Below are 142138 nucleotides of genomic sequence, written 5' to 3'. Positions count from 1 at the left end.
AAAAAGGCATCAACTGGTTAACCAAGCTTTTTAATGAGATTTTAGGGTCAAAGAAGATGCCTGATGAGTGGAGAAAGAGCACCTTGGTACCTATCTACAAGAATAAGGGGGATATACAAAGTTGCGGAAACTATAGAGGGATTAAGCTTATGAGTCACACTATGAAGTTATGGGAAAGGATGATAGAACGGAGGTTGAGAAAAGAGACACAAGTAACAGAGAACCAATTTGGATTTATGCCAGGCAGATCTACCACTGAAGCGATATACCTATTAAGAAGGATGATGGAGAGGTATCGTAGTAATAAAAGGGATCTACATATGGTGTTTATTGATTTGGAAAAAGCGTATGATAGGGTACCAAAGGAGGTCTTATGGAAGGTTTTAGAAAAGAGGAGAGTAAGGATCGCATATATTCGGGCAATTAAAGACATGTATGACGGGGCCACAACTAATGTGAAGACTCAAGGTGGTGCGACAGAGGAATTTCCTATTGGTATAGGATTACACTAGGGATCATCCTTAAGTCCATACCTTTTCACATTAGTCTTGGAAGTACTCACAGAGCACATCCAAGAGCCTGTGCCATGATGCATGCTTTTTGCCGATGATATCGTCCTTATGGGAGAGTCAAGAGAAGACCTAAATAAGAAGTTGGAGTTATGGAGAGAAGCTTTAGAAGTGTATGGTCTGGCATAAGCCGTAGCAAGACGGAATATATGGAATGTAAGTTCAGTCTGAGAAAGGAAAACCCCAATATAGAGGTGAAGATTAGAGAAAACATCCTACGAAAAGTTAAAAGTTTTAAGTATCTTGGGTGCATCATACAGGATAATGGAGAAATTGAACAGGATGTAAATCATAGGATCCAAGCAGGTTGGTCAAAATGGCGGAGTGCATCTGGTTTTATATGCGACAAAAAAGTGCCTTTAAAACTTAAAGGTAAATTCTATCGCACCGCTATAAGACCGGCTATGCTGTATGGTACGGAGTGTTGAGCGGCTAAAGGGGAGCACGAACATAAGCTGAGTGTGGCAGAGATGAAGATGTTGAGATGGATGAGTGGTCATACGCGATTGGATAAAATAAGGAATGAAGATATAAGGGAGAGAGTTGGAGTAGCACCCATTGTGGAAAAGATGGTTGAATCGCGTCTCAGGTGGTTTGGACATGTGAGAAGAAGACCGATAGAACATCCAGTCAGGAGGGTGGATGAGGTGGAAGATGGACAAAGGGCGAAAGGCAGAGGAAGACCTAAGAAGACCATCCATGAGGTGGTCAAACGAGATCTACATGTAAACGGTCTCTCTGTAGACATGATACATGATAGAGCACAATGGCGTCGTTTGATTCATGTAGCCGACCCCACTTAGTGGGATAAGGCTTTGTTGTTGTTGTTGTTGTTGTAGCATGTGAAATCAGTTTCAGCAAATTGGTTTATAAAAATACACATTGAAAAATAGTGGTTTTACAGAATCTTGTGTCTTTCAAGTGGGATTGATTAAAAATTTCTGGTACCCTTTTTATTTTGATTCTGTAATCTCAAAAACTAGCAATGACAGATCAGAGTTCAAATGCACAGTGTTTTTGGTTAAAAACTGATTTTAAAATTGAATTTTTGGTTAAAATATCTGGTTTTGAGGTTAAAAAATCTGGTTTGAAAATTGGATTTCTAAAAATTGGTTTTAAAATTAAAATTTTGGTTTAAAAAATCTGGTTTTGAGGTTAAAAAATCTGGTTTGTAAATTGGATTTCTAAAAACTGGTTTTTAAACTGAATTTTTGCTTAACAATTCTGGTTTTGAGGTTAAAAATCTGGTTTTAAACCTGGATTTACAAAAAAATGAATTCAAAACCGGTTTGTATATAAAACCGGATTTAAATATTAAAATCGGTTTTTATTTTTTCAAATCGATTTAAAACCGATTTTCCTCTTTAATCTGGTTCCAATTTGGTTTTATAAACCACAAAACTGGTTCTAAAGTGGATGCAATTTGGATTTTTGAAAATCCAAACCATGCCCAACCCTAGCTCCTACGATGGTTCGGCAGCGTGCGGGTGCTTCGTGGACCCGATCCGGTCTAGTGCGGCCTGAAGCGCGAACCGCCAGACCACCGGTTTTTAGGTCGAACTGGCCGGCCCGGTCCCGTTTTGATATTAAATTGATGTTGGAGGACGTTGTTGTTGTAGTTTTTCTTTCTCTTCTCTAGTTCTTCTTTCATTTGCAATTGTTTACTTCTTCATCTGCAATTGTAAAATGTGGAATCAAGCTCTTCTCCCTCTCAGGTTGTCAACTCTGACTATATTTTACCATTCCAGTTCTTCCTTGACATTTACTGTGAGACGCGAACTTTCTTCTGACGACAGGAGCACGAAAGCTCAGGAGCACAAATCCAACGACGAGTTGGAATTTTCAGAGGGTAAACCAAGTGGGATATATTCATTATTTCGTAAGGTCGGTAAAAGTTTGTTGGTGACTATGATAGTAAATTTTGTGACTTCCTTCTAAATGTATATACTTTCTCTTTTGAGAAAAGACAAATAGGTCCCTGACCTTTTGCCGGACATTTTCGTCCCTGACCATTGAAAAATACTTTTAAGTCTTGACCTTCACAAAACTTGGACGGATCAGTCCCTTCGTCTAAATGCTTCTGTCAGACCCAACGGAAAAGTCTGACATGGCTCCCATAATGCTTGTCACACGTACGCGTCACCTGGCAGACTTCCCTGTCACGCGTACGCATCACCATGAATTCAGCAAATCCTCATTTTTTCATGAATTCTCCACTTTGAATGCTTTTTTCCCATTTCTTTCAAGTAATTTTTGCCTTCAAAACTTTAAATCACTCAAACAAACATATCAAGGTATCGAATGAGAGAAAAGTAAATTAAATTATACTTCATTGAGGGTTTGATGCTCAATCCCTTGTTTCTTGCTTTTACGAGCTTTCTTCTTGCAAGTATATTTATACCTCATTTTGAGATTTGAATTAGTGGAATTCATAAATCATCATACTATCTTAGCCCTACTTGTTCATATATGTTCTTGAAGATTGATTCATTTTTAACCAAGTAGGTAGACACATTTTGCATATTAGTTGATGAACCACAAGAGTTTAGCATTAGGATATGCTAATGTTAGTGTGGGAAAGTTGATGAACCACAATTTTATGATTTATATTGTATTGAGTTTGGTAGATTTTATCAACTTTTTCTACATTTATTTACTAAAATAGCATGATTTTGTAAATTGCTCCTAAGTGTGCTTAATGATTGAAAACATACTTTCTAGACTATTAAATTGCTAAATTTAATTTACTTTTTTCTCATTCGATGTCTTTGTATGTTTGTTTGAGTGATTTAAAGTTTTGAAGACAAGAATGGCCGGAAAGAAATAGAAAAAAAGCATGCAAAGTGGAGAATTCATGAGAAATGAGAATTTGCTGAATTCATGGCGACGCGTACGCGTGACAAGCATTACAGGAGCCATGCAGAAGAATTAAGAAGTTAGGATCGTATAATTTTTGCACAAAAGATGATGAAAGAAGAAACAAAATTTTATTAATTTTCAAGGTCATTCAATCTGATATCTTCAGTGCTGCAATTACTGGAATGGAACTCAGTTAATCTGCATCTTATCTGATATCGAGGCCAACATGATTGACACCAGTCTATTGATGTCAACAAATTAAAGAAGTTTAAGAAGTCAATAATCAAGAAAGAAATAGAGTCTAATGAAGAATGGACTTGAATGGTATTCAGGTACGCATAATAGTTCAACAAAATACAAGCATCATTTAATCTTAAACTAATTTTGTTACATAAGCTTTTTTAAATAACCAAGGATACTGCAGCTTTTTTGTCTCTATTTTCCATTTTTCATAATATTACAACTCAAATGTCTTAGTATCTATCTGTAAAACTACAGCATAAAAGTTGAAAATATTATTGATGATCTCCATTCAACTATCTCTGTCCACATCCAAATATGCTTATACATGTTGTCAAGACACCATTAATGAAACTACGATAATGTCTTACAGAGAGACAAACACAGATTTTACAAAAAAAGAAACAAACACAAATCAGCGTCATCACGGCTCGCCTCGCAATCTTGTTTCATTTGGTGCACAATCTTCTCTGAATTGTAGTAGTCCCCCTTCTTATCATACTCCTCTATAATAGCAACATTAGGTAGACTTAAATGGCTTTGTAGGTTAATTCCTTTTGCAACATAGTCTTTGCTTTTTTCACTTTCCCTACTTGAACTAATAAATTGACGGGTCATCTGCCACCCACTTACTCTCATTAGTTCAATGAAATTTTTGTCCTCTCCCACAATATTATTTGTGTTGTAAATGCTTAATAAACTCCAGCAATCTTTGGAAGTAATATTTGGCTAGAGGGCAAACCAAGTGGGATATATTCACTGTTTGGCAAGGCTGGCAAAAGTTTTTATGCTAACTGTGATAGTAAATTTTGTGACCCAAATGTACACACTTTCTTTTTTGATCGAAGGAATGTGTTTGTTTACAGAGTGCAAAACTCAGTGAAGAGAAATATGTTGAGATTGTGAATTGCTTTGCTCAATTTTGGCGGCTACGTTAGGTAGAGCTCTATATGGAAACGATTTTAGAAAAAGGAAAACTAGTATACCAAGTCTTTCTAAAAAATGGCTGCACAAAAATAATTTAAACAAAACTGAGGAAATGTTTGAGAAGATGAGGAATTTAAAGTTTCTTTCATCCCTCAGATTGGAATCTCTTTACACTCATGTACAAAAGACATGGAAATGATATATCTGAATTGCGGATGAAAATGGAGGAAGATAAGGTGACACATTGAGTCAAAGAATATAGCTCAAATGGAGCTAACCGTTCACATGAACCCAAGGCATATTCTTAGATATAAAACAAAATCCATCGCGGCCAATCATTACATCTCATCTGGTCAACTAGAGAAAGCCAAAGTGATCCTGAAAGATTTTGTTTTTATATCTAAGAATATGCATTGGGTTCTCATCTTGTGAACGGTTAGTTCCATTTGAGCTATATTCTTGGACTCACCCGATGAATCGATCATCGTCTGGTAATGGTAAGGTGAAGGTGTCATCTCTTCCTCCATTTTTATCCGCAATTCAGATATATCTTTTCCATGTCTTTTGTATGTGAGTGTAAGGAGGTTCCAATATGAGGGATGAAAGAAACTTTAAATCTCTCGTCTTCTCAAACATTTCCTCAGCTTTGTTTAAATTATTTTTGTGCAGGCATTGTTTTAGAAAGACTTGGTATACTAGTTTTCCTTTTTCTAGAATCCTTTCCAGCGTAACGTAGCCCCGAAGTTGAGCAAAGCCGCTCACAATCTTAGCATATTTTTCTTCACTGAGTTTTGCACCTGTAAGCAAACACATTACTTCGATAAAAAAAGAAAGTACATATATTTGGGTCACAGAATTTACTATCACAGCAAACTTTTACCAGCCTTGCCAAATAGTGAATATATCCCACTTGGTTTGTCCTCTGGCCAAATATTACTTCCAAAGACTGCTGGAGCTTACTAAGCATTTACATCACAAACAATATGGTGGGAGAGGGCAAAAATTTCATTGAACTAATGAGAGTAAGTGGATGGCAGATGACCCGTCAATTTTAGATAATACTGTTAAATTATTAGTTCAAGTAGGGGAAGTGGAAGAAGCAAAGACTCTGCTGCAAATGGAATTAACCTACAAAAACTTCAAGCCATTTAAGTTTACCTATATTGCTACTATAGAGGAGTATAATAAGAGGGGGGACTACTACAATTCAGAGAAGATTGTGCACCAAATCAAACAAGATTGCGAGCTGTGATGGCACTGATTTGTGTTTGTTTGTTTTTTTGGTAAAATCTGTGTTTGTCTCTCTGTGTAACATAGTTTCATTAATTAGTAGTTTCATTAATTGTGTCTTAACAACATGTACAAGCATATATGGATATGGATATGGATAGAGATAGTTGAATGGAGATCATCAATGATATTTTCAACTTTATGCTGTAGTTTTACGGATAGATACTAAGACATTTGAGTTGTAATATTATGAAAAATGGAAAGCAAAGACAGAAAAACTGCAATACCCTTAGTTATTTAAGAAAGCTTGTGTAACACAATTAGTTTGAGACTAAATGATGTTTGTATTTTGTTGGACTATTATGCGCACCTGAATACCATTCAAGTCTATTCTTCGTTAGACTCTATTTCTTCCTTGATTATTGACTTCTTAATCCTCTTTAATTTGTCGACATCAATAGACTGGTGTCAATCATGTTGGGCTTGATATCAGATAAGATGTAGATTAACTGAGTTCCATTCCAGTAATTGCAGCACTGAAGGTATCGGATTGAATGACCTTGAAAAATAATAGAATTTTGTTTCTTCTTTTCATCATCTTTTGTGCAAAAATTATATGATCTTAACTTCTTAATTCTTCTGCATGGCAGGAAAAAAGGAAGGCTGCGAAGGCTGGTGTGATAATGTAACAGATACATAAGAAGAGGCTATTCAGCGGTGAGATATTTACGACAGGACACCAACAATGACCTGGGGAAAGGGCCGTGTGACTTTGCTTGGTGACTCTCCATGCTCATGCTGTGCAACCATAATATGGGCCAAGGAGGATGCATTGCTATTGAGGTTTATTTTTCTATCTCTCTAAATGAAATCTGAATTTATCTTCATTTCCCAATTAACTTGAGCAATTTTGCATATTTGCAGATCTTGTAGTTAATGAACTTTTAAAACTTCAAGGTGAAAACTTCTCTGTCTGGCTTATCATATTGTTACCGGATGGCTATCAACTTGCTTGGGAGTTGGACAATGCTTGGGAACAAAGTATAAAATCAGGATCTAAGATTGACATTAACCTTGAGGTATCGGACACACTCATATCTAATAAGATGGAAACACATAATTTTGTTGATTTGAATATAAGGCTTTTGAAAATAATGGTTAATCATAAAAACTTTATAGAGATACAAACTACTCCTTTGTGTGAGTTAACTTTACAGAGATACAAACTACTCCTATTTATACATAAAGCTAACACTCTTATCTTAACTAACTAACCCTTATCATTGGTAATTACATTCATAAAGAACTCTTATAACAGGTACAGCTGTGTGGCCAAGTCTTCTATGCCATAGTTCTATTGGGTTATAATTTTGTTTATTAGTTAATAAAGCATATTTAGATGAATCATTGATATTAGGTAAACCGGAATCAGACTTGCAAAGAGTAAGAATAGGAGTAACACATTTAGACACAGGGCAGAATGAGTTATTATTATTATGATTATTGAAATTCACATGCTGATCACACTTGTATATAGCTTTGGAATTACAAGAATTAGATTTAGATCTGGAATGATTTAAAGAATTAGTACTAGAGCCAACATATAACCATGATGGAGTAATATGATTGTGTTTAGAAATAATAGAATCAGAATCAAGACATAATGGGTGCTTATCAGTTAAATTAAGGGAATTTAATTTAGATTTGCAAGAAATTAAAGAAGTGTTCTTTTCAGAATTGCTATTATTGCATTTCACAATTTGGTCTAAATTACAAGAGGCTGCTAAAACAGCTTTGTCGTCATTTTGTTGTGCACAAGCATTATAATTCACAAAAGAAAATGAAGAATTACAATTATTAGAATTCACAGAAAACAACAAACACTTATCAGCATTTTTAGTAGGAACAGATTTTGGTATAACAAGTTAATCAATGACATAAATTCCATTGTTAGATTTGCCTTGTAGGAGAATGTCCCTGGAATCCTGATCACGAACAATACAATGTTTAGGCCAAAACTCAAAAAAGACATGGTTATCTTCAGCAAATCTTGAAACACTTGGAAGATTGAGTTATTTCAGGCACATGTAAAAGATTCAACAATTTAAAAGAAACAAGATTATTTTTATCAGCTAAAATAGAGGAGCCTTGATTTTGAATAGAGATACCTTTGAAATTACCTACAAATAGTTGATCTGAATCTGAGTTGCTGTGTGAGGAGGATAGCAAATTTGAGGCATTATTAGTAACATGGTGACTAGCACCTTAATCTGGCAGCCACAATGAATCAGAAAGGGATGATGGTGGTGCCGTGAGGAGAGCTCTAGGTTGATGGAATGAGGAAGATGGAGGTGGAGGGATGCTGCTTGAATAAGGTATCTGTCGAGAATAGCCTGAAGAGGTTGAACCCGGTTGGAATTGTTGATCAAAATGGTAAAAACAGTTCCAAGCTACATGGCCTGGTATACCACAAATCAGACATTGTGGTCTTGGTGCATTCCAAAATGATGATCTTCCACCTCCCTGAAATCGACCTCCTCTTGGTCTTCTAGCTCCACCACCTCTACCATTTCCAGTCAAGAAGGATTGAGAGAGATTCGCAATGGCAATACCATTAGAGGGACTTTTGAATATCTCAAGCATATCTTCATATGCAAAAAGGAAGGATTCGGTCATTCGGCTTCACTAACCGAAAAAGTACCCATTTGAGACATAACAGATGTGATATAACCACTGTAATCTTCAGGCAATCCATCCATGATTGCTTGAATATGATCATCTTCTTGTAACTCATAACCAATTGCAAACAGTGAATCAACCAGATTTCTAATTTTTGCCAAATAATCAGTAATGGTACCTGTCTTCTTTACTGATTTTAGCTGTGATTTGAGGCTTTGAACCTTTGTTTTTGATGTTGTATTGAAATGATTGATGATTATATTCCAGGCTTCATAAAATCTTTGACAATTAAGAATCTTGTTCTTGAATGTAGTTCCAATGGAGGCAAGGAGCCAAGTGGTTAAAGCCAAATCATTTTGGCGCCATTCCTTGTATTCGGTAGTTTCTTGAGGTTGATCTTGCAAAGAGGATGAATCTGTAGGTGCCTCAGTTGATTTTGCAGCAGCATCGGGCTTTGATTTGGGAGATCCATACCGCGCAGGAATTTTTGAAGGGTCAAGGTGATGCTCCATTCCCAGAGTCTGGATTGTTAGCCACACCATGTGACCCAATGTGCTGAAGTTGTTATGTTCAAGTTTCTCAGAAATAGGAACAAGAGCTGGTTTGGTAGATTGATTCCCAGCAACAATCAGTGCCATGATTGAGAGAAAGGAAGAACGAAGAAGACCGAACAAAAGAAGCAAGAATGGATAAATGGGAGAAGGGGGGGGGGGGATATCAAGAGGATTCAAGATCTGGCTCTTGATACCATGTGATGAGCAAAGCAAGAGAGGAAGAAGACTAAACTGAAGTTTATTCCTTTGTGTGAGTTAACTTTACAGAGATACAAACTACTCCTATTTATACATAAAGCTAACACTCTTATCTTAACTAATTAACCCTTATCATTGGTTCATACCCTTAATACCCACACTGCAGTTTTTGAGCAAATATCGGATACCACACCCAGGAAGAGTTGGAGGAAGGTTTTTCATTCAGAAGATGATGCCTATGATGTTGAGTTGGGTGTTAGGTGGCAATAGGTAATAAGGAAAGCATACATTTCTTTGCGTAATTTGTCATTAGTTTCTTTTCCATCGTTGTTATACCTGGAGTTGTTCTTTCTCCAATCCAGTCCACTCATTCAAGATAAAATATGAGACAAAGGATTACTTTGAAAAGGGTGCAAGTTGAAGAAATTGATAATACTGAAAAGTAATTTTCAGGTTTTGTTTGGAGACAATAAGAATTGAAACATGTCTTGCAATTTTTCTTTTATCATTTATTTGCAACATGAAGATGATGCTACTTTTGCAGCTCCAAGCTTGAAGGTAGACCCGTATGTTGCAGGCTCTCAGACAAAGTATGCCACTCAAATACAGTTTCCTTTATACTTTGTTACTAAGAAGAAATTAATGACACACCTAGACTATTCTATTGATTATGTCTATCAGATTGTGGTATGGATTCTAATAGGCATTTGATTTGGTTATGTATGAAGGCAAATGACCAGTTACACACATGGTTCGTAGAGGATGATGCTCTTGAGCGTACTATTAATGGAGAGTAAGTCTATGACCCCATATGAATTTATTTACTAATATCATGCTTAGCACATTGGTCTCATAACTAAGAACCTGATTCCAGTTATGGTAAATAGATAAAGTAGAAGTCTGTGAAGAATGGAGGATAGGAACAGAGGAAGTTAGCTCCCTTTTCATCATTTAGGCAGTTAACAACAACTGTTACTGATTTATAGGTGGTTTTTATTACCATGCGGAGATGAAGGAGGTTATTTGAATCCCATAAGTTTAATTCAAGATGAGATGGAACCCTGCATAATCGGTTATGCTTTCATTTCCATCTTCTCTATAATTTAGAGGCTAATAATTATGAAATGTACTTACTATGCATTGGATTCTGGACAACAGAGGAAACAATTAATTAGGATGTGACGGTGTATGTACCTAACACATTTTGCATGTGGTTTCAAAGATATAATATGTTTTCGCAGAAAGAAGATTACCCGGGCATTTCAATTGCAAAACCCTTACCTGAGGTAACAGAATTTTTCATGAACTGAATTAATACAATGATCTTGAAAATGACCAACCAAGCTTCTGTCTATAAGGTCTCTGAGATGCATGCTCAATTTCACCATAAGGACGGTGCATTTTTCTTGACCGATCTGCGTAGTGTTCATGGCACCTGGATCACTAAGTTAAGTAAAACAAACTTGAGGTTATTAAGTTTGAAGTTCTTGAAAATCTAAATCCAATTCAATTTGTATAAATGCCATAATAATTTCAGCAATGAAGGAAGGTGATACCGGATACCTCCAAATGATCAAGCTCGTGTGCGCCCATCGGATGTGATTGATTTTGGTTCACAAAAGGTGATCAATAATGATACCTACGTTCTGTTGTAGATTATACTATAAATAAATGCCTTAAGAAGTAATTGCATTATTTACACTGAACTATTGAGCTAATAATACATTAATACTCATACACACTTGATTTTGACTACATTGTTCATGCTTCAAATTTGCAGGCTTCATTTCGGGTTAAAGTGATAAGCTCTACTCCAAGAGCGTCCCAAAACGAAGGGGCGCCAATATACCAACAAGTATGATTCTGTTTATATACAAATACATATCTATGTTTATAACATGTTCATGTTAATTAATTAGGATATGAACATGAAAATGCTACAAACAACTCTTTTGATTGTCATTTACAGAAATAAATTATACAAAATTACTTGATACGAGGAAAGAAAAATTAAATTGTGATAGATATCTTTTTACTCTTGTGGATTGATTTCTTCTTGTGTTTCAAGTATGCATGGTTCCTCAACTTACTTTTGTCGGCAATATAATTGTTTCTTATATCATGAGCAAATCTTGCGAGTAAGTTTCACATACCATAATTGAATAGAGACACATGTAGTACCATGCATGAGATGAGATGTCGTTGTTTATTATTATTATTTTTTATCGTACTTATTGTATAAAATTAAAGCAGGATTATATTTCACTTGAATAAACGGGTTGGGTACTAATAATTACAATGCTTAATTTTATGTTTGAAAATACAGAATCATGATTGTATACATATTACTTATTACTAATAAACGAATAAATATAACATTATTGTATACTTATTACTTAAATTTATGTTTGAAAATACAGAATCATAAGGTTTTTTAAGTTTTCTAACAACAATCATTCTCTGAAGCTCACAGTCAGAGTGTGGGTGTATGTCAGGTCTCAGGTGAATGTTGAGCCTCACAAACTCTTCTCTTTTCGGTAAATTTAAAGATCTGCAAACCAATAGTGACATGTCCATACCACTTATAATTTCTACTTAGACCAGTCCCAACATATGAAGTAAATGTAAACAAAAATAAATAAACAAATAGTAGTATTGGTGCTTATTTAATGGAATCTTAAATTATTGCATTGGGGGTGCCTATGTGGCTATGAAGTGATACCTTGTGTTGCTATAGGAATGGACGAAGCCGAATGTTTTGGGAAAGCTATCTAGCGTAGACGCTGTTAATTAATTAATCAATGGCAATGGAATTGGCCCCTCGATGGTTACACATCAAAAGTACTTAAAATTCAATAATGTTGCTCTTAAATTGATCTATTATGCGTTGACATTGACCAGCATATACCCAAGGCTGCTCCTTCAAATTAAAATGAACAAAGAAACAAAACTATAGTATGAAAAATGTAATTAGTAACTACAATTACATACTATTACACTAATTAAAATAGTCTAAGTAGGTGACAAATTAAACAAAATAACAGCATTGATATATCATAAGAAAAGAAGAATGGTGGAAGATTTCACAAAGAATTTATGAAAAATGTATAGTCACAATCCAATGTGCACACACACGCTTGACATTCTTGGCGTTTACAAAGAGTTTGCCGCCCTTAGCTTTCTCAAACACCATGTACAACATAATAATTTGAGATTTTGGTTAACATAAATTTAGAATTTACGCATAAAAATTGGGTGAATTCTCCAACACTCATAGTTATTTTGAGGGTAAGGTATCCAATCTTAAGTGGCATTAATTTATTGGTACAAATAGTAAAAATGGGCCCATTTATATTAACAGTCTCTTATACATACAAGTCTTTTTGACATATAAATTCATACAAGTTGGCCCAAATCTAATAAAAACAACCTCAATTTAGATTGCATGTAAACACGCACTTTTTCAACTCGAGTAGCGCGAAAACCTTTATGACAAATCACAACGCTGAAAATTCAAACAAGAATCAAAATCTCTCAAAATCGCCGTAAAAAATAAAGGAAGTTTCAAAGTTGAATTCGAAAAAAAATTATGAGAAAATGAAATAATATGAAGAAGAAGAAGTAGCAAAAGATGAGGAAGAAAAAGAGTTTTAAATTATACAAAATTTATCAGTACAAATACACCAAAAATTCTTAACAATATATATAAATGTGGTAGTTTTACACCGAAATTTGATACAAATACACAAATATTTTTTTCAATGCTACATTTCTTCTTTTTTTTATTTCTTTCTTTTTTTTAGTTGAATGAATGTGAATTTATTCTCTTCCAAGTAATTTTGTAGCATTATATGTTTTTTTTCTTTTTGATTTTTTTGTTTTTATTCTTGTTAAGAGAATAAAACAAGAAAAAACTTGAAAAGGTAAAACAAGAAAAAAAGATAAATAAAAAAAGATGGTGATGATGATGAAAAAAAAAGAAATAACAGAAAATGAGGGAGAAAAAGAAGAATTTTAAATTATGCAAAATTTTATCAGTATAAATACACTAAAAATTCTTAACAATATACATAAATTTCTTAGTTTTATACTAAAATTGGCTGCAAATATACAAAAATATTTCTTATACATAACTCCTACATTATATTCAATTCAATTAAAATGTTATTAGTATAAAATAATTTTATATGTACATTTAAATACGTAATTCCACATTAATAAAAACAACTATTTTTTACAATAATCGCATAAATAATCATCTAAAAAAATAGATGTGATTATGCGACTTTACACTTTAAATGCATCAGAATTAAACCCTTATTTTATTCGAAAACAATCTGTATCAATGGACAAATATGGGTGAGTGGGCGCAACCTATGGAATAATCTCATTTGTCTGTCTGACTAGATCGCATGCCGAAAGCAAAGCACCATGGTCTAAGGGCCCCATACTGAACCACATAACAGGAACTTGAGAGAAAAAGACAATTCGGCAGAACGAGAACGGATTAATAGTTTAATGCATCGGACAAATAAACAAAAATAAATGTCCACGAAAAAGAAAATGATTATTTTTAACGTCTTTTGAAAATTGGTATCAACAAAACACTAAGTTCTCTGTTGAGAAAATTACAATATAATAAAATAGTCCGTAAATAAATTTTAAATTAAATATTAACTTTAATTAATATCCGAATCTAATTCGTAAGACAATGACGTAAACTTTTCTGGATATTGAAAACGTTGCGTATGTTATTAGGTAATGATTACAGTTTTCCAATGACGTAGCTTAATTATATTCGTAAGTTCATTTTATTTATTTATTTAGTATATGAATCATATTATAGTATGCGTTTCTTTCAACGCGATCAATGTATGGTGTAGCTAGTTTTGTTTCTCGTTATACATGTTTAAATAATCAGTCTATAAACTCTATACAGATATGCAGTGAAAGGAATATCACTCACTAAAAGGTGGGTGGCCTTCAACGTTCAAGTTTAGTGATTTTCCATATGCAATACTAGTTCGTTATATCAGATACCAATCTACATAATTAATTATAGTTTCACTTCGCAAAAGCAAAATTCTCAATGCGAGCGAGCATTACCTCTTTTTCCATCTGCTATATATATACTTCACTTGTTGCATTGTTCAACGAACAAGTCATTGAAAAAGGGATCAAGAATAGCTTCCTTGGCTGAGTTATACCTTTCTAGACGTTTCTTCAAGGAGCGTAGCTCTCTTTCATCCCTTGGAGTACGTTCCTACAATAAACATAACGCATCATACTGCTTTTCCAAACGTTTAGTCTTTCTCATTTGACAATTTTTAACAAATTTAGGACCAAAATGTTTGTGAATTGTGACCACCTAAAAGAGCCAAATTAGTATGTGAAAAACAGTGAATCGTGTGTTTATAAAAAAGAGGACTTTCTCATTATTAGATGGAGCTATTGAACTACACTCTGAACGAATAGAACACAATGGAAGACAACAAGTAGAGTAAGAATTAAAATGTTTAATATAAAACTGAAAAAGACAATTCCACGAGAATCATAACCACAGACAATATTCAAAGGAGGCACTATCTTAAAAAAGCAGAGAGAAGGCTTACAAATGATTTCTTCAGGAGGAGTATGTCCACTAAGTAGAGCACCCACAACACATTCGTTCTAGGGAAACTGCGAAATTGCAAAAACAAATATTTAAGGGTATGCAAAATAAAAAGCAATGCAAGAAATTGGAACTTCCATGTCAATATTAACGTCAAGAGTACGCCAAATTAACATCAGATCCAATAATTAAAACAGAAAAGCAGACTTAAATGGGTTGAATTGCACGTAATAATTTTTACATGCATACTATACAGTCAAATCTCCTCACTGGTGGAGTGCAAAGAAGGGTTAATAATAAACTTTTGGTTTAAAAGGAATGATCGTAGAACTAAAAATGCATCACATTTGTACAATGATCACTTTTGGCCAAAGTTCTACAAACATGTATTTTACACACAAGCACCTTTTTAAAACCTACTTTTGCATGAAGCATCATAACAAGCTTTAACTCTCATCCATCAGTGATTATTCACATCACACATGTAATGTAACCAAACTAAACACTCCTACTTTCGTCTCGGTCTCTTTTGGTACTACTGGAACAGTTGACATGCTTCATTGGTCACTCATTCTACAATCACATGGACACCATAAACCATACCCCCCCCCCCCCCCCCAACCAACAAAAAAAACGAAATAATAATAAATACTATCACAGATTTTGAACCTGTAATAAACTTATCTCAGCATTCCTTCAAAAGCAAGTTCAAATAGAGTTGAAAATCTTTTAGCTAAATATAAAGAAAAAATAAGTATGTGAATATTACCTTCCTTCCCAACAATCTTCTGTTACCTCCCTCATCCTCCGATACGTTTCTGACTGCATATGATACTTAGCATCATTGTGCAATCACATGGGACTAATGGAAGCATGACTTCAATAAAAAATTACTTATTACCTGCTTGTCTCCTTTTGGACCTTTAAACAGGTCAGGATCTGAGGAAAGGTCTAAATACAGTATTCGATCACCTGTGTGTAAAGGATATAGTAAATAAAAGTGAGCAACGAATTTAAGGTCCACAGAACATGTTAAAGGCAAGATTTCCGATATTCACCTGTGTTTATTCTTGACAGAGTAAAGTCAATAATTGATATCAACAACCCAAAAGTTTTAACAAACATATCCTTGCCATCAAGAGTGAACTGCAACGTTACAGAATCACTTCGGCTAACAAGTATATTTCCCCTGAGCAGAAATGATATTCATAAATTAGTACATAATACTACATATACTAACGAGATTATTGCAGAAAAATGTCAGTATATGAAGATCCCACCAGTGAAGATCTCGATGTTCAAACTCATATGCAGACTCGGCCACAGCAAGCCCAGCTATAGCCTGTATTGGATTATGAGAATTAGCAATCTAAGAATTAATAATCCTTCAACAAGCTGGAAGCACTGAATATATATTACCAGCAACAATTGAAGTGTACCTGAACCAGTAAAGTCCTTGCCTCCTCATAATTAAGAAGTACAAAACTTTCAAGATCCTTGCCACCATGTTCTTGAACAAAGACCACGTAACACTATATGAAAGAATATGTTAGTGTATTGACTATTGAGCATATACATAGTCATTCAATAAAATGTAACTACTCTTGTTTGTGACATAATACTGATAGACGCACTTAATCTGTCAATTGAATGCATGGAGAAAAACTAGTTAATTATCAATCAAAGATCATGGTATCTGCTATTAGCTACTCTTTGTTTCGCCGAAGAGACTGATAGCTTCTAAAACTCGTCATTCTACGTATGCAGAAATATATCAATATAAATAAATTAGAAATTAACATAAGTCCATCATCAACAAAGTCAAAAAATGTACCTGTTTCTCTGGGAAATCTTTTGGATGATCATTCTCTGAACCACGTTTCTCATCCCAAGCTTCCCATGCTTGAATTAGTGTCGCGTCATAAGGACCTTGGCATACTTTAAATCTACACAGAAGAGAGAGCATAGATTGCTGAGATACAAGTACTTATCGCACGAGTAGAAATTTGTCTGATGTGGATGTCGGACATTATTTAAGCTAGGCCTAACAGCCTGATCCCACCAACCATTGGTGATTCTACTTTTTAAGATGACAAGATGACCAAAAAAGTTCTAATCCAAAATTAGAAAACTCAAAACAATAGGGTTCAGTGGGTAAGATTGATAGATAAGAAGACAAATGAAACTATGTTATTAATCATAACTAAGTTTTCCTATGTTTTTAAGCAGTACGTAAAAGTTATTAAAGTCAGACACTCACTCTAGTGATTGAATGAATGTCCTGCATAAATTATCAGAGTCACCTTCATTTCCTCTCAATTGATTGAGAGTTTTGCAGAGAAGCACTTCCTCAAGCAGTTCTTCGGATCTCTGTAGCACGAAAAAGCCAGTACATTATCATATTATTATTAATCTATCTATGAACAAAGTATCCACATCAGTTCAATTTAAATAAGGTAACACGCAAACATGATCACATAAGACAAATAGCACCCGGAAAGGAAAAAGAGAAGAAAAATGCTTTGGTTACCTTTTGGATTTCCCCATTTACCCTGAAGTCCCCATCAAAAGGAACTATTTTGCAGACATAACCGCCAACCTTAAAAGCCTCTCCATATGTTCCTTCGCCAATTTTTACGATAGTTTCTGAGTAACTGGGGAAAAAGAGAAAAAAAAGCTATGGCCTCATTAATGTGAGGACATAGAAGCATAAAATTATACTAAACAACTCCAACGGGATTGAAGTCACGGACTTATGATCATGAAAATGTAAAACAAGCTCAGATTCATTCCATGTGACCATGAAACAAAAAATAAACCAGTTTAACAGGCAATGTGCAACTAAAAAATCTAGTCTAATGCTACAAAGTAACAGAAATAGTTCAAACCAATCACATACACTTCACAGTATAAGTAAAGAAGAAACAAAATTATTACCAAGATAACACATCGCCCAACAAGGAAGGTGCAGACTGTCCGCAAATTGACAATAAAGCAGAAAATGGACTGATATGGCCGTCATCTAATGAAGATGAAGTTGAAGTCAGAGAGAGTTTCTTAACAGCAAGATCAATGTCTTCGCATCCTCCATCACTCTCATCTATCATCATATTATGATCAATTTGCAAATCGAGGGTCCCCTCAAGAGGAATCCCATCAAGCAAACCTCTTTTGCCACCAGCTTGAATGGTATCCAGATGTGAATTCTTCGCCACCGTTCTTTCCAATGTTTCCAAGATCGCAGAATTGATGCCAACATCATGGGTGATTTGAGAACCAGTGGCCGGAGTATCCATTATCTTAGAGAGTGTGCTGGAGGGGCCGCAGCTTGGCTTTAACCTTCTGGAGTGCAACCATCTCTCTAACCTGGCGCACACAGCAGGTAATGGAGCCTCTTCAGGTATGGTCCATGTGCCAACCTTCTTTGGAGAGGGACTCTCTTCTAATAACTCAAAAGCATCAACCTCTTGAAAGTACTGTTTCTCCTTTTCAAAATTCAGAGGTTTCACATGTTTTCCCTATCCACACATCACTTTGCATGTCATCATCTAATCCTACTAACTTATTGTTCCAAATTACAGGAAATTTATAAAGTAATTGGGGAACAAAGTTTAAGAGTGAGAGACCTTTGGAAGAGCGGGTCTGCCTTTGTTTTTGTCTTGCTTCAACTGAGGCTGATAAACCATGCAAGCACCAACTGCAATACTCGTCCTTCCCCTGTTAACGAACGAATTAGATAATGAAACCGAAACAGAAAAAGAAATCTGAAAGAAATGAAGGTGAAATTTGAGAATGAACCTGGTGGAGAGGGAACGGTTCCAACTAACTCGTTTGTTGGGATCAGCCAGACTCACCCGGCTTGGCGGCGGCCATGCGGGATCAGAATGCTTTCTGTGGAAATGGAAAGTCATAACAGTTTCCCGCAAAAAAAAAGAAGTAAAAAAAAAGAGAGAGAGAGAAATGGTAGATAGAGAGAGAGAGAGAGAGGGGGGAGAGTCGCATACGAGTTGTTGCGGGGAGGGTTTCTTTTGCGATAAACGACATTGATTTGTTGGTGTTGGTGAGGGCTTAGGGTTTCAGTGGCAAGGATTTCAGACCATATATCAATGGAAGCTGAAGAGCAGTGAGAGTGAGAACCTGCTGCTTTGGAATTGGAACCCATCATGCTCATTCTTAGCGTTCCACAAACACTTCAATTTTGCAGACAACATACCCAGTTTAAAATCTCTACCTTGGCGGGAACCTCTTTTATGTTTTTCTTCACCTGTTATTGGGCCTGTGATAATTTAGATTGGGCTACTGGATACTACGAATGCGTGCCATAAGGCCCAATTAAAGAGCTAATAAAATTCTTATAATATAAAATAGAGTTGTCAAAATAGGTTATTGCCTTATTCCATGGATTTGTCTGTTTTAAGTTTTAACCACCTTAAATAGACGGCGAAAGCTAGTGCACTCCAAGTAAAGTAGGGAGTGCAGCACTCTTTAAAAGTTAACTTATTATCAAAAGTGATCAGGTAAATTAAATTTATTTATTATTGTTATTATTTTTTTTGTTATGGGTGAACAAACAAACTGACACTAACAAAAAATACTCAGAAAAATTTAATCGAATTCTTCTGTTACGTTATTGTTGATGTGATGTCTTCAAATATTTTCACTGTTTTGTTTACTAGCAGGTGTTTTTACTATTGTTCTGTCTAGCCACAGATTTTGACGCTCTTGAACCCACTCCATTCCACCTCTACCATAAATAGACCTTCAAAGCCGAAAAAATTGTTGCCATAGAAAAGGAAGACGCTGTCTGTGGCTGCTGCTAGTTGGCTAACTCCAAACTGATTCTGTAGAAGAACTGATCTCCATGAAGGCGCCATGATTCTCAGATGATGACGCAGTCAAAGCACAAAATACATGACAGTTATAACAAGTCCATTATCTTTTATTTCAAATTATCCTCAACTTGTACGTAATAGAATGAAAAATTAAAATATAATTTTATTTAAACAATTATTTGTATTATTTTTTATTAATTTATTCAAAAAATAATTAAATTTTAAACTAATTGGTATAAAATATTACAGATATAAAACTAAGAAAATTTTTTATTTGTATAAGAATGAGCCTAATAAATAATTATTCTATTTAAATATAATTAAGAGTATTTCTTTCTTTGTTAACGAGTTATAATTCAAATGACATAATCTCTATATTCACCTAAAGGTTGGTAAAAAAAAAGAATACTTCTTTTTCTTATTAACTTTTTTAAACATTAATTATTTATCTTACATACTATATAGAAATAAATGAATATAATATTTATTGAGTAAACACAGTTACGTAAAAAAATTTTATTGTCATAGTATTTGAACCAAAGAAAAAAAGTATTATTTTAAGAAAAACTAACAATATATTTTTAATAATATTCTTAATACAAAATAATAAATTTTAAATATTTTTTTAAATAATATATTAACTAAAATAATATAATTATCCCAAATAATATATTATAAATATAGTAAAATGATATATTTCAATAAAATTGTTAATAAAAAATTATATAAATTTTTGTTTCGCACAAAATAAAATTATTATATGTTTGTTTGCTTTTTATGTTATATATATGGTTTTTTTAATTAAATTAATATAATACAAAATCTTTTATTATTCTATTCATATTTAATGTTTTAATTTTGTTTCTCACAAAATAAAATTATATATATATATATAACACAAAAAATTTTATCATTGTGTTTATATTTAATATTATAATTTTATTTCACATCAAACAAAATTTATTTAAATTTTAATATTATATACATAAAATATATATATAACACAATTTTTTATCATTGTGTTTATATTCAATATTATAATTTTATTTCACACAAAATAAAATTTATTTAAATTTTAATATTATTTAAATTTTTTTTAGATTTAGTACATGAATTTTTAACTTATTTTTAATGTATTATTTATTTTAATTTTAAAGTCTAATAATTTTTTTTACAGACATATTGTTTTTAATATTTATATACTATTTTTTTATTTTAAACTTCAGTCCAATATCTAAGACTTATAAAAAAATTCTAAAACTTGTAAAAATGATTAACCTGATTAATAGGTTATCTTTTAAAATCCAACCCATTCAAATAAAATATAACAAATGAAGAGTTTAGATTTAACGAATTCACAAGGTGTGCAGCACTCCATACTTAGGCTTAGTTTGGTAAAGCTTTTACTTTTTAAAAGTAGCTTATAAAAGTTAACTTTTAAAAGATAGCTTTTTAAAAGTTGTAACATTTATGTTTGGTAAATCAAATCAAAAACAACTTTTAATAAACATAAGTAACATCAATTGTGTTTGGTAAAATAGCTTTTAAAATTTAAAAATACTATAATAGACATAATGCAAACATTAAATTTGAAAATTAGTTAACATATGAGGTTATATTAGACTTTTAAATTTTGAAAAGCACAAGCCAACTTTGAAAAGCTCTATCCTAGGTGCTTTCAAAAGTACCCCGATCTTTTAAAAGCTGCAAGCACAAGCACATGATCTTTTTGATTTACCAAACACAAAATGAGGAGCTTGAGTTTTTAAAAAGCACAAGCACATCTTCAAAAAGTTTTACCAAACCAAGCCTTAGCAAGGAGCGTTTAAGAATGAGCCTAAATAGACAATATTTTAGCTTAAAAGATAAGTTAGTAAAAAATGAGACGTTTAACAGTTTGACCAAATTAATATGTGGTTTAAACGGATTGGTTCTTTTTAGTTTCTTTAATTTTTTTATCATTCTTTTTATTTTCAATAACTTTTTTAATAAATCAACTCAAATATCTCAAGTTTTAATTAAAATATCTCAAATTCTAACTTAATAATTTATTAAAAAAACGAAAAATAGTCCAAAATTAATATTTTAGTCCAAAAATCAACTTTTATTTTTAATTAAAAATTTACTTAGACCAAAAATAATAAAATAAAATAAATAAACGTGTTTCCCTAAAACATTTAGCCAGAAGAACTTCCCTATAATAGGTTTGACTTCCATTTTTGATATTTCTATATACTTTATATATAATTGAAACACTCATAATCTAGAACAACTTCCTCAGGGAGGGTAAACAAAAAGAAAAAATTCTTATTATAACAATGATGATTGTATTGAAAACAAACATTAAAATTATATATTCTCAAATCATTTTATACATATAAATAAGCATAAGATATTGTAAAACAATTTTATACTATAAAATGATAAATCAGGTAGTTATACTTATATATTATGATTTCAACGCTCTCTCGGACTTACATTGACTAAAATATAAAAGTTTAATTATTCTGTTATTTTTGTAATTTTATTAAATTTTTAATTAAGTTTTTATATTTTTTAATTAGATTCTTATACCATAACAAATATTATAACTAAGTGCTTGTTTGAGCGTCATTATCTTGATAAAAAAATTTTAATAAAAACAAAATTTTTTTAGCGTATTTGGCAAATTTTTAGTAATAAAAGTAAAAATACTAGAAAAATAAATAAAATTTTTTTTTAAAGATGTAATTTACATTTTTTTTTTTAAAATCTTTTTTTCTTAAAGAAAAGATACTTTTCATGTAATAAATAAACAAAAAAATATTTTTATATTGTTATACTCAAACATAATTGATAAATAAAAAAATCTTTTTACATAAAATACTAAAACATAAAATTACTTTCACTAATTACAAACAAAATACATCATCAGAATCTTTTAGCACAATCAATGTTTTTAACATAATCATTGAGCAAAAGTAAAACCAATTCAAAGGCAGAAGTAGAAGCAGAATGAAGCAAAAGTAAAATAAAATAGAAGAAAAGGCAAAAGCAAAAACAAAACAGAACGAAGATCGATTCTGCGACCCACCCACAAGCCCACACTTCACATACACATTCATCAAAGCATTGCAGACTCTAACACACCTAGAAACCCCAAACCTCACCACAAGTGCATGAAACTACGAGCTATAAACTCGTCATTCTACGTATGCAGAAATATATCAATATAAATAAATTAGAAGTTAACATAAGTCCATCACCAACAAAGTCAAAACATGTACCTGTTTCTCTGGGAAATCTTTTGGATGATCATTCTCTGAACCACGTTTATCATCCCAAGCTTCCCATGCTTGAATTAGTGTCGCGTCATAAGGACCTTGGCATACTTTAAATCTACACAGAAGAGAGAGCATAGATTGCTGAGATACAAGTACTTATCGCACGAGTAGAAATTTGTCTGATGTGGATGTCGGACATTATTTAAACTAGGCCTAACAGCCTGATCCCACCAACCATTGGTGATTCTACTTTTTAAGATGACCTAAAAAGTTCTAATCCAAAATTAGCAAACTCAAAACAATAGGCTTCAGTGGGTAAGAATGGTAGATAAGAAGACAAATAAAACTATGTTATTAATGTGAGGACATAGAAACATAAAATCATACTAAACAATTCCAATGGGATTGAAGTCACGGACTTATGATCATGAAAATGTAAAACAAACTCAGATTCATACCACAGGTTCCATGTGACCATGAAACAAATAATAAACCAGTTTTAACAGGCAATGTGCAACTAAAAACTCTAGTCTAATGCATACAAAGTAACAGAAATAGTTCAAACCAATGACATACACTTCAGTGGCAAGGATTTCAGACCAGATATCAACGGAAGCTGAAGAGCAGTGAGAGTGAGAACCTGCAGCTTTGGAATTGGAACTCATCATGCTCATGCTTAGCTTCCACACACTTCAATTTTGCAGACAACATACCCATTTTTTATCATGGGCTAAGCCCATCAACCCTACCCCTGTTTATCGTTTTTCTTCACTTGTAATTGGGCCTTTAATAATTTAGATTGGGCTACTGGCCACTGGGAATGGATGCCAATAACGCCATTTTTAACTTCTTTTTTTAGTAATTCAACTCAAATATCTCAAGTTCTAATTTAAATATCTCAAATTCTAACATAATAATTTATTTAAAAAAATAAAAAAATTGGTTCAAAATTAATATTTTAATCCAAAAATCAGTTTTATTTTTAATTAAAAAATCTACTAAAACCAACATAATATAATAAAATAAAATAAAATAAAATAAAATAAAATAAACTTGCTTCCCTAAAACATTTAGCCAGAAGCCCAGAAGAACTTCCCTATAACAGGTTTGACTTCCATTTTTGATATTTCTATATATTTGATATATAATTGAAGGTGGATTCTATGGTGTAGAAAGGAAATTATTTCTACATGTATAGAAGGATAGGTGTCAATGCATTAGTAGTTTATGTTGATGGCTTTTGGATGGGGAAGAATTAATTAGAGTACACAAGTATTGATTCATTGGACCCACAAAAAAAAAAAGAGTGTGTGACATTATATAATGTCACACACTCTCTTTTTTTTGTGGGTCCAATAAATCAACAATTGTGTACTCTAATTAATTCTTCCCCATCTAAGAACCATCAACATAAACTACTAATGCATTGACACCTATCCTTCTACACATGTAGAAATAATTTTCTTTCTACACCATAGAATCCACCATAATTGAAACACTCCTAATAAGGGGTGGCAACGGGGCGGGTAGGGACGGGTTTTTGCTCTATTCGATCCCGTCCCGTTCAACAAAAACCCACATCGAACTCGTCCCGCTTCTATCCACGGGTAGTAAAATGTTAAACCCTAACCCACTCCTGTGGGTATCCGTCCCGCCCCTACCTGCCTCAATAATTATTAAATTCAAAAAATAAAATAAAATTTTAAAAATTATATAACCATTATTTACATTCATAATATAAATTAAAGTAAAAATTTAAATATGATACAATATTATTAATCATTTTACTAATTATTTTATATATATTACATATATTATATATTAAAAATATATATATTTATATATCTATTATATATACCGGGGCGGGTAGGGACGGGTTTAACCTAAACCCGACCCCGCTCCGCCCCACCCAAGAACCCGCCCCGCTAAAATCTGCCCAGGTGCGGGTGCGAGTAATTACCCGCCTCGAACGGATAGGGGCGGAGTGGGTACCGGCGGGTTTGGGTAATGTTGCCACCCCTACTCCTAATCTAGAACAACTTCTTGAGGAAGGGAGAAAAAAAAAAAGAGAAAATTCTTATTATAACAATGATGATTGTATTGAAAACAAACATTAAAATTATATATTTCCAAATTATTTTATACATATAAATAAGCATAAGATAGTGTAAAATAATTGTATACTATAAAATGATAAATCAGGCAGTTACATATTATGATTTCAACGCTTTCTGTGACTTACATTGCCTAAAATATATAAATTGAATGAACTTTTTCTATCTAATAATTGTATGTTTGATCAAAATTTAAGAAGAAATAATTATTTGGAAAATAAACGTTAACAGAACACTAGCATTAATTACTCTATATTTCTACTACTCTCACCTACCGTCGGCGTCAATAAATTGCATGTCACTAATTTGTACTCTCAAGTCCGAATTAGTGGATTGTTAGTTACATGAATCATGACAAATATGCATCATTTCATAGGGAAAATTAGACACGATATAAGTCAAATACCTACCATATATATGGCTGGTACCTTGGACAATGCTGCATTAACCCCATAATGGCATAATATGCCTTGGATTAATACACATGCCAACATAAAGTATACATCATCTTCACATCAATCCAAGCCTAGAAGCTTCCTAAGCCAAGCAATTTCGACCATTCAAGTTCAATCCATTTCGAACGCCATGAAGCACGCACAATTTTTGGAACCTCATATATATAATCCGTTAATCATCGGTCAGTTGCTAGTCACTATTATACTAATTAAATTTTTTGGCATATGACTAATTGCAAGAAATGTATTGTCTTAATTTTTTCTCAAATAATATTGTTAAATGTAATTTTTTTATCGTATAATAATATCTTTTTGCAAATGTTTTAATTTTTCTATGTAAAAAAATGTACGATAAGAATTCATAGCTTATAATATAATCATTTGAAAGAAAAATTTAGAATATTTATATTTTGATTGCATTCATAACCTGCTTTTATATTTGAACATTATATTTCAAATCAAACTTGTTAGGGTTTCCTTTTCAATTGAAAGGAATACTAGACCACCCACTCTACATTATTTCCGTCTTTAGTTGATCACATAGTGCTTGTTATTATGACCAGCCATTAACTTTCTGGTTGATGCTCTCAAAGCGTTCTTGGTCCATGATTGTCATATATAACTTTCTTCACCAATTTAATTCGTTTATCATGAAGGAACTAAAATTTGGTTCGGTAAAATTTGATGAAGAGGTATGTATATTTTTGAAAAATATTAATTTTTTATTTTGTGTTTGATAAATTAAAAAAATTATGTATTTATGTTTGTAATTTTAAAAGATAAAGATATTTTTAAAAATATCTAATGTAATGAAATTTTTTAAAATTAACTTGTACTTATTAAAATTAAAAATTAAAATCTAATATAACTTTGTTTATTAATTAATTTTTAAATTTAATTTCTATATGTAATATTTTTAAATTTTAAAAATTATTTGATCAAATATAATTGTTATTACTTGTAGTTTTTAAAAGTTATTTTTAATTTTATTTATCAAATATAAATATTATAATTTTTAAAAAATTATATTTTAAAAGTTAATTTTTATAAATTACTTTTATTAAAATCAATATTTTACTAGACCAAGCTTAATTACATTAGCTAGGTTTACCTTCTTCCCACCCTAATTGAGATTGAGAAAAACCATTGGCCAATTTGTAACATTGTGCTGCTTGATATTTTTGGCTTATTGATTAACCAATTAGGGTCATGCTACTCGTGTGTGTGTGTGTGTATATATATATATATATATATATATATATATATATATATATATATATATATATATATATATATATTAAAATCAGTTTTAGTGTGTTTATATATATTTTTATATATTAATTAAATTATTGCGTTTTATATAATTTTATATATTTTTTAATTAAATAATCATGCACCAAAAATAATAAAATTTGTCATAACTGAATAATCAATTTTACAATAGATTAATAATTGAATTTATTCACAGTAATATAATTAATTTTTTTTATAAAATGTCAAAAACGCATTTTTATACACGATGACTAATTGGTGGTTAAAATTTTGCGTGCACATTTTTTTGGTGACTGAAATAAATTAAACAAAGAAAAATAAAATAAACAAAACAAGGAACTGCTTAAATAGAGGGACAGTCCTGTTTAAGACTACTTTTAAATTCCTCCCAAGGTGAAAGAAGTTCCACATGCGAAAGTTGTAATTTCATCGCCATCTTTGCCATAGTATCTGCCACCGTGTTTGCATCTCTCATAATCAAACGAAAGTCAACACGCCAATTCCAACGCATGATATCTCTTATTTTGAGCACCAATGGATCAATAAACCCAAAACCATCTTGAGTAACAAGATTAAATGCTACCACACAGTCCGTCTCACAAATAACATCTCGTTGACCCACATCCAAAGCTAAGAGATATCATTTCCAAATAGCAAACAATTCTCCTTGAAAAATACTATTACTCTCAATCATTCCCAAACACCCTCTTTGCCAACTCCCATTACAATCTCTAATAACACAAGCAAAACCAACACTATCACCCGAACCAAAATAACTAGCATCACAATTAATCTTAAAAGTACCAATGGATGGGAGATTCCAAAAACCATTTAGAGTAGAGGGAATGGACATACGTTGTAATTCAAAAATATTTCTAAGCTCCTTTTCTGAAGTTAATGCCAGACAAATCACTTTTTCCGGAGGCCAAGTTTCATGGGGATTAAAGATGTCATTATTCCTTACTCGCCATATCCACCAAAGTCCCGAAAAGAACTTGAACGGATGCTCTCTGCTATGATACAAGAACCAGCTCTTCAAATCCAAAGGATGACAAGAAATATTCAACCTATGTCAGACAAGCTGAGCTTTTGGACAATCCCGAATACAATGTAAGACCAATTCCTGGCTAGAAAGACATCTTGGACACCTATCCGATGACGAGATCTCTCTTCTAAAGCGAAAACTTGCAGTAGGAAGAGCCTCCTTAAGACACAACCAAGCCAAAAACTTATGCTTTTCCGGAACAAGCTGACGTCAAAGCCAAAGCCAATTATCCCGCTCCTCCCAACCAAACATCTGCTTACACAACCACAAGTAACCATTGCGTGAGTCATAGACTTTGGCAGCAGACCCACTCCAATACCAACTCACTTCCGGACCTGCTTGCTCATATGGATTGTAAGAGAGAATATTACCTTTCAGATTTTGAGATAAAGGAGAATAAAGAGTATCCAAATGCCACCTACCAACCGACCAAATATCCTGTATCCGGAGATTCGAATCAGAAATGTGAACATAATTCATCTCATTAGATAACCGTCCTTCTCTCCTCCAGCTAGAAAACCAAAAATTCTAGTTCAAATCTCCAATACACCAAGCAAACCCATCCTTCAACACTTTCCAAGCCTTGTCTCCAAATGGGAGAGTCCTTATTTTTAGGATAACTAAAACAGTCATATAGAGATGATCGGTATTTGGCATCCAACAATTAGATCCATAGCTTGTTTGGCTGCTGAAAAAAAGTCCAAACTAGCTTCCCAAGAAGAGCAATATTTACACAATAAGGATCTCTAATCTTCAAACCTCCATATTTTTTTGGAGTAACCAGTACCTTCCAACTAACAAGATTCAATCATCTTCCATCAACTTGTCCTTTCTAAAGAAAATTTCTCATCATAAACTCCAATTTACTAATGATTCCTTTGGGAAAAATAGAGACCTGCATCTGGTACGTGGAAATAGCGGCGGCAACAGAATTAACCAAGCAGAGTCTACCAGCCCGATTGAGTAAACTTCCTTTCCAGCTTGCTAGCCTACTCTGAATCTTATCCAGGACACCATTGAAAGCTGAACGAGTCACCCTAGAATGGCTAAGGATAACTCCAAGATACTTGCCTAAGTCCTGGACAAATCTGATAGAAGATACCCCAGTGAAAACCTCTTTCATTGTTACAGAGACATTCTTGGAGCAAAGTGCTTTAGTATTTGCGTGCACATAATAGATTAATAGTAAGATCCTACCCATTTATAAAGGACAGAAAGAAATTGTGATTTTTGGCAATAAAAAAATGAGTTATGCTAAGTGGACAACGAAAAAATGTGAACAAGGGGAATAATAAATCGTATTTTAAGTTTACTAAAATAAAAAATATTTCATCTTATTTATTCATTACAATTTTAGTCTCTTACCTTCCATCTTTTCTCTTATTTTACTGCAGCCGTTTTACTCTCCTTTTTTGTCGCGCCGTCACTAACACATCTGACTGTTGTCACCGTCGTCTGAAGAAGCAACATGCCGCACGGTTGCTACACCTTCTTCTCCCATGCGTCGTTTCATCCTTGTGCTCCCTGTAACTGCCGTCGTCACTGCACCTTCTTCTTTCCTGTGTCATGCCCCCTGCTCTCGATATCGCTGCTGCACCTTCTTCTCCCATGTGTTATGCCGCCTCTGTTCTCTCTGCAAGCTGCGCGCCTTCTTTTTCCCTTCGTGACGTTGCATCATTACCGAGCCAGAGACCTTGTTTCGTTGCTACTTCAACGCTGCACCTTAACCCTTGCACTATGCATGCTGTTGCGTCGTGTGTTCGCCACTTCTGTCGCGTGTCGCTTTGTTTTGTTCACCCAAGTGGTATGGTCAAAATAAACATCCATATCTTAGTGAAAAGAACTATCCACATACATAGTAAAATGAAGGGTAAAATATAATTTTAGTCCCTAAGGTATAGGCCGAAAATTTTTTTCGTCTCCAACCTTTTTTTGCATACAAAATCGTCCCTAAGGTTTAGCTAAGTTTTAAAACCATCCTTTGGACTAAAATACCCTTCTCCTTCTCCTTCTCCTTCTTCACCATCATACTCATTTTTATTCTTCTTTCTCTTCTCCATCACAGCAGATCTCTTCTTGTTTTTTTTCTTCGTCATCAAAGAATCAGGGACAACAACAATGAAGCAGAAACAAAAAAAAAAGAAAAGAACAACAACAATTCATTTCAACTAGCAACAACAGCAGAAGAGAATAAGAAAAGAGAAACCATCACCATCTCTCTCAACTTCAAAGAACAATAACAAAGAAGCAGAACAAACAGAAGAAACAGAATCAAAAGAAACATAAAATTAATCATTTCCTTTTCCTATTTTCCTTCTCTATTCAGAATCAGAGGAAACAGAAGCAGAATAACAATGAAATCAAAATAAAATCACAATCAACAACAACAATAGAATCATAATTAGAATGAATGTAATTAATAAAATCAACAAATCAATAATATAATTAACCAAAGAAACAAATGTAGAATCAATAATGTAATTAATAACATCAACAAATTAAAAGTAGAATTGGAACTCTAGAGAGGAGCAATGGTGACTGGCGAGGAGTAGCGACGGGCGAGGAGCAGCGACGACATTTGAGGAAGAGGAGGAGCATGGAAAAGTGGCGAACTAGCAAAGAGGAGGAGCACGGTGATGCGGCGAACTAGCGAGGAGGAGCAATGATGGCGGCGAAACTCCTCCTCTCTCTCTCTCTCTCTCTCTCTCTCTCTCTCTCTCTCTCTCTCTCTCTCTCTCTCTCTCTCTCTCCGCGGTTAGCGACGGTAGCGAATCTAGTGATGACGGAGCAGTTCAGAAAACGTCACGGCTCAACGGTAGCGACGAGCCTAGTACCACGACAGCGGCCTCCCTTCCCCCTTTCTTCTACCTTAGCTTGCGTGATTCTTCCCCCTTTAACCCCTTTTTTTATATTTTATAATTTTTTTAATTAGGAATTTTTTAGTAATAAAAATTAAATTTTGATAAAAAGGACAATTTTAAAACTAAACTAAATTTTAGGGATGATTTTGTATGCATAAAAAGGTTGGAAACGAAAATTTTTTTTGACATATATCTTAGGGACTAAAATCGTACTTAACCCTAAAATGAACATCTTGTGGAACATGTGCATACAAAATTAAGCAAATCAAGTAAAATACCAACAGTATACCCAAATAAACATCTTCTTTAGAATGAAAATAACCATCCGCATAGATAATAAAATAAACATCCGACTTAGTTGATAAAAAACAAGTAACAAGACTGCAACTGCGGGGGCACTCGGGTCGCGATACAGCAGCGACGGTGGTACAAAATTGCAAGAAAGCAGTAATGATAAAAAAAATTGATTCAAAATTATGAATAAACCTAATTAATTCAAAACATAATTTTTTAAATTAAAATTAATTTTTTTCAACCTATTACTTACATTGTTTAGAAAAAAATATTGTTCCCTATACTTTTTTATAAAAAATAGAGCAAAGGCTACATAGTCAGTAAATAATTAAATATTATTATTTTTTGTCAGTAATGATTTGCATTCATATTTATAGAAATTTTATACACAAAAAATATATAATTTACATTTATATTTAGTAAAATTTGCACACATAAATTAATACAATTTGACTCGTATTGTTTAGAATTTGCATACGAAAATTAATAAAATTTATTTATTAAAGAGATACTAATCAAATGATGGCTAAAAATTCAAAAAAATTGTTAGTCTCTAAATTTTTTTTTAAAAATATAGTATTATATTAAAAATTAGTTATCAAATTAGTTATTATATATTTATGTATAAATATATATTATTTTACATATTTTTAATTTATATTTTATATTTCTATATATGTTCTAAATTAATAACTTATTAGTAATTTTTTTACGTATATATAACATAGTTATTTAACATTATTGAAATTAAACTAGCTAGTAGAGTAACGTTAAAGTTTAAGTTGTATATAATAGTATCTTTCGTCAAACCGAGATTTATTTAGGAGTGTTTATGATTCGAATCTAATTTGTATATCTGTAATATTTATTCGAATTTGATTTACAAGGTTATTGGATCTAATATGCACACTAATCGGATTGGATTGCGAATTTTAGGTTAGTATTTACATATTTATGGATCCGCAAAAATAAATAAACAAATAGATAAATATTTTTTTATATTTTATTTCAACTAATAATTATTATATATGTTATTTTATTTTATTTTTATTATTTAAAAAAATATGTTTAATAATATTTTAAAAATAAACATATTTAAAAGACTTAAAAAAATAGATTTTATTAATATTTTTTAATAAAAATAAGCAATTTAGAATATTGTTATGTTTTGTGAATATATCTGATATCGAATCCCTTTTGTAAATTGAATAAGATCTAAGGTTAAAAGTTACAGATATTAAATCCAATTCGATAATTTTAGTACTGATTGAAACGAAATTTTGGTCATATTCAATATGTGTTCACTCATAGATTTATCAAGAGAATAATTATTTGATAAGATATTAATAATTTAATTTAGATTATTAGCTGCTTATGTGCCTGATTTTAGGTAGTTTACTCGGCAGAATAAGTTAATGCATTCATGTCCTTAAGGCTTTGTTTGGTTGGAAGGAAAGAAATAGAAAGGAAAGAAATAGAAAGGAAAGAAGAGAAAGGAAAGAAATTGAGTGGAATTTTATTTTCCTTAGATATGTTTGGATGAAAGGAAAATGAGGAGGAAGGAAATAGTATATAATGTTATGAAAAGACAATTTTATCCTTAGATATTTTAAAATATATTAAAAAGTAGAGGGTAATATTGGAATATTGATACAAAACACATTTTCCTTCCATTTTCCATCCATTATTGGAAGGAAAAAATTTTTAATGGGTCCCACCTATTTTTTTACACTATTCATTTTTTCCCTTTGACTTTTCCATTCAACCAAACAAAGGAAAATAGTTATTTTCCTTCCAATTTCTTTCCTTCCTATTTTCTTCCTCCCATTTTCCCCTCAAACAAACACACCCTAAATGTTGTCCATATTTCGTGCTAAAATTAGTAAACTATCGATACCTATTTTTTTTTTAATAGTATTTTTTAATTTATAATTTAAAAATTAATTTATTACAAAATTTAAATTTTATTTAAGAATTTTACTGTAGTGGCTGATAAATTATTATATACATAAGATAAAATTCAAATTTTTAACATTTATTCATATAAATTAAACTTAACCAATTTAAATTGATTACCTAACTAGTATTCTATTAAGTATTACCTTAATAAGCAGAGAATATATACATACAAAAACAATAAAAAATGTTTCAAAACCAAAATTTAGAAATCAAAGAGAACGATAATGCTTTTTTGCTTTTGTTTATATTCATTAATTATCGTTGAAAATAAATATATAATATTAAATATAATAATTTAAGAATATAATTATGGATATTATATATATATAATTATAAATATTACATTAAACAAAATAATTTTATATTATTATCTTTCTAGTATTACTGAATATTTATTATTTTATGTATAATATATATAATTACATACTTATTATTGCATCTAATATTATTTATGCATTTATTCCTACAGTAATTAATTAATACAATTGAAAGATAAAAAAAAAAAGCAAATTATAACTACCTATAAGTAGGAGTGGAAAAAGGCCAGGCTAGGCCAGGCCAAACTTTGCTCTTAACAGGTCTGGTCTGTCATACAGTTGATTGGCTTGAGCCTGGCCTGCAGCCTGTTATAGGCTCTTTATAAAGTATTAGGCCTGACCTGTTATTCAATCTGGCCTGGCTTGAAACCTGTTAAAAGGCCTGATAATTTTTTTTTACAAAATAAAAATATTATTTAAAAAAATTATTTTTTAATAAAAATTGTTATATATAATATGTTATATATTTAATATTTATAAAAAATTTTAAACTTCTAACATATTTAAAATATACAAAAATATTTATAATAAAATATAATAAATTTAAAATATCTCATAATTTTATTAATAATAAATAATTATTTATATATTTAATTATATTTTAACAGGCCTAAGCAGGCCTGACAGATCTATAAGGTTAATTAGTAAGCCTGGGCCTGACCTATTAATGTATTAAAGCTTTTAAAAGAGCCTACGTGTATCTATTTTATAATAGGTCAGGCCAGACCAAACACAGACCAGGCTGCAGCCCCTGACAGGCCGCTTAGCCTTTTTCCACTCCTACCTATGACTCTTAAACTTTGCCTCCCAAACACATTTTTTTAAAGGATTTTTCCGTTTTTCAATAGGCAAAATTTGCATTTGACGCTAACGAATAATTGAAAGATATATATATATATATATATATATATATATATATATATATATATATATATATATATATATATATATATATATGTGCGCGCGCGCGCGCGTCTGTTTTTCCCTCCAATTCTGGCCAAGTTACATTTTTATGCTACAATCACATCGTAGTATTGATTTTTCCATTCCGATTGAGGTGGGGATGGGATGGAAGTTTAATTTGCAAAGTTGCAAAAACAATAATAATGGGTGACCTAAAAGTTGTCGCAGTGCGGTCATGATGCAATGTTGAAATATCTCGTTAGTGCCAAACTTTAGAGGGTATAGGTATAGGACCTTCCATTTATTTCTTTACTTTTCCTGCATGGTTGGTGCCTCAACTAGATCATTCAAGATTTTCTAACCATACGGTTTATTTACATTTTATTGCCTTAGTCACACTTCTACTTTTCCTTTTTTCTAACACCCCCGCGGGTCTTCTCTGTTCTCCAACCTATGTATGTGCTACCACAATTTCGGAGAAACATTTCTCTAAACATGTAAATGGGAGTATTGTATTGTATGCTATTCTTGCATGTAATAAAGCAAAGTTCTTCTTTTCCTTTAAAGAAATAGCTAATTATGGCATATTGAAAAGGATAATTAGTAGAAAGACTTATTTTTTAAATAAAACAGCGAAGACTCAGGTAAAAACGTCTTTAAATAAGAACGTTTAATCTCGTACATTGACTAGATTGTTATGTATTAAATTTTTGATCGATGACATAGATTAAACGTGGTTATTATTGAAAAATATTGTTATATTTTTGAAATCATTACTTTAGATTTGACATTGATCTTTTAATTTGTTTAAAATTTCATTTTTTTAACAAAAAAATTGTTAGAGAATTGTTCTATTTTTTATTATTAACTCACATTTTTTAAAGCATATTTTTTAATTGTGGTTAAATAAATAACTTTAAAAAAAGTTATTTTTACTGTCTTTATATAAGTAGTGTCTAAATAAAAAATTATAGAAAGAACTAATTTAGTTAGTTAGTATTAGTTATTTTTTTAAAAATTAAATTTTTTTAGAGAATTTCAAATTTAAAATTTAAGATTAAAAATTTATAATTTAAAATTTATAATTTAACATAAATAAAATAATTTTTACATTAGATAATTATAATATATTGGATTATGTTATGCATGTATATACTAAAATTAGCCACTAAAATTAATCGTCAGATTGAATAAAACATAATACATATTAAAATATAAATATATATTAAAAATAAATTAAATTATATATATATTTATACACAAACATATTAATAATAACTGATTTTAGTGTATAAATAATATTTCTGTAATATATTAGTTTGCGAGCGAGGAGTTGCTTCGCGAGTATTGACCACATACTTAGTATGGACTGTAGACACTTCGCATGAAATAATTTATGATCTTATTACTCCACCTTTCAACCAAATTATATATCTATATCCATACATATATACTACTGTTTAATTAAGATTTATTAGTTCACATGAAGCTCATACAGTCATGCCCAATTGAACCATTTGGTTTCTACCTTTTCATTTGTGCCATCTATGCGCAAGTATTTTTCCATCTATATCTACCAGGCATATATATAAAGTTATCGTAAGAACCAATAAATGATTACATGAAAATATATGATTTTACGTAAATAATTAATAATTTTAAGTTTAATTTATATTAATCAATATTTGCAATTAACCGTCTAATATTTTTAGTCCAGTTGTCTAGCATTATTTTTTTAGTTAATATTTTTAAATATTATTAACTAATTATTAGTAAAAATAATAAATTTTATTTATTTTTATAGCACTGGTCTTTTTTTTTTTTTCCAGGTATGGGAAAATTGTTGTCTGTAACCACTTTCCATGCGTTGGATTAGGCGAGGAAATTAGATCAGACGGTCAGGGCATCTATATTAAGTCATGATTTATAAATTATAATGCAAAGAAATAATGTGTATTTGTCTTGATAGATATCATCATGTAAAAGAACCGCATCTTCGGTGAAGGGCTACCCTTTAGCCTAACAATTGGAAACAGATAAGTTTGTAAGCACATCATTATTAGAATTGAAAAGTTTGGCCTTCTCTCAGTGTATGCCCTAAAAAGAGAAGGCATCACGAGCATAATAAGTTAATAACAGTGTCTATTATTTCCTTCTTCTGTACATCTTTAGAGAAAATTTAAAAAAATGGATGCATTCATGATTAATTTTAATTATAAAATATATACATAATTAAAATTAATAATTAAAAGCTTAAAACAACTAAAAAAACAAATATTTCTGATGGTAGAAATTCAAGTAAAATTAATTTTATGTAAGATTAATTATTAAAAATTATTAAATAATTTAATATATTTAATTAAATTATCATCTAATAACTTTCGATTATTAACTTCATATAAAATTAACTGTATTTGATTTTTTTATCATTTATGATACATGTATGTGAATCACTTCCTATAGTATTATAGCTGGCATGAATTTGTAAAGGTCAATCACTTCCTATATAAGGGAATGAGCACTCGACTTGAAAGCTAATAATTGGTCAAACGCATTACGCATCCCAAAATTAATGGTGGTCCCTCAAACATCTATGTTTTAGAACAACTGAGATTAGATGCTAAGGATGATCAAGAAAGATGAATATTTATGAGACATGACAATTGAAAAACTTAGAAGACACGAGGTATTTTAAAATCTAAAAACGATAAGTGGAACATGAAAATTTGAGTTTTCAAAAAGTATTATTCTCTTGCTTCTTGATGTTGAAAAATGATCGAAGAATGAGTTGCTACGATAGATGAAAAAAGTTTTTCCAGTAAAAAATGAAAAATATTATTTTTTATAATAAAAATAAAAGGAGATGTTTTGATAAATACGCGTAAAAGGTGTTTTTAAAAAGGCGCTTACATACCGCATTATTATTGGAGGTATTAATAAATCGGTTATTTTTTAATTTCTTAACAAATTAGAATAAAATCGTTTTTTTTATAACAATAACAATAAATCCAATTTTTTTTTCAGGAATCTAATTGTATTTTTAAATTTTTAAGAATTTAAATATCTGCAAAATAAAAAATCAGATATATATTTATCTTTTTATCAAAAAATTTAAAAATATTAGATTTAAATCGTGTAATTCGATCAAATCATACCAGGTCTAATAATTATAATGCAGATAATTATGTTTATATTGTTCCTATAATAAATCAATTTTGTTCTGATTTGTTAAAAATAAATTATTAACCGATTTAATAAAAATATCTAATAATAACATGACACATATAAATATTTTTAAAAAAAGATATTTTTAATATCTTTATTAAAGTACTCTCCAAAATAAAAATATTATTTACAATGTATATTTTTTTAAAAAAATTTACGTTATATTATTAACTTTTTATCTAATTTTACATCTTATCAAAGAAATTCCTTTGAGGAAAGAATGGTCAGATATACCATCTATACTGTCTTGTCAGGGAATGTTATTAGGATAAATATCTTCACACGCTTCATATAGTGGAATATGAACGATAAGGTTAAAGATTTGCTAATGTAAAAGATCAAATTGAATTATTGATAAGTGGTTTGCATGAAATTAATTATGGCAAACTATACGCGTATGACCCTCCAGTTAATTATGTGTCTCATGTGATGTTGTTTTAGATTCAGTCATTTGGCACCTGATAGTTTGATGATTGGTTTCACGTTCTCAAAGGGAAAACTTTGTTTAATGAACGAAATAATAAAGAATTTTAAATCATCAAGGGTTATTGCCAAGTTTTTTTTTTAAAATCTTTTTGTCTTTAATTTTATTCTTTGAAAAAGAAACTACTTACCTTTCTAAAATTAAGATATATGCAATTTATATATTGGTGGCCCGTGAACTATCTTTCGTACTTATAGCCGTGACAAATATCTAAATCAAATTAAATTGATTATATAGTTATATTAAAAAATAACAAAATCAACTACTAAAATTAATTATTGAGATAGAATACATATTAAAATATAAAATATATATTAAAAATAAAATAAATTATATATATTTATAAATAAATATATAATAACTAATTTTAATAATTAATTTTAATATGTAAATAACGTTTTTAATAATCATATATAACCTCTTCTTAATAACTTTTGTCCATAGTACGTCATGGCAAGCATTCAAAAATTAAAGAAATCTAAATACATGCTAGAGCATATTTAAACATAAAATAATAACACTATTTTTCTTTCAATAACATCTTTTAATTTGATAAATCAATAATTAATTTCACTATAAATTTAAGTTTTGATTAAAAAAATTATTATTGATTAATAAATTACTGTATACATGAGATAAATTTTAAAATTTTAATATTTATTTAATTAAATAAGAGAATTAATCACTAAATTAATATTCAAAGTGGTCACTAAATTTATAGTAGAGTCTCAATGTCGTCTCTAAACTTAAAATTATTTTAAATTTGTCCCTCAACTTAATAATGGTTGTTTTGAGATATTTTTTGGGTGAAGACAAAATAATAGAGACTACATTGAAAGTCATGTTGGATAATATTTAATTTTTGATATCAAAATAGAATATAAACTATATCATTTAGGATATTTTGAGGAATTTTAATATGTTGGAGTTAAAATTCGTCGAAATACTCTAAAAAATATTGTTTATATTTTATTTAAATGTCAAAAATAAAAACAATCATATTTTATCTATTTTCAATATAGTCTCCATTTAACCATGTCATTATTTTGTTATCAAAAAATATTTTAGAACGACCATTATAAAATTAAGAGACAAATTTAAGGCAATTCAGAAAGCACTTTGAATATTAACTTTGGAATTAATTAAGGAGAATGAGCCACGTTGATGGATGATGATTAGGAAAATCCCAAGAATGATTATGTTATTTGCCAAACAGAAGCAAAGACATATAAATATGCAATGTGAGTTCTGATTCTGAATTGAATTGTAAGAGTCCATCACCTACCACTGATAACTCCATCCCTTCCTCTCTCACCCTTCACGCGCATTTCCATCTTACTACTCTCACCACCTTTCTCTCTTTCTTCCTTTCAGATAGCTCCATCTCATCTTAGATTTGCGAATTGCAATCACACACACATTTCCCTTAATTCCCACTTGGATTTTTCACCCTTCACCTACTACTTCTATATAGCTTGCTTTTCCTCACACCTCACTAGATTCGGGCTAAAGATCTTTGCTTTTCACTTTTTCACCCAGCTAACTTGTCATGGGGTTTGTTCTGAGATCTGGGTTCCGAGTGTTCTCCTTCTGAATGAGTTCTGTCTGGCCTTTCTAGATAAGGTATCATGAGTAACACTCTTATGTTTGTGCTGACCATGTGTTTGATGAAATGTCCGGTTATGTAATTCTTTGGTTATTACTTTGTTTTAGGTATCGACAAGGCCTGACAGGAGATGGGTGGTAATCTTAATGCTGAATTATCCAAGAAAACTCCATTTCTTGGCCTCAAGGTTTGGGAAATAGTTGGAGTTGTGGTTGGATTGTCTATTATTATGATCCTCTCCTTGCTCTCACTGTGTCTTACCTCAAGGAAGAAATCTAGAAAATCCAATGATAAGAACATTCCTGTTAGTCAGATACCAACTGTCTCAAAGGAAATCAAGGAAGTGCGGGTTGAGCAAGTATCACCGAATGGGTTTGCTTCCCATGATGGAATACTTCTTACCATTCATGACAAAACCGATGACAAAGAATCAGACAAGGTCATGGTTCATTTAGGTGTGGGGAAGATGAAGAATAATGGGGGTAGTAGCAGCCAATTAGGCTCATTTCATCCAATAGAGAAAGATGGAGGTGGGTCACTTTCTGGAGAAGATGGTAGCTTCGGCACGGTTGCGGTGCACAACCACTCTTCTTCTTACCCTATAACAGCTCCTTCGCCTCTGTCTGGCCTCCCAGAGTTCTCTCACTTGGGCTGGGGTCACTGGTTTACCTTGAGGGATCTTGAACTTGCTACGAACCGTTTTTCCAAAGACAATGTCATCGGTGAAGGTGGTTATGGAGTTGTTTACCGAGGACAGTTGATCAACGGGACACCGGTGGCAGTTAAAAAGATACTCAACAACATGTGAGTTCCAATACAATGTCCATGGTAGATACTTTACTTGCTTTGTTATTGTTCCTCTCAGTTATGTTGGAGTTTAACTCCTAAGTGTCTTTTTTACAGTGGTCAAGCTGAGAAAGAATTTAGAGTGGAAGTTGAAGCCATTGGACATGTCCGGCACAAAAACTTGGTTCGCCTTTTGGGGTACTGCATTGAAGGGACTCACAGGTACCTCAATTCTCATTTACAAAACAGTTCTGTAACAACATATATGATCTCAAATTTCCATCTAGATGAATAAAAAATTATATATTAGAACCTGCTACATGATGTCGAGTTCAGTCCCGGATTCGCTGAGTATATAATATGGTATATTTTCAGGATGTTAGTCTATGAGTATGTGAATAATGGAAACTTGGAGCAATGGCTTCATGGAGGTATGCGTCACCATGGATATCTTACCTGGGAAGCGCGTATCAAGATTCTCCTTGGAACGGCCAAAGCGTGAGTCTCTGCATCTATGCATCTAGCATTCTTAGTTGTTTGTGTGTTTGGATTGATTTTGATGAAAAGTAAATTAGTGTTAATGTGATTTATGTGTAATAATTTTTATATTCAAATGAATTATAGTAAAATAAATATTGTTTGGATTACACTATTGAAAATCACTTTTAAATAAAAAATTATTGAAAGAGACATCAATTTAAATAACTTTTTTATATTATTCTATCATTTTATTTTAGATATATACATAAGAATGTTAGTTTTGCATTTTTTTTCAATATTCTTTTTACATCAAACTCTTTTTCTGGTACTCTTGATACTCTTATTTGGGCTATAATTTTTTACTAATTACGATTCTATTATTACTTATAATTAATTTTTTAGTTAATTCATCCTTCCAATAAGAGCAATAATTCATATTATAAAAAAAATTGTAATAATAAATAGTACACAAAAATTATAATGACAAATTTTACAAAATCAAACAAAAAAATAAAATTCATACTTATCACTCTTATTACTTTATGATTAATTTTTTTATTTAATTTACCCTTTATAGTGGGATTAATAATTTGTAAGGTGAATTGTTCTTTGTGCCTCCCTGTAAAGAAGAGAATAAAGGATAGGGTTGGTAAATAAAAAAAAGTTCTCAGCTAATAGTCCAACGGTAAGAAGTGTAAAATCACTTCTGCTCTCAGAGCAAAAAAAAAAAAAAAGCAAAACAAAAAATTGAAGCTTTCAAAAAGTTTAAACATTCTCTTCATAGTCCAAACACTAAATCAAACACATCTATACTTGTTTCAGGCTTGCATATTTGCATGAAGCAATTGAGCCAAAGGTGGTACACCGAGATATAAAGTCAAGTAATATATTAATTGATGATGATTTCAATGCCAAGGTTTCTGATTTTGGCCTGGCAAAGTTATTGGGTGCTGGAAAGAGCCATGTCACAACACGAGTTATGGGAACCTTTGGGTTAGTACTTTTGCTGTCCCATTTAATGGAAACTTTCAAGTGCTCATTATTGATAAACCTTTTAAGAGGAAAAATATGTTCTTATATTTGCTTTTGCTCTAAATATTTCACAGGTATGTGGCTCCTGAATATGCAAATACTGGCCTTCTTAATGAAAAGAGTGATGTTTATAGCTTTGGTGTTTTGCTACTGGAAGCAATTACCGGAAGAGATCCAGTAGACTATGGACGCCCAACACATGAAGTGAGTAACTTTCTATTTTGGGCACTAAACACAGCTTGATATGTGTGTTTGTTTTCACCAATGTACTAAATAATCCTGAACGGTTTAGCTGTAAGTTTGATCCATGGAGAATGTCGATAATTTAGAACATAAACAATTGTGTTGTATATATGCTGTTAATTCTGTATATATAACACTTATGCACTCTGTCTGCCAACTTGACGGGTAAAACTTGACGGATATGGAAAACATAGCTTGTAGCGTTCTGTTTTTGGTTGTCTGATCCATGCTGACCCGCCGAATGACTAATCTACTGTCTCTAATTATTTTCTATTGTGAAAACAAAAGCCAATCATTGGGACATTAGGATTGAAGATTAGTTGATTGCTTGTTAGAACAGAAATAGGAGTGAGTGAATCTTTACTTCTTAGTGGATCCCTGCAGAAAGAGTAAACACCAATAGCATGAACATTCTGGAAAGGCGATACTAATTATATTGTTTGCATGTTCTTCATAATTGTTGCTGGTGTTCTACTACTACTGCTATTATTATTTAGAACTCTGCTACAAAAATGACAGCAAGATTTGTTACCCTTCCCCTTAAACCTTATCACAAGCTTGAAAATTTACACTCCCAACATGATGCACTGTTGGTGTCCCTATGAATTTGGATAAAATTTGATGAGTTCATGATCCATGCCGTTTAACTATTATTTTTCTTGATTATTAACAAGAATATCTCATGTGCTTCTGTTTACTTATTTCTACATTTACCCATGGTTGAGACTAATCCCATGAAACTGCAACGGTTTTCAGGTGAATCTGGTTGATTGGCTGAAGATGATGGTTGGAAACAGGAGATCAGAAGAAGTGATGGATCCAAACATTGAGACAAAACCATCAATCAGAGCTTTAAAACGGGCACTCTTAACTGCTTTAAGATGCTTGGATCCAGATTCTGAGAAAAGGCCCAAGATGAGCCAAGTTGTGCGTATGCTGGAGTCAGAAGAATACCCTTTAGCAAGAGAGGTTCGTTTTCCCACTCCCAGTTGTCATTAGTCATTATTAAATTCCCAAGTCTTTTGTTTTTTTGTTTTTTTTTTTTAAATCTTTTTCCTCAGTAGTTTGTCGTCAACTTACTGGTTCCCTCTATTTCCATGAATTTTCTCATTCCTGCTTATTTTCCCCTTATTAAGTTAAAACTAGTCAAAAGCTTGCTAGTTTTTTGTGCCTACTGCCAAGCCAGCCTAGAGTGTGGCCTGTTAAGGAGTCATGAAACTGGTCAAGTATTATTCATTGTAACATGTGCTAGGAAAGTGTATTGGATCAATAAAGTAGTTAAAGGTTGTACTTTTGATGGTTTTATTAAGAGATGCTATTGGTGACACATTGTTTGATGCCATGCGTCGTTTGGATAATGTCCAGGACCGGAGGAACAGAAGAAACCGAGGGGAAAGTGGTGATATTGATTCCCAAAAGGATTATTCTGACACAGACAAGAGTGAGATTCAAGGTTCTAGATAAAAGGGAGCAGAGAAAGTGTAACAGCAGACATGACTGAAAAAACACAAGGTTCTTTCAGAGGATGTGTGGGTGGTTATTGGGATGGGATGCGTAAAGTGGTAGGGTTTTTTTTTTTTGCTTGGAGAGTTTTAACCCTTTAGATCCTTGGATTTGCTTCCTATGATGGGCAATGCAGAGGGGTCGGTATATATTTATTTTGATTATTTTCCCTTATTTTTTAAAATTTAATTTATCTTTTTGTTGGTCTCCTTTTGTTTGTAGAATAGATAGATGTTGTTTCTGTATGAAGGGAAAGTGGGTTGTAATGGAAAAGAAGATTATGAACCCAAGATATTGGGGGTGTGTACATAAATGGTTATCTTTCCAATATTTCTTCCATGCTGTTGAGAAAAGATCAATTTATCCTAAGCCAAACAAAGATAAAAAGAAAGATCAGTTTATGGTTTTGGGCAAGTCCCTTGGTAGAGAATTTTTTAGGTCAAATCATTGGAGACCCTTCTTCAGTTGCGCAAGTCTATCGGCACATTGATTTACTTTAAAAAAGTAAAAAGTCTAAACAAGTAACTTACACATAAAACACATTAATATTTCACTCTCAAACATAAAATATTTAACAGCTCTTAGTTTCTACTTACTAAAAATTACTCGGTTCAATTCTCATATATGTAGAAAAGAAGTAAGAACCAGTGGATATGCTTTGACTATCGCAAAGGGAAAACAAACCAAGCAGTTAATGATATCACTGTATTGGTAACACAAGCTTATTTATTCTTGGGGCTTCTCCCAGTGGAGAGGCTTCACAATCTCCCATGTGAAATCAGGGTCATCTCTTCCAAAATGTCCATAAGCAGCAGTCTTCAAGAACCTGCCATTCCCACCCCTCTTGAGGTCCAAATCATTGGAAATCATTCCAGGCCTAAAGTCAAAGTTCTCCTTCACAATCTTCAGAATCTCCCTGTCTGGAACCTTCCCTGTCCCATAAGTGTCAATAAACACAGATAATGGGTCAGGAACACCAATTGCATATGAAATTTGCACAATGCACCTTCTTGCAATTCCACTGGCCACAATACTCTTTGCAGCCTGTCTAGCAATATAGGCTCCACTCCTATCCACCTTGGTGGGGTCCTTCCCAGAGAAGGCACCGCCACCATGTGCTCCCCAACCACCATATGTGTCGACAATGATTTTGCGCCCAGTGAGGCCGGCATCACCATGAGGGCCGCCAATCACGAACCGGCCAGACGGGTTGAGATGGAAAATGGTCTTCTCATCCAAGTACTTCTCAGGTATCACATACTTAATTACATGCTCTTTGAGGTCAGCAGCAATTTCATCATTGGTAACAGTTTCATCATGCTGCGTGGAAATCAGAACAGTGTGGACACGGACCGGGACCATTGCGCCATTGTCATTGTAGTATTCCACAGTAACTTGTGTTTTCCCATCAGGTCTCAACCAAGTGCAGGTCCCATTCTTGCGCACCTCGGTGAGGCGAGCACCGAGCTGGGTAGCGAGGACATGACTGAGAGGCATAAATTCTGGTGTCTCGTCCGTGGCATAGCCAAACATGTGACCCTGATCACCTGCACCAATCTCCTCCGGCCGCTTTGTGAGGTTGCCATGGACACCCTGTGCAATATCAGGGCTTTGCTGCTCCAGGTAAACCAATACATTGCAATTGTCTGCATCAAGGCCAACATCATCGGACACAAAGCCTATCCCGCGGCACGTGTCGCGAACAATCTTCTCATAGTCCACATTGGCTTTGGTGGTAATCTCTCCAAAGACCATGACCAAGTTGGTCTTTGTGCAGGTCTCACAGGCAACCTTGCTTTCTGGATCTTGCTCTAGGCAGGCATCAAGGACTGCATCAGAAATCTGGTCACAAAGCTTATCAGGGTGACCCTCATTCACTGACTCAGAAGTGAAGAGGAAGGTATCCATGATCCAAAAGCCCCAAGCTACAAAAAAGAAAAAGAACACAAACATATAGCATATGCTTCATGCTAAACATTTTTGTTGAGTCTCAGAATAAAAAGATTAAAAAGCATTAAAGCAGGGATGTCATGTTCAAAATCTGAATAAAGGGCACAGAACACAACATGATACAAGCTTGTTTAGGATATAACTGGGTAAACATGCCGAGGGAACAAGCTCTATATGCTATATTTCATTCCGGAATAAATATAAAAATAAAGTCGTCACTGTAGCAGAAGAATATAGTCATATAGAGATGTTGGTTCAAAGAATAACAGCATGAAGATAAGTTCTTCACATCCAAGAAATCAAAAGGTTTTTCTAATCATCTTTTTATTAAAAGGAAAAAAAAAAAGAAAGACAAAAACGGCATACAAATTATAATAGGAAAAGTCTAGGGGCCAGCAGTTTTATTGAATTTTGGCCAGCATGTAACCAGTAGAAAAAGGTGAGCCATTGGATGAAATCTCACACCAATCTCACACCATCAAATCATCATTGATGGCTAATTGATAGCTAACAATCACAAAAATTGCTGACCCCTAGCATTACTCGTTATAATATATTGGTACAACTGGAACACCGACTAAATCACTTGATCAAATCCAAAATAAGCATACAACCAGAGAAAAAATCACGAGATATCTGAAAATTGTTTACACTTTATTTAATTTCTTTACGGGACAAAAAATCCAACAAAAAATGGTTGATGGAGAAAATCGGCTGCAATAAGAGTCGTACCAAATAACTAAGATGTACAAACAACTCAAGCAAGAGCAAGATTCACTTCAATCAGTGAATCAGCACAACTTTTATCAAATAAATGGGAAAAAAAAGGGAAGTAAAAATCATAACTAAAGAGTTTAAAGTGCAAGCTAGATGGTTGCATAAGTTGTGAGAAACATGAAAGAAGTTGAAAGACACCAACCTTAACTAGATAGAACCTTTAAACGTGTTGACCAGAGAGTATGGAGACCACACCACCTTCTGAGCCTAACTCAGCTCTAAGAGGAGGATTCAGGTTTGGCAGTAGCCGTTTATAGGCAGATTGTGATCCCATGTGACCCTTCTTCCCATACCTTCTATAGTTCACAATGGCACATGTCGTAGCTTAGTTTTGACACGTATACTGGGAAAGGTGAAACGATGTGAAATGTTTAAATAAAATAATAATGCGGTGAGCGTGGATCGAACACGCGACCTTCAGATCTTCAGTCTGACGCTCTCCCAACTGAGCTATCCCCGCAATTGATATTTATATATTCATATAATTTAATTGATGTTATAAATCATAAAACTTTAAAATTTTAAACTCAATAATATTCTAAAAAGTTAGTCGTGTATGGTTTAGTTTGCACTGACTTTTTAAAAATATATTTATTTAAAAATTAATTTTGTATTTGAATAAAAAAATATATGTAATGTTTTTTTAATAGACAATTTATCTTTTAAAAATAATATATTACTTGCAAAATTTTGTATTTTACTTAAAAAAAAAGACATCACTTTAAAATACTTTACTAAATCAAACCTTACCCATTTTCACTAAAAATAAAAAAAATATAGTAATTGATTACTTTTCTTCCTTACATCATAGCTATCACATTTAAGCTAAAATGCACACAGCTATTCTTCTTTTTTTTATTATGTTAATTACCAGCAGATATTTGATAGATTAAAATCAGTAGATATTTGACAAGATTAACAAATTGAATTTTAAGATTGAAAAACTAAAGGAGAAATTATTTTCCAATTCGTTTATTAAAGAAGTTTTTGACTGTTAAAATAACATTTTATGAGATAAATTTGATAAAGGTAAAACAAATTTAGATGCCTAGCTCACCTGTTTTTTTATTTCTAATTTGTTAATGTGAACATAAGGTCAATCAAACTCATAAATGCTTATTCTTTTTAGAATATGTTACGGACCGCCACGAGTTCAACTTGACTGGTCGATAAGCCCAAACCTTCCCTCACGACAGGGAGTACCCGATGAGTCGGTTCTCAACACCCGACCCAAAGCGCACCTGACTTGCCAACTGGGCGGCCCAAGTCACTACGCCCAGCGACCGGTTGGGTTGGTACCCTCGGGGCAGTACCCTCGGAGTAGCACCTGAAGCTGAACCCGAAAAACCGGACGACCTGCTATTCTCACGCGGATCAAGACAGCTCACAGAAAACTTCTTGGTTAGTGAGTTAGGTCATCAATGGATCCACCCAGCACAGTATATAAGGGGAGAGTTGACCTCTCTCCCCAAGGTAAGTAACTTCTTACCTAATTTGGCTATCACTTTGTACGGACATTGACTTGATCGTCGGAGTGTCTTTGCAGGTGGCCACCCCCCCTCATCCACACCACCTCCGACGTCGCTAGTTTTTAACCCACATCTCTACACCCGCTCCAAGTCAGCCCAAGGCCTCACCCTCTCATCCTCTCATCTCTACCCGATTTGCCGAGCACCTGAAATCTCCTAGGTAACGAACAGAATAATACTAGGCATTCAAATTTTTTTGTTAACCAAGTTTAACCAAGTTGATCGTTTACAAAAATCAGTTATAACAAATATTATTCAAAATCTTATTATTTAACTTGATTGTACTTCGTTCATAAGAAGACTTAGATGTGTAGCATTACTAACTGTAATTTTAAATTTGTGTCCTAAAATGAAGGTAAAGTAAGGTTTGAAATTTATAAAGAATTGATAAATAATTAAAATTTTAATTTATTGCTAACTTGGTCCCGTAGCTCAGTTGGTTAGAGCGTTGGTCTTATGAGCCGAAGGTCGCGGGTTCGAGCCCCGCCGGGACCATTATTTTTTAATTAGTTGTATTGCTGGTCATAAGGAGAAACTAAAATCAACTTAGCATATCTCTGCACGACTCTCCATCATAACAACACAAAATTTTACAATTTTCTTTTCACAGATTACTTTTAAGGAGAGTACAATTTCAAGCTTGCACCATCTATTGATTCTCTTCTCTTTTCTTCAATCTTATTTATTCTTCGAAACAAGCTTAAATTCATCAAAATACCACCAAATTTGTTTCAATAATGAAACACATTGATATTGGCTTTTGGTGACAAAACGTATCTGCTTTATGCTTCAGAGATTATGCAATCAATAGCCTGTTTACATATGCCAGTCATTGTAGCCTCTGGTCCATAAACCTGAAACCAAAACACTACTTCAATCACACACACACACACAACAAAGGACAGGAAGAAGCTTTGTACTTTGTTGGCAATCCATTCTATCCTATAATATACGTTTTCATAAGCTTGTTTGGAATGTTAAGAATTAGAATTCACTCAAGAGTTGAATTATTTTTCTAGCTTTGGAACAACTAAAAATGAATTATTTGAATTCCTTTGAGAATTCCAATTCTCATTTTTTCTTCATTTGTAACTCAGACCAAAATGGGTATGATTTCCAAATCAACTCTCATACTCTTGAAACTTGAATTCTATTCTATAAATATATTATAGTCATTCCAAATCATGGAATTGAGTTTCAAATAGAAATGAATTCTTTTTCAAAAAAAAAATAGAATTCTTTTCTCATCTTAAATAGTTTCCAAACAAGCTTTTTAGTTCAAAACTTATAAGAAAATGAGGGACTGTCTGTGCTAGACTGTATCCTGTAATTTACGTTTTCATCAAATCATAATGCAAGATTTATGGAAAGATTGTTGCATTCCTACCTGAATCGGTAGTCCCAGTTCCTCCCCCAGTGCACGCATCTTCGCTAAACCAGCCTGATAATTTGGACCTCCTCTTCTGACATAAATGTGCATTCTTGCAGCTTTAAGCTTTGTTTCCTGAAGAGTCATGGGAACACCAATTTATAACTCTAAAATAACAGCTTGAAGCGGAGTAAGGATACACATACCAACAACATACCTTCTCTTTCAGGGCTCGAATAATCCCACTAAACGTGGCGGCAACATCAGTGAAGTTTGCAATGCCACCTCCAATAAGAAGGGCTCTCTTACGGCCATCGGGCTCAGCAGTGGCACACTGCAACAGTAAAAAGAACCCAACACAGTCAAGAACACAACTTTAGAGGTTAAGTCATTGTCGATCCCAACATATAAATTCACCAAACTTAAGCCACAGTCAAAAGAAATCTATTGAATTATGATATTTACATCAATTACAACTCTTGCATACTGTAACACCTCCTCCTCATTTGGAGCTCCACTATACTCAGCATAGTTTCCAAGCTCTGATGCGTAACCTAAATCTCCAACCTAGTAAATAAAGAGTATATTAGTCCCCAAAATAACTACTAAGAGTCAACCTGTTAAAATAACTGTTTTAGGTTGCCTTTGTTCAAATTTTGCAGCCAAATTGAGATAAATCCACAAAAATTGCAAATTACAGTATCGGCATATATAACACTTGCACCGCCTCCAGCTACCATTGTCCAAATGCGTCCTTTTGGGTTCAATATAGTAAACTTCAAAGATGCACTTGTCTGCCAAAAAGAATTGAAACAGAGAAGTAACTTCTGAAAAAAGGCTACGATAAAAATAAGGGAAGTGTAAGGTGTAAGACACCAAGGTTCTAGATCTAAATGAAATGCTGCAACTAACATGTACACTAAACTGACAAGAGAGGTCGGTAAGTAAAATTTAAGTATTTATGGTCAAATGTCTTGTTGATCAAACAATTGGTTGAGCTTTTTGAGTCAAAAAGGAAAAAAAAAAACACCTGAACATGTTAAAAACTTCAGATTCTGAAACAAGCATGAAAGGCTAGTTTTCAGCAAATTATATACTCTAGCAACCATATTTCAGAATAGTGATCTGCAGAGACAGTCAAGTCGTCAAGTCATCTCCTTTAACATCCAGATGAGGTTTGTGAAAGGATTCCTAGGTGCTGCGAGAGTTTCTTGTTGTGGTGCAGAGGCTTACAAAATTAGAAACCTTCATTCCCTCTTACATATGATTTGCCTATGTTGATATTATATTAACTATGCAGATAAAATCGAAGTACCTTCTCATCCAAGGAATGAATGAAGCTTTCTGTGGGGCTCAGAACTCTTCCAAAAGGCAATGGAAACTCTATATTACCCCACCTGAATGAACAAGAATATATATTGGAATCAGCCAGTTGTTTTAATGAATTGCCTTATTTGCTTTGAATTCAAAATTAAAATATTTCAAACATCAATATCAAATTCAAAGGACTATACTTGTTGAAGTTCTTGAATGCAGCAGTGTCATCCAATTCCCCTCTCATATCCAGTGGATATGGCTTGTCATTCACCAGTGTAAATGGATTCATCTCTAGGAAACTGAAGTCCAAGTCTAAGAAAAGGAGAATTGGGAGGAAAAAACGTTAGAGCTAGACCTGAAAATTATATTTAAATGAACAACCATGATATGCATTATTGATGAGTAAAGTAACATGCAAATTGACTAGTTTTTCTAGCTTGTAAATTGCATACCTTGAAAGACAGCAAACACACCGATTATGAATTTGCCAATTGTGCCCCGAATCTGAGAATTAGAAGCAGAATAAGCATTTGCAAACATGCGTTGCATAATATAAATATAATTTTTATTTCTATGAATAGTTAACGTGCTACAAAGTTCCCATAAGTGCTAATTGAAACACTGACCTCCAAAGGAAGTGTAGCAATCAGCGGCGCACACGCCTCCGGAGTCATAGGTTTCTCTGTTGGAAGGAATATAGTCTTAACCTATATACATATACATACAATAAGTATCAGAAATATATGAGGATAATGAAAGAGCAATTCAGAATTCAAGTGTAGAAGAGGGTACTGAGCAGTACCTTATCCCAGTTCTCCTCAATTTCGATGCCGCCAGAATCAGAGAAGCTGATGGCAGAGCCGAGGCGTTCGGAAACAATGGAGAGATAGAATTCTTGATCATGTGGAACAAAGGGTTCAACAATGAAAGTGGTGATAGGTGCCTTGCAACCAGCGATGTCAACCTCAACGCCGAGGCGTGCTTTGACAAAATCGGCGACTTGAGCAATGTCCAAATTGAGAGCGACGAGGCCACTCTTACCGCGCTTGCCGAAGAGCATGTCAGGCTTGACCACCAATTTTGTAGAGGAAAGCCATGGGTGTTGGTTAGTCAACTCAGTGAAGTCCGTTGACTCCGTCACCTATATGGATGCGATGAGAGTGAGAAAGAGATGAAAGGAAAGGAAAGAAAAGGAAATTGAGGTTACCTGAGCAGATTGAATTTCGAGGTTAATGGAAGCGAGTCGGCTTAGGTGATCCTTGAGGAGCCTCTTGGATTGGTACTCTCTGATCTTCTTCCTAGCCATGTAGCAGTGACGATGATGATTATGATGATGAAGAAGTTGATACAATCAATTTATTCTGAAATCTGAATAGATGGTCGTTGGAAGCAAGATGGAGGGGTTTGGTGAACGTTGAATGCCGATGACTGCTGTCTTGTCTTGGTAGGAATCTGCTGTGACCAATTTTAGTTTGTAATTTCTATTTCTGTAGTTCCCAGTAAAATAAAGGGCGGGTAAGACTAGTGTACCTTAGAAGAGCGAAAAATTTATGCACGTTTAACTAATTTAATAATTTTATGATAAAACAATATTTATTTTTTGGTCAGCGTGATTTTACTAATATTATTTGTTTTTTTTGTTGGGTCTCTGTTGTAAGGCCCAAGATAAAAGGGCTAACGGAAAAATAGAAGGACCCAGGTCTGGTTGTCACTGACAGAAAAAAAATAAATAATAAAAAAATAAAAAATAAAAAAGGGCGAGGAGAAGGATGGAAGGGGTGTGAGATGGTGGTGTGATGGTCGCACTCGCATCACGCTCAGAAAAGGGAAGAGTTAGAAAAGAAGGGCAGTGCTGGAGAATTGAATATTACTATTATTGAATTCCAAACACGCCTCTGCCTCTGTCTCTGCCTCTCCGATCCGAATCGTGAACTCGGTGAGTATGTGTATCCCTTCTTTCTTTTCTCTTGCGATCTCGATTGGTTTCCCGATCTCTCTCTCTCGAACACACACACTTTACAATAAATACAGGGAAACAAACTCTGACTACTGATCAATCACTCTTCTCAAATCCAATTTACCTGCACCAATTATCGATTTAATTTTGTCCTACAGCTTCTGCTGCTTTTGGCTATTATTTGAAGTTAGTTTTGAGCTCTCAATTGGAATGCATTCGGTTGCTTCTCTTTATCTGCTATTACATATGTCGAATTGCATTCCTTCTGTGGCAGGGTTGGTGATGGAACAAAGCTTTTGATCGAGTTTAAAGCCAAAGGGATTGGATTGGTTTGGATTGGGTTGGATTGGATTAGATTTTATTAGATTGGTTTTGATTGAATTGGATTGGATTGTGCTGTTTATCTATGGGGACTGAAAATCCCGGTCGTCCGGGCTTCCCTGCAAGACCTGCTTCTTTGCCTTTTGCCGCCGCTCCGCAGACTGCCACACCTTTTTCATCAACCGGGCCTGTGGCTGGATCAGAGCCTCCTTCTTTCAGACCTACTGCTATGCCTCCTCCTCCTCAGGCATCCTCGCTGTTTTCATCTTCAGGACCTCCAGTTAGACCAGGCGTGCCTGGTTTTAGACCTGCACCACCAGGCACGTTCAATGACCCATCAGTGCCTCCTCCTCAGCCTCCATCGGCCAATGCCCCGCCTGCTGCTGGGACTTTCCTGCGCTTTCCACCCCCACCGTTTTCCTCATCAGGTCAAGTGCCTCCGCAGCAGCGTGCTCCATTTGTGGGGCCACCGCCCATCCAGCAATCTGGAAGTCAACCACCATCTTTTCCATCACCTCCACAGCCTCAGACCCCTTTTGTTCAAATGGGGTCACCCCCACAGAGTATCAGTCCTGCACCTATGGGCTCAAATGTGCCTCCCCCTACACCTACACATCAGCCGCCTTTTCCTGGATATGCCCGCATGCAGCAACCTCCACCTGCACATTCCTCTTTCCCCCCGAGTCAAGGAAATTATGGACCTCCCCCACCACCAGTGTCTTCTCCCTTTTTGCCTCAGCCAGGAGGTTATGCTCCATCGCCCGCAGTGGCTGCTCCTCTAGGCATGCAGCCGCCAGGATCTGGTCCCCCTATTGGTGGCATTCAGGGCTTGGCAGAAGACTTCAATTCCCTTACAGTGCAAACTCGTCCTGGAACAATGGATCCATTGTTTGATTCCAGTGAACTTCCCAGGCCGTTGGATGGTGATGTGGAGCCGAAGAATTTGGATGCCATGTATCCTATGAACTGCCATCCCAGATATCTAAGACTCACAACAAGTGCAGTTCCTAGCTCCCAATCCTTAGCTTCAAGGTGGCATCTGCCTCTTGGAGCAGTTGTATGTCCACTCGCAGAACCTCCGGAAGGGGTTAGTGCCTTTTTACTTGTTTGATGAGCTGCAACACACTGGTAATGTTGTTATTTTCCTTAGTTCATCACTGTTCATTGTTTTCAGGAGGAGTTGTCTGTAGTTAGTTTTGCTCCTGCTAGTGTTGTACGCTGTAGAAGATGTCGCACATATGTTAATCCATATATGACATTTACAGAAGCTGGAAGAAAATTCCGCTGCAATGTCTGCACGTTACTTAATGATGGTACTTTTTACTTCCATTGTCTCTTCATTTCCTTTGAAAATTAGAAGGTTTATAGAAGAAATAATGGACGGAGTAAGTCTCTGCTAAGCAGATATGAGATGTTATTTGAAAGTGATCAAAATTTCAGACAAACACATTTTGATGATGAGAAATGATCTTTTTAGTCACTCTGAAAATCCATTAATTGTTTGAATTCTATTTGATGTTTGGCATATACTTATCATGTTTTTCCTTTATAAGTTGCACGTAGTGTGGTGTCAGTGCTATGGTTGCAAACTTTGGTTTCAAAGTTTTTGGACACAATATGTTCTGTTGAATAAGTTATTACTATTATTATCATGATACCTTGAGCACAGCTGAGATATAATGTGAAACTAGACTGGTGTCTGCATGCCTGATGAAGAATTTCTGTGATGGTAGTTACAACAAATACATCTTGTATATTGCAATTGGCTGAATACTATCTGTCTTATGATGTTAATACATTGAGTCTCATGTACAGTTCCTAGTGAATATTACGCACAATTAGATGCCACTGGCAAAAGAGTTGATTTGGATCAACGACCTGAGCTTACAAAGGGTACTGTAGAATTTGTTGCTCCTGCTGAGTATATGGTGCGGCCTCCTATGCCCCCAGTTTATTTCTTCCTCATCGATGTTTCGATATCTGCTGTTAGAAGTGGCATGATTCAGGTGAGCAGTTTATTTCTGGTGCAATCTATAGCTTGAACTGCTTAACTTCTGTTTCTGAATTGTTCTGTGGTTTTCAGTTATGTATTTATTTGATATTTATGACTTACTTTATTTGTATTTTGGTGATCGTTGGGTGTGTCCTGCAACTATAGATCAGTTTTCTCTAGATTAATTTCGTGTAGAAATACTTCTAGAGGAATGGGGTTTATTTTGGGAAGTGGGAATGCTATCCAAACGTAAGTCTGACAGATCAAGTTTTATGTGGATGTTACAATGGCTATATGCAATGGTAGAATATTAGAAGTAAAATTTTCCAAGCAGTAAATTTTTTATAATCAAATTTGTAAATGGAAACTTTGGGTTAAAGAAGTCACAAAGTTAAACAAGTTATTTTTCTTATCTAAACAGCCATTGTTCCATAATCACTTGAAACATTAAAAAGGAAAAAGAAAAAAAAAATCTCAGCTTCATGCTGCATTTTGGATGTGTTACCAAATGTACTTGAGATCTCGTCGTTCAATTTTATTGTTCTTAATGCAGATTGTTGCTGAAACAATCAAGTCATGCTTAGATGAGCTGCCTGGCTTTCCACGAACACAGATAGGGTTTGCAACTTTTGACAGCACTATACATTTTTATAATATGAAGGTTTGCAATATCATTAATGTTATGAATAATGACATATCTTCACGTTCACCGTAGCTGCCAAAATTTATATTAGTAATTCTATATTATGTGTTTGCAGTCATCCCTGACTCAGCCACAGATGTTAGTAGTCTCAGATCTGGACGATGTATTTGTTCCACTGCCAGATGATCTTCTAGTTAACTTGTCTGAATCAAGAAGTGTGGTTGAAACCTTCCTAGATAGTTTACCATCCATGTTCCAGGACAATGCTAATGTGGAATCAGCTTTTGGTCCTGCTCTCAAGGCTGTATTTATGGTTATGGTATGTTATTTCCTTCTCAACATTCAACGGTGAATCTTGAATATTTGTTTTCCTTATAAGTAGCAACCATATTCTATATTCTATTTAGTATTTATGCTGTTGATGTGGAAAATATTACACTTAATTTGCGAGATTAATTCTCATGGTCGATTCCCTAGAATTGGAATATAGTTTCTTGCTTGGTTTCAACTTTCAAGTTCCAATTTGGGCAACTAACCTACTAGAAACTCACTTAATAAAACAGATACAACATATAAATTTGAGAAGCAAGTTACATGCAGAATTTTTTTTTTTTTTTTGGGGGAGGGTGGGGGAAGGTGAGGTTACTTTGCTTATGTAACCTTAGGATGGCAAAGGTGGAAATGGCATATAATGCGCTGGTTCAACTAAGTAATTTGTTTGGGAGTAATTCAGAAGAGAGAATGGAAAGGCAAGGGATGGAGGTGTTCCTCTAAAGTATGCGGTTAGATATTGACTGATACGCAATTCCTTTCTCTTCTCTTATTAAACTTTTTGAACAAGCCCTATTATTAGCATGTTGTATTTCATTCTCCTCCTGATCCTTTCATTCTTAATTTGTCGTTCCCTTCCATTCTCTACAAAACTCTATGGCCCAAGGGAATGCCATCAGCTTGGAATGTTTACTTTCAGTACACTTGTTCCCATATATTCAATAATTATATTTTATATGCTTTATTTTTTGATGGTCTTTTATTCCTCTTCTGCAGAGTCAACTTGGAGGGAAATTGCTTATTTTTCAAAACACACTTCCATCTCTTGGTGTTGGCCGTTTGAAATTACGTGGAGATGATTCTCGTGTTTATGGGACAGACAAAGAACATGTGTTGAGATTGCCTGAAGATCCATTTTATAAGCAAATGGCTGCTGAGTTTTCTAAATTCCAAATATCAACAAACGTGTATGCATTCAGTGATAAGTACACTGACATAGCCTCCTTAGGTAAATTTTTACTATCTCTTCTAAGTTCATCAACATACTATAGTCTTGAAGAAATCTAAACTCGATGCTTTGGATTAGAAGACTTTAAAGCTTAAACTGATATGTATGATGGTTCTTTGTTAGCCTAGCATTCTTTTATGATGTTTTGCCCACCCACTGACCCCCCCTTCTCTCTCTCTCTCTCCCGAAACCAAAAAAAAAAGGAGCTTTGGCCTCATGCTCTTGAAAATATTTTTTGGGGTATTTTTTGTAACTTTCCAAATTAAGTATTTGGGTATATCATGTTGAGCAGACTTGATCTGCACTCTACACGTGTGTGAAATTAGTTCATCCCTCCATTTTGACCACTGAATATATGTGAAATGCTTAGTCAGAGTTACCAAAATATCCAATATCCATTGATGGGTGGTTATTATCTGTACATAATATAAGCACCTTTTGTTTCCCCATAATTGTTAGATTTGATTCTCTTAGCATGACTGATCTTCTAAGCACTTATTTGCATCCTAATGATCTTATATATGCCATTGTGTATGATATATTTATACTTTACCCTCTATCTAGGAACTTTGGCGAAGTATACTGCTGGTCAAGTGTATTACTATCCTGCTTTCCAGTCAGCAATTCATGGGGAGAAATTGAGACATGAGTTAAGAAGAGACCTTACTAGAGAAACCGCATGGGAAGCTGTAATGCGTATTAGATGTGCAAAAGGTATGTGCATTGATTATGTTTTGAAAATCTTAGCTTTTCATGTAACCGACTGAGGGATAAGGCTTTGGTTTTGTTGTTGCTGTGTCACACAAAATGAATACACACTACCTGATAATTATCTCTGTTTGTAGGTGTTCGCTTCACAACTTATCATGGAAACTTTATGCTAAGGTCCACTGATTTGTTAGCACTCCCAGCTGTAGACTGTGATAAAGCCTTCGCCATGCAGTTATCTCTTGAGGAGACATTATTGACAACTCAGACAATGTATTTCCAAGTTGCATTGCTGTATCCTTCAACCATTCTTGAAGATATTTTGTTATTAATTATAGTTTTTAGCCATTCGAGTATTTTACAGTTATTTCCCCATATGATGATTATCTCTATTTGAGATAATGTCTTTAAGAAGTTAGATATATTTCTAAAGTGTTTATGCATTCTTTTCTTTGCACATGAAACAATATATACTTTTTGAAAGACATTCAAATTATGTTATCATGCTTTCTTTTTCTATTATTTGCTCCCCACTATTTAGATGTCTCCTTGCCTGATATTGAGTTAACTTCGATAAATTAGTGATGATTAGAATATAAAATTTTTAAAAGACAGGTTGCATCCTTAACAACAACATAGATATACAGCATCTTGTGGAGAAAGGCGTATCAGAGTACACACAATGGCAGTTCCAGTTGTTACAGACTTGGGAGAGATGTATCGTTTGGCTGATACCGGTGCTATTGTATCCCTGTTTAGTAGGCTTGGTATGGTAAATACATATTTACTAGTGAGATCATATGCAATCATGTATCACAATTTCTTCCATCTTTCTAAACACTTCCTTTTTGTTTGCAGCTATTGAGAAAACATTATCCCAAAAACTAGAAGATGCACGAACTGCTGTGCAACTAAAAATTGTGAAAGCCCTGAAGGAATATCGAAACCTTTATGCCGTGCAACATCGCTTGGCCAACAGAATGATATATCCTGAGTCTTTAAAGTTCTTAATGTTGTATGGATTAGCTCTTTGTAGATCAATGGCTCTTCGCGGAGGGTTTGGTGATGCTCCCCTGGATGAAAGATGTGCTGCAGGGCACACAATGATGGTTCTACCAATAAAAAGACTGTTGAAACTTCTCTATCCTAGTTTGATTCGACTTGATGAATATCTCCTGAAAGTATGCATATTGCCTTTCAAACTTTACCAATAAAATGGTTTAGTTATCCTATTCTTGAATTATCTCTTCTTGTGTGGTCTCTAGGTGGACCTGAAAAGTATTGAGAGAAGGTTAGCCTTGACCATGGAGAACTTGGATTCTAGGGGCCTTTATATATATGATGATGGCTTCCGGTTCATTTTATGGTTTGGCAAGGGGGTTTCCCCTGAGATAGCTAGAAATTTACTTGGGGCAGACTTTGCAGCAGAATTATCAAAGGTATCGAATACTCCTTCTGCACGACAATAAATTCATATTATTTGCTTTTTAAGGTAGGGGAGGACAGGGCTAGAGAGAATAAGGCTTTATTGTAGGTTGTTGTCAGTTGGAGCAGCTTCCTCAATCTTTTTGAACACACCCAAACCCCCCCCCCCCCCCCCCCCAAACAAAAAAGTATAAACTTTGGTTGTTTCCTTTTAATTCATCAACTATTGATTATGAAGAATTCTCGCCAATTCTTAGATGTGTATTTGATTTGGAAAGTATATTTTATGTTTGAATTTATCTATACCAAGTTTATATTTTGAATTTGATTTTTATATACGATGGTTCCTAACCTTGTGAATACTTTTTCACTTCTTTGTACTCAATCTTAGTATCAAAATGTAGTAGAGTAGATATACTTGTTGCTCCGTTATTTTTCTGGCTAAACAATTTGTAATCCATTTGGTGCATGTGTGCATGTGCTATCTTTTTTGGTCTTCTTAAATGAACAGGCTACACTCAGTGAGCATGATAATGAAATGTCAAGGGGGCTGATGAGGGTACTTGAGAAATTCAGAAACGCAGATCGTGCATACTACCAGCTGTGCTACCTTGTGAGGCAAGGTGAACAGCCCAGAGAAGGATTCCTTCTTCTTACAAACCTTGTTGAGGACCAGATGGGCGGTAATAATGGTTATTCGGATTGGATGCTACAGATATCACGACAAGTTCAGCAATGACATTAATGTATGGGTAGGTACTAACTGCAATCTTTTAGTTGGAAATTTTAGTTGCATCTGGTGAGTTTTATTAGGGCAGTCAATGGACACTAAGTTTTACCTGTTTGATATATTAATGCATATTTGCCAGTAAAATGTGTTTGTGGTTCTTAAAGTGAAAATTCCTGTGTGTTTTGTTGAACCCTCTTTGACAGCTTGTCTATATATATATGCATGGTTTCTGTTAGGATCTTTATCTATCTCAAAAGCGAGGACTATTCCTTTCTCCGTCGGGAATAAATCGATTCTAGCCTTCCGGGTGCATCGTGAAGCAGGGATTGTGGACTTGGTGGATTGGTCGTAACTCGTGAGAAGGGTAACTTTGGACTTTGAACTGTTTGTTCGCCCTGAGATGTGTGTTGATTAGATGAACTCTACAATAGTGATTAAATTCAAACGTTCTTTCCTGTCTTGATATATAGATGGGAAAAAAAAAGACTGTTTTCCCTTATTTTTCCTTGTGAGATAAGTTATCATTTTGTGTCTTATATTTCCTTAGTTGTTATTCTTTCATTGTAGAGAAAGAAAGTAGACAGAGAGAATAGATGACATGTGAAATCAGTATGCAAAATCTTGAATTTTGTTTGGCCACGATCATTATTTATTCTGCCGTAAGGATTGGAAACCACCCCCCTCCCCTTCTCTCTTCTCTCTCTTTCTGCCTTTTTTTTTTATAGGAAAATTGATTTTTTTATCAACCTAAGTTGCATGTTAAAATGATTACATTGTCTAGAACCTTATGTAATTGTTTATTTGGACAAGATCACAAGATATTACTTTGGAAAATTAACGTGATTAAAAAGAAGTGTTTAAAAATGCACTAGTAATTTAATGGATGGACTATGGAATATCATTTATGAATTATGAATGGAGAGAGGTGTAAGAGTGCAAGTCATTTTCTTTCTTTTTGTATAATTTACTATACTGTGGCTTCCGCTCAGATGATGATGAGTTGTTTCCCTCTTTCCTGGTCAACATAAATTCAAATATATCGCATTGGTAAACGGCGATGTATCGTTTAATACATAGCTAATGCTGTTTGTGGCCTAGTAACCAGCGTCTTCCAATAAAATTGAGCAATCAGGAGCTCGCACACTTGTGTTTTGGCAGAATCAATATTTCAGAAGACTCAGTTTATTTGACCCAAAATTTAGAAAGTGTGTCAGATTGGAAACCCGAAGAAAGAGTTACAGGTTGATCTGGCTTGAGAGTTGAGAATCAGTCTTGACCGGTTTGAAATCCAGTCCTGGTCCTAGTTTCATTGACTCAATCCCTGGAATGACACCATTCTTTATGGCCTAATTAAAATGTGTTTCTTAAGGTTATGGTCAAATTATTAATATTAATATTTATTCTAAAAATATATTTTAACTAACTTCTTATTTAGTTTAAGATGAAATAAGTACAATCTATTTAAAGCACTAATGATACTTGAATTACTCAAAAAATATAGCGCCAAAATTATGGTGACACTTTTAAGTTCCAAAATCACATAATGTCAGTTGCAGCCTACAAGTTGACTGTCACGAGAGGCTTATAATCTAGTCCATAAATAATAATAATAATATTGAAGTATTTACTTAGTAGATAATATTAGATTCGGTGTAATTTTCTTGTAAAGAATCTTTGTAGAGTTTCATATTTAAAAATGAACAATTTTGATGAAGTTTTGTCAATAGTTTTTGAAAAAATAAGATTTTTTTTTTCTGGATCTCAGTCTTAGACGTGTCTCATATGTTAGTTTATTATATATTATAAAGAAAAAATATTAGATGAACAAATATTTTTGTAATTAAGTTCACAATTAAGTCTTAGGTCTAGTTTGGGTAAATTTTTTAAATAAGTTTTTTCGAAAGAAGAGTTTAAAATATAATTATTTTTATTAATAGCAACTTATGAATAAGTTATTTTGTGTTTAGATTTTTAGTTATAGAAGTACTTAGTTTAAAATTTAAGCATTTGGAATTTTGAATAAATGATTCAAAAAATACAAATTTTTTTTACACAAGAGAATAGATATTAAGCTCTATATATTATCTTTTTTGGTATTTTATGTCTTAATGTCACGTTTATTTGTTGAATTTGCTGAATTAATTACATACTTTATGCTTAAAAAATTGCTTATATTGATTAGAATTTATTTATAATGTACTACATTTTAAGTTCATCCATCTGCTATAATACTATGGTGGATTTTTGGCATTCCTCCGTGATCCGCAATAAAAAACTATGCCCGCAAGTCAAAAAATTCAATATTCAAATACCATTTTATCCTATCATACACTTATTATCAGCGTCAACGTTACAAAGAATAACAGGATCTATTCCATCTTTACAATCAAATCTCTGTTTAAGAGTTAGTTATATTTGACAAAAACAAAGTCTTGCAACTTCTGGTGCTCAAGTTTGCTTCTCCTCTTAGAATGAATCTACAATCAAATTGAAATAGAAAAACAAAAATGTGTCGATTTTTGTTGATAACTTGGTGTCATTTCATGAAATTATTAAATTGTAAAGGAGAAAACCACTTAAGAGTTGAGATTTACCACTTGTTTTAAGAAGAGAGGCAGAAGAGAAATTTAGGATTTTTCTTAGTTATATATACATGAGAGTGAAAGTAATTTTAGTAACTGAAAAGTCGCAGACTAAAAAAGGACAGTAAAAATACGCATATACCTCTTTTAAAAATACGCATATACCTCTTTTCTCGTGGATATTGTTTATAGGGAAAAAATAGATTTCAGCATCCACATAAGATCTCAGCAGGATTTGCCGAGAAAAGTTGGAATTTGACCGAAATCCTGCCACAATACCAGTTGGGATGGCTGGGATGAAAAAACCAATATCTCATCTGATCTCGTCTCAGATGCGTGCTGGGGTGGGGTGGGTTGCCTCAATCCTATTAGGGTCCCATGGGATTGACTGCTATCATAGGTAACTCTGCAAATAATATAGGTCTACAACAATCAAAATTTTCATTTCAAATTAGGTGGAAACTCAGGTGCAGTCAACTTCACGTGAAGTTGATAGCTGAGAGCTGTTAGACAATTTGACCGATTTGACTAAATTTTCATCTAACGGTTCTTAACTATCAACTTCACGTGAAGTCCACCTTCAAATTATTATTCAGAGTTGTGTTAGATCACATATTATCACATGCTTTTTCTTTGTTTAACGATCTAGAGAAGAGTAAAAACCCGGATAGATTTAGTTGTTTGTTTGGTTCCATCTTAAGCTTTTAGTTAAAGTCATAACAGTTTAATCCCAAAAAGAAAGAACAGTTGGCCTAAACTGCCAGAAACAATTAATATCCGGGTTAACCGGGGATAGGATAAAGATAAACCAAAAAAATTAAATGATCAGTTTGAACAGTCAAAGAGAGTTGCCATGCTTGTCGCAGATATTTTTTACTTTTGTAATTAATAATTTTTCCATCCGTAAATGGCAATGCATGATTGCATATATCCAAGAAAAGAAAAATAATAAGTATATATAGCGAACTGCATTTCTGTTTATATTTTTAAGGATAATTCAATTTCTTACAAAATTAATCTCTAATCATTCACAAAGAGTAAAACTATTTAATCCATAAAAAGATGGTTTTAAATGAATGTCTCAAAAAATAAATAATAAATAATAATTTTATTTTTATCTGTTTATTAAAAATCACACAGTCTTTTAAAAGAATAATTATTTATATAAAAATATTTTTATGTAAAAATAATTTATTTATATGAAATTATTTTTATATAAAAAATAATAATTAAATTTTTTTAAATAATTTAATATATTTAATTAAATTATTTAATATACATAATACAAATTTATGTCTTAATTATTGTGAGATGTTTGAATAGTAAACACTAAAGATTAGTATTTATTTCATAATAATAAAAAAATTATTAATATATATTCTAAAGATATATTTTACTAAAATTATATAAAATATAATATTTTATATTTTAAATATATTAGATAAAATTTAATTTTAATATACTATTTATATAAAATAACATTACATATATATTTAATTATATAATATTATATCAATAAAAATAACTATAGTTTATATTAACTACATAAATAATTATTTAAAAAAAATAAATATTATTAAAAAGTTATACAAAATATTTTATAATATCAATATATTAAAATTAAATTCATATTAAATATATGAAATTAAGAAGCAAAATAACTAAATAAAAAAAGAAGGTAGAGTTTGTGGTTTGACTGTGAGGAATGGATGTATTGGTCTTAGATGTATAGTAGTTAGTAGACCACACAGTAAAGCAGAAACACTATTTGTCTTTCTTGCAAAATGCAGAGTCTCTCACACACAAATTTCATAAACATAAAACTAAAGAGAACCAACCAACGAACCTGTCTGTCACCTTCTTCGATCTAACCCACCTCACAACCAAACCTCCTTCGCTTTTCATCTTCATTTTCATTTTCATTTACATTTTCATTACATAACATAATATGCTTATGCTTATGCTTATGCTTCCCAAGGTATATTTTATATTCTATTATATATTTATATTTCCTTCCTCTTTCTTATTACTTGTTTCATTTTTTGCTTTTATGCCATTTACTTTCCTCAATTCTACTTTCGATCCTCTAACCGATATAACTTCTATCTTTTGCTTTTTCCCTGAGCTGAAGTCGCAATACTTCTCTTAATTAATTTTTCTGCACTCGGATCGGGTTTTCCACCTCCGTTCTGCTATTAGGATCTCTTTTTCATTTTTGGGGAATTTTTTTTTAAATTTTGTAATTTTTTTGGCGGGTGTTGCGACGAGGTGTTTTTCGTTGGATTTGTGATTCCTACGGATGGATCTTTGAAGTTCACTCAATGGGAAAATGAAGGAAAAAATTGCATTTATTGTTTTCATGTATTTTTGGACTTAGGTTTTCTGTGCGTAGAAGGTGGTACTTTACTGTTTTTGCTTCAGTTTCATGCTCATTTATTTAGTTTTGCTTTGATTAAAAATTAAAAAAGATAATTTTGTTGCTGTTGATTCTAGAAGGCAGATGAGTGAGTTTTGAGCTGTTGAAGAAGTTGCAAGGAAGTGAGGGAAGAACCTGAATATGGCGTCTGTTGGTATGGCACCAACATCAGGCGTGAGAGAATCAGGTGGCGGCGTTGATAGATTGCCGGAAGAGATGAACGATATGAAAATTAGGGATGATAAGGTATGCCACTACACTCTGTTAATTTCTTGGCACAATATCCCTTTTCTTTTTGTGTTTTGTGTTTTTAAGTTTCAGAGTTTAGTTCTTTATGGTTTGGTTCATCTTGCAGGAAATGGAAGCTACAGTTGTTGATGGCAATGGAACGGAGACCGGCCATATTATTGTAACTACTATTGGTGGTAGAAATGGTCAACCAAAGCAGGTACATCTTCTCCTTCTATCTTTTTCCCCTGATATATCTGTGGAATGCTTTAAATAATCTAGCTGATAACTAGTTTATTGTCTCACTTGCTGTGTTGACATGGTGCTTGGATGATGTAGGCTAGTATATAAACAATTTAATTCATTTGGGGACCTTATTTTTTTTGAATATGTTATTTTCCCCTATCTTGTCTTTTATAGATGTTGTGATGAGGAGTGTGGGGATTTGCATGAGATTTAATTTAATTTATTCTGTTTATCCTTAAAATCAAAAGTGTGTTATCCTCAAGATTTGGTTATTATGCCAGCTGTACTGCATGCTGACTTGAATTTTTATACAGTGAATAGCACAACTGTGTGCTGTCTTCAACATGTTTGTGTTGTGCTTTGTCATTGGTAAATATCCTCTCCCATACGTTAGGATATAGATATAGTTAATATATCATATATTAGGGTTTTATTTTCATCTTCATCTTTTATTTTGAAAATGCTAAGGAGACAATAACCCAAACTTATCTTATTTAACTAACATCCATAATTTCATATATATATATATATATATATATATATATATATATATATATATATATATATATATAACATCTATAATTACACCCTTGTTACATCTGAAATTACTCAATTATTCTAGCAGTAATTAAAGAATACAAAATAAGGTAAGTGGTGATTAAGAAATGCAAAATAAGGTAACATTGTCTCTCAAAACATTTTCTCGGCAATACTAGTGAGACAATAATCTAAAGTTATCTCATTTAATCTGACATTCATAATTTCATGCATGTAACATCTATTATTACACACTTATTTCATTTAATATTACCTATTACAACGGTAATTAATGAATCATGAATGCAAAATAAGGTAACTTTGGGCTGATTTATACTGATTTTTATTGTCTCCCAAACATTTTTATTTTGTTTTGATTTATTTAACTGTATTTGTAAATTATTATTCCATTTTTAACATAAATGCTCATTTATTGCGGTAGATTAATTGAACACCTTTCTTAATTCTTAATGTTTCAGACTATAAGTTACATGGCAGAGCGGGTTGTTGGGCATGGATCATTTGGGGTTGTCTTCCAGGTGCTGATTCCTATACTGTGTACTGGATGATGTATCGTTTGGCCTTTCAAATGCAATGTCAATGTGCCTCTGATGCTGATTTTATTTATTTATTTTGGCCTTTGTAATTGTGTAGGCTAAATGCTTGGAGACTGGTGAAACTGTAGCTATCAAAAAGGTTCTTCAAGATAAGAGGTATAAGAATCGGGAGCTTCAGACAATGCGTCTGCTTGACCACCCAAATGTTGTCTCTTTGAAGCATTGTTTCTTTTCAACCACTGAAAAGGATGAACTATACCTTAATTTGGTACTAGAGTATGTTCCTGAAACAGTTAGCCGTGTGATCAAACATTACAACAAGTTGAGCCAAAGGATGCCACTAATATATGTGAAACTCTATACGTACCAGGTATGCTTAATTGTGATCCCTTTATCAGTTGTATACTGAGGAATATCTGTCTTAAACTGTTAATGTTATAGATTATTTTCTAGAGTTCTATACCTTGATTTTGCTCAAGTTTTGGAGCATGCATTGAACATTAATGATGAATCTTAAAAGCATGCTACCCCGGTTCTTATTTTTTTGTTCTTTTTAATAAATCATAATCTCATCTTGATGAACAAGTTGCAACTAGTTAAATGAAATGTATTTAGTATTTAAATATTATTATGAACATAAAAAGGAATTTAGAAGCCTGATCTCTGCAATACTTTCCTTTCAAATCCATTCCATTTGAGTTGGCATTTTCTTCAGCATAATTATGGTCATATGTATTGTGAAAATGTTTATTATGCCTTACTTAAAAGAAAAGTGGATGACACCTAAAATCAAACAATCTTTTTAATAAGGTCAGTTGAGACAAAAGGTGTTAATTCTCAATCTTCACTTTGCTGAAAGTTGCTGCTTCCTACAATTGATTGACTCATGGATACCAGTTCACAAAGTTGAATTACTTGTTAAAAATAGCAGTATACTAATTTCATTGCATTTTAGTTTGGGCAAGGGCTTTTTATTTTCTATTTCGAGATCATGTGTTCTCCTTCCTGTAGTAAGCTCTATTCTGAAGTGTTATTGGTTTTCTTATTATACTGCAGATCTTTAGGGCACTATCTTATATACATCGCTGCATTGGAGTCTGCCATCGGGATATCAAGCCTCAAAATCTATTAGTATGAGTGTTATTTACCATATCTTCTCATTGATTATATTTTTCTCACTTGTGTTTCAGTTCTCACAGTGTTTGCTGTAGCAAAAATGGGTTATTTCCATCTCAAACTCTATTATTGCTGACTGAAAGCTTTTCTGTCCAGGTCAATCCACATACCCACCAGGTTAAATTATGTGACTTTGGGAGTGCAAAAGTCTTGGTACGTTTTTTATGTGTTTTTTCTCCTTCAACATTCACCTTAGAGCTTCATCAGCTGTCCTATTTACAACAGTTTACATTTACTTTGTTGGTCTGATCTTGACAGGTAAAAGGTGAACCAAATATATCATACATATGTTCTAGATACTATAGAGCACCTGAGCTTATATTTGGAGCCACTGAATATACCACAGCTATTGATGTTTGGTCTGTTGGTTGCGTATTGGCTGAGCTTCTGCTTGGACAGGTTAGTATCAATTGATTGGAGTTCTTTTTATTTTTCATTTGGCATCTATAATAACGAAATTTATTTTTCCTTTTCCAGCCTTTGTTCCCTGGTGAGAGTGGAGTTGATCAACTTGTTGAGATCATCAAAGTAATCTTTCTAATTTTTTTGGTTGTTTGTTAATGCTGCTATTTTTTCCTAATTTGCATTGCATCCTTTGAAATTGGTAGACTTGGATGGGTTATGTTAACTAAAGCTGTAACTTGTAACATCATATCATGCAATTGATAAAGAACTGTCACTGTTGAGTAGCCTTGCTGATTTGCCATGACATGTAAATAAATGTTCCATTTGTTGTTTCAATAGGTTCTGGGCACTCCAACAAGGGAAGAGATTAAGTGCATGAACCCTAACTATACAGAATTTAAATTCCCACAGATTAAAGCACATCCATGGCACAAGGTAGATTCAATAGCTTCTGTTTTATAATATAATATTGCTAACTGCACCAAAATATCTGTTAACTACTCTTGTTTAGCACACATCGTAACATAAATTTATTGATTTGCTACTACCAGATATTCCATAAGCGCATGCCTCCAGAAGCTGTTGATTTGGTCTCAAGACTACTACAATACTCACCTAATCTGCGTTGCTCAGCTGTGAGTATATGATTTCTTAGCAGGCCTAATAGTTCTGGAATTGTATCCTAATCTGGAACTAGTACTCTCCATTATTATGTAATGGTCCACAAACTGTATGGCAGTTCTATAGTTTCTAATCTAATTAGTCATGGTTGTCTCCCGTCCTCTTAAGTTTTATAGTGGGTTCTTATTTTGTCTATAACTGGTGCAGTTAGATGCCTTGACCCATCCTTTCTTTGATGAACTTCGTGATCCAAATGCTCGCTTACCAAATGGTCGTTTCCTTCCACCATTATTCAATTTCAAAGCTCATGGTATGATAATAATTCAAATTATGTCATTGTTTTTGTGACTTTATTGCCATCAATAGTTCTGGCTGATTGTTTGGGTTTATTTTCTGCTTGTGCACCAGAACTGAAGGGGGTTCCAGCGGAGGTATTGGTGAAATTGATTCCAGAGTATGCGAGGAAGCAATGCCCGTTTCTCGGCTTGTGATAAAAATATCATAAAATGGAACAAAATTGCATCTGCGGTCTACATACGAATGCTACTCCGTGTTTCCTCTATTTATGTTGTTCTATGAAATTTGTTCCATTTGCCTATCTTTGTTGTATGTTCGGTGTCTTTGTAAAAACAGATTGAGATATATATCGGTACTCAAATATTTTACCCAATGCTTGATGGGTATTCAGAGGAACACCGACCGTGTTTTCATGTACAACAGCAGATTGTAACATCGAATAGAAGACCAAAATGTCATGTGTTATATATTTGTGGATACAATGATGGGGTGGCAGACTTAGTTATGCTCTCCATGTTAGTTAGTTCTGATTACAATTCTGTTGTCTCGATTATCTTGGGACAAAAGCAAGTGCTTTGAATATCATTGTTTCAAGAAGAGACAAGTAGTGTCTTGTTCGTGAAGACATTCAAAAGTTCAACAACTGTGAAGAGTTTTAAGTCCCATCTATCTAGTATCTACTATCATGGGGATCTTAATGTGATGTGTTGTTGATTAAAATATTCTTCTATTCATAGTTTATATTTACTAATCATAGTGCAACAAACTAGACTACATTTTTCACTTATAAACAGATTTGATTTGCCCAACATGCATTGCAAATTCAAGTAACGTGTTTTCTCTTAGTCATATCCTAGTCAAACAATGTAGAAGTCACTAGAATAGCTTAGTAGTTTCAGTGGTGTCAATGTACAATAATAACAACGTTGATCTTAACAGGAGAGTTGTAGTCTACACAAATGTTTCCATTGAGAATAACGAAATGTGTATTATTAGCTAAAAACATGAGAGAATGTCCATACAACCAGATCTTATAAACTAACCCGAGACTATCAATAACAATGAAAGGTTGGCAAATCCTCACTTGTGGAGTCAACTTGCTGAATCAGAGTGCGATTCTACTCCCCAAACGGAGTGGTCAGTTTTGTGTGATGATTACAATGTAAGACTCAACCATCCACAAGAAAAGCAGCTTCCACTAAGCTCAAAGATGGTGCTAAGATAGTTTAGAAGTGTCTTCATTCCAAACCATTCTAGCAAATCACTAATCACTATAGTGATCACTCATTTTACTGCATAAGCTTGACCCTGCTTCCTCGTTTCTTTGATCATAAATCATAATGCCCCACTAACTGTGTCTATGTGTAGCCAATGATAGTGACATTGCTTGTTTCAAAATCCCAGTGGTTCAATCAATGTTCAAACACAGTATTAACTCAATTTTTATGGCTAGCAATGAGATAGTATATATAGTGGCCAAATATGTTGCACTCTAAATAGCCAAGTGAACTAATACTATGTTTGATTGTTCAAACTTAGCTACTTAGAAGCTTAACCTATAAACATGATATTCTTTCTGTTCAGAACTCAAGTTTTCTTAATATTAGTAATATGTTTGTTATTTCTCCCAATTTATGGTAGGCTTTCAATGTCCCTTGTCTCATTCTCTCCTTCTCCATCACCTGAGGGAACTGGTGAAATTGTCGAAAGATCTCTTGTTTTCGATGTAAGATCTTTTGGTGCAGTTGGGGATGGTGTCTCTGATGATACACAAGCATTTCAGTTGGCTTGGGACACAGCATGTCGAGCCGAAGAATCGCGAATTCTCCTTGTTCCCAAGGGTAATGTCTTCATGATACAATCTACTATATTCACAGGGCCTTGTGTATCTGGCCTTACTTTTAAGGTAATGTCCTTATGTCATATTAATATTTTTCTGCAAAATATTGTTACTATTAGTACATGGCTAAATATATGACGTGTGCTTTAATATTTTTACCATTAATATAAAGGTTGAAGGTACTATTATGCCACCCGATGGACCTGATTCATGGCCGAAGAATAAAAGCAAGAAACAATGGCTGGTTTTCTATAGAATCAATGGATTGACAATGAAGGGAGGTGGTCTTATTGATGGCAGGGGAGAGAAATGGTGGAACCTCCCTTGCAAGCCTCACAAAGTAAATAGTTTCCCATTTTTCTTTCTCTCTTTACCTTTTGAGGTTTAATATTTCTGTGCTTACATTTCCATTGAACAGGGTATTAATGGAACAACACTACCAGGTCCATGTGATAGTCCTGTGGTAAGTCACATATTAATAACTGAATCTTGTTGATTTTTTATTTTTTTTGAGTGGCACATAATTTGAGGAGCTTATGAATGAAATTTGAGTCCTTGTTATGCAGGCCATAAGGTTCTTTATGAGTTCTAATTTGAGAATAGAAGGACTAAAAATTAAGAACAGTCCAAAATTCCATTTCAGATTTGAAGATTGCCAAAATGTACATATTGAAAAGCTTATCATAAGATCACCTGCTCTGAGCCCCAACACTGATGGGATTCACATTGAGAACACAAACAATGTTAGGATTTACAATTCACTCATTTCCAATGGTAATTCAAAAAACTATCAAAATTTAAAACTTGTCAATCCCTATACTGCCCTTGTTTGTCTTCATTCCTATCACTGTATACAGGTGATGACTGTGTGTCCATTGGAGCCGGTTGTTACAATGTGGACATCAAGAATATCAAGTGTGGTCCAAGTCATGGAATTAGGTACACTTCACTAGTAGCTAGTTACCATAAGGGTCACAAGCATGGACTACTCAGAGTTTAAAATCTTTCAAAAAATGCTAAGAACAATAAATAATCTTGTAACGTTGACTCTAATGTGTACTATGATTACTCGTAGTTACATGAAAGTCATGAGTATATTTTTCACGTAAAATATTTTACATGTAAGTATGTGATATATTATATTTTATTTCTATACCAAAACTTATTGTGTTCCATGTAACTATGGATTAATAAGTGGTATTTGATTGCAGCATTGGGAGCCTAGGGAACTACAACTCGCGAGCTTGTGTGTGGAACATCACAGTGAGTGAGTCAGTTATTAAGAACTCTGATAATGGTGTTCGGATCAAAACATGGCAAGGTGGAAGAGGTTCAGTGTCAATGGTAACCTTCGAGAGCATGCACATGGACAATGTCCGCAACCCAATCATCATAGACCAATACTATTGCCCCTTAAAGAACTGCATCAACCAAACCTCTGCGGTTTCAGTGTCCAATGTGTCATACTCAAACATAAGAGGCACTTACGATTTCAGAAGCTTCCCTATGCGCTTTGCATGCAGTGATTCTGTTCCATGCACAGATATTATGCTTTCTCAAGTGGAATTGTTTCCTTCACAACAAGGCCATATTTTGACCAACCCCTTTTGCTGGAATGTTTATGGCACTGTGAGCACACTGACAACACCACCACTTTTATGCCTTCAAGCGGGACCTCCATTAATGCTGCCTCAACATGATGTTGTGCCGTGTTATTAGACTTATACTTTAATTAATCTTGAGACCAAAAAGTTGAATACTTGAATGTTCCAATTACCCACTTTCATTCCCTTATCTAAAACGTTTTGAACTATTAAATGGTCTCTATAACAAACATATTTTTTAAGTTTTTTTAATAATTATTTAATAGTCTTTATTTAATTTTAATTATAAATTAATTTTTTAACTCCGCCTATATTATACTTGTAATACATAGCCGGTCCCAAGTTCAGATAAAGGAAGAGAGTTGTGTTAAGTCTTCGACAGTCAACATAACAACTTAGTCAAATCTTCATGACATAGATCAAAGACGTTATTGCGCTAAAATTAGGTTGTTGTCCAGAAGCAATACGCTGTATGGCTCGCGCACAGTGTCAAATAAGTAAGAGCCGCTGCATCGATACCCAGGTGTAGTGTTAAATGAGTAAGGGTTCCCATGTTTCCGTGAATGGACGAAGATAAATAAGCTAGTTCACAAAGAAAAAGGTAAAGATCGGGGTTGAGATTTGGGACATGGAACATAGGCACTCTAACAGGAAAATCCATGGAGGTAATGGATACCATGACAAGGAGGAAGATTAACATCATGTGCCTACAAGAAACAAAATGGGTTGGTGCGAAGATTAGAGAGTTAGATACTTCTGAGTTCAAACTTTGGTATACGGAAAAGGTAAAGAATAGGAATGGGGATAAGTATTATCGTGGATAAGAAGTGAAAAAAGGAGGTAGTAGATGTCAAAAGGGTGAAAGATCAGATCATCTCTATCAAACCTGTGGTGGAAGGAGGTACTTTTCATGTGATTAGTGCCTATGCACCGCAAGTGGGTTCGGAAGAGCAACACAAGATAAGATTTTGGGAGGATCTCGAGAGTTTAGTCTAAGACATACCTTCGGGAGATAAGATTTTCTTAGAAAGAGATTTAAATGGCCATATTGGAAGAGAAGTGACTGGATATAGAAATATTCACGGAGGCCATGATTTTGGGGTGGTCAATACCGAGGGTAAAACTATTTTGGACTTTTCTTCAATCTTTGATCTCCTCATCACAAATACATATTTTAAAAAGAGAGACGAACATCTTATAACCTATAAGAGTGGCATGACAAGCTCTCACATCGACTTCTTCTTATTGAGGAGAGTCGACCGAAAATTTTGCATTAATTATAAAATTATTCTAGGAGAGAGTTTAACAACACAACATAGGATGCTTGTCATGCATTTTCGTGTTGAACAAAAATGAAAGAAAAGATATCATACGAAGAATCCAAGAACGAGGTAGTGGCAGATGAAAGGTGAATAACAAAGAAGTTTCCTAAGATGCGTAGAAGAAGAGGCAAAGTGGGATGGGAACGGAAGCGCGGAAGAGATGTGGAAAAAGATGGCAGAAGTTATTAGAAGAACAGTAAAAGTAAAAGAAAGTTTTGGTGAATCTAGAGGGATAGGACCAAGAGACAAGGAGTCCTGGTGGTGGGATGCAAGTGTATAAAAAAAGATAAAGGCAAAAAGGGTATGCTTTAAAGAGTGGTCTTTGTGCCGCAATGCAGATAATTGGAAAAAATATAAGGCGGCTAAAAAAAAAACAAAAGTGGCTGTAAGCGAAGCAAGAACAAGAGCATATGAGAGTCTTTACCAGTCCTTAGGCATTAAAGAATGAGAAAAAAATATATATATATGATCGCAAAGAGTCATGAAAGAAGAACGAGAGACTTGTATCAGGTTAAGTGCATAAAGAATAAAGATGGGGAGGTGTTAGCTCAAGAGGAGAAGATCAATTAAAGGTGGAAGAGCTACTTTTACGAGTTATTTAATGAAGGACAGAAGACCCTTTCGAGCCTTGGTTGGTTATGCATGAGGGAAGAAGATCAAACTTCGACTACTATCGAAGGATTTGAGACTTCGAAGTAAAAGAGTCTCTAAAGCGGATAAAAAATGGCAGCGCAGTAGGACTCGATAATATCCCGATTGAAGTTTGGAAGGGCCTTGGAGAGAAAGGCATCAGTTGGTTAACCAAGATTTTTAATTAGATTTTAAGGTCTAAGAAGATTACAAATGAGTGGAGAAAGAGTACCTTGGTACTTATCTACAAAAATAAAGGGGATATACAAAGTTACGGAAACTATAGAGGAATCAAGCTCATAAGTCATACCATGAAGTTATGGGAAATAGTGATAAAACGGAGGTTGAGACAAGCGACACAAGTAATAGAGAACCAATTTGGTTTTATGCCATGCAGCTCTACCACTGAAGCGATATACCTGTTAAGAAGAATGATGGAGATGTATCATAGTAATAAAAAAGATCTACATATAGTGTTTATTGATTTGGAAAAAGCATACAATAGGATGTCAATGGAAGTCTTATGGAAAGTTTTAGAAAAGAAGAGAGTAAGGATCGCATATATTCGTGCAATTAAAGACATGTATGATGTGGATACAACTAGTGTGAAGACTCAAGGTGGTGTGACAGAGGAATTTTATATTGGTATAGGATTACACCAGGGATCATCCTTAAATCCATACTTTTTTACATTAGTCTTGGAAGTACTTATAGAGCATATCAAAGAGCTTGTACCATGGTACATGCTTTTTGCGAATGATATCGTCCTTATGGGAGAGTCAAGGGAAGACTTAAATAAGAAATTGGAGTTATGGAGAGAAGCTCTAGAAGTGTATGGTCTGTGCATAAGTCGTAGCAAGACGAAATATATGGAATGTAAGTTCGGCTTGCAAAGGAAAAACTCTAATATAGAGGTGAAAATTGGAGATAACATCCTACGAAAAGTTAAGAGTTTTAAGTATCTTGGGTGCATCATACAGGATAATGGAGAGATTGAACAGGATGTAAATCATAGGATCAAAGCAGGTTGGTCTAAATGGTGGAGTACATCTGGTTTTATATGTGACAAAAAAGTACCTTTAAAACTTAAAGATAAATTCTATCGCACTGCTATCAGACCGGCTATGATTTATGGTACAAAGTATTGGGCGGCTAAAGGGGAGCACAAATATAAGCTAAGTGTGGTAGAGATGAAGATGTTGAGATGGATGAATGGTCATACGCGATTGGATATAATAAGGAATGAAGATATAAGAGAGAGAGTTGGAATAGCATCTATTGTAGAAAAGATGGTAGAATCACATCTCAAGTGGTTCGGACATGTGAGAAGAAGACTGACAGAATACCAAGTCAGGAGAGTGGATGATATGGAAGATGGACAAGGGGTGAAAGGCAGAGGAAGCCCTAAGAAGATCATTGATGCGTTTTTAGTACAATCATGAGGTGCTAAAAGTTAGGGTGTTACAAAGATTTTGGAAAAAAAAAAAGAAAGAATTGTATATATTTGTGCAATTAAAGACATATATGATGGGGCTACAATTAGTGTAAAGACTAAAGGTGGTGTGACAGAGGAATTTTCTATTAGTATAGGATTACACCAGGGATCATCCTTAAGTTCATACCTTTTCACATTGGTCTTGAAAGTACTCATAGAGCATATCCAAGAGCCTGTGCCATGGTGCATACTTTTTGCCGATAATATCATCCTTATGGGAGAGTCAACAGAAGACCTAAATAAAAAGTTAGATTTATGGAGAGAAGCTCGAGAAGTGTATGATGTGCGCATAAGCTATAGTAAGACAGAATATATGAAATGTAAGTTCGGCCGCCAAAGGAAAAATCTATTACAGAGGTGAAGATTGGAGAAAACATCGTACGAAAAGTTAGAGGTTTTAAGTATCTTGGATGCATCATACAGAATAATGGAGAGATTGAACATGATGTAACTTATAGGATCCAAGTAGGTTGGTTAAAATGGCGGAATGCATCTAGTTTTATATGTGACAAAAAAGTGCCTTTAAAACTTAAAGATAAATTCTATCACACTGCTATCATACTGGCTATGTTTTATAGCAAAGAGTGTTGGGCGGCCAAAGGGAGCACAAACATAAGTTAAGTGTGGCAGAGATGAAGATGTTAAGATGGATTAGTAGTCATACGCGATTGGATAGTATAAGAAACGAAGATATAAGAGAGAGAGAGTTGGAGTAGTACCTATTGTGGAAAAGATAGTAGAATCACGACTCAAGTGGTTTGGACATGTGAGAAGAAAACCTACAGAACACACAGTCAAGAGGGTAGATTAGATGAAAGATGGACAATGGATGAAAGACAGAGAAAAACCTAAGGAGATCATCCATGAGGTGGTCAAACAAAATCTACATGTAAACGGTCTATCTATAGATATGATACATGATAAAACTCAATAGCGTCGTTTGATTCATGTAGCCGACCCACTTAATGAAAAAGGCTTAGTTGTTGTTGTATTTAATTTTTTTATACGTTATAAATAGATAGATGAATAGATTTTTATAAAATAAAATTTATTCTTTAAATAGGCTATAGAATATTAAAATTTAGACTATTGATATGAATTAATATTTTGATACTATAATTTTTTTGTAGAGTTAAATAATTAATATATAAAATTATGAGATTAATATTAGATTAATTATACAAATATTATTTTTTATAATATTAATATAGTTTTAAAATATTTATTTTATATTATTATAATAGATGACATAATAATTTTATATAAAATTTAAAAGTTTATGTACGATTCATTCACTATAATATTACTTTAGCTTCTCTTTTAATATATTAGTTTCTTATCATCCTCCTTACACTTATGTGCTCACTAAGATTTTTCATTCAGTGCGTCAATGATATCAAAACCATTAAGAACAGGTAATTAAACCACACCCACTAAATTGGAATATGAAAGAGAAAGCTCCTTTTACTTCTAGTTTTTTCTAAAATATGATAGTACTCTTTCTACAACCTGCGTGATGTATAAGTTTAATTATTTTAAAGTGGTTCCAAACTTCCAATGGCATTGAAGGTTCACAATGCCATGATAATTACATTTCAAGCCAAGCAATGCAGAATTGGTAAACTAGTATATATTGGAGAACCAAAGATGTGAAAATTTAACCGACTATAATTTATGATGTATAAATTGAATATTTTGTGTCTGTGATTAGTAGCTATAATTCTATCAAGTGCTCGGTTTAGATGTCAAGTATATATTTGTCAAGAAAAGTGAATTTTAACCAGGACTCTCAAATCTCAATCACTAAAATACAGAGAAAATGAAACAAATATTTATTTAAATATGATAGTTAAACTGTTAAAATGTGATGTAAAGAAATAATATTTAAAATATAATATGTTTAGATAATAATTATATCTCTAATATATTTTATATATAATAATTATTCTAAAAGTTACCTGAAATTGATTGTTTTTTGGCTTTAAATGTGAAGTCCACATGTTCTAGGGTGGTCTGTCCGACATCTTCTCCAACGAGGATGAGTCCGTTCGAGTTGTTTGTGAAGAGGTAGTGGATTGTATTTGTAAGGGATTCCGATACTTAAGTTAACAATGGTTTTAGGCAATTTTTTGTAAATTGGGTTCTGAATATATCTGAGGGTGTCAGTGTATTTATAATAGAATAGATAACTACTTTTTAGAGAAGTTTCTCCTTTATTGGTGGATAACCGTTTCCTTTTCCTAGAGAAGTCGTTGAGATCTCCATTCTAGATAAATGGAAGATATCTTAAGAATCGGATACTTATTTGGATAAGTAAGGTCAGACTCTTGTCACTGTGTCCAACCTCTATAAGGTCAAGTAAATATTGACTGGATTAGTTCCTTTAATTAGGCCTTATATCTTAAGAGTCGTTTACTTATTTAGATAAGTAGGGTCATACTCTTGTCATTGTCATTGTGTTTGACCGCTATAAAATCGGATAGGTATTGATTGGATTAGTTCCTTTAATTGGACCTAATTCATTTTAGGTCTGACTGTGTTTTTGGGGTCACAATATAAAAAATATTTAAAATATAAGAATACATTTAATTTATATCTATTTTTATATTTATAAAAAAAATAAAATAATTTAAAATTTAAAATTTATAGCAATAGATGGTGGCTTGATGACTACTAGCTAACGGTATATAATGGTGGGTGAATCAAATTGTGGCATTTGAAAAACAAAAAAGTAGAAATAAATAAAAAAGATAATTTTTTATTTATTTTTTCCAATCTAATTATTATTGAATAAAAATATTAGCCTTGTTGATTTCTAATATTAAAATAAAAAACAACCGTGAATTCCATTTAAGGTTAAATACTGTATAAGATTAGGTGCATGCGAAATTATCTATAGATGTTTTCAAAGCTAAGAAGCCTTGCAGAGTAAAAATAAAATAGAGTGCTTGTAAAGTAGGTTTGAATAACCTATGAGCAAGTGTTTTAGCATTTATATTGTTTTATTTCTAGAAACAAATTTTAATTTATTACGGCTCTTGCTTGTTACTATGAAGCCTAAATTTTGGTGTCTGATGATTCTAAAATACTAAATAGTAAATTTGGTTTATTACCATTAAAGCTTTTTGTTTAGACAAAGGTTATGTATTTTTTACTTTTTATTACCAAATGACGAACTTTGAAGTTGGATAGGATGCTCTTATTAGAATTTTGTTTAAGCCTGCAGAATGCTTGATGTAGTAGCTGATTTTTAAACATGTGATCTATTTATAAGCAAATCTCTTAGATAAAATCACCTGTAATCTTTTGATAGCTATTACTAAAGAATATTAACACCCTTAGAAGGTGGAGCAATAGATTCATTCCGTTTCTATCATTATACTACTGTTTATTAGATACATAGAGAATTAAATGAAACTTCTTATAAGTGTGAGAATTAAATGAAACTTCTTATAACAGATGATTATATAAACGATAAATATTCAAATATAAATTGATTTATCAACTCAAATAATAATGATACGAGTAACATATTGAGCACCATCCAACTAAACTACTACTTGTTGAGTATGAAAAGAAAATGAATTTTATTCACTTGAAGATGTCAAAGTCAAACTATCATCCCCCTAATAAATCATCAATCACGAACATTTATGGGTGAAAAGCAAATGCCTCTATTAACACATGCCATTTTTCAATCAACACATTTCCATTTAAATATATTTCCTGTCATCAGAGATTATTCATTGAAGATTACATTCATTCATTTTCACAAGCATTCCAACACCACAACAATTTTATATCAAGCTCCCAAATGTGAGGGTCTATGTTGGTGATATTAACATATAGAAGCAAGTACCTCTAACAAGGAAGAAGCAAATTGCATTTGAGTTTCTTCATTTATTGTTGAGAAGAGTGGCACATGAACAAAAAGAGATTTAATCCCGTTCTGCTCTGCAAAACGAAGGGAATGGTAGTAAACATAATTGCATACAAACCTGCCTGCATCATCCGATAGGATAACATCATATTCCTTCTGTGCCAATGCCTTGGTGATCTCCACAACAGGAAGCGAAGTCTGCACAGAGTTAGGACCACAATCAATGAAGTTATTTCATAACTTTGGGATTGATTCAAATTGCTTATGTAATAGAAAATAATTTTATTTGCTTGTGCATGCTTCCATAAAAAAAAGTTGGTAGATATCTAATATTTTATGTTTAGACACATTTGTAATAAAATTAATTACACATAAAAATAAGTGTATTTTTTATAAAGTTGACAGTATTTAAGTTTATCTTGAAAAGAAATAAATGAAAATTCTTCTATACATTCTTAATTTTAACGTTCATCAATAAACTGACCACTAAGTGTTCTACATGATGAAAACAGTCAATAATATTAAACATCAGGCTAAATGTTTAACACGTTAATTATTTTAAGAAAGAATTATGAGTGTAAATGTGTACGTAAAACTTCAATGGTCTGTTTTACCTGACGTGTTCGTGAAATTTCACCATCTGAAGGAACAATTGGGACTCTCTGCAGCATATGAATTATATAAAGATCAATCATAAAGTTTGTTGATAAAAAAATATTTAAATGAATCTACTTATCCAATCTGACCTGGGGCTTCCATCCCATTTCATCAGGGCAACGGAAATTAGCTTCATTGAAAGCTTGCTTCTCTATAGCAAACCTTGTTGCACCACTATTAACCCCAAAATGAAGCTGAATAAACATATATCAGAACCACCCAGAATGTAAATGCACAACAAGAGAAACGCAAATATAATGAAATAACTAATATTTGAGATAGCTGAGTAAAACTAATTGGGTAGTGGTTATCCATTTTTTAGTTGACTTTTTCAGTTCATCTTTTGAACTAAGTTGTAGTAGTATTAGAAAGAAAGTACAACATAACTTATATAAGCTAGATTCTACCTTTGAAAAATTTTTTAGAGTAACTTAGAATTAATTTCTTTTGGTCTTCATATTCAGACATGAATCCAGACTAAAAATTAAAACACTAATAGAAAATAAATGAAGAGATTATGAAATATTTAGTTCTACAGTATGAAACACAGAGGAAGTAAAAAAGAAAACACATAGCAAACAGAGAAGGAGAATAGAACTATTGAAGGTTTATTAACAACAAAATGAATACAAATCTACTTTTTTCACTAATCATTTCTGGTACTCTCTATATGTTACTACTGCTCTAATTAATTATTTCTAGAACTAAAAACTCAACAAGCAATTATGCATGAAAAAACAAACTTAGCTATTCTTGGATTTCTTGTTTTTCTGAACTTTGACGAGTCTAACTTCTCTTATCTCTACAATAAATATGCATAAATCAATTATTAAAGCATCCCATTCTAAAAATAATTATAATTATTTGAGATAGTTGGAACAAGAATAGATTCCTATACATCAACAACAAAATTTAAATCTTTAATTAACACATACAAAAATAAACCATGAGACAATTCTGTATTGCTCAGTGTATCATAGATTATTTTGTTCTTTTCTTCTTTGATCATATTTATTTTCTTTATACAATAATATTTATGTCTCTTATTTATTCAGAAGACAATTAAGCAATAACAATATAATTATGCATACAAATCCATATAATATTAGTATAATAGAGTATGTGGTACAAGAGTATGAGGTACATTGTTAAGTATTCTAGTGCTCTTTGTTTTCTTTGTTTTATTTTTATCTTATTTTAGTTTATTTTAGTTCTTCTTATATAAGATTGTAACTCACCCAAATAATTCGGTTGGAATTTGAAGATTCAGATTGAGAGTCTTGTGGAACAATAAGGGCAGATTGTAAGGTCTGGTAGAGTGGAACAAGTGCTCCTTCACCTGCGGTCTCAAGAATGGTGCAGCTCCCAATAGTTAAACATTTTGGCAAAGTCTTCTTGTTCATATATTCTGTCAAATTATTGACAATTATTTCTGTTGGATTCTCTAAAACCCCATGGAACTTTTTAAATCCTGTCACATGAATTGTTGTTATCTTTGCTGATGGAGGACCTTCGGACCCCATTTACCAATGAGTAAGTAAAGTTAAGTTTGTAATATTTAAATCCTTATCTTACAAATACCTGCATTAGATGATGACAAATTTTGAGTGAAGGGAGTAACAAAAGTAAAATAATTAGTATTTCTTACCTAGTGAAGCTAATCTTATTTAAAGAAACATATAATATCACACCACATTCTTCAATCAATATCCCCTTTGCTAGAATGATAAGAATTGAAAGAAAAAAGCTATCCAACTTTAGTTTAAGGGATAATTCAGGCCTTTCAATTTGTTTTTCTTTGAACTCCAAAAGTACTAGAAGTTAAGCCTAGTTTGGGGGAAGTTCAGTTCTTTACATGAAGATTGGGGCATGGGAGTGGGACAATTCAATCATCTCATAAAAGAACTGAAACAAAATTGGCATAAGAAGAAACAAAACAATTCGGTGTTGTCATAATCTCACAAATCTAAGATTCCAAAGCAGTTTCAAGCGGGGACACAGCACACACCGATTAGATTATAGCTCAATTATGGCAATATTTAACCCCCAAACCACCTAACCTTAAACTCAGGAAGATTAAAATGATTAAAGACCCAGAAAACAATTAAACAAACGATTCAAATTAAGCATGTGATCTCACAATTGGAGAAAAAAAGAATTAGCATATGATCGAGAGAGAGAGAGAGAGAGAGTATTCCATTCCAATTTCTCACTCACCGTGAATTAGAATAATCTTGAATAGGGAGGGACGGAAGGTCTCACCGACCAGTCTTATGGTTATGCTTATCTACTCAAAGTTGAAGATTCCGATTAGATTTACAAGAAAAATATAAAGAACAAGAAATACTGACTGTATGAGCTACATTATAGACAATGTAATAATAATGTAAATAAATTAAATACCAATATTTAATATTTAATATTATTTTGTCAGATGAGGTTGCATATCATAATCATATTATCATGAATCGTTTTCAAATGTTGTTCGTTTTCTTTAAAATAATTGAAATTATCGCATTTTTAAAGGCGAGCATGTTGGCGTGGGTGACCTTATTATAATAATTCATTAATCCTTTCTTCACCGCTCTCTCTTTTCCACGTTTTATATGGAATCATTCTAATTTGTGGTTTTCTTGACTTCATTTCAATTAAATCCGCTTAAACTTAAAAACAGTTCACACTTTGTGAGTTAGGTACCAAAAATAATAAATATAGCTTTAAGTTAATCTCTGTAATTTAAAAAAGTGGAATTTATTTTGTTAAAAGTAATAAGTATCTCTAAAATTTGACCAACAAATTATAATTCAAATGACATAATTTTTTTATATTCATCTAAAAATTATAAATTTGAGTCTCGCTCTTAACTTTAGAACAAAAAATACCTCTAAAATTTGATAATTTGTTATTCAAGTTTAAATTGTTCTTGCTTCAAATAAAAAAAATTATTAAAAGAATAATATATGAGAGTCAATTTTTTTAGCTAATATCAACTAATATTTTTAAAATTATTTTATTTATTTTAAATTTAAAATTATAAATTATAAATTTTAAATTATAATTCTAAACTTTAAAGTTAGGTAATGTAAGTTAATTAAAAATTAGTTTTTAATATTTTCTCATACTTAAATTACCAAGGTCCTACAATCTATTCCAGCACTAACACAGCTGGTTGGCCGGGGGAAAATGAAGAAAGAAAAGCAATGAAGGAATTAAAAAAAATTGAAAAAAGTTCCAGCATCACAGAATTAACAATTAATATATAAAGAAAATATTTCCGTTTTTATTCTATTTTATCCTGTCAGAAAATAAGTTTAAACTCATGCCCTTGTAAAAACTATTGTTAATTAATATTTATATATCCTCAAGCAAGAACCAAATTTTTAATATTTATTTAGATAGACGAATAAGTCGAATATCACTGTTCTAAAATAATACTCAAAATTTGGGCCAATAGTTGGCATATTGATTGGGCTGGCCCAATAAGCCCAATTTTTTTTGGGGAGGGGTCACTACTCACTACGATGCTCCGATTGCAAACGTCCTCTGTCAACACCTACTCCACCACCGATCGTAACATGTCCGAAAACACACACTAGTTTAGTCAAAGCAGATATCAAAGAAGTCGCAGGAATGTCACTGTCTTTTTCTTCAGCCTCCGTAGCCTTATCTGAATGCTCAATCCCAATCCACCGTTGCTGCCATGCTCACCGAGTCACCGTGAGTTTAGATTATTACTAATTAATTGTTCGTGTGGAACTTAAAAATGGCATGAATGTTGTAGTTGTAACTGTGCATGTGCTGCAGGGCGGATCAAGAAGCTTGAGTTCAGTTACAGGAAGTGATCGCCTCGTACTGAATGTCAGAAATGGTAATTTGTGTCGGAAGTTTCGTGGTTTGAAACTATGGATACTGGAGAGGCTCAATTTTCAAATTCAACCAGCTAAGCTGCATAAGAGGTCAACGAATGGTAGTCAAGATAGAATTCATCACTTCAAGAACAATTTGGAAACAGGATCTTCACCCTCAATTACTCACACTCATGTTATTCCTCATGGTTAGTTTGCTTATATGCTTAGGGTTCTATGCAATTTTTCAGTGTTTCACACATGCTGAGTTTGTGACAGATAAGGTCAGTTCCATTTCCATGGATGTTAGTGGAGGACCCTCCCTTTGCATCGCCGTCATAGGAGCCACTGGTGAGCTCGCAAGGGGGAAGATTTTTCCGGCTTTATTCGCTCTCTATTATAGTGGCTTCCTTCCTCAGGTACACCTTTTTCTTTCATCCCTTGCAACTTATGACAAGTCATGCCACTTCTTTCGGGATCTTTAGCTTTGTTCTAAAAATTTTAACATATTAAATTTTTAAATTTCCATTGCTTTATCTGCAGAATGTAGGAATTTTTGGGTATTCAAGGAAGGATATGACTGATGAGGACCTGCGATTCTGTATAGCCTCCACATTAACATGCCGAGTTGATCATCAGTATGATTTAGTTCTCACTTCCCTAATTATTACTACATAATATGTCCTGGCTCACTTTCATTTTATAAAATATTTATTCCTGGCTCACTTTCATTTTATAAAATATTTATCACTGTATCTTACATATGGCATCTCGGGAAATTTCATGCTTAGTCATGGTCTGTGAAATATTCACTAACCTATAGTAAACAAATTCTCCTTGAATTTGAGTTTTACATGTAAACTTTAGTTGCTAAAAGAGCTAACCAACTCCAAAGTTGCAATTAAGTTGGTCCATTTAATTTCTCAGAGAATTTTGTTATTCATCTTGTCCTATGCTTGCTGCTTAGTCAATAAGTACAAGATATTCAAGCTTTTCCATTAATGTGAAATACAAAAACTTTCAGAGAGAATTGTGGGGACAAGATGGATGCTTTCCTTAACCGAACTTATTATATTAATGGAGGGTATGACAACAAACATGGTATGTCCATGCTGAATGCCCGAATGGAGCAGATCGAGGTAATTCTGAATGAATGTCTTCAGCATATTTGAAAGTTCTTCAGCTCTTCTCAAATAGGTCCCAACAATCTTTGTTTTGTAAGTTGTATGCCCTTTGATATTTTATTATATTACAGCTTATTATCTACCTCAGGGAGGATCCAAAGCCAACAGGATATTCTACCTTTCCGTGCCACAAGAAGCACTTTTGGATGTTGCATCATGTCTTGCTAGCAATGCTCAGACCCAAAGTGGATGGAATCGCATTATAATTGAGAAGCCATTTGGCTTCGATGTACTTTCTTCCCATAGGTTGACACAATCTCTCCTTTCAAAGTATGAGGAAAAGCAAATATACAGGTGGATATATTTTCCCTCTCCCTGCTTGACCATTAGATCATGCACACAGAAATATTGCTGCATAAATTGATTGTTTCATGTCTTCTTTTCAGGATTGATCATCTTCTGGGAAGGAATCTCATAGAAAATCTCACAGTTTTAAGGTTTGCAAATCTTGTCTTTGAGCCACTCTGGAGCCGTACTTACATACACAATATACAGGTCAGCCCCCCTTCTTTAGTCTGAATACTAACATGCTTTAATTTCTTGATTTCTCTCTTGTTTAGTTTGATGTTTGTAATCAAATTATCTAATTAATATATGCAGATCATTTTATCAGAGGAATTGGGCGTGCAGCCTGGAAGGTGATCATAGTGGTTGTCTTGCCATTTAAGTAAATATGATCAATATGTCATGATTTTCTAAATATCGGAACAGAAATTCTTCCTCCACAAGTAGTTTTTTATGACAGGGCATCAGCATAGTCCTTATTGCCCATGCAGGTATTTTAGTGGCTATGGGATTATCCGTGATATTGTTCACAGTCATGTACTTCAAACAATTGCGTTGCTTGCCATGGAACCACCAATAAGCCTTGATGGCGAAGATATTCGAAATGAAAAGGTACAATTATAGTTTATAAACTTCATAACATAGCTTGATGCGATAGTGACTGGTTTCTTCTCAGGTCAAGGTACTCAGGTCAATTCGCAAATTGGAGCCTAGAGATGTGATTCTTGGCCAGTATAAAGCAAGTAGCAAAGACAAAGTTGATGTATGCGTAAATGGTCTGACACCCACTTATTTTGCTGCTGCAATGTACATTGATAATGCACGATGGGATGGCGTGCCATTTTTGGTTAAAACAGGCTTTGGACTCATCAAACACCAGTAAAAATCTGTATCTTTTTTGTGACTTTTGTTCAGACATATATTCTATGATTGATTTTTTAAATTCAATGGCAAGACTATGTCTGTCCCTACTTTCTTATGTTTGCATGCATGAATTCCATTACAACTACTATAATAATAATAGTATAATTAATGTGCTTATGTAACACAGGTCTGAAAAATTAGTGGTTCGAATATGTTATATGCTGATCCAGATCAGATATTGTTATGCAGAATGGAGATACGGATTCAATTTCGTCATGTGCCAGGAAATGTTTATGACGAATCCATCGGGCATAATATTGACCGTGCCGCGAATGAGCTCATTCTTCGTGATGTTCCCGATGAAGCTATCCTGGTGAAAGTTAACAACAAGATTCCAGGACTGGGGTTACAATTGGACTCTTCAGAGTTGAATCTGCTCTACAAGGACAAGTAAGCAGTTGATATTAGATTAACCACTCATCCCAAAAGCTTAAGTTGATGGGAGAAGGCAACATTAATGATTATATCTCTAACACTTCCCCTCAAAAAAGAGCCTCTTTTTGGGTTTGTTTGATTTTGCATAGGCCTTCTTTTCTCTTTTATTTGCCTTATGCTATTTTTTCACTTTTGGGGTTTACTAAAGATCGAACTCTTGACCTTTCGGACATAGAGCTCTGATACCATGTTATGAAACCACTTTGGGATGAGTGGTTTCATAACAGCAAGAACTGTTGGGAGTCTCTTAGTCTGACGAAATTGACTTGCATTGATGTTAAAAAGGTATAACATGGAGGTGCCGGATTCATATGAGCATCTTCTGCTTGATGTCATTGATGGGGATAACCATCTCTTTATGAGAAGTGATGAGCTGGCAGCTGCGTGGAACATTATAAGTCCAATTCTGAATGAGATGGACAAGGACAACATGTCACTGGAGCTTTATGAATTGGGGGGTCGTGGTCCTGTTGGAGCATACTACCTCTGGGCTAAGCATGGTGTTCGTTGGGTGGAGGACTAAAACTTACTCCTTGTGTTTTCTGTTATTTTATTTTCATGTTTATGGGACCACAGGCACAGCAATCAAGAATCCAAGAATGATGATGCGGTCGCTTTGCTTGGACAAATTATGGACGCGTGCAAATCATATTCCATTCCTCAATTCTCGTATATTATTATGATTTGGTTTGATTTGTGGATAAAGCTTATGTAAGTCTTGAAAGATATGTTAATTTAAAATTTGGAACATCCATTAAAGTAAGGTTATAGTGCTCTCCAGTACTCAGCTTATACCACCACAGATATTGCAATTTTCAACAAGTGTTTCTAGAACGGGATTTCTTTTAATCCAATTTAATGTGACCAAAAGAAATTTCCCATCTAGAACCTGATACTCTCTAATTCGAATATTGAAGGTGGTGATTGTTAAGGTGGTTATATACAGTTGTCTAATTTATTAAAAATAGTTAAAAATGAATATTTATTTTAAAAGACAAGTTCAGTGAATTTGACATCAAATTTAAAGACATGAAAGAATTTACTATTGAAGAATATGTGATCGAGTCAAGTCAACTCGAATTAAGCATGTGATTGGAGGGTTTTAATTTAATCTAAGAAATTGTGGAGATTGGCTTGCTTTACTAGCACTTAAACTTGAGTTGGTCCACTAAAACAGTTGGTAGACAAAAAATTGTTTGCTTTTCACTAAAATCCAAGTTGCCTAATCTAATCTATATCCAGGCAATTAAAGTCCAAGTTGCGAATATATTTTATTGAATAAAATTATAATTTTTGACGTACACATGTACGTTAATAATTACATGAACTATGTTCATAAGACTGATGATGATGTTGTATTATTCGGACATGAGTTAGGACACACCCAAATCCCAATTGATGGTAGCTTATTATTTCCCCCCGATATTTGTTTAATTATGGCCTTATGGGGTCCATGGTCCATATAGTCATATACCCATCCCCATACATGGTTAGCGATAATTCTTCCTCCCCTTCCATAGATCCATCATCCACCTTCCCCACAAGATGCCCCATCATTTGTCATAAAGCAGCCATATGACACAATATTGGTTGAATTATTACGTTATGGGATGACGCAAGCGGCATATATAAATACAGTACACTACATGCTCAATGTTTGTATTTTACTATTTTTCGCTCCAATTTACCATCGTACCCTTACTGTTTTCACGGCCACATGGGTCTTATTGTCAAATCATTAATGGTGCTTGGAACCATTATTAACGCGGTCCTGAGTCCTGACCTCGTTTGCTGGTCAACTAACACGCTTTAAATTCAGTCTCTTTGAACTTACAAGGCAATAATAATTTCCCACATCCCGTAGTAGTTGTTGACTGTGTAGCAAAGTTTTAATTTGCATTAGTCGGTTTCGAAATTTAAGAATATACCTTATTGTTTGTTGAAGCCAAAATTTTAATTTCAGTCTACTTTATATGGTAATTTCCTTTCACTTTCACTCTTGTCTATTGCACACTGCCGATAATGATGTTGGGTTAGAGAAAATAATGGAGGCAAACAAGTTATTAAATTAATTAATTTCATATTCTTCTTTTTTTCTAGTCACTACTTTTCTGTGAGCATCTTTTCTTGTCCCAATAATATAGAGTAAGGTTCGTACTCCCTTAGTCTTCTCCATATAAGGAAATTAAATACAGAGAGACTAAATTGTAGTGTTGATGAGGATGGAAGGAGAAAGAAGGAAGCGGAAATTGGAGAGTAGTGAAGAAGAAGAAAAAGAAGAAAATGAGGAGCAGAAGATGGAGACGTTCTTCGCCTTGGTGAAAAGCACGAAGGAGGCGCGTGATCTCCTCTTCAATAAGGACAAAACGGATAACAAGGTTGATGAGGATGAAGAAGCACTCAAGAAGGGAAAAGCTACTTGGATTCCAATGTTTCAGCCAGAAGATTTCATTGATTATGGAGAATTGGGAAGAAGAAGTAGTCATAATAATAATAATAATAATAATAATAATAATAATAATAGTAATAATGTTCCAACAACAACTCCGCATGCATCAGGTGCAGGTCCTTCGGAGAAAGAGAAGGAGGAGGTGGTGGTGATGGAGAAACAACATTTGCAAGAAGCGGCGGCGGCGACAGTGGAGGCACCTATTCCAGAAATAAATGAACAGAAGGAGAAAACAAGTGATCTTCTAGACTTAAATCTTTCTTTGTGATAAATGCCATATATGTATGTGAATGTATGTATGTGATTTGCTGACCTAATTGCATCTTTATTGTGTTATTAATTATATTATTGATCAATTAGTGTTCATTGTTACTTCATGATTAACCATGGAATTGTTTATACAACGGAAGAGAGTCATCATGTTTAGTATACTGTGGTGATTTTTCGTGCTCAATCCTTAATAATAATATGCCAGCTGGCTTTGTATGTTAAAGTTTTACAAGCAGCATGTTGGCAATTGAGGAGATTTCTATACTCTTACTATCTTAGTTGATTAATAACAGTTTAATTGTTCAATTTATATAGAACATTTTTTTTCTTTTGTTTAAATAGTTTATTAGGTTATGGCTGTTTTGGAAAGTTTCTATAAAAATATTTTTTAAAACTAACATATATGTAATAAAAAATAAGAATAAATATAGATATTTATATATAAAGTTCAAAAATATTATGAACAAAAAATTAATTATCATGTAATTATATATAAATATATATGTTCTTTTACTCATTTTCAACATATATTTTATTTTTCAACATATATGTTATACGAATGATTAATTTTTTTGACTAAATATTAAATGTAATATGATTGTATAAAGTTATATTAAATTTTTTAACTTTGAGAAGTATATGTTAGTCAAAAAAATTAATCATTCTATAACATTGAAAAATAAAATATGTATTAAAAATGAGTAAAATAACATATATATTTATATATAGTTACATGATAATTAATTTTTTATTTGTACATAATATTTTTAAACTTTATATATAAATATCTATATTTATTCTAATTTTTTATTACATATGTGTTTATTAAAGGTATTTTAAATTTTAAAAATTAATATTAATTAATATATGAAATTATATTAGATATTTTAATTTTGATAAGTACAAGTTAATTTTTAAAAAAAATTAAGTGCTTTAAAAGTACCCTAATTTTTAAAAGTTGTTAGTATAAACACATAAACTTTTTAATTTATCAAGTGTAAAATGAGATACTTATGCTTTTATAAAACACAAAACACTTTCTTAAAATTTTTTACCAAACCAAGCTGAAATCTTGCAAAATGCAAATATTCTTAGAAACAAAGCATTTTGCCAAACAAACTAAATTTTTGAAATATCAAGATGTCATTTGTTTCTTTTTTTTTTGGACTTGGTCATGGGCCAGAAGACTGACCCGGACCACAATCCGAAACCCGAACCCGCCCAAGCCTGGAACCCTACCCCCAGAAACTAAATTTGTTTCTTTAAGAATATCATTTGATCAAAATCTGAATATTATGGACCGACAAAATACTATTTTTTTTTGTCATATTTTTTTTTATGGACCGACAAAATACTATAATAGTCTACGTTTTGTCATACGCAACCATACACACTGTTTTTCTTTTTCAAAAAATAAAAGGTAAGACAATAATGAGAGACCATGGAGTCCTGTAATTATTTCTCCAGGTTTTGAGTCCATACGTACATATGCTACGGACATGAACATGGGCCTAAATTGTACAACTGGATATGAGACCAAACAAACAACAAACAACAAAGGGCCCCTATTGAAGGAAAGTTTCTCCTATCAAGAAAATAACGAAAAAAATGACAAAAAAAAAATAAAAATTAAAAAAGCAGCAAAACTTCCATGTAGATTAATTATAAGCCCAACCAACTTGTATTGGTTTAATAATTAGTTCATTAGTTCATTTAAACAAATATCCAAAATTTGAATCCCATATTATTTATGCAACAACCCAATGCCAATAGCAAACTTTAAATAAAACACCAATTTGCAACAGATTAATCCTTGATATATTGAGTTGGTGCATACCAAAGGGGGCAAAAAAATAATAAAAAGCCCTAAAAATACTTAAAGAAATCTCAACACATCTTTAAATAATCTTCTATGGAACAATCCTCTTATTTTTATTGCACTACATGTCAATACGCTTGATCAACGAATTATTATTTTTCATGTATCATTGATCAATGCTCAATTGCTCATACATCACACATAATTTGCATACTACAAAAACAATGCCTGGCAACAAAGACCAATTATACAACCCAAGATCGCCCCTAACTTTAGAACTTGCATCTTGGGCAAGAGAGCGAGACTACATAACAAACTGTGTTTTTTGAGAACAACTACAAAGAAAATAAATAGAAGTATAAGGACCAAAAAAGAACCACAAAGATGCAAAGACAGCACTTAATGGAGTAAGTGTTTGATTCATTGCTTTGCACACTGGTTAGTCAGTGATTACAGAAGAAATCAAAAGCTGTAGGTGGTGTGGAATAGGCCTTGGAAAGAATTTTTGAAGCTATGAATGTATTTGCAGCCTCAGTAAGATGGATTCCATCCCAGCTAACATATTTTGATCCTTCACTACAAACCTGATACCCTGGTTGCCCACATGTCACCCTTGGGTCAAAATTGTAAGGAGGCCCTCCAGACCCGCAGCACACCATCAGCGAATTCGAGAAACCTAATCATCAATGAATCTCAAGAATTCATCAAAAGTTCCAGCCATCATAATTCAATCATGCATGTTATCAGAGGCAACTGCAAATAACTTGGACTATTTGCCACTTAAACCCAAAGCAGTTAAATATTGTGCTTGTTATTAATAATGTCATCATAAGTTAGGGAGTGAGTGTCATCAATGATCACAATTAAATTATTATTACACAAATACCAACTGAATAAGTACTTGAACAAGAAGGTGCTTTTGTTTGGCTTACCATATTTGGCGGCATTTGTGATAAGATCATACTTAATGGCATAAATATTGACATAGACTATGGTAGCATCCTTCAATTGAGTTCTTAGCTTAAGTGACAACCGATTCAGTGCATCATTAAATAATCTTGCAGCAGAGTTATAGCTAGAAAGACATCCAGATGAATCCAGATCCTTCTTTTGAGCCAGTGCAATTAATTTGGGAAGACATCCTAAGGGTCCAGTGTTGTGAAGCCAAAACTTCCTGGCACCTTCATTATACAAACTCTGCATATCAAGAAATGAACATTACAAACAAAATTCTTATCTATCTCACTTATTATAATTATAGAATTTTGACCGAAATTTCAAATCATACAACCATAAACAGAAAGAAAGATTGTGTGATGCAAATAATATGATCAATAGGAAAAAATGTTTCACTAATCACCAACACCAACCAAGTAGGACTCACCCTAACAGCCGTTTCAATCTCGGCAACAACTGTTGGGATCCTCTTGATCACTTGCGCATATGACAAATTTTTGGTAAATGAATCAGCAATGTCATTTTGCCCAATATCAATCAAGTAGAGTGCATCTCGGAACCCTCCATCATTTATCAAATTGGTTGCACCTGTAAGTTTATGAGGCAATTATTTAGTTCTACTTCATTCATAAATTCAAACTCCATATGAATATTTTACAAACATTTACCCCAATCAGATAGCAATAATATGATACCTCAAGTTGAACTGAAAGCATAATCAGTATTAATTTTTTGGCCCAAAAAAAAGTCATTTAAATACCTTAATTGGGATATGAACTCTATGAAGTATGAAACATTGATGAGAAAATAAAAACCCTCCAACAATGAACTGTTTCTTCCAAGCAATGAAATAATAACGAAAAAAGAAAAATCTACCTGCATTAACAAGTTCAAGTGCACGAGCTTTGAGACGCCTGAACTGCATGACTTGTATATTTAAAGAGAATGGAAGATACTTGGGGAGTGTAGAGGACCCTACAACTGCAAAGTTTGCTCCATTTGTGAACGTTGATCCAGACAATGGGTCCATATATGGGTTCAATAAACTCATGTTGATACTTTGGCCTGCAAATGTTAGAGGGAAATTGTTCAATAGTCTTGCATCTTTTGCATCTACGCCTTTTAATGATATAGAAGTAAATTTTTTATATACTAACGATACATCAACAGTAAATTGTAAATTGTAAACAAAAACCAACCAACAAAACAATTTGCATATCTAACAATTGAAGAACTAATTTACTAACATCCAAAGTCTAGGTTGGTTAATTTTTATTGTTCGCATTTTTATCCTACTACATCGAATTCAATTTTAATGTATCACAAATTTTAAAGTGGATTTTTGTTATTTCCTCGCTAAAATAATATTTAGTGACAATTTACACGGCCATCTAATTAATTAAATTAATAAGGAGTATATTTGAAAATGTTATTTTTATTTAGGTTTAATGATCGTTCTTATAGTTTTACCAAATTTATAATTAAGTTCTTATATATATTGTTACGGAAGGTAACCGGAGATTAATAGAGTAGATTGCGTAGGTTGGCCCAAAGGTGTGGAGGAGGAGATTTCCGAATGAATGTGCAACTCGGGTGACTCCGTCCGACTAGTTTGTACGAGGAGAGGGGGTGGTACCTGCAAAGACACTCCGATGCCTAAGTTAGCAAGAGTGTGAGCAGGTCTAGAGAGTATTGGGCTTAGAGATATCTGAGGGGTGTCAGTGTATTTATAGTGGTGAGCCAATAACCACCGTTGGAGTAGTGCCGTATCTTTTGGGTGTTAACCGTCCCTTTATCTTAGGGAGGTTAAGATATATGGCTTGATGAAGCGGGTAGAGAGATTTTAGGGGCGGTTACTCATTTGAATGAGCGTTTATCTGCCCGCTAATCTCATGTCCGACTTCTTTAGCGTAAGTCGTAGTCGACACCGACTTCTTATATGAAGGTCGGTGCTTAGCTAGGCTTAATCCTTCGGATTAGGCCTTTTATTTGGATCTGGGCTTTTATCATTGGGCCAGGGTAGGAACATATATATATATATTTGGATTAGATCTCTATACTACTTTTAATTTTATAATTAGATTATTCTCTGTATAAAAAATATTAGAATTTATTGAATATTTTTTTACAAATTGAAGATATATAATTAGATCTTTCATTACATTTTTTGAAAGAATTTTTTTTGTTAATTTTAATATTTTTGACATAAAAAATACATCATTATAAAATTAAAAGCACGATATGAATTCAATTGAAAAAAAAATAGGAACCAAATTATAAATTTGATAAAAATGACAGAAACCGATAAAAATAATTAATTTTTTTATTTATAATACTAAATATTATACCCTAATCTAGAGGGGCATACAGGTAATGAAGTTTTTAATTAAGAAAGAGTAACCCAATTAGTTAAAAATTTTAATTTTGATTAGCTATGTAACAAGTTTTTTATTAACTGCCTAAAATAAATAGTCATTTAAATTATCATATGTAAAATATAAAAAAAATAACACATGTGATCGAATGATTATAAAAAATATTTTATTCTGTTTATTAAAATTAAACTCTTAATTAAACAGATATAAATAATAAATATATTATTTTTAGTAGACATATATGTATATTTTTTTTAAATAGTGTTAGAAACCAACACATTTTTTAATTTATAGTAATTAATTAATTATCATTAGTATTTTTAATAATAAAAATTATATTTAATAATATAAAATTATATTTTTTATGATTAAATACTAACTAAACTAAATTTTAATAACAGTATTGACCACTAAGATTTTCTCTTTCTGGGGATTTTTTTTTTTTTTTACAAGTTGTGTGAGTTTCTTAACAGAGGCAAAGGTGATGGTGCTGGACAGACGTCAGCACTAAAGACTCGAAGTCAAAGATATGTGAGAAACATGGACCCCACACGAGATCACAAATAGTAATACGAAATAAAAGAATAAGTGACCGACAGATCCCGTAAGAATGAAGATAGATCCATTTCCAGAAAACAGAGAAGAGAAGCAATTAAGTTAAGTCTTACAGAGCAAATCGATTATGAGGCGTCCATCGGACAAGCGACCGGTGGATCTATGGAAGAAGCTGCGTCCATTGGGGAGGTTGATAGGGTAACCGAGTCCAGAGGCGAGTCCACCCGTGTCCGAGTTGGAATCGCCAAACACGAATATAGCTGGAGCTTTATCGCATCCATAAGCTGAAGAAATTGAATAGAACCACAGCACTAACAAGAATGATAATGGAAATGAGAATGAGAATGAGAATGAGAATGAGAATGGAAGGCAGTGACCGACGCAACCGGAACCCATTGTTATGTTATCTCTTGTCCGTTACACAGGACATGACTTAATTAGACTTGACAAAGACCCGTCTATATCTACTCCTCTCACTTCCCTTTTTTGACTCTCCTCCTCTCAAATAATAAAATAACTCGGCTTGGCACTTTTTTTAGGCCCAATCAAATATTGGGCCTACAGGATCCGTTTCAAACCTCCCAGCCCAACCCAATATATATGAGTTTTCACAACTTGGCAAAGGCAGAGGGGGTTGGTTGCATGACTGTGTTCTTGACTTCTTGCAGAAAGTAGAATCCTCTGCTTCGTTGAATATATAATTAATATGGTACTCCACTCATTGGCTATTGTATCCCTTGTTCTGTCGCCCTCGTTACTAACTTACTATTACTTCAAACAGTATTGTTTTATTTTATTTTTTTTCAAATTAAAGAAACTGTAACTACTTTAGGAAATGATTTACAATATTAGAAAAGCTGTCATTATAAAATGAAAGAATACAGGTACAATATTCCTAGAAATATTCTCATTGCATACGTTATTATCATATACTCTAGCTAGTCTCTCTATATCTATCTATCTATCTATCTATCTAACACGTTTTATTAGTTTGGATTTCCATGATGACTATGATTACTTGTTCCTGAAAATGAACCCCGACAATTTGTTTGGATCATAAGCGGAAATTAAAGATAGCGTTACGTGTAAATTAAGTCCCCCTATTGATGGCGCAATATGTGAATATACATGCCTAGATGCATATCTTATTAGCAGCCTTTAACTCTATTGACAAATTTGATGTCACGAAAAAACACCACCCATGACTCTTAGTCCTATACATAGATAAATCATGAGATTATAGACATGCTAGAAGCAATGTCTAGATTCGTTATTCAGAAATCATTCTCTAAACGTATGTTCAGGATTAGAAACAAACCTCTCGTGAGGGAATTAAAGTGAAGCTACATGATTGAACAATCTTATATGTATATTCTTATTTCTTTTCAGAAAAGAAGAAAACCTTATTTCTTTTTTAAATAATCTACGGTTAGTTTAGCTTCAAAGCCTAGTTTGATTCTATATGTGAATCAATACAAGAGACCTCTAGTCAGCATAGACTCTATCTTCATTCTTCAACGCTTTACTTTTTCTACATAAAAAGCTTTTTTAGCATGCAAATCCAAAATTAAAAGACTCTTGCGTTTAATTTGTCTTAAATTTACAATTAGTAACACAAATAGAACTTAGAATAATGATTGTACTTGCATTCATTTATTTCATACCAAATGTGTCGATAAAAATAAGTTAAAGAACTATTAAAATTTATATTTTTGGTTATTAATTAGTTATTAATATTTAAAAGTAATGTAGGTTAAAGTACATTGAAAAAATATTAAATTAAAAAAGTTAAATTAATAATTAAAAATAATAAATTTTGATGTTTTTTTATATTTTTAATTAAGTGTCAATAATTTTGGTTTGGTCAAGTAGTCAACTCACTCGTCCACTTAAACAATTGTCGGAAGATTGAATTTCGTCTTATACATATAGCAATTCATTGGTCAGCGACAATAACAATAACAGACTCTTAAATAAAACTCAGATCTAGAATAGATTAATTAAATATTAAGTGTGACTGGTAATAAAATTTTATTTACTACTGTCATTAGATTCTTTTCCCGAGATAAAAGCAAGTTGGGCTCGTAAATCCTTGCTTAGTTAATCAATGAGGCCTTGAAGGTCGAAGCAAAACATCTAACACTACAATAATTTTTTTTATGGATAAATTTTTAACGATAATAAGGTAATGATATCATTGTATATTTTATTTAATGGAAAAGTATACGTTACCAAGAGAGAGTCTGCCAACTATTACCAACACGTGATAAATTAGGATTAAACCATAATTAACTTAGATGTGGCTTTATTTAGTAGATGGGCTTCATGTCCAGCCCAACTCAAGTTGGCAGATTTTGACAGATAAAAAGTTGGTAACGTAGCATTACTGTTATTTAATTTATATAGTATATATTTATCGTTATTACTTCATGTTTATATTACGTGATTATGATGACTAATATTTTAAAAAATATTACTAAAATTAAAATAATACTTTTTAAAAAGTATTATTTAAAAAAATGATATCAAAATATAAAAAATATATAATTTTAATTTAATAATATTTGTATCATAATTACCATAATTATCATAATATAATTATATTAAAATCTATTTATTATAATTGTAATTATATATTATTTTAGCTATTAAAAATATTTTTATTGACAATTGTATAATTTTTATTAAAAATTTTTAGCAACAAAATATAAACACGACTGATATTTAATTATCGATAACTATATTAACGATTATTTTTACGGTTTTACTAGAAAACCAACTAGAAGAATAGTTAACTAGAGTTAACTAATTGAAAAATGAGAGATATGTTATAAAAAAAATAAATTTTTACTATCTTAATTTTTAGAATTTTAAAACTAAAAATATAAAAGATTAATTTGAGTTAGTTTATGTTGTAGTTGGCTTTCTAGATTTTTTTTATTTTTATTGTTATTAAAAACAAAATAAATAACGGTTAAAAGTAATTGTTTGAGTATTTAAGAGTGCTGATCAAACTGAGAGTAGTGAAACTTGCTTTTGCTTAATTTAAGGGAAAATCAGAAAAAGCTAAGCATTATTATTAAGGTGAAGTAGTGCATGCAAATGCATTGACGTAACGTGGAACAAGCCCAGGGTGGGTTGGGAAATGCAGCTAGCAAGGACCTAGAAGGAAAATTGTGATGGGGTCCCATTAGCTTTATAATTTATTAAATTAGTATGGTATAATAATGTATAGTATATGGTGACATGCGCATTATCATCAACAACAAACAAATTTAGTTGCTTCAAGACTCATTCTTATTAAACGCATTTAAACCTGCTAGGTACGCGCAAGCCCCCAAAGCTTCTCAAGAAATCGAATCCAACTCTTTCTTTTCTTAAAAAGATATAAAAGAAAAATGTGTAGAAAATATGGTTGCTACCGTTTCTTTTACTCATTTTTCACGCACGATGTCATTCACCTTTTTTATTGGTTGTGTTTATATATATACCCATCTTTCTCTACTTGCTTCTCCATCTCTTATTATTCTCATTCCCTCTCCCTCTCTCTCTCTCTCTCTGCCTAGATACACTTCTTTTCTTTTGAACTTTCTCCCTTCATTGTTCAAAAGTTCAAAGGCAGAGAGAAGAGAATAATGGCGAGAGGTCTCATTCCATTGTTGTCAATGATTCTTGTTCAGTTGGCGTATGCAGGGATGAGTATTACCTCAAAGCTTGCCCTAGAAGGTGGCATGAACCCTCTTATCCTTGTTGCTTATCGTCAAATCTTTGCCACTATTGCCATTGCTCCCTTCACTTATTGGCTCGAATGGTAATATATCAATTTGGATTCATTTACTGTAATAATCATATCCATCTACTTATTTTTCCTACATTATTCTTATTATTATATCCATATGCATGCATGAATGCTTAAATGTTAATATATATGATTGTTCTTCATATTTTGAGCATTATATTATTATGAAGCAACAATAAGAAAAGCTAAACTGAAGGAAATAATGAAGTGAATGCTTTGTAATAAATAAAAAATATTAAGTGACTAACATTTTTTTTTCTTGCATTTTTCAATAATATTAACTATTTTTTAGTTTTGAACTAGAAATACTGGTTTCTTAATTTTTTTAAATATAATAAGATGAGTGGGGCTTCTTGCTTAGCTTGATGCTAATTAATAAGTGAGAGTTTACGGAAAAAGATCTTAAAGAAAGAGAACATCACAAAATGGTAACTAACAGCCTTTTTTGCTTTAAGCAGAAACAATAAAGACCAATTTTTTCACTCTATTAGACTACATATAGTATAGTATAGACTACTCATTTTTTGGTGCATTTACATCTAACTCGTCAGTTTGTTACTATCAAGTAAAGTAAGTACACCAAAATGATGATAAGCCACACAAACATTTTCATGTAACCTATAAGAACACCACTAGTGATGACATGCATGCTTAGCTTGACACGTTACGAGTGGTGTTACGTTCCAGTAACTTTAATTTCTACTTTTTCAAATTAGGCATGGTATACAAGAGTTTCTAAATTCATATAGAGTCTCATACAAATTAAATGGGTTGTGTTATAGTAAGGCGTGATTTGGATCTAACACGTTTATTTTGGGTGAGTACGATTTCACCTCTTTGATTAAATAATCGTTTAACTATTTTTAACTATTTATATACGCTGAAAATTTAGGTACAGTCAACTTCACATGAAATTGATATTTGAAAACCGTTAAATGATTTCACTGATTTGATTAAATTTTCATCTAACAACTTTGAGGTATCAACTTCATGTTTCACCTGAATATTCACCATTCATATATACTTATTTCAAGGAAAAGTTTTCGTAATTGTCTTTCAGGTTCCTTCTTGATCAAATTAATTTTAAAAAAATATTAGAAAATTGAAAAAATTTATTATTTTTTAGTCATAATTAGTTAACTAATAATGTTTAAAAATATAAATTAAAAATATATTATTAAATTATTAAATTAAAGAATTAAATTAATGACTAAAAATACTGATTAAAACTAATAAATTTTACGGACCTTTGATTTTTTTCATAATTTCATTTAAAATTAATTCTAAAGTAAATTAAGTACCTTGTTCGTGATACTTTTATAAACGAGAAACCAAACAATAATCTCAAAGGATAAAACAAACTTAATCTATCTTGCAAGTTACTCAAATACAGAACTAGGACTCCATTACGTATAGCTCTTATTACATATCGATTCTCTGTAATTTTTGTCTTTATTTTCTTCTTTTCCTACGCTACAAAAATATACCGAGCCAACTCATTAAAAACAGTATGCAAATATTGAAATATATAATACATCTTTGAAGTGGAGGGGAAGAAAACACAGCCAAGATATAATATAAGTTTTTAATTTTGGCTTGTATTTGATTAATAATAAAAAGTTAACAAGTCGGATCATTATATATGCTCTGTTTTTGTGTACATCTGTTTTATATATTTTTATTTTTAATATTAAAATTGATCGATAAAAAATATGAAAAAATGTATTTTTATACCATAAAAAATATATAAAATAATATAAATATTTTATTTTATGTTTCTGTTTGTTTTATTTTTTTGCATTGTGTGTAATTGTTGTTGGTTTGCGTCCGTAGGAAAACAGTTCCGAGGATGACAAGGCGCGTTATGCTCCAAATAGTACTTTCTTCCATAACAGGGTAAGCTTTTGTGCTTTTCTGTCCTTTCATAGTAGTCGCTAGCACTTAATGCCAAGAGTTTTTCAAATTTAGCCCATTTTGAGTTATGATTCTTTTTTCCTTTTATCACTAAGCTCACGCACTTAATTTGAATTTTGAAATGCAGAATAACAGGAAACCAGGTTCTGTTCTTCGTGGGTCTAAAATATTCAACTGCCACAGTTGCGTGTGCACTCACCAATTTGCTCCCAGCTTTTACGTTTGTCCTGGCAGCCATCTTCAGGTAACACTCAGATGGCGGTTATCAATTATTAACTTCATATGAAGATAACTGTATAAAAATTTTCACCAAATATAATTATTAAAAAGAAATGGCAATGGCAATGAATTAATTATATTGAATAAATTGTGTAGACAAGAGAGTGTGGGAATGAAGAGAAAAGCAGGGGTAGCAAAGGTGTTAGGAACAGTAGTGTGTGTAGGTGGAGCACTGCTTTTATCATTCTACCACGGCAAAACAATTGGTATAGCAGAATCAAGCATTCGTTGGAGCTTTGCGGAGAGAATGGAAGGAAAAAGCAGCTCCAACGGGAACGGAAGCGCGCTTCTGGGTCCTTTTCTTCTTGTGGTTAGTGCCCTTGTTTGGTCACTTTGGTTCATAATTCAAGCAGACATAAGCAAGAATTTCCCAGCTCCATATACGAGCACAAACTACATGTGTTTCTTGGCCAGCATCCAGTGTGTCCTCCTTGCCTTGTCTTTTGACCATACCCCCTCTTCTTGGTCCCTTCATGATCCTATCAGACTTGTCTCTTCTCTTTATGCGGTACTACTTCTAATTCTACTTCTTTCTTAGCTTTCTTTATTCATATTAACAAAAATAATCTATACTAAAATCAATCGATATATATTTATATATATTTATGAATATTAAGTTATATATTTTCTTAATTAAATAATTAATTTCAGGGGGTAGTTTGCACTGGTCTAGCGTACTGTCTCATGTCATGGACCATTGAGAGGAAAGGTCCTTTATACGTTTCAGTATTTAGTCCATTGCAACTTGTTCTCACTGCTGTTGCTAGCTGGGCATTGCTTCGGGAGAAACTATACATTGGAACGTATGTCTTTGTAATCATAAATTCAACTTCTGTGATCTTGTTTAATTAATTAATAACATAACATATGTCTGATTTTATTTTGTTTTGTGGGTGTAGTGTGATAGGGTCTGTGCTGATAGTTGGAGGGCTATATTGTGTTCTATGGGGAAAGAACAAAGAGATGAACGAGATCATTGCTGAAAAAGAGACAGTCAAGTACAACGAGAGTAATGCAAAGAATAGTGATTTGGAGTTACCATCTTACATACCATCCAACAATGGTAATCATCGTGTAATTGTGGATGTTGCTTAATATATATACACACAGACACAACTACCCATTAAGGGGATTGAGGATTGGAGATCATAGGACATAAACTAAGATGCAGCACATGATTCATTCATTGCAGGATATGCTACTACCAATTATTAGAGCTAGGCTCACCATCTTTCTTTATCTTTTTCTTCTCTTTTTTTCTCTGGTGAGATACGTCCGAAATATGATGGAATTCTCTCTACTCTCTAGCTAGTTAGTGTTGTGTTTAATATTGTATTAGTGATTTGAAATTGATTCACAACGGTGGTATCACTCTTTCTGTTGGAAATTCCTTGCAATTGCATCTTGATTAAATTACATGTATCAACCTCAGTTATAGCGTACCTAGCTAGCACCTCTCTTGACTCTGCTTGCATATTTGATGCACGTTTCTTCAGCTAGTATACAGCATTACGGTGCTAAGCGTAAATTGAATAGGAAAAGAATTAATCAATGAGAAAGTAATTAGGAAGAAGATAATTTTATTAATGAAAAATTTTAAAGAACAAAAAAATATAAATAACTAATTCAATGCTTTCAATTATTATTTTATTATATGTATTTATAGCAAATTAATTAACTAATAAAATTATTATAATTAGGTTTTAGACCTATTTTTACTTGTTACATTGTAAAAATATATAAATCCTAATTCTAATTACAATTAAAAAATAATTAATCTTAAAATAATCTTTTATCTTATTTTTATTTTATTGTCTTAAATAAAAATTAGTGTATGTAGCTTTGCGATGCAAGAAAAATATTTAATATTTTATTTATATCTAAGGTATTTTTAATAAAAATATATATGTTAACATATTTAATTTTAAATTAAGTCTAATTTATTTTTTTATTCATCTGAATACTAAATAATAGTATATAACAAAGAAATTTCACAAAATAAGTAGATTAATTAAAGAAAAAGGCGTAATATGCAATAAATTAATTAGGGATGTCAACGGGGTAGGTCGGGGCGGGGGATGCCTCTCTACTCCCCATTCCCGTCCTCAGATTTGCTCTCCATCCCCGTTCCCAATTCCTGCCGTAGGAGAATATTGTTTTCCATCCACATTCTCTACGAGGCCCCATTTTCCGCAGGAATCCCATTCTTCATCTATCTGATAGTTCTAACTAATTATTAATTTTCATATGATTAGAGCTGCAAGTATCCATCATGCACAAAAACAGCAAGATTTTATACAAAAAGTCTAAATGACACGATACTGACTTCTTTCGAAATGACGCAGTGAGGGGACGCAACAACGAGCCAAATGACAAAGCAATGGACGAGGTGGAAAACACGACATCAGAGAGGAGAATGCACACGATGGCAGAGTTACGAAAAGGTACGCCGCAAATAGAAACCATGACGCGGTGAGGGTGATGACACGGTGAGGTGTGACGATGCGGTGAGAATGGAGAGTGGCAAAGGGGTGGCTGCAGAGAGGTTGGATGGAGTATGAATAGTGTTAGGGATCTCTGAATTAAAGAAGGGTTATGAGACAAAGATTAGGAGTTTTGGGTTTCTATATATATATATATATAGAAACCCAAAACTCCTAATCTTTGTCTACATAAAATATATATAAAAACCCATGCAGTGTGTGTGTGTGTTTCACAGTCGGATCCCCATTCGGGACAGTCTTCGCAGGGATCCCTGCGTCTAGGAGAGTTTTGCCATCCCTAAAATTAATGTCTTAATTTCTATGAGAAAATGTGTGTACATATTTTTTGTCGCTAACATTGATTGTTGCACATTTATAGGTTGTATCACTTTCTGTATCAAATAAAATTTAAATATTATTTATATAAAAAATTCTACCGAAGGATCATCTCGATCGATCACCTTCCCTTACCGAATGATCATATCGATACCTTTGTCTTTGGGAGTCACCTGCCCTTACCGAAAGATCATTCCCTCAATTCAATTTACAATCAAGGTTATTTAGACATACACAAGAAGGAAGTCATGGCAACTAAGATATATTATTATAAAATTGATGGGAGTCTCCTTCCCTTACCGAAGGTTCCCAAAAGTTTGTCGATCACCTTCCCTTATCGAAGGATCATCTCGATTATCTTGTCTTTGGGGGTCACATTCCCTTACCAAAGGATCATTCCCTCAGTTCTTTAATGCACATAAGATTGTTATTATAATGCATAATGTGTGTGAAAAAAAGATACATTATATCATGACGTATAATGCTAACATATATGCTCAAAAACATATATGCTCAAAAACATATAAAAATTAGCACAAAACCCCTACCTCGAGTAAAGTTTCGATAGGTGTTCCGATGCAAATAGATGCGGTTTGTTAGTGAAAAGAGACTTATTCCATAGCTAGACTTTGTGTATACTAGAATGTTTTGTATAGAAAAAGATGATAAAATGAGAAAGAAATGATCAAATAGCTCTCGGGTATGTGCAGATTATGTTATGAGACATTTAGGTGAAATTTTTAATCTAAATCGTCACTTTGTGAGCCGTATAACTTTTTTTACTTTTGAAATTTGAAAATAGCTATTAGAGACAAATTTATAGAAAATTGAATTAGCTTTAAAAATAATTTTAAACGAAGTCAATCAAATAACCACATCTTGAGATATTTCCGAAATACTGTTAGTATATCAGGTTGGCTGATAAGAGCGCGATTTTCTACTATGAACTTGTAACCGATTTATTTACCTAATTTAATTTGAATTTGATTTTATACTGAACATAAGGAATAGAGCTATTATTCTTATCTTTTCATATAACAAAATATCATTCAAATTTAATAAATGTAGAATTAGTTATGACTATGTTTTAAAAAGTTGTTTACTGTCGGTTAGAGATTTACTACCATGAGTGCTTTCATATGTTTAAATTTTAAATTTAAATCTTAAATCATTACCATTTTAATTAATTAATTAATTAGTTATTAAAAAAATGACTTGAAACAAAAAGTTGGAATGTTATATTCTCACCCCTTTAAAAAAAAATTTTGTCCTCAAAATTCGTGTCTCCTAAGAAGATACTAATTCAACCTCACTTATTCTAGTAGATTTTATCTACATTTTCTTTCTATAGGGATATATGAAGGTTGCGAGAATCGGACCGGTCATTGAACCGGTTAAGTAACTAATTTAATGGTTTAATAGTTCAACCGGAGTTCAACTGGTTTAATTAAATATATAATAAATTTTTTTAAAAATTAACTCCCCCATATGTGAACTTCTGTAAATCAATCAAGTCACTCTTCAGAACATCCAAAACAAGTACCCAACCTAAGAATCATACTCAATCAAATCATAGGAAGCCATATAGTAATTTCAATGCAGAATTGTGGCACTGTTTTGATTTTGAATCAATAACAGCAAAACAACAATTCACCAAAACAAATATAAAATATTGGATTCAAAAATCAATCTCAGCAGAATAAATAAATTATACAATTGAATTTATAACTCAATTACAGTAGAATTAATTCAAGATCAATGGACTGAATTCAAATAAAAATTCAAAACATTAATATCTCAAAATCCAGCAGAATCATCAATAATACATCATATGCATGTTCAGAATAAATTTCAAATTTCAAAGTTATAAAGTCAGGGAGATAGAATCAGGGAGAGTTAGAGACTGAAACTTGGGACCTAAGAGGGTTGAAGGCTTGAAGCAGAGAAGAAGAGACTTGAGACCTGAGAGGGTTGTAGTAGAGACTAGAAACTCCATGCGAAGAGAAGCAACGACAACGAGACACAATGCAGAGCAGAGAAGCAGAAACGATGTCGGTGAGGGGGAGAAGCAGAAACGACACAGGCGAGGGGGAGAAGCAGAAACGACGCACGGGGAGGGGGGAGAAGCAGCAACGACCCACGGCGAGGAGCAGAAAAGCGGCAACCCACGGCAAGGAGCAGAGAAGCGATGACGACCCACGGCGAGGAGTAAGGACAGAAAGAGCTCGGACAGAGATGGCGAGAGAGAGAGAGAGAGAGAGAGAGAGAGAGAGAGAGAGAGGAGGGAGAGAAGGGTTCGGCGATGAGTTTTAGCTCTGAAGTGGAATGGTGGGAAGTGGCTATTCTTCAAGGAGAATAGGGGATTATAGGTGGTGGCTGTTCTTCGAATTCCAAAAGAAGATTAGGGTTCTCACTTTCTGGTGAGTGAGGGTATTGTGGGGGGAGGTGTTATGCGCTGGGTGAGAGAGAGAAAGGGGTGGGGTGGGAGGTGTTATGCGCTGGTTTCCTTTTTCTTTTTTTCTTTTTTTTTTGTAAATGGTGCCGTTTAGACTTGGAGGAGTGAACCGGTCTTATAAAAAATCGGTCCGGTTTAGCCAATTCACCGGTTAACCACCGATTTGACCGGTTTTTTGCAGAATGATTTTAATGTTTTATAGCTTAATCGGACCGGCCAAATAATCGGTTTTTGGTTAACCCGGTTGAACTGGTCAGTCCGGTCCGATTCTCAGAACAATGGGATATATGATAGTTCCAACATAAGGAAGTTCAATCAATCCATACATTTAAATAAACTAGATAAAGATACAACACAGTTATAATATCATCATGAACTAATATAATTTTAAAAGATAGATTTACATAACAAATAATATTATTTATTTTTTTGTGTCTTAAGTTATTAGTCTTCGTGTATCAGATTTAAACCACACAACATAATACGAAAATTTAAACAAGCAATAAAACATAACAAGACGCTTAAAAAAAATCTTGTAGCTAGTCATACTAAGGTAACGTTTGTTGGAGAGACAGAGACAGAAAGACTGAGACTGAGAGACAGAGACTAAGAGACAGGGATTGAAATAAATCTCAGTATTCTGTTTGGTGCAAAATGGGAGACAGGAATTAAAACAAGAATGAAAATATAATTTAATTTGCACAAAGGGTAAAATTGAAATTAATTAATTGAAATGAAAGTATTTTTGGTATAAAATGTTATTAAAGTTTTAGTCTCCATCTCTAAAAATTTCAGTTCCTTATGTCCTTATTTTTTGGAGGTACTGAAATACTGAAATTTTAGAGACAGAGACAGAAATTTTAATACCAGTCTCTGAACTAACAAACACGATACTGAGTCTCAATCTCTCAGTCTCTGTCTCAGTACCTCAAAACAAACGCTACCTAAAGCCTTTACTTTCAATGCCTCATAACCCATGCAGTTTTGCTTCATTCTTTTGACTAGTCTATTAATTATCTAATTAATAGTTTCCTTGTTATGAGGATATACTTATTTTGTTTAAATAATTTTAGATATTTTTTACTTATGTATATATATAATATACGTAAATATATTTAAGTCATATAAATTAATTATTTTTTTATTATCATTAGTTCTTTTGAACTCACAATTATTCACAATTATTCAATGGTTCTTTTGTCCTATCAATATCATGTATATATAATAATCTTCATAAATCATGATAATTTTTTTATTTATATATACATATATATTATTTGAGTAATTAATAGTTTTTCTTATTCTTAAAACAAATTTATTTTTTTAGATAATTCTAAATATTTTATTATTTATATATGCGTATCATATTAATTATAAGTAAATATATTTAAGTTATATATATTAATTATTTTTTTATAATTAATATATTTTTTATTCTCAGAATATATTTATTTTTTAATTATGATTTTTTTTTATATATAAAATTTTTTTAGCAGACAATCATTCAATAATTTTTTTATTTTTTATTATTAATATTAGTATACATGTAATATTCATAAATCTTGATAATTTATATTAATCATTGTAATCTTCATAAATTATTACTAAACATAAATTTGTATAAAAACAGTGGTATAATAAAAATAATAAAATTAAGGATGGTATTATAATGACGTAAAATAATGTTAATTATAATGGTATATTTATTTAATAGTAATAATGATAGAATTGATTTTTTTTAAGATAGAAAAATAAACTTTTAATTAATACTAAATTAATTTGATATATATTAATTATAGTTATTAACATATTTATGCCAATTATATATATATATATATATATATATATATATATATATATATATATATATATTATTGGAGAACTAAATTTTATCCTAATATATTATTTATTATAGGTTATTATATGATTATACGTGTAATTAATTATACATTAATATATATTAATAAAATTTTAACCTAACCAAATATATTATTGGACATCTAAAATTTTCGATAAATACTGTTGTAATAAAATTTTAACCCAATTACTAATTTATTTTATTATTTATTTACAATAATTTTACATAATTGATTAAAATAATTATCATCAAAGATATTATTCATTATTAGCAGAATTTTTAACTTAAATATTTTATTTTTTTCCTTAGTTATACTGAGAAAAAATAAGAATTAAAAATAAATTTAAAAAAAGTTCATATAATAAAATTTAAAAATAACATATCCAAAAATAATAGTTGTAATATATAAATTGAGACAATAATTTAAATTTTTTAAAATTAATTTAATCAAATACTAATATTAAAATTAAATTATTTAAATAATATTTAAGCTATTCTAGTCTTTAGACACATATATATTAGAGTCATTCTATTAACGACATCCAACTGAAACAATGTCATCAAATCGAGCATTTAGAATCTGTACAAATGTAGATCATTCTCTTGTTAAATAAGTTTCATTATCCGTCATTGCTATATAATATAGCAAGGTATAAAATAGACACATCGAAAAGCTAAATTGACATTTATTTCATCAATGGTATTGCATTAATGCAGCAGAAAGCCAGTAATTTTTAAAAAAAATTATAATATTTTATAAAATTATTTTTATTATGAAAATTTAAAAGAAAAAAATTTAAATACATAACTAATATTTGAAAATTGTATCTCTAAAATTGACATAATTCTAGCAAAATTGAACCTAAATTGAGATAATTAAATCTCATTATATGCTCCAATTCAAAGATTTTTGGATAGACATAAAAAGTATAAATGGGTGGAATTTGAACTACTTGATCTATAAAGCTTCTTAAAAGCAATTGTTCGATAGACGAAAAGAATAAATTTGAGTAAGAATAATTATCAGATTATCAAAAGAATAATAATAGATTGACTACATAAAAAAAATATCATAAAAAAATCATAATGTGTACCTTAAAAGAATCAATTTCGATAAAAAAAAAAAACAAATAATACATTCTTATTCTATGATGTAGTAAAAAAAATAACAAATTAAAAAAAATTAAACAAAATATTTTGGTTCTCAAACTTAGATTCATGAACCACCAATAAAATATTATATATAACCTTTAGTAGTACAAAATTAATTATTGATATCGATATCAATTTCTCGTTAATTAATACACATGTGCATTATAGAGTATTTTAATAAAGCTATTTATATTAGTATCATATTTATGCCAATTAGAATCATAAATTTACATTTAATTTTTTTATTATTAATATCAATCTCTATTTGTCATAGATTATATTTGATTAAAAATCTACTTAATATACTAAAACTGGGTTTTCCCCTAACTACTAAAGGTGACGTGTCGATCTCTCATGCCTCCATTTTCCCTCCAAAACAAATAAAATTTTTTTTCTATTCTAAATTATTTTATTGTAATTATATTGCAATTAATACTAAATGAATAATATATAATTATACTAATTTAGCAACATATCTTCATTATAATTATATCAAATCAATATTTAATGCACTATTAAACTACTTATCAATTATCAATTAAAAATACTTTTAATAATTTTAATGATAATAATAATATCAATAATAATAATAATAATAATAATAATAATAATAATAATAATAATAAATCTTTGTTACCCGATTCACGTATATCAAATAATTTTTCTAAATTATTTTATAAAAAAATATCTTTAATATAATTATATTGTAATTAATATTTAATGAATAATATATAATTATACTAATTTAGAAACATATCTTCATTATAATGGTATCAAATCAAAATTTAATGCATTATTAAAAAATTACCTTAATAATAGATAATTTACATATTTATTTTTGTTTTACTAAAGTCTATATATAGTGTTTTCCTGTCGTACATGAATCTAAATTTGAGAGTCAATTCATAATTTTATATTTAGTGTTTTTTTTACTACTTCATAGAATAAGAATGTATTCTTCGTTTTTTATTGAAGTTGATCCTTTTAAGTACAATTTATAATTTTTTATAATATCATATACTCATTCTATTATATTATTCTTTTGATAATTTTTTATTTGTTGTTACTCTAAGTTATTCTTATCGTCTAATGTTCCAGTTCGATTTTTTTTGCCACAATCATTTACAATGCATCACATCTATGAAAAACCTCATCGAGTTGTCTTCACTGATTCGGGTTCCAACTACATGGATGTAAGCGTTCAAAGAAGAGGCAATAGTCTCTACTTTACCGAAGGATGGTTGGATATACTCACCTATTATGACCAACCCAATGGAATGTGGTTAAAGTTAGATTTCTTAGGAGGAGCTCGATTTTTGATTGAGGAATTGCATCTGCGGAACTTTATAGGGTAAGTTCAAGTTCCATCCCCTCCATGCTTTTTACGTCTGCCCGAAAATCTTCGAAGTGGAGCACATAATGAAATTGAATTCCCTCATTTTCAGTTCAGTTTTGCTAAATTCGTGACAAATGCAGATATGCAATTTCAATGATTGGTAATATATTTAAATTTTCTTAGTTTAAACTGTTAATTATTAGAATAACTTTTTAACATATTTTAATTTTTTCAGAAATTACTAGCTTTCTTTTGCATGCATGCAATGCCATTGAGGGGAATAAGAGTTAGTTTGGTTTCTCGGTATGATAATTCTATATCTTGCCACATTGCATGGATAGCGGATGATGAAGTTTATCTAACAAGAAGATGGTCTGATTTTGCACGAATTCTAAATATTGAAACTTACGATGTTATTTCAGTTGGTTGTCGTTATAAGAATAATTCTATACTATACGTGACTAAGGACTAGAATAGGTTCAATATTGTTTAGATAATTTGGTTTTATTATTAGTATTTGATTAAATTATAATTATAGAATTTTAAATTATTGCCTCAATTTATATATTACGATTATTTTTTGTGAATTTTGCTATTTTTAAATAATTTAATAAAATGAAGTAGTGTCAGATATTATTAAGTTTATTTTTATTCTTTATTTATTTATTTGTATTTTCATTATATTTGATAAAAAATTAACTTATACATATATTAAATCGTTGACCTAAAGATAATATATTTGCCAATAAAAACAGATTTTATTTATAATTGGAATAAAATTTATTTGCCAATAATCGGCGGATAAAATTGAAATTACACCCGTGTCATATAATTATAATTAATTAATTGGTATAAAATGAAATTATACATGTGCCATCAGTAATAATCTAAATAATTATATCTTAACAAAATATAATTTGAAATAATTTATAAACAATTATCTTAACAAAAATAATTATTTAATAATTGATTTAAAAATCAATGCAAAAAATAATTATTAATAATAGTATTATTAACTGGGTAAATAATATAATTTTAAATTATTACTTGAAATATAAATAATATATGGAAATTTATTGAGTAAATCAATGATTTTGTACCTTAATAATTTGACAATTATTACTCAATTAACCAGTTAATTGAATTAGTAATAACAATTTCCAATTTCAAATTTTGTATATTAAGTAGTTATTAAAAACTGGGTAATAACGATTTATACGGAAAAATCATTGATAAATTCAATTAACCATATAGAAGATAATATACTAACAGTTTTAGTATATTATTTATGGAAAGCGAAATTATTTCCTCATATTTTCTATTAAAATTGAAATTAGTAATAGTTTAAAAAAAGGTTTATTAATAAAATTACTAATAGTCACATTTTTATGCACAAGATATATATTTTCTATATATTATTTAAAAAATATAATGAAACATGAATAATAAATGAGTATGTTATTTCTTTGACTAGCTAATTAATGCAAAATCGAGTATCCTTTTTTATTCGATTGAGGTCATATTCTGTTTGGTGAAAGTTTCAATCACCTTAATTAAATCATGTGTTTGTGCCTTAACTTATACAGGTAGTAATATGTTACATATTATTTGGTATATCTAAGTAGTTATTTCCCATAGTGGAGATGTAAAAAATATTATTAAGGTTTATTGCCAAATAATTAGTGGATGAATAATAGTAGATTATATTATTTTGGGAAAGTATTTTCATTATAATTATATCAAATCAATATTTAATTATGATAAAATATGTTAATTATAATTATATTATAGAATTATAATAATTACGATATTTATGTTATATATTTTAATCATTTATGTACGTAAATAATTAGAAATTAAAATATAACTTATAATTACCCGTGCCATGCAAGATTAAATAAGATATATAATAACATAGATAATTTGTTACTTATGCTGATTAAATACAATAAATATATATTAATTTAGTTAAAAAAAACATTGTCTTCTATATTTTTCTATTTATTTTTTTTAATTCATTAAATCCAATCAATTATAATAAATTAATTATATCAACTAATTAATTCAATTAATTATTTTTAATTTATTTTTTGAATTCAATAAATCAAATAAAATTAATTATACTAATTATTTGTATTGACTAATTGATTTGATTAATTCTTAAAAATATTTTTATTTAATTTATTTAATTTATTTAAGTATAACTAATTAATTATTTAATTTTATTAGGATAAATATCAAATTCTATTTCTAATATAAAAATACAAAATTTTATTCATTCTATTTTTATTTTACCACTATAAAAGACCATATATGCTAGAAGAAAATATCATTCATTTACCAATTACTCTTTCATTGGGTAGCTTTTACAACAATTATTTTTCTTCCTATGAGGCGCCGTCACAAGAAGGCAACTATCATGAACACAAATCAGCACACACTCTTCAACTCCCGTGCTCATCATTTAGAGCAATATATGATATGTTATCCATTAAGCATTTATAGACCATGGTGTTATCATATTTGCATAAATAAATAAAAAATTCATAATTAAGCTTAAGTCATTTATCTATTTGTGTGGTATATTGTAGTCTGAAATTACTTTTTGTTTGTGTTGTGCAATGATATTATGGTTTAATTTAAGCTTTTATCTCATCCTTTTTTCTTAGATATTAAGTTGATGTATTTTTATTTATTATTATTGAAGCAGATGTGATATAAAATTTGTAAAAAAAAAAACTTACATTCAATTTATTTTATTATAGTCTTCTATTCTTCTATTTTTTATTCTTTTATTCATTTTATTTTCTTTTTAAATATCATATAATTTATTATAATTTATACCAATTAATTAATTATAATTCATTATATCAGTTAGTTTAATTCATTAATTTATAATATACATGATCAAATAGATCATTTGTTACTTATACGTTTATTTTTCTAAAATCTAAATCTAAATAATTATATTTTCAGTTTTTTTATGAACAAAATATTATTAATAATGAATAATAATTAAGCATTCATACTTTTAATTAAAGTGTTTGGATGATTTTTATATTTATTAATATTAATTATTGATTATTTTTTCATAAATAAATTATATTATAATTTTATGTTAGTTCATAATTGATTAATGATTAATGTTTATAAAGCTATGTTACTCTAAATTTTATATTTTATAAATATTTTATTTAAATATATTTTTTTAACATAAAAATGTATTATTTTTAATAATATCATAATTTTATATTTTTTAATTATTCTAAATGAATATTTTATCAAATACTAATTAAAGTTATTCTTCCATTTGCTTTTACTAATATATTTTCTAACTATTATATAAAATTAAAATCGTATTAATAAATTTAATATTAAAGTTAATTTGACTTTTTATTATTTAAAGTGTTTTTCAATCAATAATTTTATACTCTTTACTTTTTTTAATTTCATTTTGAATTTTAATTTAGTACTCAAAGGTAGTGAAATTCTATTGATACTGAAATAAAGTTACAAAAGGGTCCATAGGGTAGAATAAGTAAAATAATGTGATACCACATTGCAACATTCAAATGAAATAATTTAGGATCTAAAATGTTTATCTTTCTCTTTCTCATCGTCTATTATATTATCTATCCTATCATATAAAAATCGAATTTTTACCTTTAATGATAGAATCAACGTAGCATGCTTCTGTATTATTTTGTTTAACTCATTAAAGTCAATTCATTATGATGAATTAATTATATCAACTAATTGATTTGAATAGATATTTAAGTATCACACAATTTAAAATTATGTATATTAATTATTTGATTTAATTTTTATGATATATAAATTTAAGGAATAAATTAAAATAAAATAATTTATTACTTATTTAAATTGAATACAACAAATATAAATTAATTTAGTTAAAAATTTACTATTTTCTAATCTTCTATACATAAAAATGACAAAACAAAATTATAAAAATAATCTTTTTATCACTTTTGCTATTTTAATTTTATTTTCTTTGTTTTTTATGTATAATTTTATTTTATATTAACTTTTTTTATTTAATAATAAAATATACTCATATTAGTTCTATCATATAATAATATATTTTTCTCCTATATTAATCAAAAAATTTCAATAGTTATTAACTACATCTAATAGAATGACTGAGAAGTGAGAACTACGAGAAGTTAAACCCAGGTTCAAAATGCTAAAACAAAGAAAAGAAAATAGTGAATATATGATTAGAGAAAAATGTATAATAATGACAAAATATACTAAAACTGGATTTTTTCTCCAACTAATAAAAGTGAGGTGTTAATTCCTCATAAATTTATTTTTTCTCTAAAATAAAATTACTATTTTCTTTTCTAAATTTATTTTAAAAAAATATATTTATTATAATTATATTACAATTAACATTTAATGAATAATGTATGATTATACTAATTTAGAGAAATATTTTTATTATAGTTATATAAAATCAATATTTAATACATTATCAACTAATAAAAGTGAGTTGTCAATTCCTCATGAATTCATTTTCCCTCCAAAATGAAAGTACTATTCTCTCTTCTAAATTTATTTTAGAAAAATGTCTTTATTATAATTATATTACAATATTACAATTAGCATTTAATGAATAATGCATAATTATAATAATTTAAAAAAATAAAATAAAGTCCAGTAATTTATCTTCCGACTGCACACGTGTATAGAATAACTTTTAAGAAGGAGTCATGTATAGTAAATACGGTCGATGATTGTAAAACTGTATACTAACATTGATATAATATTATTTTAGGTATATATTTTGCAGGCATCAAAGAAAAGTGTTGAGTTATTTTTTAGTAAATTTAAATTATTCATTGTTTATTAGAGAATTTTGTGCATTAGAATTTTCTAATAATTTATTATTTATTTTGAGCTAATTTTGATATGTTCTTATTTCACAGTAAAACAACATATAAAAATTTGTTGGTAGGTCTAAGTATTATTAAGTTATTTATGGTCACATTGAGTATATATGTTTGATTTATTAAAGAAAGTAGATTACTAAAACTAATTAATAACTATTTAGAGTTAATATATTTAACACTAGCTTAATAAAAAACAAATAATACATAACATGTTATATTTTTATTAATCAAATTATTATAATTTAAATTAATCTTAACAAAATAATTTAAAATTATAATTTTAATCTTATCACGTGCATGGCACGGGTTAATATACTTGGAAATTACTGCACGATGAATGTGGTATATAGAGAAGTTTTTGAGAGCCTATAATAAAAAGGTAATAACAAAATGTCTTAATAAATCTATTTATTTATTAAAATTTATTACTATCACTTAAAATAATTTAGAAATTCTAGGAACTAATAGATGAATTCTTATTGTACATTAATAGTTTGAGAATATTAAAATTATCATAAAAATTCGTATAATTTTATTCTCTTGACAAACAATTTTATAATTACGTTAATCATATAATTTTATATACAAACATTGATACAATATTATTTCATGTATATATTTTGCAGGTATCAAAGGATAGCATTGAATTGTTATTCAGTAGGTTTAAATTATTTATTGTTTATTACAAAACTTTCTGCATTAGGATTCTCTATCAATTTGTTCTTCATTTTGAGCTGATTTTAATATTTTTTTTTTACTTCACAGTATACCAATATATAAAACTTTGTTGGTAGATTTAAGTACTACTAGATTATTTATAGTCATATTGAGTATATATACCTGATTTATTGAAAAAGTAGATTAAATAACTATTTTATAGTTATTACAATTAACACTATATTAAGAAAACAAAAACAACGCATACAAGTTATTTTTTTATTAATTAAATTATTATAATTAAAATAAAATTTAACATAACAACTTAAAATTATAATTTCAATTTTATCACGTGCATGGCACGGGTGATTAAACTTGTTATATTATAATGATTGACCATTAGAATGATTGATAATTAATATAATTAAAATGATTGAAAATATTAATAATTGACAATTTGTCTAATTATGCATTAAATGTTCATTTTCATATATAATTATAAGGATACTTTTCTAAAATAAGTTAAGAAGAGGGAAGTATTAAGATTATGAAAATCGGTTTGGACCAATCGATCGAACCGGTTGAATCGTGAACCGCTGAAAAAAATAGTTCGAACAAATGTTAAAACCGTAGATTTTAGAAATCGTAGTTAAATCGGTGAAGTGGTCAAGAATCGGTCAGTCGAACCAAACTGTGATCCGACCGATTTTTTGAAAAGGCAACAAAATGTTGCCGTTTCACTCACTGAGGCACTCAGCAAGCCCTAACTCCATCCTTGCATACCCAGAACTAACATTCTAGACTCCAGGGTGCCTCTCACACTATCACACACACTCAGTCCAGGGAGGACTTCTCTCAATCTCATCGAGCTCCTGGTCGTCCTTCACCTCCGTCCAGCCACTGCCTCGTGCCGCCGCCGTCGTTTCCTTCGAACAGCCATTGTCTGCTCACTCAATTCCCTTCCATCGCGCAGTAGCTATCGCAACCCTCGAAGCCTCCGTTGTGCAACCTTCAAAGCCTCCATCACGCAGCAGCCATCGCAACCTTCGAAGCTACCGTCTTATCTATGGACTGGATGGATATTGAACTTGACCTATAAAACTCCTTAGAAGCAATTGTTTGATAGACGAAAGAAATAAGTTTGAGTAAGAATAATTATCAGATTATCAAAAAAAATAATAATAGATTGGCTACATAAAAAAATATCATAAAAAAATTATAATGTGTACCTTAAAAGAATCAACTTCAATGAAAGACGAAGAATACATTTTTATTCTATGATGTAGTAAGAAAAATAACAAATTAAAAAAAATTAAACAAAATATTTTGGTTCTCAAACTTAGATTCATAAACCACCAAAAAAATATTATATATAACCTTTAGTAGTACGAAATTACTTATTGATATCGATATCAATTTCTCGTTAATTAATACACACGTGCATTATAGAGTATTTTAATAAAGCTATTTATATTAGTATCATATTTATGCCAATTAGAATCATAAATTTATGTTTAATTTTTTTATTATTAATATCAATCTCTATTTGTCATAGATTATATTTGATTAAAAATTATATTATAATGATTGACAATTAGAATTATTGATAATTAATATAATTAGAATGATTGAAAATATTAATAATTGACAATTAGTCTAATTATGCATTAAATGCTCATTTTCATATATAATTATAAAGATACTTTTCTAAAATAACTTGAGAAGAGAAAAGTATTAAGATTATGAAAATCGGTTTGGATCGGCCGATCAAATCGGTTGAACCGTGAACCACTAAGAAAAGCAGTTCGGACAAATACTAAAACCGTAGATTTCATAAATCGTAGTTAAATCGGTGAACGGGTCGGGAACTGGTCAGTCGAATCGAACCGTAGTCCGACCAGTTTTTTGAAAAGGCAACAAAATGTTGCCGTCTATGAAGCACGGATTCTCTCATGGTGCCGGCGTATCCGTGTCGGACACGAATCCGACGCCGACACTCGGTGGATACTTCAAACGAGCGTATCGGCGACGTGTCTTTTTGCGGTGCAGAATTTTGGTGGAGCGGTCACGAATCCGAACGAGTCCGACCCAAATTTTGGTGGAGCGGTCACGAATCCGAACGAGTCTAACCCGATTCAGATGTTCATGAGACGGATCTTTCTGTTGGACTGTAAATCTTCAATTGATTTTGTGATTTTATGGCCCGATTAACCAATTTTTTCTTTATAATTGATTCATGATGGACTTGGAGGAGAAGAAATTGATACATTTTCTATTAGCGAGATGGCAAGAGTAGATTAAAATTTTTTATTTTTTTTAATAATTGCATAATTTTAAGATTTTTTATACAATTATATTTACTCTTATATTTACAATATGATATTTTATTAATTTAATATATTATTTAAATTTTAATTCACAACGTATCCTAAACGCGTCGTATCCAATTTTTATAAAAAGAACGTGTCGGAGTATCCGTGTCGTGTCGTGTCCGTATCGCGTGTCGTATCGGTGCTTCCTAGGTTGCCGTTTCACTCACTGAAGGACTCAGCAAGCCCTAACTCCATCCTTGCATACCCAGATCCAACATTCCAGACTCCAGAGCACCTCTCACACTGTCACACACACTCAGTCTAGGGAGGACTCCTCTCAATCTCATTAAGCTCCTGGTCGTCCCTCACCTCCGTCCAATCACTGCCTGGTGCCGTCGCCGTCGTTCCTTCGAACAGCCACCGTCTGCTCGCTCACTTCCCCTCCATCGCGTAGTTGTAACATCCTCAATACCAGAATGTCCCGCTTCCGGCTGCGCCACTCTGATAGCAAGAAGTATTACGACTACTTTATATACTTAATATTAAAATAGGAGCCTTTGACTCGATACAGTATCGCTAATTTCTTTGAAAACAGGAAACAAATACTTTATCTTAAAAAAAACAAACAGGCAGAGATTCATATACAAGACTTCTTACATAATAGCTTATAATATAATATACATATAAAACATACAACTCATATCCCTCTTACAAAATTGTAATAACAAAGACGAGGGAAGAAAAGTTATCTAATTAATTCAACATCATATAAACCAAAACGTAATATAACTCTTCGTAATGCTCCTTCATCCGATTCCTGGAAAGGTAAAGCTGTAGGGGGTGAGAACCTAAACACACGATCTCATCACGGAGTTTCAGAATTGTCATAAGATATTTAGTAAGAAAATTGTTTTTAAGCTCAGTGATATCAATGCCTTATGAATCTTTTAAAAATCAATAGCTAATCATTCAAAACCTTTTCAAAGAAACAATGTTTAATCTTTCAGAAATCCAAAACTTTTTTTTTCTTATAAGAAAATCTTAATAAGAAACCAACCACGCAATCAATCAATACAATCATCAATTCAGCACCAAAATTTATTCTCGAGAGTAGCACACCAGGACAAACACAGGTAAAACAGATAAGGAAAGCACAGGTTTAGGTAGCAGTTACAGCAAATAGTTTTAGTAACAGTTTAACAATTAGGCAAACCAAAACAAGTTCAAACCCAAGCAAAGCATACAAATACATATGATGCATGCCTGTCCTATGGTTAATGAGTTCATCTGTCGGTTATACAGCCAACCCGACAAGTCCGGTTTGCTAAACCATTGGACTGTCTCCCGACGCGCATCCCCATGAGTCTATACATAGCTTTTTCTCACATATATATCAAATCGCTCAATGGGAGTACCATTCCCAGAAATTTATAAGTGCTCGGTCACCCTTACGTCGTAAGGTCAACAGAGTATTGAGTCTCAACCTAGAGCAAGTGGTGGCAAGCCACTGCGTCTACCCAGGGAAAATCGTGTCTTAGATAATTCAAATTCATAAGCCATATGAATAATTCATTCAACATTCATCAATATCAAAGTCATTCTCAATATCATCATCATTCGTCTATCCATATCTCATTTCCAAATTCAATTAAAAATCATATTTCAAAGTCAATTCTCATCATCCTTCTTTCCATTCCGTTCATCAACAATCCCAATTCAAAATATAATTCTTTCTTTTCTAAATAAATCAATCCTAAAACATATCATGCTTAAAACCAAATCTTTCCAAAAAATTACTTCAAATGAAACTTCCAATTTTATAAAATTTCGACAGCACCTCCTCTGAAATTCGAACTCTGCCACCCTTTTTGGGTCCCGTCCAAACCTTCCTCAAACCCTTTCTCAATCATTTCCAAAATCTCAATCATTTTCCAAAACTCAACCAGTTCTAACATCAAGTTATTTTCAGATCCAACCATTTCCAATAATAAATCTTTTTTCAAAATTAAACCAACTCAAATATTAAATCATTTATAAAATCAAAATAATTCAAAATTAAACCGCTTCCAAAATTAATTCATTTTCATATCTCAAATCATTTCCAAAGCCAATTCATTTACATTATCAAAATAACTTCAAAATCAAGAAAAACCACTTTTCATAATAATCAACTAAATAACTTTTAAAACTAATTTCTTCTCAACAATTACATACCACTTAAGCAATAATCAATCAATCTATCATTCAGTCCAATAAACAACCACATTTATACAACAATCATAATCACAGACATATGTTTCTCACATTAATATCTATTTATAACAACTCTATAAGATAGAATAAATTTTAAGAAAACTCCTACCTCGACTCGTCTAAACCATAACTCAAAACGTGTCAACAAAACCTTTTCTCTTAACCTGAAACCAACATCAATCGCAAACTCAGTCCCTGATCACTTTCGAAGCACTCACAGCAACTTAAAAGACATGCAATGCTCAAAACATGACCCTACGTTACCAGAACCTCAGAATTTATAACTAAACATAACAGAATACTAACACGTGTTTCTGAAACATAAATACTTACCGAGCTAAGAAAACGAAACAGCGGCGGTCGCTGAACCGGTTTGGCGGCAGCTCTGTCAGCCACCTCGAGTGGCAGCGGCAACTAGAACTCTAGCGACGGCGGCTGTAACAAACATGCAGCGGTGATAAAATCAAATGAAACAAAAACCAACTTAAAATCTTACCAGCGGGAGATCTCAGTGGCGGCAAAGATGTTCTCCGGCGGCAGGAGGTCGGGCGCACCTTCAGTAGCGGCGACGGGGCTCGCGGTAGCGGCTGCTAGACTCAACGGCAAAAGCGATGCCATACGTGTATCCCCTCTCTCCTCGCGAACTCTCTCTCCTCGGCTTCAATGGTGACGACGGCGGCTCCAAGGCAGACCAGTAGCAACGGCGACGGCTCGGGCTGGACGGACAGCAGCAGCGGCGACGTGCTTCCTGGCGAAGATGACGGCGGCCACATGGACCCGCGAAGACGACGACGAACGCGAGGCAGTGGCGGCTTCTCCTCTGCCTGCGTCTCTACTCCCGACGACGGCCTAGGCGACCCAATGGCATGGCCTAGCAGCTCCGGCACCCTTCCACCGACGCTTTCTTACCCTCGGATCTCCCTTTCTTCCTCCCTCCTTCCTTCTTTCTTTCTTTCATTCTTTTTCTTTCTTTTTCCTTTTTGTCTGAAGCTGATAAGGGTTATTAGGGTTTGGGAAAGGGAAAGACGGTGGGGATAAAATGTTAGAATTATGGTAGTTTAGGTAATAGGAATAGAGTATTAATTAAAAACCTAATTTAATTTATAAAAAATATTTTAAAAATATTATTTGATTATTAATTTATTAATTAATTTTTAATTGAATATTTTAATTTAAAATTAAAGATAATATAATTAATTTTTTTAGTTGATAAAATTAAAATATTAAATTCTAGAATCTCTATTATTTAATTAAATTGTATAAAATTTTTATTTTTTTGCAACTATTAACCTGTATAATTTAAATATAGAGAATTATTCAATAATTATAAAATTAAGTAAAATTTTTAATTTAATTGTCAAAACTTGATTTAATTACGTTTAATAAAATAATTTTTAAAAAATAAAATTTTTAATAAATAAATAAATTGAAATTAACTCATAATAATATTTTTCAAAAATTATGGGTCTTACAACAGTAGCCATCGCAATCCTCGAAGCTTCCGTCGCGCAACCTTTGAAGCCTTCATCGCACAGCAGCCATCGCAATGTAACCTTTGAAGATACCGTCTGCTCCACCACTCTGTCTCCCTTAGTCACTCGATGTCTCTGTCTCTGTTTCTCGGTGTTTCTGTCTCCCTCTTCAACCACTGTCTCTTGCATGTCCTCTAGGTAACTTTTCTACATGCTGGAGGGACCAAAGGAAACCTTAGTCACAGAGGCACACAGACTCACTCACTCACTCCTCTCCTCTCTCAAGTCTCCACTCTCACCTCTTACATTTTCAGTCTCCACTCTCACTCTATGTGGAGCCACTGCCATTTTCGTCTAGCCACCGCCACCGTAGTAACAGCTGTCCAGTTATATTCTAAACCTTACTTTTGATTTCTTAGCATGATTAATTGTTGTAAAACTGTCGTCGTGATTCCTTTTTTTTGTTAGTGTATAAGGTTTTAAGAATTCTATTTTAATATAAACAAGTTTTAAATTATTCAATATTATCCAATTATTATTAGAAAATCAATAATATTTAATTTTAATATGGAGGTAAATGCGACTCACAACATTATCAATATAAAAACTATTTTCTTTTATTCTAATTATAAGAATTTAAAATTTATATAAAAACCTAAAAAAATAGTATTATAAAAAAATTTGATCAATAATAAAAAAGAATAACTTAATTAATAATATTAATATCTATATTATTTATATCAAAATTTAACAGTAAACTAATATTAAAATCATTTAAAAAATTTTAAGATAAAATTAAAAAATTAAAAAATACCTAAATGAAACTATGTTAGAATTTAACCCAACTGTAAAAATCAGAGTACTTTACTTTGTATTAAATAATCATCTAAAGAAAGTATATAAAAATGTAGACTCTAGAAGATATACTTTTTCATTATTTTTGCCCATATTTATCAAAAGATTCAGATTGTTAATTTATATTATTATTTTACTCCAATTCAAGGCAACTAAAATTTTCAACTCTTTCGGTATCATAACAAAACTTTATTTTATAGTGATCAATTATGCATTTATGCTGAATTAAAAGAGTTTAGATTTATATTTCTTTTTAGAATTAATATTAATAACATATATAATGTTATATTTAAATATTTATTAAAAATAAAAAATACACTTACTTTTTTATATTTTGATGTTAATTATCACTACACTTAAAAATCTATTTTATCATATATTTTTAATCAAGTGTTGATCATTTATATTTAATATATTTATAATTTTTTATTTTTAAGTAAATATTAATGAAACAAATCCATTTCACTCATATTTTTTTACTACTTCAATTTGTTCATATAATTCTACAAAATTAAATAAACTATTTATTAGTGAAGTATTTTCTATTAGATAGGCAATAATATTAATTAAGTTAAAACCTAACAGTATTCAAATAAAATATTAAATATTCAAAATTTGTTTCATTGATTCATGTTTATTAACTATTTAATCTTTAAATGTATGAACTACTTGTTTCTCCCCGTTTTTATATGTAGAAAGTGATGTGGAGTAAAGAAATAATGGAAATCAATAACAAGGAATAAGATGAATAAATAGGTGCATTGGGTGATAACTTCTAATAGGAATGCATGAATTCTTGTGCAATAATGATTGTTGAACTATATATATTAGTGATGTATATTGCAGATTTTAATTGTATTAGTTTGGATTCTTGGGAAGCTAATTAGACAATAATACAAATTTACATTAATTAATCTAAATTTCTTGTGAAGATGCACCTTTAACACCATAAATGGGTGCATTCGGTGATAACTTCTGATCGTAATGCATAGATTTTTGTGCAATAATTATTGTTGAACTATATATATTAGTGATGTATATTGCAAGTTTTAACTGTATGAGTTTGGACTCTTGGAAGCTAATTGGACAATACTACAAATTTACAATAGTTAGTCTAAATTTCTTATGAAGATGCACCATCAACCTTTTATGTTCGCTTAAGTAAATAAAATATTCCATTCTTTCAACTTACAATAGTTTAAAGTAAATAAATTATACCATGTTTTTAATTTATAATGTTTTAAAGTAAATAAAAATAATTTCTAACTAAAATTCAATTAATAAATTTCCAAAATATTTTTACCATTCAATAGAAGTGATATGCTCTTTTATAAGTAAGGAACCATAGTGAGTTAGTTGATCTTTGTATTAACTAATAACAATATAAAAGCTGAATAGTGTTAACTAATGAGCTGAATATATTTTATGAATCGAGTACAATGTTTTGAGTATTTTTGTTTGAATGTTTATATTATTTTACTTTTTTAGATGATAATATATTTTATTATATTGTGTTAATAATTTCTTTTGTTCAAAAAATTTATTTTATGATATTAAATAAATTTTATTTTGAAGTAAAATATATAATTATCATATAATTTTGTTCTCAGTATCATTTAATTTGAATATTGTTAATACATCAAGTGAGAGAATTTGAAGATGTAAATAAAATTTATTACATGTATCAATATTAATAATGACGATAATAAAATTCACAAAATTAAACAGATATGAAAAAAATAAAAAATATTTACAAAATAAAAAATATTTATTAATAATATTTCATAGATAGATTTTTACAATCCATGTAAAGAAAACAAAGTAGATTAGAGCATATACATGGTTTATATGATAACCAAACTATCTAAAAAGAAAGACAATAAAAAACCACTTATCAGAAATAAAAAACACAAAAAAATATTTAACCAACCACAAGAGGGTAGATCGTCTTAGTCTTCCTCAGCCCTTTGGCCAGACCCACCACTCCTTTAATGTAGTCACCATTTCCAGCAAGGAAAGTCACGAAGGCACGACTTGAAGCTTTGCGTTGTTGTTCACCCATGGTGCCATTGGCCGTCACACTTGTCAACATATTAGGGGCCATATTGATCGAGTGAAGAAAGAAAGAAGAAAATGAGAGAGAATAAGCAAAGATTCTCAGAGACAAAAGTGAATACAACTAAATTAAAGAGAAAATGTTTTGCTTTTGTTGGAATTGCTGTGGTGAATTTGTGTTGCAGCTTGGGTCGTTTATATAGAAAGTTGGGGGTTTCAGGAGGGTATTTTAGTCAATGTTTGATCCAACGGTTACAGAGATCATTTTGGAATTCAACGGTCCTAGATAGACCTTCATTAAATACATTTCTTCTTTATTAGGCATTTTTAACTCATAATTAATAATAAATAATTAAATATTCGCTTAATCTACATTATCTACTAGCTAGTACTATTCACGCGCGGAGAATTTTCTTCCTTTATAATTAGTGTAAGGTTTATCGTAATATGCCTTTTAAAAAAGGAAACAAAAAGAAATTAATTACACTATAGGATAAAAATAAAGTTTAATTATTTTGTGGTCTTTATAAGTTTATTAATTTTTTACTAAAATTTTTGTTTTTTAATTAAATTTTTATATTATTTTTAATTTTGTAATTAAATTTTTTTATATTAAAAACTTAAAATTAATCGAATATTTTTTTTCAAAATACATATAATCAAATATTTAGTTAAGTTTTTAATTAAAAATATCTTTAATTTAAAAAAATATTTAGTTAATTCTAATATTTTTTATATTAAAAAAGATTTAATTATAAAATTAAAAATAGTGTAAAGATTCAATTAAAAAAATATACAAATCTAATTAAAAATTTGGTGAAACTATAGAAACTAATATAATAATTAAACATTTAGATAAAGATAGCCATACTCAAATTGTAATGTTTATATTGTAAATATATGTGATTTAATTTATTTTTAATATATATTTATATTTTAATATATATTTTATATTAATAACTAATTTTAATAACTGCTTTTAATACATATATAATATGGTTGAATAATAAATTACCATATTTGTTTTCTTTGCTAGAATTTTTTTCCAAATTTGTTTTTAGGATAATAATAGTATTTTTAGGTAGCATTTGGAAAAGAGATAAAGATGAGAGATTGAGACTAAAAAACAGAATTAAGAAACAAAAATTAAAATAAATTTTTGTATTGTGTTTAGTATAACAGATACTGAAATAAGGATAAAATTCTAATTCAATTTGCATAAAAGATAAATTTAGAATTAATTAATTAAAATAGAAGTATTTTAAATATAAAATATTATTAATAAAATTTCAATCTTCGTCTCCAAAAATTTTAATCTCCTATATTTTTACTTTTTGAAAATACTAAAATATTAAAATTTTAAAAATAGAAACTAAAATATTAGTATTATCTCTTTTCCAATATCTCAAAGAAAAAAGCTCTACATACAAGTCATTAGGACTTGTATGCTTTACAAGTTAATTAACGAATAAACCCCAAAACGTGATGTAAGGTCTACGTTCTTCTTCTTCTTCCTCTTCCTCTTCTTCTTCTTCTTTTCTTTCGTTTCTTGCATTCTCTTTCTCCTTCTTCTTCTTCTTGCTGCACGTTCTTCTCCCTCTTCCTCTTCTTATTCTTCTTATTTTCTTCTTTCGTTTCTTACTTTCTCTTTCTCCTTCTTCTTCTTCTTGCACGTTCTTCTTCTTCTTCCTCTTCTTCTTCTTCTTCTTTCGTTTCTTACTTTCTCTTTCTCGTTCTTCTTCTTCTTGCACGTTCTTCTTCCTCTTCCACTTCTTCTTCTTTTCTTTCGTTTCTTGCCTTCTCTTTCCCCTTCTTCTTCTTCTTCTTCTTGCTGCACGTTCTTCTTCCTCTTTCTATTCTTCTTCTTCATTTACGTGTTTTTCTCTCTGTTTTCTTTCTTCGTTATTCTTGATTTCCATTTTTTTGACATCAAGCTCTGAAATCATTTTTGAAGAAGAAGAAGCAGCAGAAGATGAGGAGAAAAAAGAGAAAGAGTTCTAAAATATGTATAAGGTGTACTTCAACGAATTTTGGGTGTATTTCTTAAATCCTTTGGGTGTATTTTTATAATTCTTTGGGTGTATTTCTGTAATCCTTTGGGTGTATTTCTATAATCGTTTGGGTGAATTTCTGTAATCCTTTGGGTGTATTTCTGTAATCGTTGAGGTGTATTTCTGTAATCGTTTGTGTGTATTTCTGAAGTTCCATTATCTTCAAATTTGGCAAGAAAATTGTTTTCATGGAGGAAGAAGAAGAAGAGTCATTCATAATGCATGTTGAGTAGCGCGCTTTGGAAATTAAACAGAAAGTTGTTGAATAACGTGCGTTTTATTTACTCTTGAATGTGAAAGTGTGTAATGCGTTAGTTAAGTGTAATGCGTGTATTTTATTGGACTTGTAAGACTTATAAGCCAAAAAGACTTGTATATGTGTAGCAGCTTCTATCTCAAAACAAATACTACTTTAAAACCAAATATGTAATAATAAATATATATATTCTTCTGATGGCGACCAAAACTTGAAATTTAGTTTGTTTGACAAAGTTGATCGGAGACCGTAGTAGACACTTATGAAGCCTGAATTCCAGACATTTTGTTTGCTTTAATCTTTTCTTCCTTAGCAAGCGACCAGAGACCACGAATAAAACCTTGTGATTTGACCGTGGAATATGTGATTTAACACATAATTCTTTTATTTTGTATTATTTATTTACAACTAGCCAGTCTCAATTTTTTTTTTTTTTTTACAGACACACTATAATTCTCGTTTATTGTTGCACTCAAATATTTTAACTTTATCTGTTAACATACAAAAAGTATTTGGCACATTCCAAAGATAACATGTTTATAATATTTTAATTGGTTACATTCAAAATCATTTATTTTTGGTACTTTCACTTGATAATTATGTTCTATAAATAATTTGATTTTGATTATATATATTATGAGTGAGATAAGATCTAGAAAAGGGCATTAGCTATAGATATATTATTGTATGTGTTCGTATTTAACAACTTAAATTTTTAGGAAATATAATTTTAAAATAATTTTATTATTAAATATTTTCAAAACACTTCTTTTTCCAACGGTGAAAGAACCATGCATCTGTAGTTTCCAGAAAACTGTTACACATGGTGTTGTATATGATTGCCATATAAGAATAAGATGATAAGATGATGAATCTCTTTAAGTAGCGTCTAGCCATTAATGAAAAATTTGCGGTCGCGGACCATGTGTTTTTGGCTTACATGTTGTTTTCTGATACTAGAGGTAATCTTTTACTTCTTCAATTGGAAATTCAAATTTACAAATGTAAAATAAAGAAATAATATAACCTGTAATGAGTCGTTAAAGCAAGCATATAATATACTAATTTTTGGTTAACTGCCACCGCCCAAGCAATAGAATTGCAAGCGAGAAATCAAGAATTTCATCACCGACTGGCCCTACACCCTATCTAGTAATTAAGGATTCAATTTACTTTTAGTTCTAACTTATGAATAATGTTGCACTATAGTACTATACACATGTCTTTCAACCAAATGGGGCTCTTACGTATTACGCTAACAGCATTACACCAATGCCTTCAGGTGAAGTGGGTCCCCAAGCGTTTAGCGGGAACAACCTTAATAACTCGCCACGTCAATTCCCACTCCACGTGGCAACTAAATTACCGACTCTCACTTTGTGTGGGATCCACAAAATCCATTGCGTGTTTAGCGCATAGAATTGGGCAATGTTGTGGGACATGTGTCCGCACCAGCTTGAAGAGTGGCCGTGACAATGCCACGTGGTGATTGGTGTACACTCTCTGTCTCAGACAAAAGAGTGCTTCGAGGAATGCGAGTTTGGTTATTTTTTTTAAATGATATTTTTTAATTCGATAAATTCGTATTAATCCATTACGAAACAGTAAAGATAAATATATAATATAATAATTTTTATAATTATATTATAATATTATAATTTATAAAATATTAAAATATAATTTTTTTAAATTATCTAATCAACAAATTATTAAAAATAATTTTATATTTAAATTTTTAAAATTTTATAAATTTTTTTGAAGTAACGAGAACTCAATATAGTAAGGAAGAACAATAAAACAATAATCACAAAAAAAAGAAAAAAAAACAACAAACAGCAATTAATAAATCAAAGTACAAACTAATTTTTAGTTATTCCTGATATTGTCGTTAATAACTAAAAAATTCACCACTAATCTATTTATTGAAGAACGTAAACAATTTGTTCATAACTTTCATCACACTTGAGACATAATTTTTAAAAATGTTGTCATTTTTTTAGTCAAATTATTTAAATAACAGTAAAAAATCTAATAAATCACCTCTTTTTTTTTACTTTTTTTGGTTAAAATATTCATCCAACTTTTAAAATGTTGCTTTTTGTACCTAAAACACTCCACATCCTTTTAAATGTGAGTGATCTCACAACTAACAAAACAAATAAAAAGCAGTCTTCACATATTTATAATATAAAACATGTATATTATCATTCTAATTAATAACATGTAATTTACACAATCTATCCTTAATATTTTACTATGTTAACCAACACAAATTAAAAAAATAACTCAATTTTCAGTGAGACGAACTCTTTTCAAATAAAACTAGTAAAATTATAGCTTAATATATCTAATATCCCAACACCTAATATATGATTTTAGTAATAAAATTTTCAATTTTTTTAACTAATCAAAAAAAACTAAAGTTACTATTTAATTTTATTTCAAACATAAAAATATCTCCAAGAATTATCAACAATCTATATTAATTTTATGGTGAGGATAAAATTAGTTTTGTATTGGAGATAATTAATCTATATTATTACAAATTATTAAAAAAAATTTAAATTTTTACTGAAAATATTTATTTTTACTACTTTAAAAATAAATTTATTTTGATTACTGACTAGTAAATTATTATATACATGAATATGCTCGGTTAGTTTAGTTTATTCGAATCTATGACCAAACTGATTCTAATTTTAACAACAAGATCATCGTTATAAAATAAAATTATGGGCATAAAATTAGGATAACAAAAGTGCAATATAATGTTAATTAATGTTGTGGATTTTTAGGATAGTGTTGTACGAATTCTTTTCGCTGGCCGACCAACTAATTTGGAAATGTCAGTACTCAGTGGCTTACTCGCATATTTTTTAGCTGGCCGACCAACTAATTTGGAAATGTCAGTACTCAGTGGCTTACTCGCATATTTTTTAGCAGTCAGTTTATAAAGTTAGTTTTGTTGGACAAACCAAATAACTGAAATCAAGGGATAAAAATGACTATTATTATTATTGAAAATAAAAAAAATTGAAATTGAATGCTATTATACCAATGTCATGAAAATATATTCATTTGAATATGACCTGATATTGTTCAAAATTAAATAATTACCTCTTTTTTCTTCTGTTAACATTTATGATTTAATATATTTTTTTATTTTTGTCACAAGACCTGGTGAAGGCCCAAAATAAAGAGAAACAATACTTTAATAATATGTTTTGAGGATACGAATTTTAATTATTAGTTTATTAATCTATTTAAATAAATATTAAAAATTTAAATTTTATATAATAATTTATTAGTAATTAATAAAATTTTAAATAAAATTTAAATTTATAACAAATTAATTTTTAACTTAATAAATTAAAAAATATTATAAAAAAATATATTGTGCGGTTGGAAACTTGGCTACAACAAAAATTTGGCGCATATAGAAAATTTGTAAGCATCTCATTAAGTTGTATCAGGATTTCAATTTCATAAGTAGAATATAAAACTTTTTTTAATGTATTTATCAATTATTTTACCATGTTTCATCCTCAAATTCTCTCTTTCTCATTCACTCAACAGCTCATTTTTCAATTTCTTAAATTGTATAAAATATAGAGTACGTACTCTTTTTTAAACTCTTTATTCTAAATTTTTGATAGGATAAAAGTCAAAAATACTTTTTTATTTATTATTTATTAATGTGTCATTTAAATATACACTAAATTTATTAGAAATAACTAGTTGATTCGTCCGAACACTGGGTAGACCGAACTTAAGCGCTTCTGGGCAAGTCGTCAATCGCGAGGAAGAGCTTTACCTCGGCCAATGGTCAAACACCGCGGCGGGAATACCTGCAAAGGATACTCCGACGCTCAAGTTAGTAATAATCTGAATAAGTGAATATAAAAACTGATAGTGGAACCTGACTTTGGCCGAGTATATTAGCTCAGCTTTATAGGAGTTGTTTTTACCGTTTATTGTGGATAAGTCCTGATTTGTAGGTTGGTTATGATATTTCTGTTTTGGATTTGTTGAGCACGTTCCTTATTTTCAAATGGGTGAGTCCGAGTCTATCTACCTCCGTGCCGAGCTTATCGGATAACTGGCGTGAGGCTGATCTTAGTTGTTGTAATGCCGAGTTTCTCGGGCGGCCGAGGTTTGAGGTAATGTATCATAGCCAGGACTAAGGCGAGCTTTCGAAAATGATGTCGCAGACCTCGGTCGCTGTTGTCATTCCTTACAGCCCCCGAGCTCGATTTGGTCCTGAATGAGTTTTGAAACGTTTTTACTTTGTCTTTCGCGCCAGTTGACATGACTGATGTGAAACGTGCCCGCTTTCCTAGGTACCCTCTTTCGTTGGATTCTGGAGTCATTTAATGTTCTCTTTTTTCAATGACCAGGATTGAATATGAAAGGATTTGTAACCGTTTGCCAAGGTTTACTTTTTATCACCCCTCTTTTTATTTTTACTTCAGAATTTGTTGGTGTTTTTTGGAGGAAAAAAGGAAAGTTCTTGTCTGAGAATGGCTAACAAAGGTTAGTGTTGATTTTCATTTTCTTCTTTGTGTTTTATTCCTTCTTTGCTTGTGATGGAGAACTGTGATGGGGTGATGCATGTAGTTAGGTAGATTCCAGGGTAAAGCAACATGCGTCGCAGTTTGATGATAGTGAGTCGGTTGGGCTACTAGGGTCAAATTTGTGGGTCAGGGAAGGTAGTAATTTTAAGATAGAGTTGTTGCCCTGTGGTAAAGATGATCGGGTCTGTGATCAGTTGAAAGATTGGTCCTTTTTTTACATGTATAGCTGCTTGTTTACGGAGTTGGGAGTCAAACAGCCTTTTACCGATTTCGAATGTGGTGTTTTGTACTGGTTGAACTGTGTCCCAACCCAACTTCACCCTAATTCTTGGGGTTTTGTTCGGGCCTTTGAGATACTGATGGAGTTATTAGGTCAGCCGCCCTCTCTTAGGCTTTTTTTCTCGTTGTTCCAAGCTAAAGGGGTGGGTCGTGGTTTGTGGGTGAACCTTAGCAGCTATCCGCGTCGAGCTATTTTTGGTCTTTATAAATCCTCGTTTAAAGATTTTAAGTCTATGTTTGTTAAAGTTAGAAGTGTACCCGAGGAATTCCCTTTTTATTTGAATGAGCATTTAGTTGCCAGGTTTCCGTTGTCCTGGTGTTCTGAGCCTTACCAAGCGTTAGACGTAGATGATAGGCTTCCCGAGGATGATGTTGTGATGGACTTCTTGTTTAAGTCCTTGGGTCCGAGTGGTTTATTGTCCGTTGCTGAGATGTTGAAGTGGGATACTGATAGACAGGCTGTGTATGATCATATAGGTAACTTGCTTTTATTGTACTTTCTTTCTTCTTGTTGTGAGATATTTTTTCTGACCTTGATTGTTTTTGTTTTGCAGCTGAGAAGGCTCCTACTATCATCACTGCCGGTTTGAAGTCTTTCTTCAACCAACGTAAGAAAAATGAGAAAGAAGTCTCTTCTACTGTCGAGAAAGGTCCTGCCGCTGTCCAGTATGGCCCTGTTCAAAGGTCCAAACGTAAGAGAGGTCAGGCGAAGGATAATGTTGCCGAGTTGTTGGAAGGTAAGGGTGACTCCTCTGTGATCCTTCAAATGGTTGAATCTGCTTATGAGTCGCAGAAGAGACTCCATGGGTACGATGAGAATGATCATGGGAGGTCGTTGTGGGCAAGGCTTTATCCATTTGGTACAATGGTTGATGAGCTCTGTTGTTTTTCGGATGATATGAAAATGATTAATGAGGTTGGTCGGGTGGGCGTTAGTAGATTTCTTCAGGTACGTTAATTTGATTGATGTTGGTTTTATGTAAATTCTGTGGTGGTGCTGTTAAGTTTAATTGATGTTGATGTGATGTGTGTTCCTGTAGGTAATTGGTGCCCGACTCGTTGCCATTGGTAGGACGCAAGAGCTTGCTTTGGGTCGAGAGGAGAAAGAGGTTTTAAATCTTGAAGAGCTGTCTGGTGTTATTAAGGAGAAAAAGAAAAAGATCTCTGAGTTGTCCTCCTCAATGGAGCAGGTGCAATTGGAGCTTGAGGAGGAAAAGCGCGTCCATATGTCATCTTCTTCGCGTGTGAAGACTTTGGAGTCAGAGAATGGCCAACTGTCTGCTCGTGTAAAGGAATTAGAAGGTGATGTGTATGAAGCTTTCGCTCAGGGTTTTGAACGTGCTGCTTCTCAGGTTAAGGTCTTATTTCCAGAAATTGATGCTTCAAAGCTGGACATAATGAAAGTGGTGGCTGACGGAGAGCTCATGGATGATGAAGCTGTTGAGAAGGAGAGTGGTAGTTCTAGTATTGGGGATAAGGAAGATTAGGCTGTTATTTTATGATTGTTGTGTTTTGAATTAAACTTGTATCTATTTTTGAATGATTTCGAGTATTGTTCTTCAGCTTTTGATATTTTGCTCTTCGAGTACACAGCTTAGTTCGACAGTGACTTGGTTTATAAAATATGATGCTTTTGCAAGGTTGTGATGAATGATGTGCTGTGTTGTGATAACAATTGTGTGTGCTGGTGACAGTCGCGACTGTTTCTTGATTGTTTATGAAGGGAGCAATAGCTCTAATATAAGGTTTATGGTAGAGTGATCCCTTAGGATTTGCTCAGATAAATTGACGTTTGTTATATTTCTTTCCGAGTATTATGCTCGGTATATGCATTTTGAATTCCGAGTATGATGCTCGGATTAGTTTGTTCATTGCTTTTTGAAAAAACCTTGACTTATTTTTATGGTGGAGGTTTTTCGAGGAATATGCTCGGCTCGTGATGTTAAGGTTCCGAGGATAATCTCGGATAATTTGGAGTGTTTATTAACTGATATGTATGCTAATTGTCAGGATGAGAATTGTTTTGATTGCACAGTAAGTTATATGGGTACAATTATTTGTGGCATCCGGCCTCGTTAAAACCCTCTCCGAGTAAAACCCATGTCTTTTTGGGAGAAAACCTTCGGAGGGGAAAAAGAGTACCATCATTCGCGAATTTACAAATTATGTTATGATTGATATCCCCTTAGGGAGGAGACATTCCATGTTCCTGGAAGTTAATCTCCTTTAAGGGTTTCTAGTTTGTAAGCCCCCTTTCCGAGGTTTTGAAGAACTCGGAAAGGTCCTTCCCAATTTGCGGCTAATTTGCCATGTCCCGGAGGTTTTCGAGCTTCTTCTGTTCGTCTGAGTACGAGGTCTCCGTTGTTGAAGGACCTGTGAACTACTCTTTTGTTGTGTCTTCGCTCTATGTATTGTTTTCTTGCTCGCTGCTTTATGGCTGAAATATCTCTTTCTTCTTCTACAAGATCCAACTCGACTGCTCGAGCTTGCAAATTATTGGATTGATCGTAGAGGTCGGTCTTTAATGTTGGGACGCTGACTTCTACTGGAATGAGTGCTTCTGCGCCATATACCAGTTTGAAAGGGGTTTCTCCTGTGGCGGACTGAATGCTGGTATTATAGCTCCATAGGATTTCTGGAATGAGATCGGCCCATTCTCCTTTAGCATCGCCGAGCTTTTTCTTTAATCCCTGCAAGATAATTCTGTTAGCCGATTCAACTTGTCCGTTAGTTTACGGGTGCTCTACTGAGCTGAAATGATGTTTGATGTTAAAGTTTGTTAGAAAGGTAGCGAGCTTATGATATGTAAACTGTCTCCCATTATCCGAGATTATCTCTCTTGGGATACCGAATCTGCATATGATATTTTTTCATAGAAAAGATCGCACTTTTTCTGCTGTTATGTGTGCCAGTGGTTGTGCTTCTATCCACTTAGAGAAATAATCTATTGATACCAAAAGGAACTTTACCTGGCCCGGCGCTTTCGGGAAAGGTCTGAGGATATCCAATCCCCACCTATCGAAAGGCCATCTTACCTCTATGGTGTGGAGTTCTTCGCCCGGGGTTTCGGAGAGTGTGGCGTGCTTTTGACAATTATCGCACGCTTTTACTTTTGAAATACAGTCCCTTTTTATCGTCGGCCAATAGTATCCTGTTCGCAATATCTTTGCGGCTAATGCTCAGCCACCAATGTGATTTCCACAAACTCCTTCGTGTGTTTCTGCCATAACCTCCTCGGCTTCTTTGTTGCTTATGCATTTGAGTAGTGGTTGGGAATGTCCTCGCCTGTATAGGGTGTTTCCAAGCACTGTAAAAAAGCTTGCTCTTCTTCGGAAAAGCGGCAAGTTCGGTTCATCATTTGGCATGGTGCCTGTGTTGATATAGTCAAGAAAAGGTGTTCGCCAATCTGGTGCCTGTATAATACTTAAAATTGTATCCTGCTCAAAACTTGTTTTGTCAAGTGTTAGCTGGGACAGTGCCGATGTGTTTTCGGTTTGCCTAATTGTGGCTAACTTGGATAACACGTCGGCCCTGGTGTTTTGTTCTCGATTCACATGAATAATGTCAAATTCGCTAAATTTTGAAATGAGATCCTTTGTTATGAGTCAATATTTTTCTAACAAAGGATCTTTTACCTGGAATTCGCCCTTTATTTGATGCACCACTAATGAAGAGTCACAGTAAACTGTTATTCGGGGTACTTGTAGTTGTAGGGCGAGCTTTAGTCCAGCGAGTAGGGCCTTGTACTCCGCCTGATTGTTGCTTGCGTTGAAGCGGAACCTCAGTGACTGCTCGGCCACCACCTTGTTCCCTTCCATCAGTAGTATTCCTGCTCCGCTGCCTTCTTTGTTTGATGCTCCATCCACATGCATGCTCCAACTGACCTCTGTATATTGTGTATCGTTAGTCATTTCCGATATAAAGTCGGTTAGCACCTGTGACTTCAGTGTCTTCCTTGGTTCGTATTGAATATCGAACTCAGAGAGCTCGATCGCCCACTTTATTAGTCTGCCGGCGAGCTTGGGTCTGGTTAGTATCTGCCTTAGCGATTGGTCTGTTCGTACTATGATTGTGTGGCTCTGGAAGTAATGCCGCAGTCTTCTTGCCATGGTGACTAGTGCCAGTGCGAACTGTTCTATCTTCGGGTACCTTGTTTCTGTTGGTTGTAGCACCCTACTGATGAAGTATACTGGGTTTTGCTTTCTTCCTATTTCTGTTACTAATACCGAGCTTATAGCATGGTTAGATACTGATAGGTATAAACACAATGGCTTACTTGTCTCTGGTCTTTGGAGGATTGGTGGTGATGTTAGGTTCTGTTTGAGTTCGGTGAAAGAGTTCTCACATTCGTCTGTCCAGGTGAACTTCTTGCCTTTAGAGAATGTCTGGAAGAAATGATAAGATCGGTTTACCACTGCAGGTAGGAAACGTGATAAGGCAGCTATTCGTCCTGCTAGTTGTTGGACTTTTTTCACCGTTTTTGGGCTTGTCATGTTTAGTACGGCTTTGCATTTTTCTGAGTTGGCTTTGATGCCTCGTGAGGTTAGCATGAATCCGAGGAATTTCCCTCCTTGGACCCCGAAAGCACATTTGTCCGGATTGAGTCTCATGTTGTATGCTCGGAGTTGTTTGAATATTTCTACCAAGTCATCACAGTGTGACCCTTGTGCTGGTATTTTTGCTACCATATCATCTACATAGACTTCCATATTCTGGCCTATCTACTGTTGGAATACCTTGTCCATTAACCGTTGATATGTCGCACCTGCATTCTTTAAGCCAAAAGGCATTACCTTGAAACAAAAGTTTCCATGTTCTGTTATAAAAGCCGTTTTGCTTTGGTCTTTTGGATGCATTAGAATCTGGTTATAACCAGAGTATGCATCCATAAAACTCAAGGTTTTGAAACCAGAAGCGTTATCAACTAATTTATCAATGCAAGGCAATGGATATGCATCTTTAAGGCAAGCTTTGTTTAAGTTTGTAAAGTCGACGCACATGCGCCATTTACCTGAGTTCTTCCTTACCATTACCACATTGGACAACCATGTGGTGAAGCGAATTTCTCTGATGAAACCTGCGTTGAGGAGCTTCTTCGTTTCTTCCAGTGCTGCTTGCCTTTTCTCCTCTCCGAGGTTCCTTTTCTTCTGTGCTATTGGTCAGGCTGTTTTGTCGATTGCTAACTTGTGGCAGATGTCCTCTAGATTTATTCCTGGCATGTCATCTGGTGTCCATGCAAATAGGTCGGCATTCTGGCGTAGTATGTGTATAAGTCTTGCTCGGTCTTCCCCTTCTAATGCTTCTCCAATGTATGTGTATTGTTTGTCATCTGTTGTTAGTGTTATTTGTTGAAGGTTGTCCATTGGCCGAGGTCTTTCGCCGAGGTCTTCCCTTGGGTCGAGGTCGGCCAGTGTCGTTGTGTTTGCAGAAGTGTGGATTGCTTGAACCTGAGTCCGAGCTTCTTGTTTTGTTTGGGTTAGCTTTAGGCTAGCATTGTAGCACTGTCGAGCTTCTTGATGGTCGGTGTATACCGTAGCTATCTTGTTTTCCTGCACTGGAAACTTAACACACAGGTATAGCGTGGACACCACTGCTCTGAATATATTCAGGGTGGGTCTTCCAATTATAATATTGTAAGGGCTATAACAGTCTACTATTAGGTATTGAATATCAATTGATTTTGACATAGGGATTTCTCCCATTGTGGTCTTTAGCCATATGTGTCCCATGATGGGGACTCTCTCTCCGGAGAACCCAATTAGCTCTCCCGAGGAGGACTGTATCAATTTTTCTGATAATTTCATCTTTATAAAGGTAGAATAAAATAAAACGTCAGCACTACTACCTGGATCCAGCAATGTTTTTCTTACCAACAGTTCTCCGACCTGGATGGAAATTACCATGGGGTCGTCGAGGTTAGGGCTTGCATATCTGAAGTCTACTTGGTTGAAGGATATTGTGACGTCTGGGTCTTTGTCCTTCTTTGGCTATATGGTTCCTTCGATTGCTAGCATCGCCCTATAGCTCCGTTTCCTGGCCGAGCTTGTTTCTCCTCCGCCTGCGAATCCTCCTGATATGTGGCTAATGACTCCTCTTGGTGGATCTGGAGTCGTCCTCTCTTTTTTGTTATTGTCAGCCACTGCTTGCTTGTGCCCTACTCTGTCTGAGTTTCCCCCTCTGCCCTTCCGGCTCTCGATGTATTTGTCCAAGAGCCCTTGGCATGCCAGCCTTTCCAGGAGGTCCTTCGCGACTATGCAGTCGTCCGTGGTGTGTCCAAACTTCCGGTGGAAGGCACAATGTTTTGTCCTATCCACGAACCTTTGATCCTGGTAGTTTTCTGCTCGAGCTGGTGGCTTTATGATTTTGGCGTTGAGGATTTCTCTGATGATGTTTTCTCTTCTGGTATTGAATCTGGTGTATGTGTTGTATTTTGACGTGGGTTTGGAAGGTCTCTTAGTGTCTCTGCTGCCTGGCGATCTGAAAGTTTTTTCTTCGTCTCTCCGATGTGGTTGCTTGTCCGATTTTTGGGCTTCTCGGAGTTCTTCGATCTCCATTTGACCTGCCGCCCTTTCTCAGAATTCCTCTAGCGTTTTTGGTTTTGTTATAGCAATGGTTTCCCGAAATTTTCCGGGCCTGAGGCCGGCCTTGAGGGCGTGCAGGTGGACGGCCGGATCTAAGTCCTGGATATCCACAGTAGCGTCAGCGAATCTGGTCATGTAGTCCTTCAGGCTTTCGTGCTGACCTTGCTTAATGGTGCCGAGGTAGTCTGAACCATGTACGTAGATTCTTGACGTAGCAAAATAATCAATGAATGATCTGGCAAGATCTTCGAAAGAGGAAATTGAACCTTCAGGAAGTTTAGAAAACCAGAGTAATGCAGCACCGTCGAGGTAGGTGGGGAATGCTCGGCAGAGAACGGGCTCATTTTTGGGGCCGTTGAAAAACATCATTGACTGGAACTTCTTTACATGGGCTCGGGGGTCGCCGAACACCTTGTACGGCTCTAGTGCGGTGGGCAGAGTAAAGTTTTTTGGCATCTGATAACTTGTGATCTCTTCGGAGAAGGGGTTGTCGAGGGTGAGCTTCTCCTTTGGCGGGACGATGTTTAAAGGGTCTGTAGCACCTTGAGCCGAGCTTTTGGAGCTTTCTCCATTGTTCTGTGTAGACAGCTCAGCTATTCTTCGTACTTCCGTCTGAAGCTCGGCGATGCGAGCCAGGAGGTCATCCTGTGAGAGCTGTGGACTTTCCTTGTCAGCCATGTTCGGGGATCGGGAATCCTGCAAAATAGAGTAGAAGACTAAACGAAGGAAAAAGTGGGGTTAGATGTACTCCGGTCCTACGGTGGGCGCCAAGTGATTCGTCCGAACACTGGGTAGGCCGAGCTTAAGCGCTTCTGGGCAAGTCGTCAATCGCGAGGAAGAGTTTTACGTCGGCCAATGTTCAAACACCGCGGCGGGAATACCTGCAAAGGATACTCCGACGCTCAAGTTAGTAATAATCTCAGAAAAGAAAGAGAGAATAATTAAGTGAGAGCGAATAAGTGAATATGAAAACTGATAGTGGAACCTGACTTTGGCCGAGTATATTAGCTCGGCTTTATAGGAGTTGTTTTACCGTTTATTGTGGATAAGTCCTGGTTTGTAGGTTGGTTATGATATTTCTGTTTTGGATTTGTTGAGCACGTTCCTTATTTTCAAATGGGTGAGTCCGAGTCTATCTACCTCCGTGCCGAGCTTATCGGATAACTGGCGTGAGGCTGATCTTAATTGCTGTAATGCCGAGTTTCTCGGGCAGCCGAGATTTGAGGTAACGTATCACTAATAAAATGTACTTAAACTCGATATACAAATATATACATAAGTAAAATATGATGTAACATATTTTGACTTAGTGAAAATCTAATTCAATTCCATTTATTCAAAATTACAGTATTTTAATAACTGTTTTTCTTTCTTTATATTTTAAAAAAATAATAAAATTTAAAAATGGATTAATTTCTGAATAATAAACTTGGATGTCTATTAAGTAAGCAGATCATGAATTTAATGTAAAGGCAATTAATTAATGTTTTGTCCATTTTCATTCCCACCAAGAGAAAAATGAGGCAAGTTTAGATCATTTATTTAAAACAAACAATATTTTTTTGTATATTAAAATTAAATTAGTCATTAAAATTATTACTAATATATTTATATATAAATATATAATCTAATTTATTTTTAATATATATTTATATTTTAACATAAATTTTATATTAATAATTAATTTTAATAATTAATTTTAATATATATAATATAATTAATATAAAAATAATTAATTAGTGCCTCATTTTATTGTTAAACATTATGATGAGAGAAACCAATACAAGATTTAATTTACTTATTTTTTTCTTTATTTCTTTCATTGAAACGAATACTTAATATGATATTAAATTGGTAGGTTTTTTTGTTTTTTTATCGTATTTTTTAATTTAATAGATTAAAAATTCATTTGTCGTAAGTAAATTTAAAGTTTACTTAAAAGTTTGTCGTTTATTAATGTAATGAATCGTTAAAAGTATAAAGTAAAATTTAAATTCCAAATACTTAAACAAAAAACTGATAAATTGATCACTTGAATACTATAATTTATTATAACAGAATAATTTATCAATAAAATTCAACGTCTGAATTTAATTATCGTAAGACATTTATAGAATGAGAAAGTCACTGCTTTGTAGCGGGGATATTGACTTTGTTAAGTAGATAATAATTTTTGTAAATAATGTGAATAATAAATTTTAAAATTGGTTCAATAAAGTAAAAATAAATTAGACTTTTAAATTATTTTTCTAAATCTTAATAGTAAATAATTATCCATACACTTAATAAATTGAATATTTAATATATCTATTATTTATATTATTTAATATTTGCATTATCTATCTATACTTTTTTTAAATTAAAACACCAAAAAATAAGAACGGAAGTGATATTAGAAAGACTTATCAGTCATGAATGTAGGAGTGTTTATGGGTGGGGGTAAAATCGGGTTTGATATGACTCCGATTCTGTTCGAAATATATACCGAGCCTATTTGTTAGACTCGAGTCTGATCCTAAACCTGATGAAACCTACCCACTTTTGGACTATGATTATATTGGGTAAAAATCAGGTGAAAACCAGACCGTTAACATTACTTTCTTGTAAACTAGTATGTGAAAATATCCAAATTTTCAAGACTCCAACAATTATTTGATATGGTAAAATTCACTTAGAAAAATATAACAAGAACCAACTATTCCCTAAAATTAAAGCATAACCACAATCAATATTAATATTATCTAATAACACCAAATATTTAAATTAATACAAATAACACAATATCATATATTAGTCTAAAGTCTTATGCATTTTAAACATAAAACATTAATTTATAGTCTTATAATGACTAATAATATAAAATATTAAAGTTCACAATACTTAAATTCCACATAAAAATAACCATTATCTATTACTATTAATATAAAATATTAATTGTGTATAATGATCGGATCATCGGATCAAATTCGAATGACTCGAGTTATGTCACGAATTCAACCCAAAATAATAATTGAATATATTTTTGAGACTCTTATTCGATTCTAAATTCAGTAAAATTATATCAAATTAATCTCTAAAAAATTTAAGACGAAACCAAATTTTAAAACCAAACCGAACACCCTGTATGGATGGAAGTTT

General features: G+C 32.3%; 12 protein-coding genes, 3 long non-coding RNA genes and 2 other non-coding genes across 27 annotated transcripts; 8 read left to right on the top strand and 9 right to left on the bottom strand.

Moving 5' to 3' along the window:
* The first annotated feature begins 9180 nt into the window (after positions 1-9180).
* Positions 9181-11173, top strand: LOC112695613 (zeaxanthin epoxidase, chloroplastic). Of its 3 annotated transcripts, XR_011862099.1 has the most exons (7): positions 9429-9526; positions 9801-9846; positions 9985-10049; positions 10498-10542; positions 10615-10703; positions 10794-10878; positions 11037-11173. XR_011862099.1 is itself a non-coding variant. In XM_029298828.2 (5 exons), the coding sequence occupies exons 2-5, from the start codon at positions 9486-9488 to the stop codon at positions 10361-10363; spliced, it is 273 nt and encodes a 90-aa protein (XP_029154661.1). In that variant the 5' UTR covers positions 9181-9308; positions 9423-9485. The 3 variants fall into 3 exon arrangements, 1 of the variants encoding a protein (XP_029154661.1); XR_011862098.1 differs by having other exon boundaries at positions 10615-10878; XM_029298828.2 differs by lacking the exons at positions 10498-10542; positions 10615-10703; positions 10794-10878; positions 11037-11173 and adding exons at positions 9181-9308; positions 10243-10363 and having other exon boundaries at positions 9423-9526.
* Positions 11174-14129: 2956 nt separating this feature from the next.
* Positions 14130-19075, bottom strand: LOC112695611 (serine/threonine-protein kinase haspin homolog). Its single transcript, XM_025748016.3, has 14 exons — positions 18872-19075; positions 18666-18758; positions 18494-18584; positions 17805-18385; positions 17398-17521; positions 17128-17237; positions 16702-16813; positions 16307-16399; positions 16148-16209; positions 15926-16056; positions 15769-15839; positions 15637-15689; positions 14869-14935; positions 14130-14519 (listed from the first exon to the last, which is right to left on the bottom strand). Exons 1-14 carry the CDS (start codon positions 19036-19038, stop codon positions 14391-14393), a joined length of 1884 nt encoding a protein of 627 aa, XP_025603801.1. The 5' UTR covers positions 19039-19075; the 3' UTR covers positions 14130-14390.
* A 19969-nt stretch (positions 19076-39044) lies between these two features.
* LOC112695609 (probable receptor-like protein kinase At5g18500) lies at positions 39045-43871 on the top strand. Its single transcript, XM_025748014.3, has 8 exons — positions 39045-39514; positions 39605-40301; positions 40401-40505; positions 40659-40781; positions 41586-41756; positions 41870-41999; positions 42795-43007; positions 43404-43871. Exons 2-8 carry the CDS (start codon positions 39628-39630, stop codon positions 43500-43502), a joined length of 1515 nt encoding a protein of 504 aa, XP_025603799.1. The 5' UTR covers positions 39045-39514; positions 39605-39627; the 3' UTR covers positions 43503-43871.
* Positions 43872-44067: 196 nt separating this feature from the next.
* LOC112695610 (S-adenosylmethionine synthase 1) lies at positions 44068-46665 on the bottom strand. The gene is made up of 2 exons (XM_025748015.2): positions 46411-46665; positions 44068-45466 (listed from the first exon to the last, which is right to left on the bottom strand). Exon 2 carries the CDS (start codon positions 45447-45449, stop codon positions 44268-44270), a length of 1182 nt encoding a protein of 393 aa, XP_025603800.1. The 5' UTR covers positions 45450-45466; positions 46411-46665; the 3' UTR covers positions 44068-44267.
* On the bottom strand, positions 46656-46728 carry TRNAF-GAA (transfer RNA phenylalanine (anticodon GAA)). The gene has a single exon. It is a non-coding gene; the product is annotated as a tRNA-Phe (tRNA).
* Positions 46729-48218: 1490 nt separating this feature from the next.
* Positions 48219-48292, top strand: TRNAI-UAU (transfer RNA isoleucine (anticodon UAU)). Its single transcript has one exon. It is a non-coding gene; the product is annotated as a tRNA-Ile (tRNA).
* Positions 48293-48372: 80 nt separating this feature from the next.
* On the bottom strand, positions 48373-52021 carry LOC112695607 (ATP-citrate synthase alpha chain protein 2). Its single transcript, XM_025748013.3, has 11 exons — positions 51691-52021; positions 51286-51624; positions 51110-51190; positions 50936-50987; positions 50681-50795; positions 50482-50563; positions 49865-49960; positions 49632-49733; positions 49384-49500; positions 49185-49301; positions 48373-48651 (listed from the first exon to the last, which is right to left on the bottom strand). The coding sequence occupies exons 1-11, from the start codon at positions 51787-51789 to the stop codon at positions 48580-48582; spliced, it is 1272 nt and encodes a 423-aa protein (XP_025603798.1). The 5' UTR covers positions 51790-52021; the 3' UTR covers positions 48373-48579.
* A 182-nt stretch (positions 52022-52203) lies between these two features.
* LOC112695606 (protein transport protein SEC24 A) lies at positions 52204-60202 on the top strand. Of its 4 annotated transcripts, none has more exons than XM_025748011.2 (14): positions 52204-52419; positions 52715-53848; positions 53936-54074; positions 54577-54767; positions 55308-55415; positions 55513-55716; positions 56445-56676; positions 57241-57390; positions 57522-57678; positions 58024-58151; positions 58243-58565; positions 58650-58823; positions 59321-59555; positions 59776-60202. In XM_025748011.2, the coding sequence occupies exons 2-13, from the start codon at positions 52847-52849 to the stop codon at positions 59546-59548; spliced, it is 3036 nt and encodes a 1011-aa protein (XP_025603796.1). In that variant the 5' UTR covers positions 52204-52419; positions 52715-52846; the 3' UTR covers positions 59549-59555; positions 59776-60202. The 4 variants fall into 4 exon arrangements, with proteins under 4 accessions (XP_025603796.1, XP_025603794.1, XP_072052696.1 ...); XM_025748009.3 differs by having other exon boundaries at positions 59321-59561; XM_072196595.1 differs by having other exon boundaries at positions 52243-52419; positions 52599-53848; positions 59321-59561.
* A 1630-nt stretch (positions 60203-61832) lies between these two features.
* Positions 61833-62866, bottom strand: LOC140173407 (uncharacterized). The gene is made up of 2 exons (XR_011862103.1): positions 62287-62866; positions 61833-62016 (listed from the first exon to the last, which is right to left on the bottom strand). It is a non-coding gene; the product is annotated as an uncharacterized lncRNA (long non-coding RNA).
* Positions 62867-63780: 914 nt separating this feature from the next.
* LOC112695605 (shaggy-related protein kinase alpha) lies at positions 63781-69324 on the top strand. 4 transcript variants are annotated; one of them, XM_025748005.3, is made up of 13 exons: positions 63781-64099; positions 64615-64783; positions 64893-64985; positions 66028-66087; positions 66203-66475; positions 67162-67236; positions 67378-67434; positions 67540-67680; positions 67759-67809; positions 68026-68121; positions 68238-68321; positions 68515-68617; positions 68716-69324. In XM_025748005.3, the coding sequence occupies exons 2-13, from the start codon at positions 64679-64681 to the stop codon at positions 68796-68798; spliced, it is 1221 nt and encodes a 406-aa protein (XP_025603790.1). In that variant the 5' UTR covers positions 63781-64099; positions 64615-64678; the 3' UTR covers positions 68799-69324. The 4 variants fall into 4 exon arrangements, with proteins under 4 accessions (XP_025603790.1, XP_025603791.1, XP_072052693.1 ...); XM_025748006.3 differs by having other exon boundaries at positions 63785-64099; positions 64618-64783; XM_072196592.1 differs by having other exon boundaries at positions 63869-64516; positions 64618-64783.
* Positions 69325-69470: 146 nt separating this feature from the next.
* LOC112695604 (polygalacturonase At1g48100-like) lies at positions 69471-72278 on the top strand. The gene is made up of 6 exons (XM_072196591.1): positions 69471-70510; positions 70617-70784; positions 70863-70907; positions 71011-71218; positions 71302-71383; positions 71656-72278. The coding sequence occupies exons 1-6, from the start codon at positions 70169-70171 to the stop codon at positions 72161-72163; spliced, it is 1353 nt and encodes a 450-aa protein (XP_072052692.1). The 5' UTR covers positions 69471-70168; the 3' UTR covers positions 72164-72278.
* Positions 70407-76335, bottom strand: LOC140173406 (uncharacterized). Of its 2 annotated transcripts, XR_011862102.1 has the most exons (3): positions 76215-76335; positions 74311-74419; positions 70407-70540 (listed from the first exon to the last, which is right to left on the bottom strand). It is a non-coding gene; the product is annotated as an uncharacterized lncRNA (long non-coding RNA). The 2 variants fall into 2 exon arrangements; XR_011862101.1 differs by lacking the exon at positions 70407-70540 and having other exon boundaries at positions 74160-74419.
* Positions 76336-79185: 2850 nt separating this feature from the next.
* Positions 79186-82610, bottom strand: LOC112695603 (uncharacterized). The gene is made up of 5 exons (XM_025748003.3): positions 82250-82610; positions 81271-81613; positions 80122-80226; positions 79990-80037; positions 79186-79573 (listed from the first exon to the last, which is right to left on the bottom strand). Exons 2-5 carry the CDS (start codon positions 81553-81555, stop codon positions 79334-79336), a joined length of 678 nt encoding a protein of 225 aa, XP_025603788.1. The 5' UTR covers positions 81556-81613; positions 82250-82610; the 3' UTR covers positions 79186-79333.
* Positions 82611-83491: 881 nt separating this feature from the next.
* On the top strand, positions 83492-87468 carry LOC112695602 (inactive glucose-6-phosphate 1-dehydrogenase 4, chloroplastic). Of its 2 annotated transcripts, none has more exons than XM_025748002.3 (12): positions 83492-83749; positions 83837-84086; positions 84157-84296; positions 84421-84515; positions 84902-85016; positions 85150-85355; positions 85448-85556; positions 85662-85699; positions 85838-85958; positions 86023-86225; positions 86460-86660; positions 86991-87468. In XM_025748002.3, exons 1-12 carry the CDS (start codon positions 83663-83665, stop codon positions 87226-87228), a joined length of 1803 nt encoding a protein of 600 aa, XP_025603787.1. In that variant the 5' UTR covers positions 83492-83662; the 3' UTR covers positions 87229-87468. The 2 variants fall into 2 exon arrangements, 1 of the variants encoding a protein (XP_025603787.1); XR_011862100.1 differs by having other exon boundaries at positions 83535-83749; positions 86446-86660.
* Positions 87469-91321: 3853 nt separating this feature from the next.
* Positions 91322-96019, bottom strand: LOC112695600 (GDSL esterase/lipase At1g09390). Its single transcript, XM_025747999.3, has 5 exons — positions 95244-96019; positions 93077-93265; positions 92628-92788; positions 92176-92440; positions 91322-91919 (listed from the first exon to the last, which is right to left on the bottom strand). Exons 1-5 carry the CDS (start codon positions 95524-95526, stop codon positions 91687-91689), a joined length of 1131 nt encoding a protein of 376 aa, XP_025603784.1. The 5' UTR covers positions 95527-96019; the 3' UTR covers positions 91322-91686.
* Positions 96020-98643: 2624 nt separating this feature from the next.
* On the top strand, positions 98644-102509 carry LOC112695599 (WAT1-related protein At1g09380). The gene is made up of 6 exons (XM_025747998.3): positions 98644-98941; positions 100763-100825; positions 100971-101087; positions 101219-101630; positions 101774-101925; positions 102022-102509. The coding sequence occupies exons 1-6, from the start codon at positions 98766-98768 to the stop codon at positions 102215-102217; spliced, it is 1116 nt and encodes a 371-aa protein (XP_025603783.1). The 5' UTR covers positions 98644-98765; the 3' UTR covers positions 102218-102509.
* A 16732-nt stretch (positions 102510-119241) lies between these two features.
* On the bottom strand, positions 119242-125429 carry LOC112695598 (uncharacterized). Its single transcript, XR_011862833.1, has 5 exons — positions 122649-125429; positions 122350-122563; positions 121211-121867; positions 120987-121041; positions 119242-119441 (listed from the first exon to the last, which is right to left on the bottom strand). It is a non-coding gene; the product is annotated as an uncharacterized lncRNA (long non-coding RNA).
* Positions 125430-142138: the final 16709 nt, after the last annotated feature.

The sequence above is a fragment of the Arachis hypogaea genome, chromosome 6 (assembly GCF_003086295.3).
Source record: "Arachis hypogaea cultivar Tifrunner chromosome 6, arahy.Tifrunner.gnm2.J5K5, whole genome shotgun sequence".
Classification (NCBI taxonomy): Eukaryota; Viridiplantae; Streptophyta; class Magnoliopsida; order Fabales; family Fabaceae; genus Arachis; species Arachis hypogaea.
This window is presented reverse-complemented; position numbering and strand designations above follow the sequence as displayed.

What these genes read in the sequence shown, in the direction of transcription:
- LOC112695613 (XM_029298828.2), top strand. Translation starts at nt 9,486, where the DNA reads ATGATGCCTATGATGTTGAGTTGGGTGTTAGGTGGCAATAG. An exon ending in GTTGCAGGCTCTCAGACAAA is followed by an intron (nt 9,847 to 9,984) that starts GTATGCCACTCA and finishes TTATGTATGAAG; the next exon opens with GCAAATGACCAGTTACACAC. An exon ending in GAGCGTACTATTAATGGAGA is followed by an intron (nt 10,050 to 10,242) that starts GTAAGTCTATGA and finishes ACTGATTTATAG; the next exon opens with GTGGTTTTTATTACCATGCG.
- LOC112695611 (XM_025748016.3), bottom strand. Translation starts at nt 19,038, where the DNA reads ATGAGCATGATGGGTTCCAATTCCAAAGCAGCAGGTTCTCACTCTCAC. An exon ending in AACCCTCCCCGCAACAACTC is followed by an intron (nt 18,759 to 18,871) that starts GTATGCGACTCT and finishes CCATTTCCACAG; the next exon opens with AAAGCATTCTGATCCCGCAT. An exon ending in GCAGACCCGCTCTTCCAAAG is followed by an intron (nt 18,386 to 18,493) that starts GTCTCTCACTCT and finishes ATGTGTGGATAG; the next exon opens with GGAAAACATGTGAAACCTCT.
- LOC112695609 (XM_025748014.3), top strand. Translation starts at nt 39,628, where the DNA reads ATGGGTGGTAATCTTAATGCTGAATTATCCAAGAAAACTCCATTTCTT. An exon ending in AAAAAGATACTCAACAACAT is followed by an intron (nt 40,302 to 40,400) that starts GTGAGTTCCAAT and finishes TCTTTTTTACAG; the next exon opens with TGGTCAAGCTGAGAAAGAAT. An exon ending in AATACCCTTTAGCAAGAGAG is followed by an intron (nt 43,008 to 43,403) that starts GTTCGTTTTCCC and finishes GATAATGTCCAG; the next exon opens with GACCGGAGGAACAGAAGAAA.
- LOC112695610 (XM_025748015.2), bottom strand. Translation starts at nt 45,449, where the DNA reads ATGGATACCTTCCTCTTCACTTCTGAGTCAGTGAATGAGGGTCACCCT.
- LOC112695607 (XM_025748013.3), bottom strand. Translation starts at nt 51,789, where the DNA reads ATGGCTAGGAAGAAGATCAGAGAGTACCAATCCAAGAGGCTCCTCAAG. An exon ending in TTGAGGAGAACTGGGATAAG is followed by an intron (nt 51,191 to 51,285) that starts GTACTGCTCAGT and finishes ATATGTATATAG; the next exon opens with GTTAAGACTATATTCCTTCC. An exon ending in TTGCTACACTTCCTTTGGAG is followed by an intron (nt 50,988 to 51,109) that starts GTCAGTGTTTCA and finishes TCTAATTCTCAG; the next exon opens with ATTCGGGGCACAATTGGCAA.
- LOC112695606 (XM_025748011.2), top strand. Translation starts at nt 52,847, where the DNA reads ATGGGGACTGAAAATCCCGGTCGTCCGGGCTTCCCTGCAAGACCTGCT. An exon ending in TCGCAGAACCTCCGGAAGGG is followed by an intron (nt 53,849 to 53,935) that starts GTTAGTGCCTTT and finishes CATTGTTTTCAG; the next exon opens with GAGGAGTTGTCTGTAGTTAG. An exon ending in ATCCCTGTTTAGTAGGCTTG is followed by an intron (nt 58,152 to 58,242) that starts GTATGGTAAATA and finishes TTTTGTTTGCAG; the next exon opens with CTATTGAGAAAACATTATCC.
- LOC112695605 (XM_025748005.3), top strand. Translation starts at nt 64,679, where the DNA reads ATGGCGTCTGTTGGTATGGCACCAACATCAGGCGTGAGAGAATCAGGT. An exon ending in GAAATGGTCAACCAAAGCAG is followed by an intron (nt 64,986 to 66,027) that starts GTACATCTTCTC and finishes TTAATGTTTCAG; the next exon opens with ACTATAAGTTACATGGCAGA. An exon ending in CTGAGCTTCTGCTTGGACAG is followed by an intron (nt 67,681 to 67,758) that starts GTTAGTATCAAT and finishes TTCCTTTTCCAG; the next exon opens with CCTTTGTTCCCTGGTGAGAG.
- LOC112695604 (XM_072196591.1), top strand. Translation starts at nt 70,169, where the DNA reads ATGATATTCTTTCTGTTCAGAACTCAAGTTTTCTTAATATTAGTAATA. An exon ending in TATCTGGCCTTACTTTTAAG is followed by an intron (nt 70,511 to 70,616) that starts GTAATGTCCTTA and finishes ATTAATATAAAG; the next exon opens with GTTGAAGGTACTATTATGCC. An exon ending in CAATTCACTCATTTCCAATG is followed by an intron (nt 71,219 to 71,301) that starts GTAATTCAAAAA and finishes CACTGTATACAG; the next exon opens with GTGATGACTGTGTGTCCATT.
- LOC112695603 (XM_025748003.3), bottom strand. Translation starts at nt 81,555, where the DNA reads ATGGGGTCCGAAGGTCCTCCATCAGCAAAGATAACAACAATTCATGTG. An exon ending in AAATGGGATGGAAGCCCCAG is followed by an intron (nt 80,038 to 80,121) that starts GTCAGATTGGAT and finishes CATATGCTGCAG; the next exon opens with AGAGTCCCAATTGTTCCTTC. An exon ending in AAATTTCACGAACACGTCAG is followed by an intron (nt 79,574 to 79,989) that starts GTAAAACAGACC and finishes AACTCTGTGCAG; the next exon opens with ACTTCGCTTCCTGTTGTGGA.
- LOC112695602 (XM_025748002.3), top strand. Translation starts at nt 83,663, where the DNA reads ATGTCACTGTCTTTTTCTTCAGCCTCCGTAGCCTTATCTGAATGCTCA. An exon ending in ACATGCCGAGTTGATCATCA is followed by an intron (nt 84,516 to 84,901) that starts GTATGATTTAGT and finishes AAAAACTTTCAG; the next exon opens with AGAGAATTGTGGGGACAAGA. An exon ending in TTGGGCGTGCAGCCTGGAAG is followed by an intron (nt 85,700 to 85,837) that starts GTGATCATAGTG and finishes TTGCCCATGCAG; the next exon opens with GTATTTTAGTGGCTATGGGA.
- LOC112695600 (XM_025747999.3), bottom strand. Translation starts at nt 95,526, where the DNA reads ATGGGTTCCGGTTGCGTCGGTCACTGCCTTCCATTCTCATTCTCATTC. An exon ending in ACTTGAACTTGTTAATGCAG is followed by an intron (nt 92,789 to 93,076) that starts GTAGATTTTTCT and finishes ATAAACTTACAG; the next exon opens with GTGCAACCAATTTGATAAAT. An exon ending in CACAAATGCCGCCAAATATG is followed by an intron (nt 91,920 to 92,175) that starts GTAAGCCAAACA and finishes ATTGATGATTAG; the next exon opens with GTTTCTCGAATTCGCTGATG.
- LOC112695599 (XM_025747998.3), top strand. Translation starts at nt 98,766, where the DNA reads ATGGCGAGAGGTCTCATTCCATTGTTGTCAATGATTCTTGTTCAGTTG. An exon ending in GTACTTTCTTCCATAACAGG is followed by an intron (nt 100,826 to 100,970) that starts GTAAGCTTTTGT and finishes TTTGAAATGCAG; the next exon opens with AATAACAGGAAACCAGGTTC. An exon ending in GTCCTGGCAGCCATCTTCAG is followed by an intron (nt 101,088 to 101,218) that starts GTAACACTCAGA and finishes TAAATTGTGTAG; the next exon opens with ACAAGAGAGTGTGGGAATGA.